Source organism: Phoca vitulina, unplaced genomic scaffold (assembly GCF_004348235.1).
Source record: "Phoca vitulina isolate PV1807 unplaced genomic scaffold, GSC_HSeal_1.0 scaffold1, whole genome shotgun sequence".
NCBI lineage: Eukaryota > Metazoa > Chordata > Mammalia > Carnivora > Phocidae > Phoca > Phoca vitulina.
In genome coordinates, this window is record NW_022589704.1 from 32591159 (window position 1) to 32703268 (window position 112110).

The window sequence follows — 112110 nt, forward strand, 5'->3', positions numbered from 1 at the left end:
CACATAACTATAGACCATCTGGAAATGTAGAGGTCTTACAGCATAAGAACAAAGGAAGTTTGTGCTCTTTTTCTGAGCCTCTTTTAATAAAGATGATTACAAAATGGCATAAAACAAAAAAGTTGATTTCTTAAAGTACTCAATACAAATCCAATTATTGTTAACGTATTCAAAAATTGGGGTTTTACCTCAGGACCATAGAAGTAAAAGGTAGTCTGAATTGATACAGATAACACAGACTGAAAATAAAACCAAGGCAATTCATATCTTTGTAAGACTGATTCTTTTTAACTTACTTCATACAGAAGGGACGTCATATGGGAAATAACAGAATGTGTTCTTTGTGTAAATACACTAACAAAATACAAACCATCAAATATTAAAAATTTGAGCCTAGAAACGTTAATAACCAATGAAATATAAGCATAGTATTTAACCTGATTTACTGAAGGCAGGAATAAAAAGAAGCCAGAATCAATCTAGTTTATATCTTCTGCCATAGTATTGGCAGGGCCCTGTGTTTTCTTACCTTGAGCAATGAAGTAGCCCCAGAATCTTGGGATACTGAAATTAAACTAGGAAGGAAATACAAACTTAATATTTAATTCAGCAGTATTGAAAGTAATGCACGTAAAACACATACAATGGTAAGGTGTTTAAATATGGCAATAAAAACCTATTGAACAGGATGGGTCACCTTAATATGCCAACCATAAAATATCTCCTCCTTTTTTATGTGCCATTTAAAGACACTAAAAAGTTGAATTAAAAACTGTCTTTGGCATTTAAAGTTGAAACATCGTTCTTCACTCAGTGGTATAAATAACCAATCAACATCCAAAGAGTAAAATACAAAAAAGGAGATCTGGGTGGTGGGTTTTTTTTGAGAGAGAGAGCATGAGAGAGAGTGAGAGCACAAGGGGGGGGGGGGGCAGAGGGAGAAGCAGACTCCCCACCAAGCAGGGAGTCTGATGTGGGACTCAATCCTAGGACCCTGGGATCATGGCCTGAGCCAAAGGCAGATGCTTAACTGACTGAGGCACCCAGGAGCCCCTGGGTGGTTTTCATAGGTAAGATTTTGAAGTGCATATTTTTACATTAAAGAAAAAAAGTTTCCTTTTTCCCCATTTCAAAGTAATACTCTCTTGTTTAAGAAAAATCATCCACAACCCTACCACCCAAAATAACCACTATTAACATTATATATTGTTATTTTATAGTGCCTTTGACCTCACATATAAATTAAATTGTGATTCAGGTGATTTTATTTTGTCTTCTGTCTGAAATGAGCATACCAAATTAAGATTAAAAAATTACTTTTGACCAGATCCATCTATATACTGCCTACAGGAGACTCATTTCAGACTAAAAGACACCTAATTTTGAAAGTGAGGGGACGGAGAAATATTTATCATGCAACTGAATGTCAAAGCTGGGGTAGTAGTACTTCTATCAAACATCTAGGCTTAATTTTTTTTGAGCTAGTTTATTTAAGTAATCTCTACACCCAACATGGGGCTCAAGCTCACGACCCCAAGGATCAAGAGTCACTTGCTCTTCCAACTGAGCCAGCCAGGCTCCCCCAGAAAAACTAGACTTTAAAACAAAGACTGTAACAAGACCAAGAAGGACACTATGTCATAATAAAGGGGAAAATCCAACAAGAAGATAGAACAATTGTGGGGGCACCTGGGTGGCTCAGTCAGTTAAGCATCTGCCTTCGGCTCAGGTCATGATCCCAGGGTCCTAGGATTGAGCCCTGAGTTGGGCTCCCTGCTCAGTGGGGAGCCTGCTTCTCCCTCTGCCCCTGCCCCTGCTTGTGCACTCTCTCTTCGCTCTCAAATAAATAAAATCTTTTTTAAAAAAAGGATACAATTGTAAATATTTATGCACCCAACATGGGAGCACATAAATACATAAAACAGTTAATAACAAACATGAAGGAAATAACTGACAGTAATACAATAGCACTGATACAATAGTAATACTTTAACACCCCACTCACATCGATGGACAGAGCATCCGAACAGAAAATCAACAAGGAAACAGTAGCTTTGAATGACACACTGGACCAGATGGATTTAACAGACAGTCAGAACATTCCATACTAAACAGAAGAATACATTCTTTTCAAGTGCACATGGAACATTCTCCAGAAGAGATCACATATAGGGCCACAAAACAAGTCTCAACAAATTCAAAAAAATTAAAGTCATACCATGCATCTTTTCTGACCACATGCTATGGAATCAACCAGAAATCAACCACAAGAAAAATATGGAAAGAGCACAAATACATGGAGATTAAATAACATGCTACTAAAACAATGAATGGGTCAACCAGGAAATCAGAGAAGAAATAAAAAATTACATGGAAACAAATGAAAATAAAAACACAATGGTCCAAAATATTTGGGATGCAGCAAAAGTGGCTCTAAAAGGGAAGTTTAGAGCAACACAGGCCCTACCTCAAGAAGCAAGAAAAATCTCAAAATGACCTAACCTTACACTTAAAGGAGCTAGAAAAATAAGAATAAAACCCAAACCCAGCAAAAGCAAGGAAATAAAGATTAGAGGAGAAATAAATGATATAAAAGCTAAAAAAACAGGGGCATCTGGGTGGCTCAGTTGGTTAACTGTCTGCCTTTGGTTCAGGTCATCATCCCAGGGTCCTAGGATCGAGCCCTGCATTGGGCTCCCTGCTCAGCAGGGAGTCTGCTTCTCCCTCTCCCTCTGCCTGCCACTCAACCCTGCTTGTGCACACACACACACACTCTCTCTCAAATAAATAAATAAAATCTTAAAAAAAAAAAAAAAAACCTAAAAAAACAATAGAACAGATCAATGAAACCAGGAGCTATTTATTTGAAAAGATCACAAAATTGATAAACTCTAGGAGGACTCATGGAAATAGAAAGAGGACCCAAATAAAAATCACTAAGAGGAGAAATAACAAACACCAGAGAAATGCAAACAACTGTAACAGAATATTATGAAAACCTGTATGCCAACAAATTAGACAACCTAGAAGAAATGGATAATTCTAGAAAAATAAAGGTACAAATGTACCTCAACTCTATGGTCAACTAATCTTTGACAAAGCAGGAAAGTATATCCAATGGAAAAAAGTCTCTTCAACAAATGGTGTTGGGAAAATTGGACAGCACATGCAAAAGAATGAAACTGGACCACTTCCTTACACCACACACAAAAATGACTCAAAATGGATGAAAGACCTAAATGTGAGACAGGAATCCATCAAAATCCTTGAGGAGAACACAGGCAGCAACCTCTTCGACCTCAGCTGCAGCAACTTCTTTCTAGAAACATCGCCAAGGGAAGAGAAGCAAGGGCAAAAATGAACTATTGGGACTTCATCAAGATAAAAAGCTTCTGCACAGCAAAGGACACAGTCAACAAAACCAAAAGACAACACACAGAATGGGAGAAGATATTTGCAAATGACATATCAGATAAAGGGCTAGTATCCCAAATCTATAAACAACTTATCAAACTCAACACCAATCAAGAAATGGGCAGAAGATATGAACAGACATTTCTGCAAAGAAGGCATCCAAATGGCCAATAGACACACGAAAAAGTGCTCAACATCACTCGGCATCAGGGAAATCCAAATCAAAACCTCAATGAGATACCACCTCACACCAGTCAGAATGGCTAAAATTAACAAGTCAGGAAACAACAGATGTAGGCGAGGATGCGGAGAAAGAAAGGGGAACCCTCCTACACTGTTGGTGGGAATGCAAGCTGGTGCAGCCACTCTGGAAAACAGTATGGAGGTTCCTCAAAAAGTTGAAAATAGAGCTACCCTACAACCCAGCAATTGCACTACTGGGTGTTTACCCCAAAGATACAAATGTAGTGATCCAAAGGGGTACATGCACCCCAATGTTTATAGCAGCAATATCCAAAAGCCAAACTATGGAAAGAGCCTAGATGTCCATCAACAGATGAATGAATAAAGAAGATGTGGTTCATATATACAATGGAATATTACTCAGCTATCAAAAAGGATGAATACTTACCATTTACTTCAATGTGGATGAAACTGGAGGGTATTTTGCTGAGCGACATAGTCAATCAGAGAAAGACAATTATCATATGGTTTCACTCATATGTGGAATATAAGAAATGGTGCAGAGGATCATAGGGGAAGGGAGGGAAAACTGGGAAGAAATCAGAGAGGTAGACAAACTATGAGAGATTCTTAACTATAGGAAACAAACTGAGGGTTGCTGGAGGGGAGGTGAGTGGGGGGGGGTGGGGTGACTTGGTGATGGGCAATTAAGGAGGGCACATAATGTGATGAGCACTGGGTGTTATACGCAACTGATGAATTACTGAACTCTACATCTGAAACTAAGGATGCACTATATGTTGGCTAATTGAATTTAAATTTAAAAAAAAAAAAAAATTCTAGAAACATATACTTACCAAAACTAAAGCAGGAAGAAGTAGAAAATTTGAACAGACCAATTACCAGCAATGAAACTGAATCAGTAATTTGAAGTCTCCCAAAAAACAAAGGTCCAGGACGAGATACCTTCACTGGCAAATTCTAACAAACATTTAAAGAAGAGTTAATACTTATTCTTCTCAAACTATTCCAAAAAATACAAGAGGAAGGAAAACTTCCAAATTCATTCTATGAGGACAGTATCACCCTGATACCAAAACTAGATAAAGACACCACAAAGAAGATAACTATGGGACAATATCGCTCATGAATTATAGTTGCAAAAATGCTCAAAAAATAGTAGCAAATCAAATGCAACAATACATTAAAAAAATCATACACCACAATCAAGTGGGATTTTATTCTTGGGTTGCAAGGGTGTTTCAATATTTGCAAATCACTCAACATGATACATCACATACACAAGAGAAAGAATAAAAATGATATAGTCATTTCAACAGATGCAGGAAAAAGCATTTGACAAAGTACAATATCCAATCATGACAAAAACCCTGAACAAAGTGTAGAGGGAACATACTTCAAAATAATAAAGGCCATATATGAAAAACCCAGTTAAAATCATACTTAATGGTGAAAAACAGCTTTTCCCCTAAGGCCAGGAACAAGACAAAGATGTCCACTGTCACCACTTTAATTCAACATAGTACTAGCCACAGCAATCAGACAACAATTTTAGAAAAGGCATCCAAATTGGTAAGAAAGTAAAACTTGCACTATTTGCAGATAACATGATACTAAATATATATATAAAACCCTAAAGACTCCACCAAAAAACTATTAGAACTGATAAATGAGTTTGGTAAAGTCACAGGATACAAAATCAATGTACAGAAATCTGTTGCATTTCTACACACTAATAATGAAACAGTAAGAAGTGAAATTAAGAAAACAATCCCATTTACAATTGCACTGAAAACAACAAAATATCTAGGAATAAACTTAAACAAAGAGGTGAATGACCTGTACTCTGAAAACTATGAAACACTAATGAAAGAAATTCCATGTTCATGGGTTGGAAGAACAAATGTTGTTAAAATGTCTATACTACCCAAAGCAATCTACAGATTTCATGCAATCCCTATCAAAATACCAACAGCATTTTTCAAAGAACTAACAAATAATCCTATAATTTGTATGGAACCACAAAAGACCTTGAATAGCCAAAGTAATCTGGAAAAAGAAAAAACTGGAGGTATCACAATTCCAAATTTCAAGTTACATTACAAAGTGGTAGTAATTAAAACAATATGGTACTCGCATAAAAAAAATAGATAAATGGAATAGAACAGAAAACCCAGAAATAAACCCACAATTATTTGGTCAGTTAATCTTTGACAAAGGAGGAATGAATATACAATGGGAAAAAGACAGTCTCTTCAACAAATGGTTTTGGGGAAACTTGTAGCAACATGCAAAAAAAGAAACGGGACTACTTTCTTACACCATACACAAAAATAAACTAAAAATGGATTAAAGACCTAAATGTGAGACCTGAAGCCATAAAAATACTTGAAAAGAACACAGGCAGTAATCTCAAGGACATTGATCATAGCAACATTTTTCTAGATATATCTCCTGAGGCAAGAGAAATAAAAACAAAAACTATTGGGACTATATCAAAATAGAAAGTTTCTACACAGGACAGGACACAGTCAACAAAATTAAAAGGCAACCTACTGAATGGGAGAAGATATTTGCAAATGTCATATCCGATAAAGGGTTAGTATCCAAAATATATAAAGAACTTATAAAACTCAATACCCACAAATAATCCAATTTAAAAATGGGCAGACACATAACAGACGTTTTTTTTCTTTTTTCTTTTTTTTAAAGATTTTCTGTATTAGAGAGAGAGAGAGCATGAGCAGGGAGAGGGGGAGAGGAAGACAGAGAGAAGCAGACTCCCTGCTGAGCAGGGAGCCCAATGCAGGCCTGGATCCTGGGACTCCAGGATCATGACCTGAGCCAACGGCAGCTGCTTAACCACTGAGCCACTCAGGGACCCCATAACAGACATTTCTCCAAAGAAGACATCCAGATGGCCAACAGACACATGGAAAAAGGCTCAACATCACTCATTATCAGGGAAATGCAGATCCAAACCACAATGAGATACCATCTCACACTTGTCAGAATGACTAAAATAAAAAACACAAGACACAAACATCCTTGGCAAGGATGTGAAAAAAAGGAACCCCTCTGCCCTGCTGGTGGGACTGCAAACTGGTGCAGCCACTGTGGAAGACAGTATGGGGGTTCCTCAAAAAATTAAAAATAGGGGGCGCCTGGGTGGCTCAGTTAAGCGGCTGCCTTCGGCTCAGGTCATGATCCTGGGGTCCTGGGATCGAGCCCCACATCTGGCTCCCTGCTCAGCGGGGAGCCTGCTTCTCCCTCTCCCTCTGCCTGCCACTCTGTCTACTTGTGCTCTCGCTCTGTCAAATAAATAAATAAAATCTTTAAAAAAAAAAATTAAAAATAGAACTACCATATGATCCAGTAATCACACTACTGTGTATTTACCCTAAAAATACAAAAACACTAATTCAAAGAGATACATACATCCCGATGTTTATAGCAAGCATTATTAACAATAGCCAAACTATGGAAACAGCCCAAGTATTCATCAATAGATGAATGGATAAAGAAGATGTGGTATATATGTGTGTGTGTGTATACACAATGGAACATTATTCAGCCATAAAAAAAGAATTAAATCGCCATTTGCAACAACAATGCGTGGGGCTAGAGAGTATAATTCTAAGTGAAATAAGTCAGAGAAAGACAAATACCATACGATCTCCCTTATATGTGGAATTTAAGAAACAAAACAAATGATCAAAAGGGAGAAAAGACAAACCAAGAAACAGGGTCTTAACTATAGAGAACTGATGGTTACCAGAAGGAATGTGGGTGGGAAGAATGGGGGAATAGGGCATGGGGATTAAGGAGTACATGTATTGTGATTGATTAAATAAATAAGTTTTTTCCTCAAAGATCAGGTTAAAAGAAAATCCACCAAAAATGTGACTGAAGTCAGCTCTGCCTCTCTAAAAGTTGTGCTTCCCAAGTTAAAATATCTCTCTGGAACTTCTGCAGCTATGCAACATAAAACTAACAGCTTGAGGACGTGTGTCAGTAACTTCCCTGGTAAGGAACTGGTGTCCAACTAGCGTACTTTCTCTTCACCGTCTGAACCAAGCTGCCAGTAGCTGAAGTCATGAAGAGGACTGGCTCAGTGGCACGTAATCTGCAATGTACTGAACACCTAATTTAATGTCACTGTTATGGAGGAAGTAGCAGGAAGGCTTTGTGTTTGAGTCCTACGGTCAGACTTTGACGTTTCCCGCATGGCCATGAAGAGCTCATCTAATTCCAATCTGGTCATCCATAAGAGAGTAAAAGTAGCAGTGTTTGGCTTTATAGGGTAAACAGTTATCATATAAGGTGCCTGGTACTTGGTAAGCTATCAATAGTGTTACCTATTTTTATTATGATTTCGGCTCAATATCCTCGACTACAGAGTTGTCCCTCAAACAGTGCAGGGTGGTTATCCAATCCCCCCAACACACAGTTGAAAGTCCGCGTGTAACTTCTGATTCCCCCAAAACTGAATTACTAATAGCCTACTATTGACCAGAAGGCTTACCAGTAACACACTTTGTATGTATATTATATACTGCATTCTTAGAATGAAGCTAGAGAAATGAAAACATCAAGAGATAAGATACATTTATAGTACTGTGCTATAATTTATTGATGTCATGTGTTTACAAGTTCAATCAACTGTCAGCACCTACATCAATAGTCTTATACAAGACACTGTAGATGCTCCGTATTACTAACACCAGACATCAAAAATGAAGATAATGTGAAAAAGAAATTCATATTTACTCCAAGGCATAACAATTCGCGCACTGATAATGAAGCAGCATCAGTCTGATTGCCCCACAGTAGCCTCGTATAATCCATACGATTGCCCCACCGTGGCCTGGCCTGTATGCTAACGAGTGGATTGTTCCATTTTTATGGCACACAGTAACTAGGAGTGTCACTCATAATATGGCATTGGAAACAGTACTTTTTAAAAAATACCACTTCCCCGTGATGACAGGCTGATACAGTTGCTCCAATTATATGAGACGCATACTGTACGGTAATGTAATCCTTGAAAACAATGTTAAAAAACAAAACTAACACATTAATTATATATTAAATATCACTCACCTTCTGCCTCCGTACGGACAGGCTAGCCACTTGAAGTCTTGCACATGACGTTCTACACAATGAATACTTAGGCAATATGACGATGCCACAAAAATGTCTCGTGCGGTTCCTGCCATACAATTACTAGGTTTTCACATGAAGATACAACATACACAACAGTTAAGTTTATTAACAGCATGGCCTACTGATTAGTTACTATTCATTAAGTGGAAGCATCATAAAGGTCTTCATCCTCACCCTCACGTTGACAGGGCAGCTGATCTCAGGTCTCGGGGCGGCAGAGAGGGGCAACGAGGCGAGGGGGGCGGGTGCACTCAGTGCCAACTTTATGAAAATACACTGTCATTTCTGATTTTGCTTTTCCGTTTCTCTAAAAATATTTCTATTTGGTATGAAGGCTCCTTCCACCATCTGCTTTAGTTTCAGTGCTTGTATCATAAAAGGTCTTGAATAAACGGAACCCTTCTGCCACATTGTCGAATGTCGATTTGTCTTCTGGCGCGGCTGCTTCTACATCTACTTCCTCATGGTCCGGCACTGGTTCGGAGGCACTCGTCTCCCTCAGATCTTTCGTCAATTCCTCTTGCATGGTGTCCGTTAGCTCTTGAATTTCTCCAGGACCCATCTGTTGAAACTCTTCACACACACACCTTTTTTGCCACATCCACAATCTCTCATTATTTCCTTGATTGACTGTCCTAAGTCCTGTGAAGTCATATGCAACAGGCAGACACAATTTTCTCCAGTAGGAATTCATTCTTTTGGGTTTCCTGGCTTTCACAGCTTTTTCTGTAACAGTGACGCCATCCATCTTCAGTGGTATAACTCTTCAAGTCTTTCATGATGTTCTGTCGGGGTTCTCTTCCACGGTGTTGACAATGTTTTCCATTCAGTACAGTGTGTAATGAGCCTTAAAAGTCCCTTGGGACACCCGGGTGGCTCAGTCGGTTAAGCGTCTGCCTTCGGCTCAGGTCATGATCTCAGTGTCCTGGGATCAAGCCCCAATCGTGCTCCTTGCTCAGTGGGGAGCCTGCTTCTCCCTCTCTCTGCTGCCCTCCCTGCTTGTGCTCTCACTGACAAATAAAATCTTAAAAAAAAATGTCCCTATGACTCCTGACCTGCAGGCTGAATTAGAGACACTGTGTTTGGAGGCAAGTAGACCACTTTTATGTCTTTGGTGCTGAACTCATGGGGTCTTATGGTGGCGAGGGCATTGTCCAATATCAAAAGAACTTTAAAACTCAGTCCCTCATTGGCAAGGGACTTCCTGACTTCAGGGACAAAGCATCAGTGGAACCAATCCAAAAAGAGTTCTCATTGTCCAAACCTTCTTGTTGCACAACTGGAAGACTGGCTGCTGATATTTATCTTTTCCCTTGATTAGGGATTAGCAGCTTTATAGAGAAGGGCAATCCTGATCATAAATCCAACTACATTTGCACAAAAAAGTGGAATTAGCTTATCTCTTCCTGCCTTCAATCCTGGTGCTCACTTTTCTTCCTATTAAATGTCTTTTAATGGCATTTCCCCCGCAAGAATAGGGGACTTTCATCTGCATTAAAAACCTGTTCAGGCAGATATCCTTTCTCATCAATTATTTTCTTAATGATGTCTGGGAACTCATCTGCTGCCTCTTGGTCATCAGAAGTGTTCTGTTATCTTGACATTTTTTAAGCCAAACCACTTCCTAAAATTATCAAACCATCCTTTCCTGCCATTAAATTCTCCAGCTTTGGATCCTTCATTTTCTTTTTGCTTTGTCATATAATAACTTCAGGTTTTCTCATATTAGTCTATAGGTATGCCTTTCTTACAGCAATTCTGCACCCACATAAAAGCTGCATTTTCAACACAGGATGAAAAGGTGTTTTGCAAGGTTTTCATGCCTCTGATGTAGCTACAATGGCTTCACTTTTTTTTTTTTTTTTCCAATGGTCCATATACTGGATTAATTTATCTTGAAATGGTTGCTACTGCAGCTTCAGATCTCAATCTGATACATTACCAAGCAATTCTACTTTTTTTCTCTGCTTCTTGGGAGAAATTCCAGCATATCTAGTGGCACTTTGTATGGGTCCCATGGTGTTACTCAAGGTTTATGGTATTGCACTAAACATGAAAAATACATGAGAACTGCAAGAGCACTTTTTACTGCCATACGCAATTTACTGGAAAGATGAACTGCTCGTGATTAGCGTCACACAGCATTTTAAGAGGATACTTTCAACACGAGCTTACTGCAATAGCAACAGGTATAAATGAAATTACTAAAGCAATACACTATGTACTAAAGTAAATTTTACGCAGTTATGATTTTATACTGCATCTTTACATTTGTTTACATTTCTCTTGACTACAAATGGCACCATGTATGGATGTGTGTGCAACTAAGTTTTGATAAATTTTAACTTACAATAGATTTGTGCATATTTGATGGTAGATAAAATAGACTATCTACATATATTTTATGCATTCATCAGATACCTTTCTTAATTTTTTTTATAATTCTAAGCTATGCAGTTCATCTGTGAGTTTTTTCAAACTGTCAAAAACCTTTAAAAATTTTTCCAATATTTATTGAAAAAACCTGTGTTGTTCAAGGTTAATTGTATTATAACTTTATAAGCTAAAATGAATTACATGGGACCATTTCCTAAGATTGAAAACTTTTGGCTTTCTTATGGCATGAATAAACTTACCTAACAAAATATAAAGGAGATAACAAGTGTTTGCTTCCAGTTTTTTAAGTTAAGCTATTTTCATTCAGTAGTCACTTACCGGGCGGCACTATTCCCTTCATCTCACCAATAAGAAAACTGAAGCTCAGAAAGGTGACTTCTTTGCTCAAGATCCCATGACCTGAGCTGCTGAGCCAGAACTGGTACCCAAATTGTGGCCCTAAATTCAAGGCTTTTTCTGCACCTCCTCTGAATTATCCCAATGATCTCAAAAATAACTTTGGAGAAAAATAACATGGAGAAGACTCCATGAGAGTTGTCTATAAAACATAATGACTTAGCAAGACTAATCCATACTAGTGTACAAAATCAAATAAGGAGTATATGGAGGTGAATTCTCAGTTTGAGGAAGATGCGAGCTGCAGAAAAGACTGGTATTTTATTTCTACAAAACCAGCAATTTGGAGATACTTATTAAAGGGAATTAGAAACAATGCCTTAAAGACTCTAGTCTCATCTCTGTGTTAAGATACCAGACCAACCCAAAGGCATATAAACAAAAGCTGTATTGGGGCACCTGGGTGGCTCAGTCGGTTAAGCCTCTGCAGTTGGCTCAGGTCATGATCCCAGGGTCCTGGGATCGAGTCCCGCATCGGGCTCCCTGCTCAGCAGGGAGTGTGCTTCTCCCTCCCTGCTGCCCACCCTGCTTGTGCTCTCTCTGACAAATAAAATCTTAAAAAAACAAAACAAAAGCTGTATCTAAAGCAGTATTTTTCAAATCATTTTGATTCCGACTCACAGTACAAAATTGATTTTACTCTACAACCTAATGTGTATCTATGTCTAGCAAAAGTTTTACACACAAATAATACTCTCCTTATGTATGAATACTTATTTTTTCCTATTCTGCTTCATTAAAAAACAAAATATTGGCTAGACCCGTTACATTCATTTCAAGACCCAGTTTGAAAAACACGAAACCAAAGAGATACAAAGGCTATTTGTATTATCGCACCATGCTCTAGTAGAAGTTTAAAATAAATTTATTTTAAAAGCACATCTTATCTTAGCAAGGAAAACAACTGATATTGATATATTGGCAGGGAACTGCTATGAAGAGGATACTGTATCTCACACCCAACCACTGAAAAGCAATTGAAGGAGAAAAGATTATAGACCTAAAAAGTTTTGTGTGTGTGGTATATTTAATGAGTCAAAGAAAAAAAAAATCAAATAAATGGGAGAAGAGAGGAACACCCAACTTGAGACCTAAATTTTCTCCTCTTGGGGTGACTTGGTGGCGCAGTCGGTTAAGAAACTGATTCTTGGTTTCAGATAGTGATCTCAGGGTCATGAGATCTCTCCCTCTCCCTTTGCCTCCTCTCCACGCTTGCTTGCTCTCTCTTGCTCTAAAATAAATAAATCTTTAAAAAAAATAAATTTTCTCCTCTCAAACTCTTTAAAGTTGTAGGGGAAAGACTAAGAGAAAAAAAAAAAATGGAAGATTTGGAACCAATTTGAGATTTTCTTTGCATTTGATGCTATGTTACATTGTAATGTAAATATATATTCATTAGCTATCCCCAAATTCTAGTTAACTTTTTCCCCCACAAATAGTTTTTAGAATTTTTTACAATGTAATTTGATGACCACTTTTTATGACTGACTGCTGTGGTGACTTATACTTTCTATGTGTTATATATACACCGTATGCAACCTTCATTGGGGCATATCTAACTAGTTCTGTGCATACTGACTAAACCCCTGAGCCTAAACAACTACGTTGCATATATAAACCACTGTAGATATGGAAGAACATGGCTGATTTAGAAAAAGTGAATTACCAAACAAAAGGAAAAAATCCTCTATGTGTACTTCAGGATAAAATTAAATGACTGTACCAGCTAAATGTCTAGCTATGAAGTAATGAATTACTTATAAACATGTATTATCTTTCAGTGTGTTTATCACTTACCACAAAGATCAGGTACTTTAAGTTCCAGAACAAGTAAAGAGAAGCAAGGAAGTAACAAATGACAATATTATATATCCTGCTACTTAGACACACTCATTTTTCTATACATTTGTGAAAAGGAATATACTATTTATAAGTTATTTCAGGCTAGGAGTGTCTAGCCTGAGACAGAAAAGAAAATCTGAATAGAGGCAACAGCATTCATAAAAGTACACGGGAAAAAAAACTCGCAAGAAGAACAGACTTTATTTTTAACATAAAAGTTCTATTTTCTTGTGAGGCAGCAATTAAGTGTCAGTGTCAGATACAGGGAATACATAAGTACATAATAACAATATTTATCACCATCAGAAATGCTGTTTTTTGGGAGATTCTTGTTAGAAAAACAAAATTTTTAAAAATTGCATCTTAAAAAGATTTACACAGCTTAAACAGAGATGAAAGATACAGACTTCAAAAAAAAACATAAATTATATTCAACAGGATTGTATAAACAAAATATTGTTCAGGGCTGCTCTGCTTATCATTAATTTAAGCAGAGCAAAACTTAAACCTTAAAGTGCGAAGTATTCTTAGCTTTTTTTAATGCAAATTCAGCACTTCCACTGGTCCAGTTTTGAGACATCAAAATTCCAAGCATTAAGGAATGAATCTTAAGTTTAGAAGAGTAAACTGAATACAGTAATGGCAATTTTTCTTTTATTTCCTTTAACAGAAGAAAATCTTGACAACCCCAGTCCTAATCTTGGACATACAGAAGGCTATAAATTCTGCCCTTTTTTAAAATATCTCTTTTCCAGTAAAAGCCAACCATTAAGAAGAAAAAAAAGGGGGGGGGGGAGCCTTTCTTGTTGCCAATTACTCCACAGTTAGCAGTAGCACCTTCTAAAAGGCTGATTTGGCTTAAGTAGTAAGAAATATTTTAAACAAAATGAAGACTCTAGTTCAAAAATAATTTTGGCATCCATGTGCATCGTATTAACCAAAGAGGCAGAACAGGTATTTTAAAAATATAACTGCTAACAAAAGCCATGACAAGTAATAGACTTAGTCATGATCAGAAACAATAATGTTTTATGTTTTCATCATCACAAGGAAGAAATCAAGAGTAAAAAATAACTTAAGAAACTTAAGACCAAGTAAATAACCAGAGAATAGCTCCTTTTGCCAAAATATACATGTCACCTATTTCTTTTACTGCAATAGAAGTAAATTTATTTAAAACTTTTAAAAATTTAAATTATATTCCCATTGAAGCTATTCTATTTTATCTTCTGTACAGTTTTCTACAGAATAACAAGATAATTATGGAATGTAATTTTAGAAAATATTCTTTTGAAAGTAGATCCATTTTTTAAAAAATCAGCCATCTGTGAACTAAGGGTAAGCAAAAGAGCTGAATGGACCTATGGTTAATATTTTTTCAAGACTGCAATAAAGCTCATATGCTTAAAAATTAGCCCTTTGGCACTGGCAGTTAGAGTTGTTTGTACCTTGTACCTTTTTGCTTTCTTTCAAATCTCAGGCTCTATTTCTCCCAAACCCAAGGGATATGTTTGGTTGCCATACAATTAATTTACCTGCAAATTCACATTCTCCTTACAACCAAACATTAAAAGTTCCACTTGTAAGACTATGTAAATAATAACTCTTAAACTTGTTCTCCCATTCTGGTTTTAAATTACTTTAGATTAAGGATATATGAAACTCTACAGAAAGATGTGAATTACACAAATATACACAAAAGAGTAAAGGGAAAAACTGTTTATAAAGTGGCATTTTAGTTATAAAATACCCTTGCGATTTACAGGAATGGACAGAAGAAAATAAGTGTAAGGTAAAGAAAAGAACAGATTTAATGGAATTCAAGTAATCAAAAAACTGAGAGTTTTTTAAAACTTGTTTTTAACTTCCTCCTCCTCCCATTCATACCAACTCCCCTGATGAGTTTTACCTTTTCTTCTGTACTTTTGATAGAGCAGTTCTCAGTGGTGAAATGGTAAAGTCAAGACACATAACAAATAAGGCAAAGAATCAAGGTTCTCAAGAAACCAACCAACCAGAAAATTTAGATCCTGAATAACTGAGTTTTACTGATTGAGAAGCCACAATGTACTAATTCCAAGTAAATTAGTTTTGGATGGAGAAGGTACCAAAATTCATCAGTGCTACCAACTGAAACCTGACAGACTTATTCAAATGTTTGAATTTATCTAATTTGCCTAAATACATCTCCATTTTAAACTTCACAGGGCATAATTTTAATTACTTGGATGTTTTAAAGGTGCATGAGTATAAGAAGTCCTTTCAGAAGATTTATTGCTACCACTAGGTTTCCCCTGATGGTATATGTCTGAACAAACTGACATATTAAACCTTCTAAACTGTATCCCCTTTACAAGTATTTAAATTTCTTTCTCCCTGTAATATGTATAGGAACATTAAATTATTGCATCATAGGTAGTATATGAAGATCTTAGAAGGATGCTTTTTATCAATACTGTTTGCAGAAACTCATTTTTAAAAAGAGCTGCTCCTTAATTTCACTACCACACACACAAACATGAAATACTGTTGTCAGGTGATACTGGCAGTGATTGTATTAAGATGAGCCTAAATCCAAAACTGTATGGATTTTTCAAAGATCCCTGTTTATATGCTCCAAAGCTCTCCTGGCCTGTCTTCCCCACTGTGTGGAATGCTGGAGGAAAACTAGCAAAATCTGTAAGCAACATATCTCAGTGCCAACCACCATAAAGAAAATGTCAGTCGCAAGATTCTGTGACTCCGGATTGCTATTCAATGGATTACACTCCTGGCAAACTACTAACCCTGACCAATTCCACAAGACAACAACATCACAAAAGCAAAGGAGGAAATCCATGCACAGTCATTTTAGGACCTCTTAGAACTATGATACAGTGATGATAAAGGGAGATCATGTGATAAGTATTTTGTAGAAAACCAAAGGGGCTCCTTACTCCTAGCTAGCAATCAACACTGGGTAGTTTCCTTTTGGCTCACTGACTTTTCAACCAAGTTCCAATGATGGGTGAGAACATATTAAAGCACTTGTCTCCAGACTATAATTTTTCTGACCACATGGTGAAATGTGTACAGGTATAGTGAAGAAAACAGCAGTTTTACAAGTATTTCACCCAAAGCACAAACTTCTGACATCAAAAAACATAAATCACATAATGTACTAATATTTAATATTGCTTTTTATCTCTTGTTATATATTTGTTCAATGCATTTACCTATCAATTCTTGTTTGGGAGAAGAACATAGTCATGAGATTAAGATTGCTGGGAAAATGTCAACAATCCCTTTGGTCCCAAAGCTGAAAACAGCTGAGAAAAGCACACACCTAGAAAGGGAAACAAGAAACAAGAGGCCACCAAAGAATCTTTGAACATCCTGTTTGCTCCGTTTCAGAAAATGTAACATTGGTATTATAAAATAGTCATTTTCATATAAAAGATGGTTCTTGCAGCATCATTCATGTCTCCCTTCAGGAATTATGTTTGCAGGGATTAGTTTTTTTTTTTTTTAAGAAGTTTAATTTGAAAACAAAAAACGATATGATATCAGCCCTCCAAAAGTAAATAATGAGACCTTTCTTGTTTCAACCGGTGCTTTCAGAAAAAGCAGGCTAAGCAATGAGGGCTGGCCTTCATGAGTGAGCAAAGCCGTCAGAGGGCGCTGCCTTCTTCCAGAAGTCACACTGTGACTCGTCGCCACAGAAAGCCGGAGCACTTCACAGCCAACTGGGAGCGTGTGATGCCTCCATAATGAAATGATCTGAGGAGGTTCTCAGTTGCCCAGAAAAACGGCCACACCGCGCTGTGACCTATCCTTCAGCTTCCTCAATGGGTTCTGGTGGTGGGAGTAGAGAGGCTGATGGCATGACTGTACTCGTTCCTCGAGAGACTCGGTCTTGCTCTGTGTTTGTAGACAGGGAGGCCACAGCAATAGGCTGCAGCAGAGTGGTGGTCATACCAGTGGTAACTGTCAGACTGTGACCAGAGCCCTTGAGGGTGAGATCTGGTGTGGGAAGGAGTGGCTTGAGGATGCTGACGAGGCAGAAGGCAGAGCCGCTTTTAGGAATGAAATTCACTTTGTTTTTGTCAGGACAGTAAAAGGCTGGGATTTCATGGAGTTGTTTTGGCCTAGGCACAGAACAGACAACCCGGTAGTTTTAAGTCACAGATCACCGGAAGTAAGTTCTTTTATTATTTTTTTTTTCTAAACAGATAAGTTATAGATACATGAACACAAAACTCAAATTATATCAAAAGCTTCAAATGCTATGGGCCAAAGTGGAAGGAGACACATAATTCAAAATATGTATCTTAGAATGCCAAAAGGACTTCACTCATCTTTGCTGCTTTCAATTCCCTGGAGAGCCCGGTACACCACACAGGGGACTCAGGCTGATGACCACTGCATCTCAATGAAGATCTAAGACAACCATTAAATAAAGAATTTCCTAAAGCAAAAGAAATTCTAGCTGTTTAAAGACAAAAATATGTTCCACTACTACAATTTTTCCAAAGCCTGTACTATCTTGAAAGGAATGACATACAATATCCATCTTTGCTAAATTCCAACAGTGCATGACTAAACTTTGGCAGGCATGAGTTTTTTCTTCAAGTGTGCTTAAAAATCTCTTTGACTGAAAGAAATTTTTTGAGTTAACCATGATGGTTTTCTGAGAAACATAATGGAAATGTAAAATCAAAATAAAACTAATCACTGTCCCTTCCTGTCCCCAGGTACTCCTGAAAACTAACCCAAATGTTTGGAAATGGATACTAGTATTAATGGTATTCTATGAAAATAAAGATATTAAAAAATTAAATTGTTAAAGTAACATGGAAGTGCCACAAAATTAAAAAGAAATTAAGGTGGGAGAACCTAAGTAAATCAAGATTCAGGTAGGAAAAGGTAATTTGATCATATGATAAAAGCATGGTTCTCATGTCTCCTAATGAAATTTAAAAAATTAATATTCAAGTGTGCCAAGTCTGCACTAGATAGATTCTGGGGACCCAAAAATGAAACAATCTACAAGGAGACAGATTAAATATGTAGTTCTTGGGGGGAGGGAGATACTGAGAATAGAACTGTATTTCAATATAATTAATCCCATTTGTAATCTTACATGTTTTCTGCATTTAAAACATTATTCAGAGAAGTTATGAATTACTTCAAGCATCTCTAATCTTTGTCACACTGCCAAAGGTGTCCACAGCACAAAAAAAGGTCAAGAACGCCTATAAAGGGTCTGACAGATGTGATAAAAATGTCTTGTAAAAGGTTTAAAAATAGCACAGGGGAGTGGATAACCTGTGGCACAGAGGAAGAGGGAGAATTTGGTAGCAAGAAGGCTTACAAGGGAAGTAACATCTGAGCTGGGTTGTAAAAAATTAATAAACAGGGGCACCTGGGTGGCTCAGTCGGTTAAGCATCTGCCTTTGGCCCAGGTGGTGATCCCAGGGTCCTGGGAATGAGTCCCACATGGAGCTCCTTGCTCAGTGGAGAGTCTGCTTCTCCCTCTGCCTGCCAATCCCCCTGCTTATGCTAACAAATGAATAAATAAAATCTTAAAATAAAAAAGAAATGAATAAACAACAGACCTGGGGAATGGGAATGGTGCCCCCCCCCCAAAAAAAGCTCCAAGTAGACAATGTTTTTGGTGGGCAGATTTTATTAATAGTGAATACTACCCAAGGACAGCTTTGACAAATACAATAATTTAAGAACAAAGAAATCATTTAACTGATGTTTTACTTGTGCACTGTTCCAACATCAAGTACTTTTAGGACCACAAGTGTATTTGGATAGATTAGTTATAAGAAGGGCACACACTCCTCTATTTTTACTGTATGAGAGTATGGTTTTCAATTCCTTAAAGAAGATAGGAGGTCGAGGTTAGGTTTCTATAATTAAAAAATGCTTGAATTTTCTTCTGAAGGTGCAATTATTAGAAATAACTTTCATTTTTAGGGAAAAAAGGCCAATCCTCCTTAGTTAATTAATTTTGGGGGGGTTATCTTGTTAAAAATTACTTAATTTCCTTACTGCTTTCATTAAAATAGATCTCACACAAAATAATATAAACAGTAATAAGTAACTAGCACCAAGATCAAACAAAACAGTAACAGTAAAAAGCACCAACCTCCCCCCCAAAAAAACCCCCCAAAAAACAAAAAACCTTCCTTAATGTTCCCTCTTCCAGTGGCCACCCCAACCTAGCAAGAGGAATCACTCCTGATCCCTAACATTTTTCTAGACGCATACTACCCAAGAAACATATTAACCACCACTGGAGTGGAAAACCGGTATATACCTACGGTAATCGAAGCTGCAAATACTAATACTACTTTAAAGCTTTCTTCAACTTAATAACCATAAATAGAAAAAAAAAAATCTCAGAACTAATTTTAAATTTTCATTTTTCCTTAAGAAATTATTCCAAAAGGATTGTGTCTCAAAGCGGATATAACTGTTTGCAAGCTAACTTTCTGAAAAACTGATGGATGGGCTGCATAGTAATTCTAGGTATTCTTATACTGATGCAAAGAATTCTTTCCTGTCTTTTTTTTAAAGGCTTGTGTGTTTTTTTTAATGCAGGCATAAATTATCAGCAAAGAAAATGGTGGGTCCAAGTTACTTATAATCGAAAGGAGGGAGAGAGACAAGGAGGGTCATGTTATATTTTTACTAATACCTCTATACTGCAAAGAGGCCATAATATCTAGGACTCTAAGGTAACTGAGGCCAAGGAATTTATTAGTTTGGAGGAAGAAATAGCATATTTGACTTTCTTTAAAAAAGGACTAAGTAGAAACGATATGGCTATGGTATGTACTGTATCACAAAGAATACAGAGACTGAAAGTACAAAATGTGGTTTAAATTCTGGGTCTAAATTCAACCACCTATTTTCTTTCAGGTAAATAAACGTGCATTTCTAGAAACCAGAGATCAACCCTCACCCCACTCCAATCTCCAGGTCAGGTCAGAGTTACTGCTTTTAGACCAGAAGAGTTAAAAATATTCTAGAAGAATGATTAAATAAGCCTAAAATTTTTAATTAGGACCAATAATCTATGTGTGTTTGTTCCTAGTGTGCCCAGTGGGTTTTGCTCTCATTTTGACAGAGGTAGGGCAAAAGAGACTAATTTTTTTAGACCTTGAGTAATTTGTTTTATTGATAGAAAGTTAAAATTACCTCTAAGGAATCCATTCTTGGGTTACTGCTGTTCATTTGTTTTTGAAACGTAATGAAAATGCTTAAAAAAAGAGTAAGTTTTTGTATGCTACACATCTTTTATATCAGTATAATGTATAACAAACTGTATATTTTATTTTTGTTTTAAAGATTTTATTTATTTATTTGACAGAGAGAGACACAGCGAGAGAGGGAACACAAGCAGGGGCAGTGGGAGAGGGAGAAGCAGGCTTCCCGTCGAGCAGGGAGCTGGATGCGGGGCTCGATCCCAGGACCCTGAGATCATGACCTGAGCCGAAGGCAGACGCTTAACGACTGAGCCACCCAGGTGCCCCAAACTATGTACATTTTAAAAAGAGTACCCTTCTAATAACAGATGGATATGCCATAAACCATGTAAGATGTTAGGGTTTACCTTCTATTTCTTTGATCTAGCTATCCAGCCATATACACACACACCCCTATCCATTTTTCCCTCCCTTTAGATACAAATAATGTAGCAGTATAGACATAGTTCAGATATTAAGTCCTGAGAAATTTTCCAAATGCAAGAGTTTAAGGCAGGTACCACAGGACACCAACCTACACAACAAATATTCACTTAAAGTCATTTATAAAAGGAATTCAAACTGCTTTTGAGCGAATCAACAATTTCTCTGCATTTGGGCAATCTTTTTTTTTTAAAGATTTTATTTATTTATTCAGAAAGAGAGTGAGCACACGAGCACGAGCGGGGGACGGGGGGGCAGAGGGGGAGAGAATCCCAAGCAGACTCCGTGCTGAGTATGAGCCCCACACGGGGCTCGACCCCAAGACCCAGAGATCACGACCTCAGCTGAAATCAAGAGTCGGGTGCTTAACTGACTGAACTACCCAGGCATCCCCGCATTGGGCAATTTTAACTACCAATGAGTAAATCAATGAGCTCAACTCCAAAAAGGTCCATTTAGACCATTTGATTTTTACTTAGTAAAATGATTCCACGTCTTAAGAATTCTCATGGAAAAGTCCAAGCCAGCATCTGCAAATTGGGCATAAAAAATATGAGGTATTTGTTAGAGATGCGCAGTCCAGGTCCTACCTCCATATTTATGCATTAGGCCTGGGATGGGGCCTGGGAATCTGCAGTTCCAACTCATACCCCAGACGACGATGATTCAGGGAGTCCATGGAACAGATCCAGAGAAATTCCACTTGCACCAGTCAAGCTTTTAGACTAACATAGTAGGCATGGCGGGGGTGGGGGGGAAGCAGTTGCTAAAACGGAGTTTTCAATTACTGTCACAAAAGCAGATAGGAGACTGACATCTGGGATTTCCTAGTATAGAAATTGAGGGAATTCAAAAACAATGCTCTTTGTGTGGCAAAATTATTCAGAATTTAGGTTAAAGGAAGCACTGACAGTAGGAGCACACAGAGGAACAAAAGGATGCCATATTTCAAAATGATTCCAAGATGTTCATAAAGGAGGAAAAAGATCAATGATGTGAGTCAGACAAGGCTGGACAATCTTCACATTGTGTTTCAGGTTTCGCAAATGAGAAAAAGCCAGAAGGGTGACTCTTAGACGTGCAACCATAGCGAGACTGGAAGGGGAGGGCTCGGTACTACCGTCACACCCCCAAATAACGTTCATTACCTCATCTGCTATCTCACACATACCTACAACCCTGTAGCCACCACTTACAAAGCCAGGAGCCATGGCTACTGAAAATACTAAGGCTAATTCTGAGCAAATTTTGCGTCTAAAATTATAGTACTTCCCTAGAGTACCAGTCAGCAGAAATATGAGCACAGGAGATCACATACCAACAGTACTAGACACTATTTAAAATCCTGCTTCTTACATTATCTTCATCACAGTAACCTGATTCTACAAAGTTGTAGAATTCTATTTCCAATACAGACAAAATACTTCTAATACTGTTTAAAGAACTAGAGACCAAAAGTACATAAAATCTGAAGGGAATTCAATCCGTGAAAGAAGGAAACCACACTAGGTGAGATCCATGGTCTACCTTGAATAAAAATACTGCTAAATTCAATGTGTGAAGTTGACTGTATACAGATTCAAAAAGAACAGCCACAGAGGACACATTGGGGACAAGTGAGGAAACGTGAAAACCAACTGGATATTAGTTGGTATTAAGCATTGCTGTTAATTTTGTTTGGCGTGATAATGGTTTTGTGGTTATGTAGGAGTACTATGGTTACTTTTAGGAAACAAATATTAAATTGTAGTTACGGTTAAGCGTCATGATGTCTGCAACTTATTTCTACACACTTCAAAAACTACCACGACCATGCACAGGCAAAGCACATATTAACAGAATGTTAACTACAGAATCCAGGTTGTGGATATATAGGAGTGATCACTGTACTATTCAACTTACTTGAAAATTCTCATAATAAAAGTTATTTGGGGGGATACTTACGAGCATTCCTCAAAGACTTTGACCCTTTCACAGCCCTCAGGAGGTTCCCTTTTGAACATATAACTGTTGTTAGGTTTTGGTGAGGTTGCATATTTGGGCAAAGGAGAGTTGTTCCCATTCTCTGCAAAAAATGGCATGCTGGATTACTAAGAAATACTACCACACAAATGCAGTCATACTAAATTTTAATTGTATATGGCCTCCCCCGACACCACGAACTACTTGAGGGTAAGAACAGTGTTTTACTCATCAACACCACCCCCCAAGATCTGACACAATACCTGCTAAAGAGGAGATAATTAATGTTTGCTAAATAAATGCATAAACAAAAAAATTTTCTTTTCCACTTACAATTACTACAGCTTAGGCCTATCTCACTTAATTCACGGCACTTAACACTGATATCTTGCTCCCTTATTTCTGATATATACGCAGCAATCAGACTCAAATGCCAGTTCCTTTCTTCCCAGTACATGTAACTGAGATGGCTCTTCACTGGTTGCTTATCATTCGCTCCCGGCCCGCCCTTCAGAATTTCTCAGTTTGATTTCTCTGCTCCTCTAAGTTACAATCTCTGTTCCAGCAGTCAGGAGACATCCTGCACTGTGCACCAAAGGCTTCTCCTTACTTCAGAGGTCCATTATTCATTTGCCAAAACTTCCTTCAAAGTCTAGCTCGAAGTTTTGAAATCTTTCCAAATTTACCCTATCAAAGCAAATACTTCTTTAACTCTGGCATTCTTGTTCAGTGTTGATATCCTCAGTTTCTACTACATTAACTTAAAATTCCTGATATGTTACCTAAGTGTTCTAAATTTTCAGTCTGTGTCAACTAAGCTATAAATTTTCTTTGCGGGCAGTAGCACTGTGGCCCTGTTTTCTTATAAAAGAAATTCAGAGAAGCTAACCAGTCACCAGGTTCCTAAAGTGAAATAAAGCATTACACAAAATTCACGGAGTTCTGACTTGTTACTGAAGTAAAAGGAAAAAGTATGGGCAACAAGGGGCAGATTTTAATAGCCATGTTTTTTTAAAGGGGGGGGCAGTGTTACATTTAATTGAGCACTAAGTACCAGGAGCTGTGCTAAAAGGTTTGCATTTACCATTCCTTTTAATCCTAACAATAAATAGTAGTTAATTATGCAGATTCCTGATAAGGAACACACAGCCCAACCAAAGGGTTTAATTGTGAGTGTCAGACCTCGGTGCACACTGGAATCACCTGAGAGCATTAAAAACTATTGGTACCTGTATCCAACCCCCCAGGGGTTGTGATTTAATTGGTGGAGGGTGTTGAAATAGCCATATTTTACTTAACCTAGAAGCTGGTAAAAAAGGGTTCAAATAATAACATTTACAACTGCCCATACCTTTAACTGACTTCTTCAGGAAATCTTATGTTCTTTTCAGTTGTTACAGTCTCAGTAATTTAGGTAATTGATGGTAATGGCCAATTGTAACTTTTTAGGACATTCAACACACTTGTGAGTAATAGGTTCTCAATAAATGACCACTAAACTGAGCTGCAGAATTTACAAATATATTATTGCTCTCAAGTACACAGAGTAACTTGGATTAGACTAACAAAATATTGTCCTGATATAGACAAATGACAGGTCATGTTTGTTTTAAAAGTCAAGAACATTAGTAATTAATATTCAAACAGCTTAAGTCTCCAAATTATCTTTTAAGTTGCATAGGTAGTTTAGTACTGTAAGTAAGCCTTCCAACCTTTTACTATAGGCTTGCCTTCAATACTGATTTTGCATTGACATAAATCAGCTTAATTCTTGTTAGAAATTTCACAAGAAGTGATTCTAAAAAACATTAATTTGAAGGTTTCAAGTTCAATTAAAAATACTAAGGTAGTAAAAACAATACAACTAAGGTGAAAGAGAACAAAGTGCTTTTCAAGACAAATGTTCATTTATACCAAAAAGAATGTTTCTCATGAATAAGGAATTTGCATTAACAAGTGAAGAAAAAAAAAAAAGGTACAAACAGAAGTCCATAAACCCACACAACTAGACCATCACTTGAGCGCTATAGTAAAACTTACTGTTTTGTACTTCAATTTTTTAAAATCTATGTTAAGAATGTATGTCAAAGTAATTACCTTAGTAGCCTTAAGTGTGTGTGTTCTACCACAAAATGAACAGAATGAACAATACAATAGGTGGTGCTCATTTATCTGGTAACAAACTCCCCCTGCGTTGTACCTTTATCCCTGGGATCAACAAGCAGGTCATCAGCCGAACAAGGGCTCTCTTCGCTACCTTCGTTTGAGATGGTGAGGAATGATGTGGGGGACACAGACTGAGAGCGGCTGCTACTGTTGCTTCCCCTGTCCGCCCCCCCGGGGGTCTGCGTGTCGATGCTGCGTGTGCTGCTACTTCTCTGGACGAGGGGGGGCGGTGCACGATGGCCATCTGGAATATCTTGTGGCTGTGATAAAATTTTTAAAACATACGTGTATTTATCATCGATTTCAAAATTCACCAGAAATGCACCCAAAATCAACCTTCCCCTATTGTGCCAGATGCCATGGTAAAAGAGAAAAGAGGAGAAATCTAGGTATAACCCTAGGTTCCGTATCAGAAGAGAAGGTTATCCATTGTGTGAACTAGTGATACTTGATGACAGGTCCTGTTACTTTCTCCCTCTGCCCACATACATCCCCCTGAAAGAGTTTTTCCAAAGAAACCTTCCTTAATAAGGGAAAGGTTAATGGTAGCAATGGTAATTATAGGGGGAAATCAAGAAGAACATTCAGAGGACATCTTGTGTGGCTCACTTGACAGGAAAACCAGCTCCCTGTACACCTTTGATTCATTTACCTTTATGACATCGGGGGGTTACTCCCATCCTGCAGGATGGACAAAAGGGTGTGGGAGCTGTGTTTTTCTAAGCTAAACCAACCTTTAATCTTCATGGAGAGGGTATCTTAAGCATGAATAAAATACTACTTCAAACTCCCCAATTCCTCTTTCACTGAAGAATGAAAGCTTAAATATACTCTGTGACATGCTTTTAAATATAAACAGGAATTTTCTGTGTCTTACATAGGAATCATTCTTATATCTTATATGTTTTTGTTTTTTTTTTTAAGATTTATTTGAGAGAGAGAGAGAGGCAGAGGGAGAGGGAGAAGCAGGCTTCCCACCGAGAAGGGAGCTGGATGCAGGGCTCAATCCCAGGACCCGGGATCATGACCTGAGCCGAAGGCAGACACTTAACGACTGAGCTTCCCAGGCTCCCGGTGTCTTATGTGTATTATAGGTAAGCAGAACTGCACTTCATGATCACAAAGTCAACCAAATAGTAACTCACAATCAAACAATAAGGAAGAGGTAGATTCATGCTTAGAAAGTATTTGAAGTCATATCCCTCCCTCTCCAACAAATTTGGAATCTAAACTTTTGTTACATGGAGTTATAGCAAATGAGAAGTGTATCACCTGTCTAGTGATTTTTAAATATGGATAAACAAAAAGTAGTTTCTGTTCAGGGACCTAAATTTAAGCCGTATCAGTTGTCTCTAGGAGATGCAAAGAAATGACAACTTTTCATTCACTTGCTAAGATAAAGTTTTTCAAGGGGCGCCTGGGTGGCTCAGTCGTTAAGCGTCTGCCTTCGGCTCGGGTCCTGATCCCAGGGTCCTGGGATCGAGCCCCGCATCGGGCTCCCTGCTCTGCGGGGAGCCTGCTTCTCCCTCTCCCACTCCCCCTGCTTGTGTTCCTGCTCTCGCTGTGTCTCTGTCAAATAAATAAATAAAATCTTATAAAAAAAAAAAAAAAAAAAAAAAAAAAAAAAAAAAAAAAGATAAAGTTTTTCAAGAGAGACATATTTTCATTGTCTCTCAACGAGGAGGAAGGAACATAAGTAAATATGGAAACTGAAATTGTAACTTTTTAAATAATTAGAACAGTTAATGTGGAAGGACAATTTTAAGATACAGGATTACTTACTATAAGTTGTTCTTCCTTTTCCCCAGTCTCTTTAATGATTATTTCAATCTCCTGATTCAATCCTTCCACACTATTCCGGAACCGGGAGCCTGTTGATTTGGTGATGGGAATTACTGGAATAAGTGCACTCTTTGGAACAGGAGCCTGAAGAAAAAGCAGTGGAGAAGAGAGCTTTAATATGTTTCCTTTAAATTCTCTAGTTTGAAGCATACTTCCCATTGACATGCATAACTCTAAAATAAATCAAAATTAAGCTTACAGGCCTCACAAAAAGCGTGAGTAACCATCAAACATGCTCCTTGGTATACACAAAATATAATTTAAAGCCAAAACTCCAGACAATCAAGGTAGAATTCAGAAGTTTATTCACATCTATGAGGACTGTAAAGAGAGTATGGATAAAGGGAAATACTAAAAGAATGTCAATATCAAAAATTCTTTTATGACTGTAACAGAGTTCAGATTTTAGAACATAACTTAAAAGTCCTCTAGTGTCACAATTATCTATAGTCCAAGGAAAAAGTTTTTTTGTTTTTTTTTTTAAAGGTTTTATTTATTTATTTGACAGAGAGAGACGTAGCGAGAGAGGAAACACAAGCAGGGGGAGTGGGAGAGGGAGAAGCAGGCTTCCCGCCGAGCAGGGAGCCCGATGCAGGGCTCGATGCAGGGCTTGATCCCAGAACCCTGGGATCATGACCTGAGCCAAAGGCAGACGCTTAATGACTGAGCCACCCAGGCACCCCTGGGAAAAAGTTTTTTAAAAGGTGATTTATCAGGGCGCCTGGGTGGCTCAGTTGGTTAAGCAACTGCCTTCGGCTCAGGTCATGATCCTGGAGTCCTTGGATCAAGTCCCGCATCGGGCTCCCTGCTCGGCAGGGAGTCTGCTTCTCCCTCTGACCCTCCACCCTCTCATGTGCTCTCTCTCATTCTCTCTCTCTCAAATAAATAAATAAATAAATAATCTTAAAAAAAAAAAAAAAAAAAGGTGATTTATCAGAAAAAAATATTTTGGGGGCGCCTGGGTGGCTTAGTCATTAAGCATCTGCCTTGGGCTCAGTTCGTGATCCCAGGGTCCTGGGATTGAGCCCCACATCGGGCCCCCTGCTCACCAAGAAGCCTGCTTCTCCCTCTTCCACTCCCCCCTGCTTGTGTTCCTGCTCTCGCTGTCTCTCTCTCTGTCAAATGAATAAATAAAAAGTCTTAAAAAAAAAAAAAGAAAAATATTTTGGTTGGAAAAAACAAAATCAGTCTCAAAGTCCACATATAGCAGCAAGATTGTAGAAATGAGCATAACTTCCCTGTGATGATTTTAATATGTTAAGGAAAAAAAAGATATAATTCATTTTCTTCTTTTTCCACTGGCACAGCATTACTTTTGAAAAGAAATAATTGATTACATAATTAAAGGATATTACATGGTTTCCTGACAAGATACTCAAAGTAAAATATGAAACAAGAATGACAGAGGTATCTGCTAAAGTTAATAGCAACAGCGTGCCAGAAGATCATCCCACCTACTGTCCTGCTATCTAGTAAAGAAATGTGATTCTTCATTTAGGGGGGTTTCTTTGAAAAACCTCTTTCAGGGGAAGGTGGGCAAGGAGACAAAGGTAACAGGGCTGCCAAGCATCACTGGTTTCCATTCAGTGGATACTACCCTGTTGTATGATATAGAACTTCGTGTTAAACCTGTATTTCTCCTCTTTTGTAAATAAAAATATTTATTTATTGTAATATAATAAAATAAATAAAAATAATTTATAAATAAGAATTTTTATAAATTAAAATTTATAAATAAAATTTTTATAAATAAAATTTATAAATAAAATATAAATTTATAAATAAAAACTTTTTAAAATAAGCATAACACAACAATAATCTTTAGAAAAGGCAAATTTCCATCCTTGGAAAATTTGTGAGAAAAAAGCCAAGAGGAAGCTTCAATCTGGAGTGGACAGAAAGAAGAGATGGAAGTGCAAAGGGAATAGTAACATGAGAAGCTTGAGGGTATGGAGACAATATTGGGGAACAGAGGGACTAAAAAGGGGGAAAATGAAAAGATACTACTAGAAGAAAATGATACCTGAAAAAGATTGTGAAAAGACAAGAAATTATTTTAAGAATAAAATACCTAATAGGGAAAACACAAAATGAAAGTTGTAGCTACCGTTTACAGAGCATCCATCCACCATGGGCCAAACACCACAGGTCCTCTCATGTCATTTTCAGAACCACTCTCGAGGTGGTTGCAGTGTTCCCCAGGTTACATGCAGAGAAAGTGAGACTCAGGGGCCCAAGAATAATGAAGCAATGTTGCCTCTTAGGCATCTCCTTATTGCCACTGCCTAAGAGTCTAGATCAGACATGAGGCTTATTCAACAAGGCTGGTGCTATGAACTGAATGTCTGTGTCCCCTTTTAAAATGCTCTAACCCCAACGTGCCTATTATTTGGAGCTGGGGGCTGTAAGGAAGTAATTAAGGTTACATAAGAATGGGGACTTGATCCCATATAAGAAAGGAAATCGTGAGGTGACAGGAAACGGATTCAGACTAAAGCAGTTAGAGGTTAAAAGAAATCTACAGCTCACAAGCCTCGAGTGGAGAGCATATTAGAACATTTCTGTCATGCACTCATCCTACCTATGCCTGAACTCTTCCCGTGTCAGGAAATAATGGCAGACCAAGAAAGATCTCAGGACTTAGTACATATTTAACAAACAGGTTTTTTGTTTTGTTTTTTTTTAACTGAAAGATACTCAACTCTAAGCTTAATTTTCTTTTCTGAATGTCACAAAACAAGTAATAGCTTGCACTGGATGCCATTTTCAGATATGGCATTTGGTTTATAACTGTTAAGTTATAGAAATGAAAAGGGAGACCAGAAGGGAAGGATGCTCTGACAAGGGTTTTAGAACCATGAATATCTTCGGAACAGAAAGCTTAAGTTTTCTGGCTGTTATGTTGGGAAACGCACATACACAGAAACCTGCCAGTATCATAACAAACTGTACATCTAGTTACTGCTTGTCAAGGTAGCTAAGAAGTCATGCCCTACACAGCTGGTAGGCTTTTCTCAAATATCATCTAAAGAGCAGCAAGTATTTATCAATAGTTTAGTCTATTTAAAGCAAAGGAAAGAAAAAAAGGAAAAGAAAGAAAACTGCCACTTCCCTAAGGTCAACAAAGCAATTTAATAAGTAAATGAAGCAAAGGTTCAACGATAATTAATTTAACTAGTTATATAATTAGAAGAAAAGTAATCCACTCAAGCTGCCTAGGAAAGATTTTCTTTATTAAACACACTATTACTGTTCCAGAAGTAGAAGGTAACAGGCCTCTGATTTCATTCCTCACATAAACCATACTCTAAAATATCTAAAAATTTTTAAAAGATGATTAAACTTTCATGCTTCATTTCAAGGACTCTTAGGGAATTTTATGTGCATGTGTGTATAATTTATTTTTCCCATATCTATATATGTTTCTGTAATAAAATTTGTATTTCTAAATATAAATCAGTATATGCAAATATAAGTGAGTTATCATAGTAACTGAGAGATCATCTTTAGACAGCACTGAAAGATTAAAAGTTCTTCACTGTACTAAGGTAAATCTCTCTTCTAAGATCTATCCTTTGGAAACATCAAGAACAAGGACCTCCTATTTTCTCAACTTTTGTTTCTTTCTCTTCAAATCAGAATATTTTCCAATCAATTAAGGGTTTTAATTAGATTACTCTCCATTATAAAGATTTATTTTTCCATTTACATTCTCTGTATGTCTATATACATTACAGTTTAAAGATCAAATTCTGCCTGGGGCACCTGTGTGGCTCAGTTGGTTAAGCGTCTGCCTTTGGCTTGGGTCATGATCCCAGGATCCTGGGATGGAGCCCCACATTGGGCTCCCTGATCAGCAGGAAGTCAGCTTGTCCCTCTCCCTCTGTTCCCCTCAACTCATTTTCTCTCTCTCTCTCTCGCTCTAATAAATAAAATCTTGAAAAATAGAACGATCAAATTCTGTCTAAAAACTGAGAGTTAGCCAATAAAGAAAGAAAAGATCACCAAAAGGTTTGGCCACTACTGAATCTTCTAAGATCAATCTATATTACAACTTAAATACCTGTTTCAAAGTGTGGAGATAAGACTGTGTACAATAGAGAGATAGGAAAGATGGGAAGAATACCCACTCAAGCAGTAGCTGAATAGGGAAAAGAAATACAGAGTTAAATTTTCAAAGGAAGAAAAATGTGCCTTGAGAGGCAAGTAGGATAGAAAAAGATCTGGTCAGCAATTCAACATAGATCTAGGAGAGAAATATATGCCAGAATATAACAAATATGAGCCCAACATAACAAAAGGGAGGGGAAAACTGATGTCTGCAATGGTAAGAGAAGAAGAAAAAAAATTTAGAACGCATCAGGGCTTCCGCGTGGCCCTGATCCCTCCTACCCTGTCCCCATTACTTTCGTTCTGTCCTCCAGCAATCACTGTTCTCATCTGGTATCCACCTCTTAGTTCTTCTAAGCTGCAGTAGTACTCTTCAATAAAGGACATAGCAGAAGTACCTACTCTTTTGATTTCTAAGTGGTAAGATCTTTAAAAATTTAAGAATAGCAATCACTTTCCGGACTGGCATATGAAGATTCCAGTGCAGAGCAGCAATTTCGTTTTTAAGGTGCAATGCCCCTGATTCCTCAGATGAAAATAAGTTTTTTCCTTTTCTACCTCACTATCCCTTTGCTCTCAAACCCACCTAGGCTGCTACAAAACTATAGTGTCCCCAGTCCGTATAAAGTAAGGAAATCCTAGGGGAAGCCTTTCTTGCTTGAGGCTGTTAACAAACAGCCAGAAAACACCTGCATGATATTTTAATTCTCACCTCTAAATTATTTTATGTGGCTGTGAAGATGCCGGCATCTCCCACTCCTCTGTTTCTAACATCTGATTCTAATCCCTAAACAATTCTGAAATGTGTTGGCTATATTTTCTAATGAGAGTATTTCTTGAAATAATCCTTAAAAATATGACATTTTAAGCATCTGAGAGCTTTGTCAATTTTGGAAACCAATGAGATGTGAAAGATTCTCTTCTAAGAAACTTGGCAGCATTTATTCCTCATAACAAATAATTCCCCCCTGAATTTCCAGGGAAAGAACCACTCAAAAAAGTATGTGAGAATTCTTTTCCAACTGTAATAAATCCATCGTAAGCCCAAGAAAAAGACCTTTTGTTAACTAGTGGTTGTAGACTATAGTACTATCAGAAGAGCAATACTGTCCCTTGATTGTTAAGGAATACTAAAGGAATTTCCCCAGTAAAAGTAACCTACATTATCATGAAATACAAACAAAAATTTTTAATAACTTGGAAAGCCCAAGAGAAAAGTCAAAGACTCCTCCCCCAAAATATCAAAGTTCTTAACCAAATAATGGAAAATCATTCCCCAGAAAAGTAAAAATATAGAAAAAGCTTTAAGCACACAGATACTTGACCCAACTAAGTATGGCCGAAATTTGGGAGACGCTCTACAGAATGTTAAATATTAAAAATATTCCTGAAGCATTTGTAATAACATTTTTCCATGTTAAATACCAAAAGAAATCTAAAGAAGAAAATATGGTATGATCTCAACAAGAAATGCAAAGAAAAAAAGACAGAAGAAAATGTCTTTACAGGATGAGACTCTGGATGATTTTTTTCTATTTGATTTTTTAAAAAAATAACACCTTTATTAAGATATAATTTTTCTATTTGGTATTTTTTGTTTCTAAAATTTCTGTGATAAGCATATAAATACTTTTATTTTTTTTTAAAGATTTTATTTATTTATTTGACAGAGAGAGACACACAGCAAGAAAGGGAACACAAGCAGGGGGAGTGGGAGAGGGAGAAGCAGGCTTCCCACAGAGCAGGGAGCCCGATGCGGGGCTCTATCCCAGGACCCTGGGATCATCACCTGAGCCGAAGGCAGACGCTTAACGACTGAGCCACCCAGGCGCCCCTAAATACTTTTAATAATAAAAGCCTGGGGCACCCGGCTGGCTCCGTCAGTAGAGCGCAACTCTTGATCTTGCAGTTATGAGTTTGAGCCCCATGCTGGGTGTAGAGATTACTTTAAAAAAATAAAAACAAAATAAAATATAGCCCAAAATTTAAAAAAATAAAAGCTTTAAAAAGTAAGTTCAATGTGAAATTGGCAGAAAAACCTGGTGAAAACCCAACTGGTTCATTACTTCTTTTATATTAGGTCCTACCTCAAACAGCCTAAGATTTACTGAGCAATTATTATGCACCAAGAATTGCATTAAGTGTTTTATAATATTCTATCCCATTTAATCCTTAGGACAACACAACAGATATTATAATGCAAAGAACCTGAGGAACTTCATACAGTCAGCAAGTGGCAGGACCCGGATCTAAGCTAACCAGTCTGACCTCAGAGCACCTGTACTCACTCTTTATACTGTTATATGACCTCCCAGTTTACTTTTTGGTTTCTACCATATCATCTATTATTTCTAGACAAACATATTTGTATTTTATGTATTTGTTTTTAATGTTGGTTGGTAGGTATTTTTTATAAGAGCTTATGAAATATAATTCACAATACCATACCATTCACCCATTTAAAGTGTAAAACTTTTGCTTTTTTAATGATTATTGAACAGAGTTGTACAACCATTACAATTTTAAAGAATTTTTTTTTTAATTTATTCATTTGAGACACAGAGATACAGAGAGAGAGAGTGCATGAGCAGGCGGAGAGCCAGAGGGAGAGGGAGAAGCAGGTTCCCCGCTGAGCCAGGAGCCAGACATGGGGCTCAATCCAAGGACCCTGGGATCATGACCCAAGCTGAAGGCAGACGCTTAACCATCTAAGCCACCCAGGCACCCCATTACAATTAATTTTAGAAGCACACTAAAAAAAATCCCTCACCTATTAGCAGTCACTCCATTTCCACCCAAGCCTCCCAGCAACAGGTCACCACCAATCTATAAAGTGTCTCTTCAGGTTTGCCTATTCTAGACATTTACAGGGGAATCATATGCATTCTTTTGCATCTGGGTTCTTTCACTTAGCGTAATGTTCTCAAGGTTCCCCCATGCTGTGGCATGTATCAGTACTCCCTTTTTATGGCTGGATAATATTCCACTGTAGGATACACTACATTTTATTTATCCATTCACCGGTTGATAAACTTCTAGGTTGTTTCCTAATTTTATGAACCATGCTGCTATGAACATTTGTGTACAAGTTCTGTTTTTTTTTAAGATTTATTTATTTTAAAGATTTTATTTACTTATTTGAGAGAGAGAGTGTGAGAAAGAGCACAAGCAGGGAGGAGGGGAAGAGGCAGAAGCAGGCTCCCCACTGAGCAGGGAGCCCCACATGAAGCTCAATCCCAGGACTCTCAGACTATGACCTGAGCTGAAGGCAGACGCTTAACTGACTGAGCCACCCAGGAGCCCCTACATTTACTTATTTCAGAGACAGAGACAGCATGCACGAGCAGGGGTTAGGGAAGAGGGAGAGAGAGAGTGAGGGAGAGAATCTCAAGTGCCGGAGCCCAATACTGGGCTCAATCCCGACCCATGAGATCATGACCTGAGCTGAAACCAAGAGTCAGACACTCAACCAACTGAGCCACCCTTGTGCCCGTGTGTACAGGTTTTTATGTGAACATATGTTTTCAATTCTCTTGGGTACATACCTTGGAGAGGAAGTGCTGAGTCATATGGTAACCCTATGTTCAGCCTTTCTGAGAAACTGCCAGACTATTTTCCAAAGTGGCTGCACCACTTTACATTCCTATCAGCAATATGTTAAGGATTCCAATGTCTCCACATCCTCTCCAACACTTAGCAGTCTTTTTTAATTTTAGCCATCCTAGTATGTATAAAGTAGTATCTCACTGGAATTCTTAATTTGCATTTCCCTATTGAACAGGGAATAATGATGGGCATCTTTTTCAGGTGCTTAGTGGCTAGTTGTATATCTTCTTTGGAGAACTCTCTATTTAGATCCTTTGCTCATTTTTAAAATTGAGTTATCTTTTTATTACTGAGCCACAAGAATTCTGTATATATTCTAGATACAAGTGCTTTATCAAATAACATGATTTGCAAATATCTTCTATTTTGTTGGTTATATTTTCACTTTTTTGGTAGTGTCCTTTGAAGCACAAAAGTTTTTAATTTTGATAAAATCCAATTTATCTATTTTTTCTTTGTACTTTTGGTGTCATGCCTAACCAACCACAGCCTAATCCAACCCCACATTTATGCCTGTGTTTTCATCTAAGAGCTTTTAGTATTAGCTCTTACATTTAGGTCTTTGATCCATTTTAAGTTACTTTTGTACATGGTGTGAGGTAGGTGGATGTATTTTTTTAACTCATGTTTTAAAGGCTAGAATTGGCATTACCCGTTTACTCCTATCTCTCCATCATTCCCCTCTCATCAATCATCAGCTAACACAGATTTTAAAAACTCAGAATCTGAAGTCAAAATGCCTGGGTTAGAGTACTAGCTCTGTCTCCTATGACCTAGAACAAGATTCCTAAATTCTCTGGGCCTTAATTTCCTTGTCTGTAAAACAAAGACAGTAACAAACCCAACCTCAAAAATGAGGATTAAGTGCTAATAATACATACAAATGCTGAGCAGAGTGTTTGCCATATTGTAAGCACTTAATAGACTTCAACTATTAATTACTGCTTTCTAAATATCACTCAGGTTTGGCCATTCTCTCTAGCACCATAGCTTCTACCTTAGTTTAGGTCACTGTCATTTCTTACTTGGATTATAAACCCTATTCTTCTTTTTTTTAATATTTTATTTATCTATCTATTTATCCATCCATCCATCCAAGAGAGTGAGCAAGAGTACAAGCAGGGGGAGCAGCAGAGGGAGAGGGAGAAGCAGGCTCTCTACTGATAAGGGAGCCCGATGCGGGGCTCGATCCCAGGACCCTAAGATCATGACCTGAGCCGAAGGCAGACACTTAACCGACTGAGCCACCCAGGTGTCCCTATAAACCCTATTCTTAAATGGTTTTCCTCCCTCTAATCTTGTCCTCTTCCAAATTCATTCTCTACTCTGAACTCATAATAACCACTATTAAAATCAATCCCCTGCATTTAAAAAAAAATAGTTCTCTGGTGCCTCTAGGACAAAGTCCAAACTTCTTAACAACTGAGACATGAAGACTTTTAGGTTTGGCTGCTATTTAACTCTAGCCTAATCTCTTACTATTATTCCTACCTGGAGGCATGATTTCTTCCACCTCTAGAAGACTGGCTAAATCAGCTTTCAGGGATCCGCTTAGACACCACTTTCTCTGACAAGCCTTTATAGATGGCTCCAGAGCCAGTCCAAGGATAATACCCCTTCTATAACAGTGTAAACTCTCCCAAACACTACCAACACATTCATTACACTGTGTAATAATTTTTTTACTTATATCTATCTGAGACTTGGTGGGGGGCAAGCCCCAATATGTATCACTGCATCCCCCTAATGAGTACTGCAGTATGAGCCATACAGTAGATATTTAATAAATGTTGCATGGATGGAGGAATGACCTCAAAAGTACACAATCTCAAAGTGGCACTTTTCTCCACTAGAGAGAGAACCAACTAAAACAAAACAAAATCCGTAACTTCATAATATTTTCATGTTCCAGAGTCTGAAAGTTTCAATTAAATATGAATACCACTGTCATAGCTATCATGATGCACATGTGTTTCATCTCTGGTTGGCTATGAGCACTCAAAAAACTCAAGATGTTTGCTGTGTCAAGTGTACAAAACTTAAGTTACATAAATTTATTTTTCAAGTTACTCTATTTTCTAGTCCTTACCTTCTCTGAGATGTTTTAGAGTTAAACATGAACTTTGTGCAAACACCAATAATGTTATTAAACAAATTCAACTTACAAGAGGGGGAAAAAAGAAATTTTGGTTAATTTTACTACTTTAATTGCTAATTTTAATGCAACTATAAAAAAAAAAAATCGCTTCAGAAACTTACTAACTCCTAAAACGTATCACTTAATTCAATGAAGTTCAATCTTTACCCCTATTCTACTTGAGGATAAAAATATGAGTTTGGAGATAAAAAGTGGCCTTATCTCTTAGAAATGCATACAAATTATTAATGGATAAATTAGAGTAGAAGGTTGGCAAATTCACCTATAAAGCTACCTGAGTCTTTAGCCTTTTGAAAGTGAAGAAATTTGGTTTTTAATTAGTATTCCAATTTTGACAGTTATTAGTCTATTCAAATTATCCATTTATTTTGTCAATTTTACATTTTCTATTTCTCCAAACACAAATCCAATTGGTTTAGGTTTTTAAACGTATTAGCATGTACTCACATTTCATAATTAAAATACCTTATAAATGGAAAAAAAGCTGTTAAAAACTACAACCAAACTATAAATTTATGAAATCAAATTTGACCCATGTATCAACATTTAAGGGCAAAATTAATTTGAAAAAATATATACCTCTACTTACACTTTCTCTTGAAAAAAATCCACATATACTTGGCTATCAGAAGCTATCAACCTATAAAAGGGGTTGGCAAACTTTTTCTTGCTCTTTTTGCCAAGGATGCCATCAAGAGCAGTTCATAGGGTTCTATAAAGGAATCAAAGCAGTTAAAGGTTTCCCCCTACTAAAAGATTTTGTGATGTGTATCATTATTATCCTCAATCTTCAGATGAGGAAATTGAGACTTAGAACAGGTTGTTCATCCCGGGTCTGATTCTATAGCCAATGCATATCTCTTATTATTCTGCCTCAATATACTGAATTGATAAAGACAAAAATATGATAAATCAAAATATGTAATTAGCTATGCCTTCTAAAAGTCAAATCACAGATCACTAAAGCAAAGTATCATTTATCAACTTAGTATTCTGAGTTGTTTTTTTTATTAAGGCTGATTCAGCATTTAATCACTGTTTCAAATATGCTTTTGGACATTTTTGTTCTGAAGAGTTACCTATAAAATAACGTATCACCAGAAAAACAACAAATCCCTTGTTTGGATTTTGTGGTATTTGTGCTCCTACCTGACACTGGTTAATAGCTGCATGGTTGCCATGGAATGGAGACTGTCTTTCTTTATCTCGATGATGTCGACTGCTGTGTTTACTTCTCTGCAATTGCTGGCGTAATTTTGCAATCTGAAAAGGGGAAAAATAAAAAGTGCATCAGACTTTTCCCAGCTACATAAAACATATCCTTGCTTAATAAGAACCAGTAAAATTCACCCTTAATACATCTTTTGACTTTTAAAACCCTGTCACAAAATCTGATTTATTGTACAAAATTTATATATATATATACACATACATTATGTGTGCACATATGTGTATCTTTCTTTTGGAGACAAACAAAAATTATGTTCCAACACTGTTCACAGCCTTCAAGCTTCCCAAGTACTAAACCAATGAAGTTTTCAGCACTTAGAATAAATTACGTAATAGCTGTCAGAAAGAATTTAAAAATAATGAAAATTATTCCCATGGTCCTAAAAATGAGTCATTTTATTTAGATTTCTTTAAACACCTAACCTTCAATAGCTCCAAAAATTAAACAATATTTAAAAATCATTCAAGTTTAAACTACCAAAACTGAACCAGGAAGAAACAGAAAACCTGAACAGACCCATAACCAGTAAGGAAATTGAAGCCTTAATCAAAAATCCCCCAACAAACAAGAGCCCAGGGCCAGATGGCTTCCCAGGGGAATTCTACCAAACATTTAAAGAATTAATACCTATTCTTCTGAAACTGTTCCAAAAAGTAGAAATGGAAGGAAAACTTCCAAACTCATTTTATGAGGCTAGCATTACCTTGATCCCAAAACCAGACAAAGACCCCATCAAAAAGGAGAACTACAGACCAATATCCCTGATGAACATGGATGCAAAAATTCTCACCAAAATACTAGCCAATAGGATCCAACATAAAAGGATTATTCACCACGACCAAGTGGGATTTATCCCTGGGCTGCAAGGTTGGTTCAACATCTGCAAATCAATCAATGTGATTTGATTGTAATACATTAATAAAAGAAAGGATAAGAACCATATGATCCTCTCAATAGATGCAGAAAAAGTATTTGACAGAGTACAACATCGTTTCTTGCTTAAAACTCTTCACGGTGTAGGAATAGAGGGTACACACCTCAATATCATAAAAGCCATCTATGAAAAACCCACAGAGAATATCATTCTCAATGGGGAAATACTGAGAGCTTTCCCCCTAAGGTCAGGAACACAGCAGGGATGTCCACTATCACCACTGCTATTCAACATAGTACTAGAAGTCCTAGCCTCAGCAATCAGACAACAAAAAGAAATAAAAGGCATCCAAATCGGCAAAGAAGAAGTGAAACTCTCACTTTTTGCAGATGATATGATACTTTATGTGAAAACCCAAAAGATTCCACCCCAAAACTGCTAGAACTCATACAGGAATTCAGTAAAGTGGCAGGATATAAAATCAATGCACAGAAATCAGTTGCATTTCTATACACCAACAAGAAGACAGAAGAAAGAGAAATTAAGGAGTCAACCCCATTTACAACTGCACCCAAAACCATAAGATACCTAGGAATAAACCGAACCAAAGAGGCAAAGGATCTGTACTCAGAAAACTATAGAATACCCATGAAAGAAATTGAGGAAAACCAAAAAGTGTAAAAACGTTCCATGTTCATGGATTGGAAAAACAAATATTGTGAAAATGTCTATGCTACCTAGAGCAATCTACACATTTAATGAAATTCTTATCAAAATACCATCAACTTTTTCAAAGAAATGGAACAAATAATCCTAAAATTTGCATGGAACCAGAAAAGACCCCAAATAGCCAGAGGAATGTTGAAAAAGAAAAGCAAAGCTGGTGGCATCACAATTCTGGACTTCAAGCTCTATTACAAAGCTGTCATCATCAAGACAGTATGTTACTGGCACAAAAACAGAGAGAGATCAATGGAACAGAATAGAGAGCCCAGAAATGGACCCTCAACTCTATGGTCAACTCATCTTCAACAAAGCAGGAAAGTAAATCCAATGCAAAAAAGTCTCTTCAACAAATGGTGTTGGGAAAATTGGACAGCCACGTGCAGAAGAATGAAACTGGACCATTTCCTTACACCACACACAAAAATAGACTCAAAATGGAAGAAAGACCTAAATGTGAGACAGGAATCCATCAGAATCCTAGAGGAGAACACAGGCAGCAACCTCTGTGACCTTGGCCGCAGCAACTTCTTGCTAGACAGGTCTCCAAAGGCAAGGGAAACAAAGGCAAAAATGAAAATTGGGACTTCAGCAAGATAAAAAGCTTCTGCACAGCAAAGGAAACAGTCAGCAAAACCAAAAGACAACAGACAGAATGGGAGAAGATATTTGCAAATGACATATCAGATAAAGGGTTAGTATCCCAAATCTATAAACAACTTATCAAACTTGACACCCAAAGAACAAATAATCCAATCAAGAAATGGGCAGAAGACATGAACAGACATTTCTGCAAAGAAGGCATCCAAATGGCCAACAGACACATGAAAAAGTGCTCAATATCGCTCGGCATCAGGGAAATCCAAATCAAAACCTCAATGAGATATCACCTCACACCAGTCAGAATGGCTAAATTAATAAGTCAGGAAACAACAGATGTTGGCAAGGATGTGGAGAAAGGGGAACCTTCCTACACTGTTGGGGGGAATGCAAGCTGGTGCAGCCACTCTGGAAAACAGTATGGAGGTTCCTCAAAAAGTTGAAAATAGAGCTACCCTACGACCCAGCAATTGCACTACTGGGTGTTTACCCCACAGATACAGATGTAGGGATCCTAAGGGGCACGTGCACCCCAATGTTTATAGCAGCAATGTCCACAATAGCCAAACTATGGAAAGAGCCTAAATGTCCATCAACAGATGAATGGATAAAGAAGATGCAGGGTGTGTGTGTGTGTGTGTGTGTGTGTGTGTGTGTACACATAGGAATATTATGCAGCCATCAAAAAATGAAATCTTGCCATTTGCAACAACGTGGATGGAACTAGAGGGTATTATGCTAAGTGAAATAAGTCAATCAGAGAAAGACAAGTATCATATGATCTCACTGATAGGAATTTGAGAAACAAGACAGAGGATCATAGGGGAAGGGAGGGGAAAATGAAACAAGACGAAACCAAAGAGGGAGACAAACCATAAGGGACTCTTAATCTCAGGAAACAAACTGAGGGTTGCTGGAGTGGAGGGGGGTGAGAGGGATGGGGTGGCTGGGTGATGAACACTGGGGAGGGTATGTGCAATGGTGAGTGCTGTGAATTGTGTTAAGACTGATGAATCACAGATCTGTACCCCTGAAACAAATAATACATTATATGTTAATTTAAAAAAAAAAAAGGTTGACTAGCCCGCAATTGAAAAAAAAATAGAGAAAAAAAATCAATTCAAGCCATGAAATGCATTCACAGACACAATCTTTACATAACAAATACAATTTCAATCAATATCCTGTATTATTCCTTGAGCAAAATCTTTGTTTTATTTCTATATTATATGTAAAGTGCAAATATCACAATTATAAGCACAGAAAATGGTAATCAACATGGGGCCATAATCAACTTGGTTGTATTGGGTTACTGAATTTCAGAAACACTACCATTATATATAGAAATAATAAATGTGAATTTGTTGTATCATTACAATTTTATACATCTGATGCGTAGGTTATGTTAACAGGTATGGACTCTTGTTTAATAAAACAAAAGGACAAAGGAAACCAAATAATCTGGTAAGTAATGTGTACATTTCCCCCATTCAAATCTTTATCCAATCAATGTAGTAACTATTTTTCTGTTATTTTTCAGGTAAACAAAACAACCAAAAAAATAAAATAAAAACAACACAGAACAAAACAATGGAAACTGACAAATCCTTGTTGCCTACAATTTCAAGGAACTAGGCAAGGAAGGGACCACACTTCCACACCAGTTCTTTGGAATCGTTTTCCTGACCTCCTTAAGTTGATCTGTACTGCCCCACGACGCTGAACGCTTGTGAGACCCTTTCTTCTTTTCAGAGTATTCTTCGGCCCATGCACTCTCTGTCTATAACGGGAAAAAGAGGGAAGGGGTAGGTTAATTGCAACAAGATGGATAGACCTTGAGGGCATTATGCTCAAATAAGTCAGGCAGAGAAAGACAAATACCATATGATCTCACATGTGGAATCTAAAAAACAAACTCAGAGAAAAAGAAATCAGATTTGTGCTTATCAGAGGCACCAGAGGTGGAGCTGGATGAAGGTGGTCTAAAGGTACAAACTTCCAGTTATAAGATAAATAAGTACTGGGGATGTAATGTATAATATGATGACTATACTTAATACTGCTGGTATAGTATATTTGAAAACTGTTAAAGAGTAGATCCTGAAAGTTCTCATCACAAGAAAAAAAATTTTTAACTATATGAGGTAATGGATGTTAACTAAACTCACTGTGATAATCATTTCGTAATATATGTATTCCAAGTCACGCTGTACAAAAACTTATACAGTGCTGTATATGTCAATTTTATCTCAATAAATCTGAAAAGGTTTCATTTCTAAAAAAAGTATACACTTTTCTATTATACAATACATTCCCATTAAAGAAAATTTAGTACTAGAATATTTAAAAAAACACAATGACCCAAAATTCTTCCAGCACGTTACTTTAATTATAATATTTTAGCGTATTTCCTTCATTTCTATTAATAAATTCTTAGTTATTATTTTTACATAATTATAAGTATAGCATTTATTGAACAAATGTATACTAATAATAACTAACATTCCTGGGCCGCCTGGGTGGCTCAGTCGACTGTTAAGCGTCTGCCTTCGGCTCAGGTCACGATCCCAGGGTCCTGGAATCAAGCCCCGCATTGGGCTCCCTGCTTGGTGGGAAGCCTGCTTCTCCCTCTCCCACCTCTGGTGCTTGTGTTCCTTCTCTCTCTGTGTCTCTCTCTGTCAAATAAATAAATAAAATCTTTAAAAAAAAAAAAAACTAACATTCCTGTGATCTTATTATGTGCTAGGCACTTTGCTTTATGGAAGCACAGTGAAAGGTCTTCACTGTATTATCTGATTGAATATATACGAGAAGCTCTACAAGTTCTGCAGATAAGGAAGCTTGATAAGTTGCCTAATGTCTCACAGCTAAGAAGTGGCAAAGCCAAGATAAAAACCTAAGACTCTGGAGTTCATAATCTTAACCTCTATACTATGTCTAGTCTTGATTTAGATATCTGCAAAATATAGCCTCAAAAATGGCAAATCCTTAGTGGTTATACAAAATCCGGAATTTAAAGACACTGTATTAGGAAAAAAAAAAGTACAAATGAGTTCTTAGTATGTGAAAATATGCCCAATCTCACCCGTTAGAGAAATCTAAGTTAAAACTTCACTGAGACTGGGCAATTTGATATCATACTCTTTCCTATATTGCTGGTGAAGTGTAAATTAAATTAGTACAGCCTTTATGGAAGGGGACTGAGCAATTGCCGTCAAAGTTACAAATGCACATACTGTTTCACTCACCTTCTTTTGTAATTTATCATGCAGATGTACAAAATATATATCTTTATGCACAAAATAATACAGCATATTATTCCCGATAGCACTATTTTTACAAGTAAAAGATTAGAACAATGTAAACAAAGGATTTGTTAAATAATGGTGTGTCTTTACAACAGAATACTTATTCTGCTATAAAAAATGAGTAAGGAAATTCACAATAATCTCTGTGAGATTAAGTGAAAAACTCAAGGTTCACTGCAGTATGTATAGCAACTTCCTTTAACCAGTGCCACTAGAAGGAATATACACATATGTAAAGTATCTCTGGAAGAATATACATGGTAACAAAAGAAACATAACAGTGGCTGCCTCATGGGAGGAAGATCCTTCCTTCACTGTATATACTTCTGTAACTCTTAAATTTTGTACTATAAGAATGAATGTATAGCCTATTCAAAAAAATACCTCTCTATATACGGACGGGGGGGGCAGGACTTTTAAGGGAGAATCTTTCTATATGGATGGAGTAATGTCCATAAGTAAAAAACAAGATTGTAGAATATATACACATCACATATATAATATTCCTGCCAAAAATGTAATAACTTGAATCTAATTGTGAAAAAACAGAGTCAAGTTGACAATACTCAACAAAAATACTGGCTTATACTCTTAAAAAATTTCAAGGTCAGGAAAGACAAAGAAAAGCTAAGGAACTGTTTCAGATTAAAGGATACTAAAAAAAAAAATAACATCTAAACGCTATGTCTGCTTCTTGACTAGATCCTGGCTTACAGGAGAAATTACTACAGAGAACATTATTGAGGAAACTTAAAAGCACTGTATCAATGTTAAATCTCCTGGATTTGGTAATCACTTTGGTAATTTTTATTTAAGTCCTTGTTCATATACACGTTTAAGTATTTGAAAAGAGTCAGAATGTCTGCAACTTACTAATGATTAGTAAATAGTAACAACAGCAATTATATCTGCACCAAAAAATAAAGAAAAAACATAAAAATGTTTATTGGTGAATATAGGTGAAGAGTCTACTGGTGTTTAATCTACTGTTCTTACAATTTTTCTCTAAGTAAGACTTTTTCCAAATAAAAAGATTTTTAAAATTAGGGACATCTAAGTATATTAAGTATAAAATTTAACTCAAGGAAAAGCAAAGGAATATAAAAGTTTCCTATAGATTTGTTAAGAACAAACTAAAGATAATGAGAACAAGAGTATTGATTAAGAAAAATAAAAGTAAGCATGAAGAGCAATAGACTGCTTTGCTAATTTCAGTTATAAGATATTCAAACAGGAAAAAATACTTACCAAAAGTCACTAATTTTACTTAAACTCCTAACTCAAAAGACAACTGCTTTCTTTGTTCCACTTAGATGTTAATAAAAAGTAAAACTGAGTTTTAATTAATTAAGTACATTTCAACTTTGTTCAGTCTTGCACTGTATACCAGAAAACTATTAAGCATCTACTGCCAATGCATCAGGCACTGGACTAGGTACTAGGGTTAAGGAAGAAACACACTTCTTATTCTCAAAAGGTTTTTTCTAGGAGAGAAAGGACAAATAGCCAATTATGGTACCATGTGATGAAGAGGTCCCCCCAAGAAAGGCATCTAACCCAGAACCAGAAAGACAGGGAAGGAGGTAGGCAAGATTTTATGGGATGGGGGGAGGCTGCTATGAGCATTAGAGTATAAGTTATCCAAGCAAATGGTGGGAAGGCATTCCAAATAAAATAGAAAACGTGAGAAGCATCAGTGAAGAGAGTACAGGGCACTGCAAGTTCATTATTGAGAGTAGGGGTGTTTTTTCTAAATTATTTTTAGTAGGTAAAAAAATATATATATGATTTACACAGTCAAGAAACTGTATTTGTTTTAAAGGATTCCATGATATAACCCTATTTTATAGCCCAGCCTGTTTAAAAAACATATAGAGTCGCTGGCCTAAAGAAATCTGATCTAAAATGTGAAAAAAGGACAGGAACACCAGTCAAGTGGTAAAATATCTAGAAATCTAGATTATTTCAGAATCCTAGGCTTAACCAAGAAAGGCAAAGCTACTGAGAAGCCAACCAAAGAGCTTATACAGAGGTCATTAGATTTAGGTCTGGAAAAAAAAAAAAAAAGATTTTAACACTTTCCTTCCCTCTTAATATTACCAATTTTAACCAGTGGACCAAGGTTTTATACAAAATAGCAAGAGTTACTCAAAGAGTAATTTTTTTTAATTTTTTTTAAAGATTTTATTTATTTGACAGAGAGAGCAAGAGGGCACAAGCAGGGAGAGCAGCAGAGGGAGAGGGAGAAGCAGGCTCTCCACTGAGCAGGGAGCCCGATACGGGACTTGATTCCAGGACCCTGGGATCATGACTTGAGCCGAAGGCAGACGCTTAACGACTGAGCCACCCAGGCGCCCCTCAAAAAGTAATTTTTTTTAAAAAGCTGATCCAACTCTTCAGTACTTTCATTTCATAACACTAAGACACATTGTAGTGTTGCTTATATCAAATATATAAAAGTTATTTTTTTGCTATAAATTCCAGATCATTCTTTCAAAAAAAAAAAACCTCTAAACAAGTTTATAGACTTATAAACAGCTATCTTCAGTAATTCAACATTATTTTAGTCTCTAATTTACTAAGTATTTAATTTTATTAGATTTTTTAAAAATAGATTTTATTTATGCATTTGACAGAGAGAGAGAGAGAGAGCATAGGCAAGGAGAAGGGCAGGCAGAAGGAGAGGGAGAAGCAGGCTCCCCGTTGAGCAGGGAGCCAGATGTGGGGCTTGATCCCAGGACCCTGGGATCATGACCTGAGCTGAAGGCAGACGTTTAACCGATGGAGCCACCCAGGAGCCCCTAATTTTATTAGGTTTTAATAACATCTTATAGTTTCTGAACTTGGATTACAATTTCAAGCCAGTGCATAAAATGGAAAAACAATAAGCTCTTAATCAAAATCAACCCCTGAAGAGGGAAAATAGTCTCTGAAATGTAGGAGTTCCAAGAGAAAATAATGTAAGATTTTTAAAAGCAAAAGATGACTGGTTTATGTAATAAAAAAAACAAAAGAAATAATAAAGAAAACCAGACCCCAATCACATGAGTCACAAATTCACATACTCATACATGCCACCAGGAAGGTAAAGAAGCCTAGGTGGTTAGGAAAGTTGGGAAGAGAATACGTTTTGAGTCAAAAGAATGTCAAATAATCCAACCACACATACACATTTCATTTTATCCCTCACACAAATTGGTACAGTCAGAAAATTCAAAAGGCATCCCTTACTAATTAAGTGAATTAAATTACTAGAACTGCAACATAGATAATGCTGGGAATATAAATTAGTCTAAATTGGGAGGGCAAACTGATAAATGGTCAGTTTTTAAAGGAATCTTTAAAAGAACATGGGAGGTGGGGGGACAGGAGGCAGAGGTTGGGGACAATGTAGTATTAAGAAGTGTACCAAACTCTAAAGCAGAAATGGTAGACCAGCCCCGCTCCACTGGCAATGGCAAGCTAAAGCACTGCGCTAAAGAGACTCTCAGGCCATCTGAGTTCACAGGGAATGAGCAATGTCTGCCAAAGATACAGAAAAAAAGAAATGATGCCATATTTTTGCTATCTTTGTGTCAAGTAATTAGAATGACAAATAATCATGTACAATAAAATTTTAATCATCCACTCATCCTCATGACCAAAGCAAATAATGGGGTGGGGGGAGGGGAGGAGGGGAGATTAACATCTTTAAAAAACCTGCTGCCATATTCCTAAACTTTTTTGATGCTGCCTTTCTCTGTATTTTCCAGAACCTCTTCTTTCCATTCCCACTCATCCCTGAGATACTTAAACCTTAGACTCAAACATAATTTTTTTTTTTTTTTTTTAATGAAGAACCAGGGCTCAGAGTGGTGACATGATATGTTTTGTCAAAAGTCTAGGAGGAACTTCCTGGAAGCACCCATCTATAATATAAAATAAATTACTTCCATCATACTTACTGCTCTAGCACTATATGGACCGGCTGATAAAAGAGCCCAGGGCCTCTCACCTAGGGCAAAATAGCCAATCAGGAATCATTAGCCCGAACCTTTTTCAACATAATGCTCCAGGAAGCTAACAGCAATTGACAAACTGCCTAAGACAGAAAACCGACATGCCATCCTTGTTCTGACAATAATCAAAGGTAGTAATTTTAATGGCAAGCATTTACTAAATGCTTACTATGTGCCAGACACTGTTCTAAGTGTTTTACACGTATTTCCTTGTTTAATCTTCATAATAATCTTAAAAGATAGGTACTATTCTTTTCCCATTTTACAAAGAGGAAACAAAGGCACAAAAGTGACTGAACTCCAAAGAAGATACACAAAAAGCACATGAAAAGATGCTCAAGATCATTAGTCATTAGGAAAATATAAATAAAACCCATAAGATACAATTTCATACCTATTAGGATAGCTATACTGAAGAAAAAAACAGGAAAATAAGTTTTGGTGAGGATATGGAGAAACTGGAGGCCCTTTACATTGCTGGAGGGAATATAAACTGGTGCAGCTGCTGTGGAAAACAGTTTGGCAGTTCCTCTAAAAGCTAAATATTCACTCCTACAATTTCACTCCTACATATGTACCAAAAGGAATTGAAAGCGGAGATTCAAACAGACACCTATAAAGCAAGGTTCATTTCAGCATTGTTCACAATAGCCAAAATTTGTAAAAAACCCAAATGTCCACAAATAGATAAATGGATAAACGGATAAATGGAGAACCCATACAATGGAATGTTATTCAGCCATGAAAAAGAAATGGTTCAACATGGATAAATCTTGAAAACATAATGCTAAGCAAAATGAGTCAGATATAAAATTACAAATATTATATGCTTCTACTTATATGAAATATCTAGAACAAGCAAATTCACAGAAACAGAAAGTTGAATAGTGGTTACAGATGCTGGAGAAAGAAAGAGGAGTTACAGAGTTCTTGTTTGGGGTGATGAGAAGTTTTGGAAACATAACAGCAATGGCTGCACAACATTGTGAATGTAATTAATGCTACTTAATTGTATACTTAAAAATTGCAAATTTTATGTTAAATTCATTTTACCAAATTTTAAAAAGCTGATTTAAGGGGCTCCTGGAAGGCTCAGTCAGTTAAGCGTCCAACTCTTGGTTTCGGCTCAGGTCATGATCTCCGGGTCATGAGACTGAGATCAAGCCCCCCTCAGGCTCCATGCTCAGCATGGAATCTGCTTGGGACTCTCTCTCTTCCTCTCCTTCTGCCCCTCCCCCCTGCTCATGCTCTCTACCTCTCTCTTAAAAAAAAAAAAAATCTTTAAAAAGCTGACTTAATTAACTAGCATACATATATTAGGGAATCCAACATCTACCAATAGAGAATTTGAGAACTTATGTAAATGAAAGATTAGAGTGCCCAGCTATTGCTGCATTATACCTTAGGATATTCTAATGTGAACTTTACAAGCAAGATTAACAGTATGATAATTATAAGTTTTCTTTATATTTGTACCCTTAACATTCCCAATTTGGGGGCCATTTAGAAAAAGGTGAAGAGACTATGGGGTTTATACTTTAATTCAATGTAGTCAGAGTTAGGTGGGCTCCCAGTGGCTTCTAAGATTGTTTATTCTTACTGTTAAGATAAAGTATCTGAACCCACTGAACCTGAAACTGCAGAGGAAATAACAAGGGTTGCAGAAATGTTCAAGGAAATATACCCAGAGTAATTTAAACATGGTATGTGGATTAAGCAGAAAGCAAGTAGGAACTACTCATTTTCCATACTATATGCCCTAATCTCAGCAAACTTACAGATTTTGAATAAATGGAGAATCTTCTATAACTCTTTGGTTAAAGTCAGTTTCTCAAAATATTCGTAAATTTGAGGAGCACAGGCTCTGTTTTCATTTCTGTATTTGCCACTGGAATATAAACCTCAAGGTAATCTCATATCCCAAGCATCTACCCTAACAGTGGGACTCAGTTTCAAGAATATCAGAACACAAAACAAACTAAGCCCAACAAGAATATGTGGAATTTTGGAAACCAAAATACAAATCCAAAAACCACTACAAAGTGTGTTTACTTGGTTCTATAAAAGGACATTCTCTTCATAAAGTGCTGGGATCAAGCTACCATCAGTGATGTAAATTTGAAGTCTAAATCGAGATATACCTTAACTGATTTTCAACAGTCAGTATAAAGAATCTTTTAACTCTTTAACTGATTTTCATTCTTCACTAGCAATAAAGCTTTAACTATTCTTGCTCATTCATCCCTTTGCAAACAATCCTTGAGTGTTTACTCTCTCAGGTACAGTACTAAATCCTGGAGATGAAAATACAGAAATGGATGAGCTAGGCCATGGGCTCAACATCTAGTAAGTATGAGAAATACTAAATAAATGATTAGACAAATATTTAATTAACTTTAATTATAGTAAGCATTATAAAAGAAACTAAACCATAAGTGCTATGAAAGTCATCACCTGGCTTCATGATCTTGGACCTCAGCTTCCTCATTTGTAAAATCAGGAAGTAGATCTAAATGATCTCCTAAGAACCTTTTCTTCATTCATTTTTAGTAATCTCTATACCCAGCGTGGGGCTTTAACTCACAATCCTAAAGATCAAGAGTTGCATGCTCTTCCAGCTAAGCCAGCCAGGTGCCCCTCTTAAGATCCTTTTAATTAAAAAATTTCAGAAATCTAAAAGTATAAAATTTTGCTTCCAGGGTCTCTTTGTCAGGATATTTACATTTACAGAATCTATCTGCAACATAATATAATCCCTATCTCCCAACATGTGACGATTTTTGGCACAAAAATATAAGGTTAGATGGAAAGTAAAGTAATCCTTACTGTTACAAATTCAATATATTAAATCTATTCTGATGTTCTAAACTAACAATAAAGAGGAAGTGGGGGGAAAAAGTGTGTCCATAAATTATCCTTATGTATTGGAATTACTTTGGGAACTGTTTAAAATGTACATTCCCAAGCCTCAACCAAAGCCTACTACAGAGTATCTGGAGGTCAGGCCTGGGAATCTGCACTTTTGATAAGCTTCTCAGGTAATTCTAATACACACTAATGTTTTAAGAATTTGAGCACAGCATAAAACAAATAATGTTATGAGAAACGGTTTCAGAGTAAAACACTTCAGGGTAAGAATTTTAATACACCTACCTGTGTAGCCTTGTCCCTCATGCAAGGAGCAGCTTGCCCATGACTATCACGAGGCCAGTGTCCTGCAAGGTATGGGGCAGCAAGTGTATCCAGAGAGGAAGTCCGGCGGATAATACTAGAGGGGCTCGAAGATGGTGGTCGTGTTTTGTCACCTAGATTTAAAACAAATATATGTATTTTTAAAACAGATTAGGAAGGAAACAAAGTAGAAACTAAGTTTTAAACGATGTGGAAATAACTTAAATATAAAAAACAAGTGAATAAGCTACTGATTCACACAAACTTGGATGAATCTCCAAGGAATTATACTGAGTGAAAAAGTTAATCTCAAATGGCTACATACTGTAGGATTTCCTTTATATAACATTACTGAAATGAAAAAATTTTAGAAATGGAGGAAAGATTAGTAGCTGTCAGAAGTTAGAGTTAGGAGAGGGAAAATGAAGTGGCAGAAGAGAAGCAGGCGTTATAATAGGGCAACAAGAGAGACCCTTGTGATAAGGAGCTATTCAGCTTGACTGCAGTGATGGATATACAAACATACAAAGGAGATTAAACAGTACAGAATTATATACATGCACAAATGAGTTCAAGTAAAACTGGAAAAATCTGAATTAAGAGCAAATCATACAACATCCATATCCTGGTTGTAATATTGTACTACAGTTCTACAAAATGTTATTGAGGGAGACGGGGGCAAAGTATACAAGACTTATATTATTTGTTACAACTGTAATCATCTCTACAGAAAAACAGAAAATAAGACAAATGTATATCTACCCATTTTAAAAATGTTCATCTTGGTTTTAAGATTAAATAGGTATAACACACAAAATACTTATCATTACACCACCTATACTCAAAATGATATAAGGCAGTTAAGACAAAGTTACAGGAAAATTCCATTTTAATCAGCTCTATATGACACATATCTCAGGGAGATTTTGTTACAGTAAACCAGGCTACAGGAGCTATTGTTGAAGCCACATATGCAAAAGTCTTTTCCACTGCAAGCTACAGGATATGTATTTAGATGTAAGCAAAACATAAAAACTAAAAAAATTAGAGGTAATGGGAAGTGAGAGGTGACATAGGAAAAACACCTTTATATCTTTTTTTTTTTAATGGGGGAAGGAAATAGGCTTAGCTAATTCATGCTTTAAAAGGAAAGAAAGCGAAAGAAAAAGAGAAAAAGAGAGAAAGCAAGCAAGGAAGCAAGCAAGCAGGCAAGGAAGGAAAAGAAAAGCTTTAAAAATAATAAACATAGAAAAGATTTGAGAAATATTAAATATAAATATATGCATAAGTAGGACTGTATTATAATGGTATCATTCTAGTTCTATATAACAAATACTTTGCTCTTCTTAAGCTCACATATGAAAACACTTTGAGACACCCCCCCATTTGTATTACATTATGTCTTAATAAGAGTCTTGCATAGTTACAAGTATAAAAGTTCAGTTGCTAGTTACGTGACCCATATAACAAAAGATTCAATTCCACTAACATAATAGTTACAGCAGCTGTGTTGCTGATAATCATAAAGCTGCTTCAGATATGCCTCAGATACATAATTTGCTTTCAAAACGGCACAATTATTTCACTAAAACAATGCCTAATTGTTGCAAATGCTAACCATCTCTGTGTAGTCTTCTTTTTATAATAAGCAGAAAATAGAGTACATATCCACAAGTTCAAGAAAGCATGTTCTCACATTATGACAAGTGAAAAGCAATAAATGTACATGTTCACAATTTTCCTTTAACTAAAAAATTAATCTCTATTGGGACAGTCATAAGAAGATTGTTCTCAGCTAGGAAAAAAAAAAAAGACACATATACTCGGTAAACTGGGGTATATTCATCAAAACGAAATTGCCAGAAGCTGTCTAGTACTTTTTTCCCTACTGTGATGCTGCTTTAGTCACCCACCAGTACACTAATCAAACAGTCCTTACTAATGGGTCTGATTCCATTTTGAAGACTTTTAATTATCCAAGAGTTGACTTTTCAACTAGGCCTCCTAAGATTATTAAATTTTCTATAATGAAATGGGAGAATAGAAAATTACACATGGTCACATGTAAAAATACGAAACATTTTCTCTTTAGAACTCCCTTCCTGTAACCCATTCATTTTGAACATTTATTAAAGGTCTGTGAGCCAGTGCAAAGCCCTAGGAATTAAAAAGACTAAGTTACAGTCTCCTGTAAAGAGCACAGTCTACATTAGCTTGTCATTATTCCATTTCAATCCAAGTTCCCAAAATTGACAGGATTTGGTGCCTAATTATGAGGGAGTTTAAGGGATGGGAGGGAGCCTCAAGAGTCAAAGATGACTCAAAGATTCCCATCCTACCTGAACAAAGGCTGTATTTATAAGGAAGTCCAGAGAAAGAACCTCTTTGACAGCTGACAAGACCCTTCTTGATCGGGCTTCCCCAGCCTCACTCCATTGCCTGCACCACCTCAATCCCTACCTGCTGAATGACCTGCAGTTCCCAACAAGTGCCATGCCCTTGCATGCCTCCACGCCTTTGTCTCCACTTAGATTTCCCTAGATATCCCTTTCTTTGGTTTGGCTAATTCATGTTTAACCTTTCAAAACTTCAGCTGTCTAAACTGAAATTCAAAATTCAGTTCAGATATTTCCTCTGGAAAATCTTCCTTGAACAGCTACCCAAGCCCAAGAAACACATCAACTTCTAAGTCAAAAGTCCTACTGTGTGCTGCCATAGCATGGTTCACAGAAATAGTCCCTTGAATGCTCCACTAGAGAATAAAACTTTGGAGGGCAGGAATTCTACTTCCCCTCCATCCCAATGATTAAGACAGTACCTGATATACACGCAGAGAACAGAATGACTTCTAATGTTACTATTCTTCATCAACAAGGGCAAGTGTGCACAATAAATTGTGATACTTTTATTAATCCAAAGTAAAGCAACAAAATACTGCCTGGTATTAATTACATGTGGAATCTTAAAAAAAGTGAAACTCATAGAAAACCGACGGCCAGGTCATGAGAAAATAGGGAGAGGTTGATGAAAGGGTACAAACTTCCAGCTATACAATAAATAAACAAGGTCTGAAGCTCTAACATGTAACATGGTGGCAGGGCTGATTAACACTGCATCGCACAATTAGAATCTGCTGAGTGCAGAACTTGAAGATAAATATGTAAGGTGATGGATGTGTGAATTAAACAGACTGGAGGAACCCTTTCACAATGTATGCGTTTATCAAATCACCGTGGTGTGCACTTTAAATATCTTACTACTTTGTCAATTATATGTCAATAAAGCTGAACAAAAAAAAAGTCAATCAAAACAACAAAACAAAGGTTTAAACTTGACTTTGTTTTTTAACAATCAAGTCTTTAAAGAAGTTAACCACAGCAGGGTGTGGCACTAAAAAAAAACCGCAGTCAGCGCCTTGGGCTCTGGAGTTCAGAACTCCCCAGCTATCTGTGACCCGTTCTACTGGTTCCTGAGTGACTTCAATGACAATAGTAGAGCATCCCAAACCACAGCCCCTGGGTATTACATTAACAGGTTCTACAGACCTTGTTAGATTTAGGTATTTGCAGAACTTAATCAGGTACCACCTTAAAAGGCTGTATTCATATTTGTTCAGAAAGGGGAAAAAAAACTCTCCTTTGTCAAGTATAAAAATGATAAATACTCCTCATAAAGAAACCTAACAGTACAAATAAAAGCAACCCCAACAGGCGACCACTCAAGAGATAACCATTTTAATGAGTATTTATTTCAGAAATTTGTCTACCACTCACACACACAATTTTATATAAATGAAGCCCCATTAGGTGTGCTATTACTTATTGTTGAGAAATGAAATGGACTTGTTGAGGACCTATTTCCATTGCAATAAATATAAATCTACAGTACATTACCATTTTTAATACCTGTATAGGATCCTATTGAATGGATATACCTTGACTTAATCCCATAAACGATGGACATTTCCAGAGGCAGATATATATTTTTACATTTAATTATCTCTTAGTGAAAAAATGTCTAGACATCAAAAATTACATATCCAAGGACATACATAGGTTAAAATTTTAAGCACTGCCACATTGCTTCCCACCAGAAAGCATTTTGCCCTCACAAGAATACTCATTTGCCCACATTCTGCAGTGTACTTTATCAATTTCTGTCAATCTAAAAAAAGATGAGGGGCGCCTGGGTGGCTCAGTGGTTGTGTCTGCCTTCGGCTCAGGTCATGGTCCCAGGGTCCTGGGATCGAGCCCAGCATCCTGCTCCCTGCTTGGCGGGAAGCCTGCTTCTCCCTCCCACTCCCCCTGCTTGTGTTCCCTCTCTCACTGTGTCTCTGTCAAATAAATAAAATCTTTTAAAAGAGATGGAAAATATCAAAAAGCATCACACGCTACAGAGAAGTCATTCATGAAAGGAAAAGTCAATCAATGTGGCAAACTTCAGTATTGTCTTATTTTAAGAAACTTCCATAGCCACCCCAACCTTTAGCAACCACCACCCTGATCAGTCAGCAGCCAGTAACATCAGGGCAAGATCCTCCACCAGCAAAAGATGACTCACTGAAAGCTCATGTGATAGTTAGCATTTTTCAATTAAGGTGTATACCTTAGCTTTTATATATACATATATATATATATATGATGCTATTGCACACTGAATAGGCTACAGTGTAGTGTAAACATAACTTTTATATGCACTGGGAAATTAAAAAACTAATTTGACTCATTTTATTGCAACATTCACTTTATGGTGGTGGTGTGGAACCAAACCCACAATATCTCCGAGGTATGCCTGTATTCTGGACACAAGTCCTTTATATCAAATATAAGTAGGTGAAAATTTTTGTCTAGTCTGAGGTGTGTCTTTTCATTTTCTTAGTGATGTTTTTTGAAAAGCAATTTTTAATTTCAATATAATAAATTTATCAACTACTTCTAACAGTTTTTTATTTCCTAAGAACTCTTTGCCTACTCTAAAATCCAGAAGATTTGCTCCTAAGTTGTCTTCTAGACATTTTTCAATTTTAGCTTTGACATTTATTTTTTAAATTTTTCTTTTTTTTTAATAGATTTTATTTATTTATTTATTTGACAGAGAGAGAGCACGCACAAGCAGGGAGAACAGCAGAGGGAGAGGGAAAAGCAGACTCTCTGCTGAGCAGGGAGCCCAACGCGGGGCTTGATCCCAGTACCCAGGGATCATGACCTGAGTTGAAGGCAGACATTTAACCGACTAAGCCACCCAGGTGCCCCAGCTTTGACACTTAGATCTTTGATCCACTTAGATTTCATTTTTGTGTATAGTCTGAGGAACAGATCAAGGATTATCCACACACACACACATTTGTTCCAGAACCATTTCTTGAAAATATACTTTCCCCACTGAACTTAGGAACATTTATTGAAACACGTGGGCTATTTCTGGATATTCTACTCTATTCCACTGAGCTATATCTCTGTCCACAGGCAGTATAGTGTAAGTTCTTCAACTTTAAATTGTTATTTTTCAATATTGTTTGTCTACTTGCATTTCAATATAAATTTCAGGTCTTTGCAATTTCATATAATTTTTAAATGTAATCGTAAAAAATCAAATTTTATGCACTTTTTTTGTTTTTTCAAATTTTATGTACTGTTAATGTAAATTTTAAGATGAGAATAGGAGTCACGGGGGCTAAAATCCTTGATTTATTCCTGATCTTATGGGGGAAAAAAAAATGTTAGCTGTAGACTTGTGTGTGTGTGTGTGTGTGTGTGTGTGTATACATATACATATATATATATATACACAAACATATACACACACACACACACACATATATATATAATAAAGCAGTCTTTCAGTAATAAAGTTCTCCTCTAGTCCTAGTTTCCTGAGTTTTTAACAAGAAGGGATGTTTAATTTTGTCAAATACAATTTTCTGCATAAGCTGAGATAATCATGATTTTCCTTCTTTGCTCTTAGAAAACAGGGTGAAATACAGTCGATTCTCATTATTTGTAGTATTTACATTCTGTACAGTATCCAATGAACACTGAAATAGTGAACACTGAACCACTGTTCCTAGGGGAAATCCAAGGATAGACCCCTATGAGCCTCTGATCACAACATTTTCATCAACCAATTAATAAACAGCTTTGTTTTATGGATTTCTGTTTAAAGACACCTTATTTAATACATAGGACTGATTCATAAACATTGAAATCATGGCCAACACCACTATAACTCATGCTTAACAAAGTTTACCTAACACACATATTTTCTCCATAAAGCACATAACAACCTTCTTGCGTTTAGAAACACTAGACAGCACATCAGCACTTACTTGGAGACCATTTCAAAGAAAAAAATCAACAAAAAAGCAAAAAATGAGAAAAATATAAAACTAAATAGACTGTGAAAAGAATACTTGTTTACAATATGAGAACTGAAAGAAGGCAGAGGGCTTTGTTCTACCTTAGCTGGGAATATGTGCATCAGGTGACTCAAATTTTTCACTTATAGTCCAAAGTATCACAAGTATTGATTTTGGAGTTACAAATAAATTTTAGCTAGTGGGCAAATTTTCAAATATGGAACCTCTGAGTAGTAAGGATTCACTGTATATTGATTTTTTTTTTAACTATTAAACCAAACTTGCATACTTGGCATAAATTCCACTTAGCAGTCCCAATATATCATCATCATATTTATATTGTCAGATTTGACTCAATAATGATTTGTTAAGGAGTTTTGTGTATTTATGAAGGATATTGTTATGTAGTTTTCTTAAAATGGCTTTGATATTGGAGTTATACTACCTCATAAAAACTGAGATAGTGAAATATTTTCTATTTTCTGAAAGTACTTAGGGACAATTCATATTATTTATTTCTTAAAAGTTCTATAGAATTCACCTTTGAAGATATCTGGATGGTTTTCTTTATGAGGTTTAATTATGAATTCAATTTCTTTAGTTGATAATAGGGATAAAGGAATATTCAGATTTTCTATCTCTTCTTGTATCAGTTTTGGTAGTTTGTCACTTATAAGGAATTTGTCTAAATTGTTGAATTTACTGGCATAAAGTCCACAAAGATCCTTTATTATACTTTTATGTAGAATGTGTAGTAATACCGTCTCTTTCATTCCTGACATTGGTAATTTTGAATCTTTTTTCCCTTCATCAATCTAACTAAAGGTTTATCATTTTTATCCTTTCAAAGAACCAGCTTTTTATTTCATGGATTTTTCTCTATTATTTTATCAATGTTCTAAGTCACCAATTTGTTTTATTTCCTTCCTTCTACTTTCTTTGAGTTTAATTTGCTTTTTTTTTTTAAGATTTTATTTATTTATTTGACAGAGAGAGACACAGCGAGAGAGAGAACATGAGCAGAGGGAGTGGGAGAGGGAGAAGCAGGCTTCCCGCGGAGCAGGGAGCCCGATGCGGGGCTTGATCCCAGAACCCTGGGATCATGACCTGAGTCGAAGGCAGACGCTTAACGACTGAGCCACCCAGGCACCCCTGCTCTCCTTTTTCTAACTTAAGATAGATGCTTAGAAAATTATTGATTTTGGATTTTTCTTCCTTTCCAATATAAGCATCTTTCAAAACTATACATTTCTCTCTAAGCATGTCTTAGCTGTATCCCAAATAATTTACGTTGCTTCATCACCATTCAATTCAAAATATTTTCCAATTTCCCTTGTGTTTCTTCTTTGACCCATGGATTATTTAAGAAAGTTTTTTCTATTTCCAAATATTTTCCATACAGCTTTCTATTACTGATTTCTAATTTAACTCTGTTGTGTTCAGAGAACATTTCTATTATGATTTCACTCCTTTTAAAGTAAATGAGACTTATCCTATGGTTTAGCCTATGGTTTATCTTCCTGAATGTTCCATGTGCAGTTGAAAACAATGTGTACTGTGCTGCTGTTGAATGCTCTATAAATGCAAATTAGATTATGTTTGTTGATAATGTTGCTTAAGTCTTCTAAGTGCTTACTGATTTTCTCTATACTTCTATTATCATTACTAGGAAAAGAATATTGATCTCGGCTTCCTGAATTTTGAAGCTTTACTAATGGAAACACACTTAAAAAATACATTCTTAAATTGATCCCTTGTCATTATGAAATCTCTCTTTTCCTTATTCTTAAGTCTACTTTAAATAGTAATCAATACTCTAGCTTATGCTCAGTTCTGTACAGTGCCTATTTTCCCACTCTCTACTTTTAACCTACCCATTTCTTTAAAGTCTTTAGGTTGCATATAATTGAATCTTGTTCTTTGTTTGTTCAGTCTGATAATCTCTGTGTTTTAATTAAAATGCTTAGACCATTTAATATTGATATGGTTATACAATTTATTTTGTATTTGTCTCATCTGTTTTCATCTTTTTCCCTCTTTTCCTAAATAATTTGGCTTGAGTATTTTTAGTAGTTCATATACTCCACTGATACATTAGCTATACCTCTTTTACTTTTTGCTTGGTTGCTCTAGGGTTTTACAACATGCATCCTAACATCACAATCTTCCTTCAAATTGTATCACTTTACATATAACAGAAGACTTTTAGGATTGTATGTTTCCATTGCTGCCTACTGTCCTTTGTGCTACTATTGTCATATATTTTATGTATACATTATATACCCACATACGATGTTACTACTTAGCTTTAAACAATTATTCTCTGAAGAAATCAAATGATGACAAAAGTCTTATCCTTCTATTTCCAGTGCTCTTTATTCCTTTGTATAGATCCAATTTTCTTTTCTTTTTTAAAATATTTTTATTTATTTATTTGACAGAGAGAGAGAGAGAGCACAACCAAGGGGAGTGGTAGGCAGAGGGAGAGGGAGAAGCAGGCTTCCCATTGAGCAGGGAGCCCAATGTAGGGCTCAATCCCAGTACCCAGAGATCATGACCTGAGCCCAAGGCAGACACTGAAGCAACTGAGCCACCCAGGTGCTCCTAGATCCGATTTTCTATCTGATATCATTTTCCTTCCACCTGAAGAACTGCCTTTAACATTTTTTGCAGTGCAAGTTTGCTGGCAAAGAATTCTGTCAGATCTGTACATATGAAAAAGCATTTAGCCTTCATTTTGAAGGATACTTTTGCTGGGTATAAAAATTCTACCTGGTTTACAGTTTTATCTTTCACCACTCTAAAGAGGTCATTCCATGGGATTAAGAGGTATAAACTTCCTCTTATAAAATAATTAAGTCACAGGGGTGAAAAGTACAACATAGGGAATATAATCATTAGTATTGTAACAGTATTTGGTGACAGATGGTAAGTATACACTTACCGTGGTGAGCACTTTGTAATGTATAAAATTCTTGAATCACTATGTTGTAGACCTGAAACTAACATATAACATGGTATGTCAATTAAAGTTCAAGTTAAAAAAAAAAAAGATGTCATTAATTACGTTGTCATGTATTATTTCTAGGAATAAATTTGTCATCATTTTTTGTCCCTCTGTACACAAAATGTCATTTTTCTCTAGCTGCTTTAAACTTTTTTTTCTCTATCACTGGTTTTCAGCCATTTGATTAAGATGTACCTTAGTATGGTCTTTGTGTTTATTCTGCTTGGGATATTGAACCCCCTGGATCAGTAGGTTTACAATGTCTATAAAGTTGGGAAATTTTCAGTCACTATTTCTTTAAACCTTTTTCCCCCCTCCCCCTTACTTCTGGAGTAAAATTACACCCACATTATACCAGAGATCACAAAAACTGTTCACTTATTTATTTATGTCTTTCTTTTCTCTGTGTTTAATTTTTGGATAGTTCCTACTGCTGTCTTCAAGTTCACTGATCTTTCCTTCATCAGATAAAAAACTGCTGTTAATCCCAGTGATTTTCTTCATTTCACTTAGTATTTCTCATCTGTACAAATTCTATTCGTTCTTTTTTAAATTTACTTTTTCTTCTCATTACACTGTTTTCCTTTAAATCTTTGAGCATGTTTATAAGGCTCACTTTAATCTCTATCATCTTTGTTATCTTAGTTTTCTCCTGATGTTCATGTTTTCCTGATTCTAGTAATTTTTTTGGATACTATACACAGTGATATATTTTTAAGTGTCTGGATTTTGTTATCTTCCTTTAAAGATTGTTAGGCTTTGTTCTGAAAGTCAGTTAAGTAACCTGTGGATCGGCTTGATCTTGAAGTTTGTTTTTAAGTTTTAGGATGGACTGGTGGTAGATTTTACTCTTGGCTAGGTTAGCCTTACTATTAAGACGTGGCCCTTTTGGGATCTCTACGGAACATCCTGGGTGATCTAAAAAAAAAAAAAAAAAAGGGGGGGTCTCACCATTCTGTCTGCTCGGTGCATGAGCAATTCCTCAGCTCTGGGACTTATTCAACTTACAGCTCCCCAGTCAATCCTTGTCCAGCCTCATGGAGTTTTACTGTACATACACACATTCTACACACTCCTTTAACAATGGCTAAAGGAAACCCCTATGCAGATCTCTAGAACTCTTTTTCTACATGGCTCCCTCTTCTCTGAAATTCTGTCTAGCAATTTTTAGCCACTTCAAACTCTCTGAACTACAATCTCTATCTCATCAATTCAACCAGACATCATGGACTGACAAGACTCCCCCTGCCTGCTTCATACTCTGAAATGTGTCTTCTAGCAGAAATCCAGGGCAATTACAGCACTCATCTTACTTTTTCCCCTTTTCTCAGGAATCACATTCCCATACTGATTGTTGTCCAATATCTATAAACAGCTGTATGATGTCTTTTGTCCAATTTTCTCACTGTTTACCACAGGAAGTTAAGTTCAGAGACTATTTCTCCTCATGGCCAGAAGCAGAAGTCTTTTCATGTGCAAATAACCATACTCTAAACTCAAGTTATTCCTGAGCTATTTATCCAGAACTATAAACAAGTCTTTTGCTTAGTGAGTTGTTTTATTCACAGAGTAGTTTGGATGCACAAAGAACTATACAAATAATGAAGATAAAGATGAAAATAAAAATGAGAAAAAAAGAAAAACCTAAATACAACTAACATTGACTGAACAATTAATACATATCAGGCATTGTGCTAATTGCTTTCCATGGATTACCTCATTTTAACACTTTAAGGCAGAGACTACTCAATTCATTAATTCAATAAATCTTTATTAAACACCTATTACTAGACTCTTCTAGGTACTGGTGACATGGTGGTGAGTGTGAAAGTCAAAATGCATAAACTTTAGTAGGAGTTTATCATCATTAATCCCATCCTCCAGATGAGGAAACTGAGGTTTAGAAAAGTTAAATATTTTGTTACCATTACAAAGTAAGAGGCAGAGCTAAGGTTTGAGTGTAAATCTCTTTAAAACTGGACTTTGAGCAAGATCTAAACTACTATATTAGAAGGCCTGTCACAGAACTCACAGCCTACTAATAAATACAGGTAATTAAGTACATACAACATAATATGACAAATACTAGAAGAGTGGTTATGTCCAGTGTTAAGAGAACTCACAGGTACCTCACATTTTACTAGAAGCAACAAGAAGAAATCTGTTCCACACTTTGCTTAGAAATCTCCACAGCTAGATCACCCTGTTCATTAGGCACGTTTCCACTTTCCATGCTACTGAAGGCAAGTGTTGCTAAGATTTCTGCCTCAGTATAACAAGAAACCCCCTTCCTTCAGTTTTCAACAATACATTTCGCATTTCCTTTTGAGCCCTCACTTGCAGCTTCCTCAAAGCCCAAACTTATAGTCTGTTCAAAGAAACTTCTCTATCAGGATCAACAAAATTCTTACAACCTCCGTTCACTGCCTGGTTCCAAAGTCACTCTCACATTTATATATATTTGTTATAGCAACTCCCCACTTGTAGTTACCAAAATCTGTATTAGTTCACTATTGCTGCAAAACAAGTTACTCTAAAACTTTTGGCTTAACACATCAAATATTCATTATCTCATGGATCCTATAGGTCAGAAATCTAGGTGTGATTTATCTGAGAGTCTCTGATTTGGTCTCTCACACAGATGCAGTCAAGGTGTTGGCTGCAGTTACCAAGGCTCAAGTGGAGAAGGATCTGCTTCCAGGTTCTTTCATAGGGCTAATGGCAGACCTCAGGTCCTTGCTGACTTTTGTTGGCCAGAGACATCAGTTTCTTTCCACTTGGGCCTCTCCCTAGCACTACTTAAATATAACAACTTGCAACTCCCAACAGAATGAGGACTCACAGAGAACAAATGAGTGAGGGAAGGCAAGATGCAAATGACAATCTTTTGGTAACCTAATCTTAGTAATGGCAGCCCATCATTTTTGCTGTATTCTTTTGTCAGAATTGAGTCACTAGGTCCAGCTCACAATCAAGGGGAGGCTATTACACAAGGACATGAATACCTGAAAGTGGGACCAATTGAGAGCCATCTCACAAGTATAACCAAGGTAGTAGTAATCACAAATGAGGGATACCCAAGAGAAGACAAAACCTCTGCTCTTCTAGGGTTTTAGTCAATACTCACTTCTCTTATGTGTCATCAACTGGTTGTGTACCAATATCTTTTTACACAGATTACTTCCAAATTTGTCCTTCTGGCATAGAACTTCAGACACACTCTGTAGACACACTAATGTGTAAAACATTCTATACCTATATGAAATTTAGTGGGTTTGAAACTGAACTAATTATATTCTAGTTGCCCAAGCCTGAAACTTTTGAAAGTCATAATAATGCTAGATGCTGTTCACTGTGTCCTGGCTTTGTGCATAAGCATTGTCATTTAGTTCTCACAACAACCCTGTTTATTTTACAGATGCATTAAGAGAGGTTCAGAACAGTTAAGTAACTTAACGTGGTGGCAATATAGCTGATGGAGTTGGATTTGAACAAGGTCTAGAAGAGCAGAGGTTTTGTGATAGAGGTAGCACTTGAGTCAACTCTTAAAAATGGGATTCTAATGGATATGCCAAAAGAAAAAAAATGGTGAAATATAGCTATAGGACCTACATGTACTTTATAATAGCTGAAACAAAAGGACAATGCAATATGACCACGAATTGGCCAAAAAAGGTCTTGAATGCTATGCCAAAGATTTTGGATTTTTTTCTTTCTTTTTTTTTTTTTAAGAGACAGAGAGAGAGCATGCGTGCCTGTGCATGCACACAGAGTGGGGGGAGGGCGGCAAAGGGACAGGGAAAGGAAGAGAGAGAATCTTAAGCAGGCTCCACACCCAGTACGGAGCCCAAAGCAGGGCCTGGGCTCACAACCCTGAGAGATCATGACCTGAGCCAAAATCAAGAGTCAGAAACTTAACAGACTGAGCCACCCAAGCACCCCCAATTTTGGATTTCTTAAGGGAAATGATATAATCAGCATTTTAGAAGCAATTTTTTAGGCAGCAGTATGGATGGAGAATAAATTAAGTCAGGAAAATATGTCCAGTGGCTATTGCAATAATCCAAGTGAGCAAGGCAACTAGAATCAAGACATGAAATATTTCTGAGCAATTCAAGAGATTGATAGTACTGAGTCCTCTTAAGGGTGTATACACACTGTGTTTGTGATGAAAGGAGGGGGACAGAAGTGCAGCAGATTGGAAAGAATATGGAATTTGAAACTATCTAGACCTTGTTCAAATCCAACTCCATCAGCTATATTGCCACCACGTTAAGTTACTTAACTGTTCTGAACCTCTCTTAATGCATCTGTAAAATAAACAGGGTTGTTGTGAGAACTAAATGACAACGCTTATGCACAAAACCAGGACACAGTGAACAGCATCTAGCATTATTATGACTTTCAAAAGTTTCAGGCTTGGGCAACTAGAATATAATTAGTTCAGTTTCAAACCCACTAAGTTTCATATAGGTATAGAATGTTTTACACATTAGTGTGTCTACAGAGTGTGTCTGAAGTTCTATGCCAGAAGGACAAATTTGGAAGTAATCTGTGTAAAAAGATATTGGTACACAACCAGTTGATGACACATAAGAGAAGTGAGTATTGACTAAAACCCTAGAAACAAGAATATTCCAGGGACCTGCAAAGAAAAAGAAGTTTGAGAAAGACACTGCCATTGGATCATTGTGAGGATTAAAAAGAAAAAAATACATCAAACTCCTAGCATGTAGAGGATACTGTACTCCCTTCAAAAGTCAAAAGCCATTTCAATAAAGCCAGCAGGCAGAAGTCACACTGGATACTCTGAGGCATGAATAGGAAGCAAAAAATTAGACATGATCCTTTAATAAAAGTTCCTTATGAAGGGAAAGAAATGAGGTGAAAACTTTATGAAGGAATGATTCGCCTTTAATTCATCACTCTAAAGCCGGCACTAGCAACTTTTTTTTATACTAAAATCAAGTTCAAAACAAGCAGTAAGAGGAAATGCTCTGTGGTGAAACAAGGACTTAGCCCTCTAGCATAGTTGATAACATCAGCCAGCTGTAAACAAAATATATGCTACTTCAGTTCATAAATATGCCATAGCTCTTTTCTGGGCTCCCACTGCAGTCTTTCACTTCTCTTGAGAACAAACAAACAAACAAAAAAACCCCAACCCAAACTAAAATAAACAGATCCATCTGCAACTAATAAACACTTGCTAATAACAGTCTTCAAAGAGAGACAATAAAGGAACAAAATACAATAAGTAAAAAGAACTTAAGTTTCGTATTTCAAAAGGTACTTTAAAATTTTAATATCAATAAGTACATATAAGTTGTACTTACTAACATCCATACCATTAGCTCTCTCTCTCTCCTTTGCATGAGACATAAATTTAGAACTGCCTACCATATATGTTTAGAGAGGTAAACCACAAGCAATTCTGAACCTATATTTCTATTGCCTTCTCTATTCAAACTATGTTGCCTACCTTCAACAGCATTCATTCAATACACATGTACTAAGTATCTATTATAGATACAGGAATGAAGAAAAGAGAAAGGTCCCTGCTATTGGAAAACATATTCTAATAGGGAAAGTGGACCATAAAACCAACAAATACATTAGATACTAACAACAGAGAAAAACAAAGTGGAGTGAAGGAGTTAGGGAGCATGCTGCAGGGGGTTGCCATTATTTTTTTTAAAAGACTTATTTATTTTAGTGAAAGAAAAGAGCACAGTGTGGAGGGGCAGAGGGAGAGGGAGAAAGAGTCTTCAGCAGACTCCACCGGGAGCCCGATGTGGGGCTATCTCACGATCCTGAGATCATGACCTGAATTGAAACCAAGAGTCAAATGCTTAACAGACTGTACCACCCAGGCACCCCTGAGGGGTTGCCACTTTATACAGAAGTTAGGGAAAGCCTTTCTGGTAAGGTGACATGTGAATAGAGACCTTAGAACAAACACAGGAGAAAGACAAGGGCATCTGAGGGTGATCCTGCTGGAGAGAACAAGATGAAAAAGCCCTGAGGTAAAAGCACTCTTGGCCTCCCCAAATCACTTAACCCTCTCCTCTCCTCTTAACCCTCCAACCAAAACTATAAAATTCACCAAGACAATACCTTCCTAGCCATTCCTTCCTTTCCATACCCATTACTACAGTCCTAATTTCAGCTTTCCATCACTTCTTGAACTACTGCACCAAACTAGTCTGCCTTCAGCTTCTCCCTCCCTCCCTCCTATACTCTGCTATCATTTATGTTACTAATTCCCTCAAAAGTTTTCAATGATTCCACAATACACATTTAATAAAATCTATAATCTTAACCCGGCATTTAAACACTCCTCCAAATTTGCCCCAGCCTGTATTTCCTATTTTTTCCTATTGCTCCTAGAAAGAGCCAGTAGAATATAGTGGTTAAAAAAGAGGTTCTGCCCACCAGACTGTATGGATTAAAAACCTTGATCTATCATTTACCAGATGTATGATTTTGCATGTTATTTACATCTCTGTACTTTCAGTTTCCCCATCTGTAAAATGGGGTAGTTATGATACTCTGTTTAAGATTTGTTGTGAAGACTATTAAAAAAAAAATCAATGCAGAGCATTTAGAACCATCCCTGGTACATCATACATATTTTATAAAAAAAATAATTTCAAGTATTAATCTAGATATACCTCTCCTACAACCTCCTAGTTTATGTATTCAATAAAATTTATGAAATCATGACACATCTACATACAAAATACAATTTCAATAAAATGAGTGAGGTCTATTCTATATAAATTATTTATACCTAAAAAAAAAAATGTTAAAAATACATATAGTCTTTCCAAAAGAGAAATAGCCCTACGTATAGAAAACACTCCAAGTTTAACAAAAATGTGTAATTTTGTATACAGTATACCATTCTGCTAAATTTGCCAAAAATTTATAAAATATGTATGTATGAAGGAACACCTGGGTGAGTCAGTCAGTTAAGCTTCTGCCTTTGGCTCAGGTCATGATCCCGGGGTCCTGGGATCGAGTCCAGAGTCGGGCTCCTTGCAGCAGCGAGTCTGCTTCTGCCTCTGCCTGCTGCCGCTCCCCCGCTTGTGCTCTCTCTCTCTCTCTCTCCCTCCCTCTCTCTCTGACAAATGAATAAATAAAATCTTAAAAATAAATGAATAAAAAAATAAAATATATGTATGAATGTGGGGTATGTGTACAGGAATGTATCACTATATAAAAATTCTGCAAGAATATCCAAAAAACTGTATATAAGGGGCCATGGAGAAGAATATATACTTTCCATTTTAAATCCTTCCATGAAGCATGAGCTTCTTTTAATCATGTACACATATCATTTTTAAAATTTAAAAATATTTGAAACCAACATATTGCCAGGCGCTATGCTCATTTACAATCTGTTGGGATAGGCAGGTTCTAAACAAACAATCAGAAACCTAATGAGTCTTAAGAAGGGAGAAGAACAGATTGCTCTGAAAGCTTGTGAAACAGGAAGTGTCATCAAGCTGAGACCCGAAAAATTAGCATGAGTTAGCTAGGTAGGGAGAGTTCTTCAAGCGAAGAAGAAAGAATGTGCAAAGGCCATGAGGCAGTAAAGAGTATTTTTGCTCAAGAAATCAAAATACAGTCAATATGGGAAGGCCACAGAGACAGTATGGCTAACTTCCTTTCTTCTTATCCTGAGGAAAGCCCACCCACTCTTAAGACCCAGTTCAAGTATCATATCCAAGAAACCTTCCCCAACTTTCTGGGCCAAATATATTTCTTCTGTGTTCCTATCAGCACTGAGTATACACTTGAGCACTTGCCACACAGTCTACTGAACTCAACTGTTTGTCTCTCACACTAGCCTATAAGAACCTTGAAGGGATTCCATATCTCCTTTGTCAATGACAGAATACAGCAGCGGTCAGCAAACTATGACCACGGGCTACCTAGCTAAGAATGGGTACTTACATTTCTAGAAGGTTGGAAAAAACACCAAGAGTATTTTGTGACATGTGAAGATTATATGAAATTCAAGTATCAGTGTAAATAAAATTTCATTAGGACAAAGCCATACTCATTTATTTACATGTCACCTATGGCTGCTTTCTCGCTACAATGTCAGAGATGATTGTTGTGACAGAAACTATATGGCATATAAGTTCAAAATATTTACTGTGTGGCCCTTTCCAGAAAAGGTTTACCCTCTCCTGGTAAGCCTAATATCTGGCATAAAGTCCCTGAGCTTTCTTTATAGTCTTCCTATTTGAAAATTGCATAGGCTAGGGAATATCAGAAATTCCAGGGCAATAATGTACACTTAATATTATAATTTCTTATTTGGAACATAAAGTAAACACCTATTGTCTTAACTACAGTCTCCTACAGAAACCAAAATTCTATTAAAATCTCAACAATTTATATTTACCTTTTTTTTTTTTTTTTTTTAAAGTAGGCTCTAGGGCGCCTGGGTGGCTCAGTTGGTTAAGCGACTGCCTTCGGCTCAGGTCATGATCCTGGAGTCCCTGGATCGAGTCCCGCATCGGGCTCCCTTCTCGGCAGGGAGTCTGCTTCTCCCTCTGACCCTCCCCCCTCTCATGTGCTTGCTCTCTCTCATTCTCTCTCTCTCAAATAAATAAAAAATCTTTAAAAAATTAAAAAAATAAATAAATAAATAAAGTAGGCTCCACACCCAGCATGGAGCCCAAAGCTGGGCTTGAACTCACAACCCTGAGATCAAGTCCTGAGCTGAAATCAAGAGTTGATGCTTAACCAACTGAGCCACCTAAGCACCCCAACAGTTTATACTTTCTTAACATAATCATAGATATTTTCTATTTTGAAGAGAACAGGTTTCATTTAAAAATAAAATTTAATGTTGAAGTTATCTAAAAGAAACACAAAAATGTAGCCTGAGCTGAGGCCTCTTATTCAATATGCTCTCCTCTACTGGCTGTTTTCCTGCAGTCATTTTTTAACTTAAACTGAGGAGGATTTTCATGTATATTGGGCAAAGGTAAGGTGTTCACTTCCTCAGCATTGTGTGTTTGAAAATGTTAAGCACAGAGGCCTTTTATCTAACCCCCCTATGATAAAACTAACACAAACTTTATTTTAAAATTTTTTAGATTCGATTAGAGAACATACTGGAATCCATGAAATGCATTAAAGTTTTATATGAAACTGTACTTTTAATCATGTAGAATAAATTAGCCACTGGAAAAAACTTTTTTTTTAAGATTTTATTTATTTTTTTAGAGAGAGGGAGAACAAGCAGAAGCAGGGGGAGGGGCTGAGGGAGAGAAACAGGCTTCCTCAGCTGAGGGGGGGAGACGTAAGTGGGGCTGGATGACCCTGAGATCATGACCTGAGCCAAAATCAAGAGTCAGAGGCTTAACCAACTGAGCCACCCAGGTGCCCCTGGAAAAACCTTTTTGAAAACTTTACACTAAGTAGTGCCAAAACTTTATTTAAAAAGAAAATTAAGAAATTCCACTGTACTTCTTTGCTAGAAGATAAACTAATGACTTAGGTAAGAATCTTCAATTTTGTGAAAACTGCCCTTATTTTTACTGTTTGTGATGTATCCATCAATAAAGGAAACACTAATTAGTTATACATGCTCAATATACAATTAAGGGGGAAAAATGCAATTTACAGGTCTTAGAGACCACCATTAAAATTAATGAAATCTTGAGGAGCCTGGGAACCCAAACTAGAACACCATGTAACATTAACTTCTTTTTTTTTTTTTTTTTTTTTAAAAATTATTTTATTTATTTGCGAGAGAGAGAATGAGAGACAGAGAGCATGAGAGGGAGGAGGGTCAGAGGGAGAAGCAGACTCCCCGCTGAGCAGGGAGCCCGATGTGGGACTCGATCCTGGGACTCCAGGATCATGACCTGAGCCGAAGGCAGTCGCTTAACCAACTGAGCCACCCAGGCGCCCCTGTAACATTAACTTCTAAAATTATGTCTTTGTACTCTAAAAGACTACAACTTTCCTGTCAAATATGGCAAATAATGTGGGAAACAATACACTGAATCATTAAATTATTTGTCTGGCTCTTTGGGCATCAAACTGAAGACTGCAATTACCCTTGATTTAGAAACTAGGAGAAGACCAACACCTTCAAGTTTTCAAAGCTAGTAAAGTACTGGCATATTTGTTAAGTTTATTTGAAAACACTGAATACAAGGACTCAAACTTCAAAATGTAAACATCAGGGAAGAGCTACCATCTGCCTGCCTAGTATATACGCTCTCCCCACCCCTCTCCTTCTTTTGGTAACAGACTCTTGTCTCTGAACAGCATGTATAAATGACCCAGACTTGGTTACAAATAATACCTCATCCTTTTGGGTGCAGTAACTGGTTCTGGAATGGGCACAAAACCTAAGTGCTTCCCTGGAATTTTTTTAGCTGGAGTTGGTAGGGAAGAAGCCTACATGTCTCATGGGTCTTACAGATGAAAATACAAGTCTGGAATGGTCTGTGGCCTTGTTCCCAGCTCTGGAGAGAAAGTTCCTACACTAGAAAGTATGATCCTTGAGGATACAAACTTACTGTTTTATTTCATTTGTTTATTTCATATTTAGTTGTTTCTCCAGCAACTAAAATTGTGTCTAGCATATGGTAGATACTCAATAAATAATTGTTAATTTGAGACAGAACAGAGTGAAGCTAACAGACACAGATGAAAGATTAAGGAATTATTACAAAGTATCCTGAAAACATTTCATCCTTTTGGACAGATCTATCCAAGTTCTTGGTTATTCAGAATTTTATCAATGCTAATGCCATTCTACTTAGAAGCTGGGTTGTTATTTGCAACCAAGAGTCTAGAAAAATACTATTTCAAGCAAACAAAGTAAAAAAAAAAAAAAAAAAATGGATAAAGCAAATTGGTGCTTTTAACATTTCTTCATCTTTGACCTAATAAAACACTGAAAGATAAGGATTCCAAAGGAAAAAAAGCAACAGTCATCTACTGTTTTTTTCTGAAGGATGATTTAAGAAAATACTTTCACAATGACATGCCTGAAAATTCCATCTGAAACAATGTGAGGAACATTTCTCTTAGTTATGTTCCCTCTTGGCCAAAATATCTCCAAGAATAGTTTTTATAATTTAAGCTTGATTCAGTTAACAGACCAACTTTCAAAAAAACAATCTGAATAATTTCGGCAGAAAGTATCTTCTGGTTCATCTCCCCTCCCCCTGCTTTCCAAAATAAGCAAACTTCATCCTCTCCTGATTATTCTGCAAAGCTGGTATTTTTTATTGCACTTTTGGCAATAAAAACAAAGATTTCCATAAGTAAAAAAACTCACTGACTTCCACACTATGTGGGACTGACAAACCTGTTGGCTAGTAAACACAGATATGACATCGTAACTGTTAAAAAATACACACTTTTCTTTTTCAATTACAATTTTTTCTCCTTGAATCACCACTACTTTATTTTTGAAATCATGTCTGTTTTGAAATTTCTATTATAGTATGTGTTTACCAAATATTGATGTGATTTTAAAACACTGAAAAATAATTCTACTTGAAATGCCCTGTTTTCCAACCTGTTCAACCCATTTTTCCAGATCACTCTATCCATTGATTTATCAGTGTATTTATTCTGTTTCCCCTAAAACTACTCCTATATTAGACAATCTTAGAGGCACTCACTACTAGATACTCCTCCAACTAGAAGCAAGAAGGGAGGAACTTCTGGTATACACTATGCCTTATTTTTGTGTCCTTTCAAACCATCCAGCCTAGTATGATATCTATTTGTAATAATTATCCCATGTCGGCTAAATTACGTTACATAATATTGTGACAACATTTAAAAACACAGGCCTTGGGGTGCCTGGGTGGCTCAGTCAGTTAAGTATCTGCCTTCAACTCAAGTCATGATCCCAGGGTCCTGGAACTGAGCCCCACTTCTCCCTTTCCCCCTGTCCTTCCCCCTTCCCCTGCTCATGCTCGCTCTCTCTTGCTCTCTCAAATAAATAAAACCTTTGGGAAAAAAAAAAAAAAACAGTTCTCGAAATGAAATAGGAGTCGAAATCCCACATTTAGTTACTCTCTGAAATACAAAATTACTTAACTCTTTGCGCCCAAGAATTCTCATTTATGAAATGGGAATAAATACAGCCTACTCTGGAGGCAAGCATCCAATACAAGAGGCATACATTCGGGGTGCCTGGGTGGCTCAGTCGTTAAGCATCTGCCTTCGGCTCAGGTCATGATCCCAGGATCCTGGGATCGAGCCCCGCATCGGGCTCCCTGCTCAGCGGGAAGACTGCTTCTCCCTCTCCCACTCCCCCTGCTTGTGTTCCCTCTCTCACTGTGTCTCTGTCAAATAAATAAATAAAATCTTAAAAAAAAAAACAAAACAAAACCAAGAGGCATACATTCAAACATACTTCCTTTCCTCTTTGATTATACAGAAAATAAAGAAAACTGCACCCCAAATCCAATGCTCTGTACTACACTCTAAATAATGCCTCTTTTAAATAAATCCTTATGTCGAATGAGAATTTACTAATCTCTCTTTAAAAATATAAAACAGAGTATTTTAAAAATTGTATTTCCTAAATGTTTAGATATTCTAGATAAACTAAGTTTATGCATGTAGGGTAGTTCTGCCCATTGATGTGACAGGTGTCTCTCAATAAAATCTTTATAACCTAGTTATTTTGACCAGTCATATGTATGCTGATTTGATAGTGATTTTACTTCTAACTCTACCACTATCCTCTGTATTATTCCATCACCTCATCCACTACTCTTTTCTGTGGTTCAGACATGCCAGATTCCACTGCCCTACCTACCTATCCTCACCCGCCACTATCCCAAGGGCCTCTAAAGATGGAAATCTAGCAGAAATAAACACAGCCAGCATGCCTCTTCAACTAGAATAATCCAATGTAAGTTATTTACTTTAACTTAGACCCCTAAATGTCATAGTGGGGACAATGGCTAAGGTTCATCTTGAGACTGGTCTCAAGAAGTACCAACCAAGGGCACCATGACAAAGCTGTTCCTCTAGATGTAATTACTTTCTTCAGTGGATTTAAGAACAGAATATCACTTCTACGGAAATAGAGAACACATACATAGAAGAAGCTTTCTCTAAGCCAGCTCGAAGAGAAAAATTTACCAAAACAGTCAAAATAGAGGCCTGGAGCAAGTGGAAATAACATTAATGCTGTATTTTTTTTTTTAATAAAGATTTTATTTATTTGACAGAGAGAGACACAGTGAGAGAGGGAACACGAGCAGGGGGAGGGGGAGAGGGAGAGTGAGGAGCAGGCTTCCCGCTGAGCAGGGAGCCTGATGCGGGGCTGTACCTCTGAAACAAATAATGCAATATATGTTAAAAAAAAAAAAAAAAAAAAGAAGATAGCAGGAGGGGAAGAATGAAGGGGGGGAAATCGGAGGGGGACATGAACCATGAGAGAACGATGGACTCTGAAAAACAAACTGAGGGTTCTAGAGGGGAGGGGAGGTGGGAGGATGGGTTAACCTGGTGATGGGTATTGAAGAGGGCATGTTCTGCATGGAGCACTGGGTGTTGTGCACAAACAATGAATCGTGGAACACTACATCAAAAACTAATGATGTAATGTATGGTGATTAACATAATAAAAAATTTTTTTAAAAAAAATATTCTATACATTGATCACAGTTGTGGTTACACAACTGTGTTATTTATCAAAATTCACACAGCAGTATATTTAAAAAGATGAATTTTAGTGTATGTAAATTATACCTCAATAAACCTGATAACCCACACACCTGCCAATGAGGCAAGCCTTTTAAAAACAGGAATAGCAGGCGCCTGGGTGGCTCAGTCGGTTAAGCGTCTGCCTTCGGCTCACATCACAATCCCAGGGTCCTGGGATCAAGTCCCTGTCAGGCTCCCTGCTCCATGGGGAGTCTGCTTCTCCCTCTGCCTCTGCCCCCACTCGTTCTCTCACTCTCTCTCTCTCTCTCTCGCTCTTGCAAATAAAACCTTTTTAAAAAAATTAAAATAAAAACAGGAGTAGCTAGGGCGCCTGGGTGGCTCAGTTGGTTAAGCGACTGCCTTCGGCTCAGGTCATGATCCTGGAGTCCCGGGATCGAGTCCCGCATCGGGCTCCCTGCTCGGCAGGGAGTCTGCTTCTCCCTCTGACCCTCCCCCCTCTCATGTGCTCTCTCTCTCTCAAATAAATAAATAAAATCTTTAAAAAAAAAAAAAAAAACAGGAGTAGCTAAAAATGTTAGTTACATCTTCAATGAATAAAGGGTCAGTCAATAAATAGAGTTAAAAGACTCCACACAAACATTGAATAAGCATTTTAAAAGAATATTCAACCCTGTTATTAGTAACAGTATTATTTCTTATTAAATGGTATTAAGTAGCTACTATATGAGGATGATTAAAATATTCAAATACTCACTATGACCACAGGAAATATGTAAGGAAATACAAATGAAAACTATGATGTATGCTATTTTACACAATGAATTGGTAAAACTAAAGAAAAGGCATGAAGTCTAATTCTGACAAGGCTTCACAGCAACAGGGAGATACAGTCCTTTCTGTTGACAAGGTAAAGTGATTCAATCCTTTTTTGGAAAACAATGCTACAAAGCATCACATTATTTAAAACTTCACTCAATAATCTCAATCCTGGGACTTTCTTCTAAAGAGGATACATATAAATGTATACTCATACGAGCCCCCAAATACATAAATTTACAAAGATTTTTATTAAAGTAATTTATAAGGAGGAAAACAGAAACAAATGTCCACTACAAAGCCAAAATTGATAAACTTGGTAGAGATTTCAATCTTATATACAATACCTTATATACAAATAGCATATCATATTATACTTTCTTACCTCTTATTTAAAGGTTCAGACTCATTAAAAAAAATGTCGCTTCACATATATTTTTTTAAATGGTACAAGTCTGACATCTTTAGAGGTTTTTAGCTTTACTTTAAAAGCTTAACACTGGGGGCTCCTGGGTGGCTCAGTCATTAAGTGTCTGCCTTCGGCTCAGGTCATGATCCCAGGATCCTGGGATCAAGCCCCACGTCGGGCTCTCTGCTCAGCGGAAAGCCTGCTTCTCCCTCTCCCACTCCCCCTTCTTGTGTTCCCTCTCTCGCTGTGTCTCTCTCTGTCAAATAAATAAATAAAATCTTTAAAAAAATAAAATAAATAAAAGCTTAACATTACATGGGGTGCCTGGGTGGCTCAGTCAGTTAAGTGTACAACTCCTGACTTCGGGTCAGGTCATGAACTCAGTGTTGTGAGATCAAGCCCTGCATCAGGCTCTGCGCTGGACATGGAGCCTACTTAGGATTCTCTTTCCCTCTCCCTCTGCCCTTCGCACCCCACGCACTCTCTCTTAAAAAAAAGAAAGAAAAGAAAAAGCTTAACATTACATTCTTATGTGAAGCGTTCCATATTTTTTATGACCTCACTGATATGAGGAATTCTCAATCTCAGGAAACAAACTGAGGGTTGCTAGAGTGGCTGGGTGATAGACACTGGGGAGGGTATGTGCTATGGTGAGCGCTGTGAAGTGTGCAAGACTGCTGAATCACAGATCTGTACCTCTGAAACAAATAATACATTATATATTTAAAAAAAAAAAGAAGAAGAAGAAAATAGCAGGAGGGGAAGAATGAAGGGGGGGAATTGGAGGGGGAGACGAACCATGAGAGACGATGGACTCTGAAAAACAAACTGAGGGTTCTAGAGGGGAGGGGGGTGGGAGGATGGGTTAGCCTGGTGATGGGTATTGAGGAGGGCACGTACTGCATGGAGCACTGGGTGTTATGCGCAAACAATGAATCATGGAACACTACCTCAAAAATTAATGATGTAATGTATGGTGATTAACATAATAAAAAAAATTACATTTTTAAAAGCTTTACAAAGGGGGAAACTGTTCCACAATCTCTTACTATACTTAGCTTTAAACCCAGTTAGCAATTAAAAGTATACTATCAATTTAAAAAATATCAGTTAAGTGTAGATGGATCAGAATAATCTAATGATCTGTTACTAGAAATATGCAACTTTCCAGTATTAAAGGAATTTCCAACAGGAGGACTCCAAGGATTTTTGAAGATACTATACTCAATAGTGAGCTAGCAGTATAATCTTCATACAAAAAGTTCATTTATAAGACAAAAAAATAGTACTCAACCCAGGCAAAATCTGGTGTACCAAGGCTTCCAAATAGGAAAAAAACAAATAGAGGATGGGGCGTGGGTCTTTACAAATATTTTTTAAAGATAGGAATCCATCCATTCACTCATTTGAACAAAATTTTTACTGGGTCTCATTTAAATCTTGCAAGTTCTCCCTACCCCAATTCCCCCCAGTTGAAGGGAGAAAGGAACAGATTAACTGTAACAGAAGCAATGGGTGGGCCACACGATATTTAAAAAAAAATTTAATTGGTAGGGAGACTGTCCAAAGATATGGGTTCTAAGCCTTTCTTATGCAAGAAACATAACATTTCTGAAGTAGATCAGGTGCATTCTGACACTAAATCAATTTCCAGAAGCAGACATTCCAAGAATTCTTAGGGATATCATTAATGCAACTGCTTTCTAGAGAAGTGAAGAATGTCTACCTAGAAATCACCTAGCAGTCCATGTCTACACATAAAGCACTGACTCACAAGAGAGTCCCATATGGCCATTATCAGACTTTTGCCATTAAATACTACTCTTCTTAGTAACGTTATATATTTTCTTGTTTTTATTATTAACCCTTGAATATTGCAACATTCAATATTGCCTCTCTCTTTAATTCTTAAGTCCATTAAGGCCAGGGATGTCATCTTAATACCTTATAAGCTGCTCTGCAAGGTGAACTTAAGTTCTAAAATAATATAAAGAGACATCACTCATCCTTATCTTTAGAAATATCAGTACATGCACAATAGGAAAACATAAATGATGTGAAATGGTTTTCCAGAAACTACTAGAGCTCAGTAAATCCCAGTATGACACCAAGTAAAATAACAATTTTTAAGAATGCTAAATTAGAAGGGTAAGTGTAAAAAATTTTTTTTTCTTATCTTCCAAAATGTCCATGTGTTAGTGCACCATTCTCCAAAAGTGTATGGTCTACTCTGTATGCATACAGAATATAGTAGCATTTATGAAACCAGTTGTCATTAACAACATTGTTAACTTAATCACCCGACTAGGTCAAAAATATTCAGCCATCACTATGCTCTCTCATTTCCCTCATCCCTCAAATGTAATCAGCTAACAAGTCCTATCAATTATTTGCTTCTCAAATAAGTCCTTTTTCATTCACACTACAACCACTCTACTTCACACAACTTGAGAGTGCTGAAGACAATAAAAATTGAGTAAAAAGATTTTTTCTTATTTTTAATTTCTTACAAAGATAATCATCTAAAGTAAAAACAGTAACAATGTATTGTAGGATTTATAACAGAGAAGCAAAATATTTGACAATGAAAGCACAAAGGATGGGAGGCAGGAAATGGAAGTATATTAATAGAAGATTATAACATGAACTATTAGACAACACAGATACAGAACATAGCCATCACTGCAGGAAGTTCTCTTGGACAGCGCTGCTCAAGCAACCACTAAGCATATTAAAATGAGATATAACTAATAACTAATGGTGGAGATAAAATGGAATCGTTAAAAAAAATAGTAATCCAAAGGAAGATAGCGGAAAAAAACATAGGCTCCTGGAACTCAAGTATGAACTGATACCAAGTCCTGAAATATATTTGACAACAGAAAGAAAAATGTGTATCTCTGGCCAAGAAATTTCATTTCTAAGAACTCATCCTACAGATAAACTCATAAGTACACAAAGAAGTATAAACAAGAATATTCAACATAATATACCACTGAACAGCAAAAGACTGGAAATGATCAAAATGTTCAAAAAAAGCCTGATGAAATGAGTGGTAAATAAACTTGTAAGCATAGTCACATATATACATATTTGTACATGCCAAAGAGTATCTGGAATAATAGAAGGGAAACAGCTAAATGAATTTTCTCTGAGAATAATGAACTTAAACACAAGTATGGAGAAGACTTACTGTATTTTCTTTTACCGTTTATAATTTTTTTTTTATCACGTGTATATATTATCTACAGAGAAAGAAAGGAAAGGAGGGGGGAGGAATACATGCTGGTAGGTAGACTAGAACATACAAGTACAAAATCAGCCCTTTAAGAGCAAGAACTCCAAAAAAAGATTTAAGTTTACTTCCAAAAGAATTTAATGCTAACTCATAAAGAAGAATGGTCAACTAAAAATTTCATGTAGTCTTTTTGGAATAAACTATAGGTAATTTCACCTCCACTGTATGCAAGCCTTTAACAGAAAGCTGTTCTATTACTATAAGACTGAAGAAATAGAAAGGTATAACCCACAAGGACAACAGACAGGAAAAAAGACAACAGCCGAAAAGATGTTTCAACCAAGTTTTGAAAGCAAATATATTAAGTGATAAATCAGCTGCAATTTGATTATAAACTCAACCCAAGATTTCCTGTACTGTCCAACAGAAGTTCTAGATTTCTGTGCAAAGAAAAGTGTCTTGCCATTCACAGGAAAGCAATGAATAATTTGCTGCATTTTCAACTTCTTATATGAATAAACAAACTTTTTCTTGTTTAACAAGCATAAATAACAGGGAAAGAAATGTTTCATTTCATTTGAAAATGAAATGTGGGAGTGCTCATTTCAAGTTCAACCCAGAATTGAGTATTTGGATAGCAAAACTGTACATGTATTGCCTTAAGGAGATAAATTTTGTTTTTATTTTTGAAACATCACTTTTTATGTGTAAGTCTATAAAAGAGATCAAGGAACCAACAGATGTGTATGATTCTGCATAACTTATATTTGAGACAGATCATGTTACTCGGAAAGAATTCTTTCAAACTCTTATACAAATTGTGTCTCAGGCTAAATTTTTTTCGTATTATCTTAGCTTATGGTTTCCATAGCTTTATTATACAACTTTGTCAATAAATTTTCATATTGTAAAAACTAACTTTACTAACTTTATTTAAATTAAATCTACTGAGTCTACCTTTAGAAAAATTAAATCTCATTTGGTTTAGGCCAATTACCTAAGCAAAATGTACTGTGGTTGTCTTAGGCATTATCTAAGCAAAATGTACTGTGGTTGTCTTAGTAATTTTAAAAATCTATGAAAGGGAAAGAGATTGGGGCGCTTGGTTGGCTCAGTCAGTGAATCATGCAACTCTTGATTTTTGGGTCATGAGTTTGAGCCCCATGTTGGCCATGAAGTGGAAAGGGGGGGGGGGCGCCTGGGTGGCATAGTCATTAAGCGTCTGCCTTCGGCTCAGGTCATGATCCCAAGGTCCTGGGATCAAGCCCCCGATCGGGCTCCCCGCTCCGCGGGAAGCCTGCTTCTCCCTCTCCCATTCCCCCTGCTTGTGTTCCCTCTCTCGCTGTGTCTCTCTCTGTCAAATAAATAAATAAAAATCTTAAAAAAAAAAAAAAAAGAGAGAGGAAAGGAAGGAAAGAGGAGGGGAGCAGGGAGTAAAGAAAGGAAGGAATGAAGAAAGAGGACGAGAAAGAGGAAGGAAGACTGATTTCAAGAAATGTGAACTAAACTGTTTTTCCCCAAGAAGAGGAAGAGGGAAAATTATACAAAATGAATAAAATTATAATACATGGGTCAAATAGATCCACAGAGAAATCAGTCTGTACTCAGAAGAGCATTTACCATTTATATCTCAGCTTAGTGATCATGAAAGCAGGAGTTCCTTGAGAAACAGAAATTATCTCCAGAGCAAAAAGACTGGGAAAAACTGCTTTGGAGAGATTAACTTGGCAGGCTCTGGACTTAAAGACACCAGACATATCCTCAGGCATGATACTGTAGAACTCTTCCCTGGGAAACCTGGCAGGAAAAAAAAAACCCTACATTAGAGAGTCCTTTCGTCATCATTCTAAGATCCTCCAGTCCACCATCCTGACCTAGCCAGACAGAACATCTAGTCAGCATTTCCAGGTCTTATTTGAATAGTAATAGAAAACTAATGACACTTTTCAACATGACAGACAAAGCTCAAGACAAAAAGAGCTCTGAAGATAATGCAAAGGGCAAAAAAACAACTTTGAGGGTATTTACACCTTTTATAAATATTTTCAGAAGACCCTGACAATCAGACAGCAACGTAAGTTCTCTTGAAAAATGAAAATATGACCAAGATTTAAAAATCAACTGAAAGGACAGAAGATAAAGCCGCTAGAAAGAAGAACAAAAAGATAAACCAGGACAGAAATAAGAAAAGTATTAGTTCAATTCAAGAGGTCCCACTTAGCAGGGGTTCCAAAAAGATAGACAACAGAAAGGAGAAATGATAGAAAAAATTTCCCCAGAAACAAAGAGTACTAAGAGTTGAAAGGGACTGTCTCTAGGGGCAGGAAGTAGGAGTAGAGAGAGATGTTTCGGGAAAACATTTTATTTGATTATAAGTTCAGTGTTATTTGATTTTTTTTTTTTTTTTTTAAGTAATCTCTACACCCTACATGGGGCTTGAACTTACAACCCCAAGATCAAAAGTCACATGCTCTACCGACTGAGCCAGCCAGGCACCCCCCCGTGCTATTTGGTATTTTTAATTACATAAATGTATTTTGATAAAAATAAAATTTAAATTTAAAAATATAGTATTAGGACAAATATGCTATTTTTTTTCTTCAAGGAATTTGGACATGGAAGTAGCTGACTTTCTCAACTTCCTTCCCTTCTCTTGCTAAGTTATCTGACATTTTAACCCACCCTTACCACCTTCTCATCCTCAGAGAAAGAAGTGTCCTTAGTCATTTCTGAGATTTCCAGACTCTCCACGTGCTGGATCCCACTGCCGCTCACATTTTCCATGACCTTGCTCCATCTACTATTTTCATCTTCTCTTACACTTGCAGTCTCATTCTCCTCTGAATCCTTTCCCCAGACCTTAAAAACATGCTTAAGTTTTCCCTATCCTATACACAAACAAATGAACCTTAGCTCAACTTTTCATCCTGTTTCATCACTTTCCTTCCTTTCAGTGACATAAGAGTAATTTGTACTCCTTAAGAGTAATTTCTAATCATTACCCTTACTTAATAACCCTCACCTACCACTTTAATCCAATTTCTGTCCCCCACAAACTACTCTCTCTCAACAACCATCAACTGACGGAAATGCCAAATTCAAAAGCCTATTTTCCAGGGTCACCCTACTTATTCTCTTCACAGAATTTGAAAATCTTTATCATCCCCTCCTTGAAATCTAACCTTTCTTCTGGCTTTCTCAACACTATTCTACCATTTCTCCTTCCTTTGTCAGGCTCCTTCACTGGCTTTTAACTTTCAACCCTTAAAATGCTTGTTTTCTCCCGGAGTTCTATCCTCAGGATTCTCCCCATCATCTTATCCTATCTGATCATTTCAAGCATTGTCCACATGCAAATGCCTAGCATGAAGTACATGTTAAGTGAATGTTTACTGAACTGAAATCAATGAGTCCCAATTTTTTGCCCCTAATTCAAACTGCACCCCTGAGTTCTAAAAACTGTATTTGCCACAGTCTAAGAAATCGCCTGGATTTCCTGAGAGCACAAACTAAACATGTCTAAAACTTCATTCACTTTCTTTTCACAAGCTTGCATTCCCTCGTGTGTTACTTTTCAAAATTAGTACCACCAACCAACCAATTATCCTGAACTGCCTCTTTCTCAATCCCTATGTCCAAAAGGTTACCACACTCTCCTCACTCTCTTTTATCCTTGCCATTTCACTTCCATAGCACCTAAACTCACATGCTCGATGCCTTAGTCTCTCCCATCTCAAATTCATGTTCTACTCCTCCTAAGTAACTATAAATGCTACACATCTTAAGAATGTAAATACTACTACCACTACAAATTACCCCAAATGTCTAAACCCTTGGATAATGAGGATAATAAAGATATGAAAATAGGTAATACTGGGAGATTTCTATAACCACACAGAGATTAAAAGGATTTTATCCTTCTAATAATCCTCTACTGTAAACACTACTAGTATCCTCTCCCTTTTTTTTTAGAGTGGGGGGAGAAGAGCAGAGGGAAAGGGAGAGAGAGAATCTTAAGCAGGCTCCACGCCCAGTGCAGAGCCCAACATGGGGCTCAATCTCACAACCCTGAGATTATGACCTGAGCTGAAACCAAGAGTGGGACGCTTAACCAAATGAGCCACCCAGGCGCCCCTGTAATGAGTTTTCAAACTATTTTTCTTTGGTGTTTCTAGTGCCTGCTTTTCAAAATTGGAGCACAGCAAAATCACAGGGGGGTGTGGTGGGGGACTTTCAAAGTCTACATTTTTAGCAAGGACCCTAAGTAATTCTGATGAACCACAGACCACACTTGAGCTACAGTTCTGGATGCTCACAAGCAATGTTCTCTCCAACTTGAAATTTCATACAACCATGAAAACTAAGCCTACACTGGCAATTTATGTTACATCCACTAAAACTAGAAGCAAAACTAATATGATGATACACAATATCTAACTTTTATACTGAGGTACTGTGCTGAGTATTTTTAAATTTCCTTTCATTTAATCCTTACCACCATATGAAGCAGATATCATCATCACCATCACCTACTTTACAGATAAGAAAGTTAAGGGTTAGAAAGTTATTCACATTCCCAAAACACATGGCTCCTAGGTGGTGGAAAACAGATATTAAACCCAGACTGTCTATCCAAAGCCTGTGCTAATATGCCACCTCTCCATTTGTAATATGCCTATTTGACATTTTATTAAGACAAAAGGAGGGAAAGCACAAAAACAAACCTCACCTTCTTCCCCATTTTATCTACAGTTAACACTGTTGCCTAGTTACCTTCTCTAAGCATTTCTCAGTTCCTAATGGCAAACCAGTTTGCCATGGAGATGGCAGGCACTGAAGGTGAGAAGTTTAAAATATGTCAGGGACAGGCGCTTGGATGACTTTATAGTAGTCAAGAGAAGGAAGTTCTGGATTAACAAATGGTTATCTTTAACCCTGGGGGAATAAAGCAACTGGATAGGGATGCCCCTCTAAAGATTCTGAGACCTCAAACTCAGAGGCATTCAGGCCTAGCAAAGGTTAGGGCATCCAGTTCAATTAACAAACACCCTGAAGTTGGCAGCCTTATCTAGATAGTCCCTGGAATTTGAGTCATATGAGGTTTACAGAACTACAGACCCTTCCCCTCTACCAGTAAAGATTTCTACATTTCACTGAGGCTGGAAACTGGTGATAATTTTCCTTTAATCAAAATGGGAGTACCAGTGATTAAAAAGATTCTCCTTTTTCCCCTCTTCTCTCCTTCCAGATTTAGTCTGAAGAAAACAGCAAATTATCTTGTTTGTGTTATGAAGACTTGAAATCTGAAATCTGAAACTCCTCTGCTACTAGAGTGAAACAAGACATTCTTAGGAAGGAAGCTATCAGACATCCACTTCGGTGTAACTTAATGACAGGCACTATTCCTTTCACATCTAGTTGAGCGTGCTGCACTAGAGGGAAGTTTTTATTTTCTGGGTTTTTGTTTTTTGTTTTTGGTGGGGAGACACGGGGGAAGCTCTTAAGAAGGGTTAATTTTACAGCATGAATGGAATGACAGATCTGAGAGAGGGGAGCTTTGGGAAACATGAAGAGTGGGCACATGAGGAGACGGAGATCCCAGAAAATAGAGTCCTAAAGAGCAGAAGAAAAGAACACCTTCCTCCACTCTTTGCCAATACTTAATTTAACCGTGCTCTCCTCAGGTTGCTGCTCTGCTTTAAGGGGCACACAGTTGAGAGGGTAGCCACATTCTGTTATCAGACTGGGGTCACCACCTCCTCCTCCCCCTTCCACTTTCCACACTATGCGGGCTCCCGAAGGCTGAAGGCAAACTGAAGTAATTATGTTCACCAGATACATCTAAGAGTCGCTTCAAAACCTAAGCACGTGTAATTTTGCTATGTTATATATATCCAGGTTCTATCTTACATATCATGAAGCTACCTTCTTAATATAAAAGACATGGTTTTGGAGTACCACCCAGGAGAATTCAAATATCAATTTTACCACTTGTTACTTAACCTCTCTAAAACCTACCATGAGAGTTAAAATGAGATCTTGTAGGTAAATCACCAAACATACAGCAGGAACTCAGTAAAGTGATAACTATTATTTGAGGGGGAGGAGGATTCTAGTACTTTTAACAACAGAAGTTAAAAAAACATTGCATTTTCAAAAGGTTTAAAACAGTATTCCTTTTCTAATTAGAAAACACTATTGATCATTTTCCAGGGCAATCTCTGTAAAAAACGTATCCATTGTCTAAAATCTTTGATAAAATAAATAGTAAGAAAGATTCATCCTGCTCCCTGCGTTTCTGAAGGGACCCTTGAAATCACTTAACAATCTCTTTTATTTGGTTGAGAAGTACTGTACTAAGTTTCCTGAAATTTCCAGTAATTCTGACTGAAAGACTCTAAAGAAATTCTCTAGACAAGGGAAAAACAAAGGTATATGTCTGTAGTATTACTGCATAAACTAAAAACCACCCATTTCTTTTTTTTTTTTCAGTAGATTCTAAAACGAAGGCAATCAGATGACAAATCTTATCTCTCCACTTTCACAATTTGAATTTCTTTTTGAGTTACTTTATGAATGACTCCAGTGGAACCCAACAGCTCCATTCAGAACCTTTTCCAAGAAAGCTCCCAAGTACATAGAAAAACAACAGGGTTTTTTTGGTCCCTAAAATAACAAGGAGACAATCGGTGGATTTGTTTTTTCAATAAAACAAATCGTTTTACATCTAAACAATATCAGTATTTCATTTTTTTAAAAGATTTTATTTATTTTTTTGACAGAAAGCGACACAGCGAGAGAGGGAACACAAGCAGGGGGAGTGGGAGAGGGAGAAGCAGGTCTCCCGCCGAGCAGGGAGCCCGATGCGGGGCTCTATCCCAACCTGAGCTGAAGGCAGACGCTTAACGACTGAGCCACCCAGGCGCCCTCACTATCAGTATTTCAGAGAGACACCCAGACTCTAAGATAAAGCCCATAAACCTTCCAAAGGCATCTTCCTTAATTTCTTTCTTGCTACCCACTTATCAAGTCTTAGGAAATGCTAACACGCTCCCAGCCTCACGTCTCTTCAGGGATCCAAATCTGCTATGCTAATGAATTCGATCTTTACAATCTGAAACTGTTTTTGCGAAAGAGAAATACTTAGCAGCAGACATGTGCTATATTAACATTAACCATGTCACTTAAAGTGACAAACCACTCCTAGCCTCACCCCCAAGGGAGGGTAAGCAGTAACCGGTCGGCGGCCAGAATCCCAGGTTTATCATTAACAAGTCTCAGCCCAACTACAAGGTTAGCGGCTGCACCTGCACGATGCGGGACCCGCGCAAGGTCGGCAGAGCAGTGAATGAGACAAACAGGGAGCGGCGGAGAGGGCGCGGGGCTCGCCCCGGGAAGGCGGCTCCGCACCACCCGGGCCCCGCCCCGGCCCCGCCCCCGGCCCCGCCCCCAGCCCCGCTCCGCTGTAGCGCCGCAGTCCCCGCGCGAAAGCAGCGCGCGCCCGGGACCCCTTCCCGCCGCCTTCCCCTCGCCGCGCAGTCCCCAGCACGTACCTGCTTTGCAAACCGGGGCGCTTGGGCTCCTCCTCTCCGGGGAACTACGGCTCTGCTCCGGGGACCTTCTCCGGTGCCGGACGCGGGCTGGGGGTGGGGCCGCGCTCACCTCGCCAGTCCACAGGTGGGTGGGCGACGAGCAAGGCGACGACACGGTGCCCAGCAGCGGCGGCGGGGGCTGTGGCCGTGGGGGGCTCCCGCGAGCCCCGGGCGCGGCGCCGCGCGTGGGGCTGGTGCCTCGCGTGGACGTCGCGGACGCGCCCGTCTGCGTGGCCACGGTGGGGCTGGTGCGCGCGGCCGCACTCCCGCCGCCGCGCGTGGGGCTCGTGCTGCGCGAGGCGGTGCGCGGGCCCCCGCCGCCGCCGCCGCCGCCGCCGCCGCTGCCGCCGCCTGAGGGGCCTGAGGCGCCACCACAGCAGCCGCCGTTGTTGCCGCCGCCGCCGCCGTTGCTCCGCGTGGGGCTGCCATGTTGCTGCTGCTGCTTCAGCTGGAACGGAACCGTCGCCCTCATGGGTTGCAGGCGGCTCCCGGCTCCCCCGGCCGTGGCGACCGCACCGCCCCCGAGGGAGCCGGCCGGCGTGGGGGACCCATTGCGCCTCACCCGCTGGGACATGGTCCCCCCCCTCCCCGGTGACTGGGCGAGACGGGGGGGGTTGTTGTTGTTGGGTTGCAGGGGTTGGATTCTCGAGGCCGAAGGGAAGGTCCCTGCGACGGGGTGACGAAGCCGGAATCCGGGGAGCAGGGGGCGCCCGGGCCGCGGCCGGCAGCAACGAGGTGGTGCAGCCGCCGCCGCCGCTCCTCCTCATCAACAATAGTGTCTCCTCCGCTGCCCCCGCCCCCCGCGAACGCCCATTGGTGTAGCGTCAGCCGCGCTCGAGCCGCTCCACCGCGCCCATTGGCTGCTAGCAGCTCGGGTCCCGGGCCCCCGGGGCCTTAGAGAGCCTGGGTTTGCGCGGAGACCGTCTGCTCTTTAAAGAGAAAGAGACCCCGCCCCCCGGGGAAGGGGGAGCGGAGGAAACAGGCCGTGTGTATGTGTAATGTGTGCGCGCGCGCGTGTGTCTGTGTGTGTACACGTGAATGTACGCGTACGCGCGCCTGGCCACGCGCGTCTTTCCCTTCCCACTGGGGGGGAGCCCTGGGGACTCAGACTCTGGAGTGTTGCGAAAGGAAATGTCCTGAACGAGAGCGGTCCCCAAGGATGTCTTAAGTCTTTTCCCCATAACTCTCTTCCTTACCTCAGTTTTAACGCGCAGAGGATGTGTAAGTTCATCTCTTTTTGTTCTGTCCTAATTCCGTCAACATTTGGACAGAGCTCAAAGAAGAAATTTAATTAATCTTATTGGCATTTTACTCCTCGTCTCCTTTTTGGGGGGTTTAAATCTCTACAAAGAGCCAAATCTCAGAAAGATTAAAATTGCTTCTTAGAATGTGGTTTTAGATCGTATCTATGAAGTCCAGTTACCAAGTGCTTTCGCCACCTTCCAGTATCTCAAGTCATCAAGAATTTATTTTAATCAGCTACTTCACAGTTCCTTGATACTTTGGAAAGATGTGTGCTGCCTTACAAGTTTGTAAAGTGCCATAGTTTGCAAAGGGATTTATTTGATACATCGTTACTTGAGACAGAACTGGACCAGCCATTCATATTTTTGTCTAATGAAGGAAACAGGTCTTTGTAGTATGGCCAAGAACTTAGGAAGACAGGCAGTAACACTAGTCTAAAATCTTAGGAGCTCCTTATCAAGACCAAAAGAAAGGTAGACCCATAGAACACATATTGACTTCTCTGGCTACAAATTGCCTGTCCATGACCTCTTTTTACTAGGTTATTAGATGTACATTCTAGACAGACTTCGTCTTGTAAAAATGTGAGAGTGGAGGACACAGTATGATTTGCTCTGGACCTGAAATTCTACTGGGACCCTGTGCACTGTGGAGGAAAGCCTTCGAAGACCCCAGACCCACCACTTACTCTGTAACCTTAAATAGATCACTAGCCAGTTTCCTTATCTGTAAAATGCAGAACCATCTCCTTCATACAATTATGATTGTTAACCAAGGGTTAAAGGAGAATACAGTGTGTAGAAGATACTCAGTAATTCCGGAGTCTCCATGAGATTCAGAGGCCCACATCTCTCCTTATCACCCATTCCACTCTCCCCCACCACTAAAAGGACCCCAAGCCCTTGACCCATGAACCTGCCTTAAGTTGGCTGGTGCTCTGGATAGATCTGACATCACTACCCATCCCAACAACCTGTGGTAAGACAAAAACAGTGCTCATGAGACAGGACACACAGGAAACTGCCAACAAGATCCACGCAGATAGTGAAGTCCCATCTTAAAACAATGAGTAAGAGAGAAAATCAACCTTTAAATAAAGATGTCATGGACGCTGTATATGACACTTCTGTCCTGCACAAAGCAGGAGCTCAATACATGCTTAAGTGAATTAACCTGAGGGAGTTCAGCAGCCCTCACGTTTGGGCCTTCCTGATCAATTTTCTTTTCCTGATGAGTTCGAGATTATTATATTTTTGCCTACCCTTTTAATTCATCCCTCCATCCTCAGTGTGTTTATTTTTCTTTTTTTAATTAAAAAATGTTTGAGTATAGTTAATACACAATGTTATATTATTTCAGGTGTGCCTGATCAATTACTTTTGATGTCACCAAACTAGAGAGCTATTTGTAGGGGCAAGAGACTTTTAGCTTTTCTGAGCTACTGTGCTGATTTCAGCACATAATTTCATTAGATCAAAGAGTTAAAGTGTCCTTGGCTCAATCATGAGTTCACCTTCTGCTTCTAGTCATGTTTCTTATAGAAAAAACTCTACTTTTCCAGAAAATGTTCTTAGGATGTCATTCAAGTTATGTATGAAGTTGAAAAAGCATCATATTGAAATTGGTTTATCTGTATTTAAACTCCAGAAGACAACATTACTGATAAGCTCATTTGCTTCTGTGTTTTCTTAACTCTTAAAGTGATCTTATTGGGGTGCCTGTGTAGCACAGTGGGCTAAGTGCCCAACTCCTGATCTCAGGGTCAGGAGTTTGAGCCCCACATTAGGCCCCATGACCTGTTGGGCCCCATGTATGTTGGGCTCCATGTGGGGTGTGGGGCCTACTTTAAAAAAATAAAAAATAAGTGATCTTGTTATAGCAAAGGAGGGTGGATTCTGAGAAAAAGTTTATCTTCCTGTAGTTTTTTTTCTTCTTATAGTTTTAATAGAGTCAGCCATATCCTTTTATAAATCTCTACAATGTCATCTAATGGAACATAATACAGCCACTAAAATGATAATTATGAAGTCATAAATTCCTTTCACTTTTAAAATGGAAAAACTAAAATGCATCCATTATAACTGCAACAATACAAAAATGTTTATGCATTATAAACAAATATTGAAGGATAAAATACTAATATGAAAATAAAATAGTCATTTTTAAGGTGGAATTTGAGGAGGTGTTTCTTTCCCTAAGAAATACTGATACAATAGCCCCGCTTATCTATGGTTTTGCTTTCCATGGTTTCAGTTACCAACAGTCAACCTCAGTCTGAAAGCAGATGATCCCACTTCTGACAAATAGTCAGAGGTCAGAATTAGCCTTACTCTATGTCACAATGCCTACTACATCCATGTCACTTCATCTCATCTTGTAGGCATTTCATTTCCCATCATCACAAGAAGAAGTGTGAGTACAGTCTATTTTGAGAGACCACATTCACATAACTTTTACTGCAGTATATTGTTCTATTTTATTACAAGTTACTGTTGTTAATCTCTTACTTTGCCTAATTTATAAATTAAACTTTATCATAAGTATGTATGTATGGGAAAAAACATAGTGTACATAAGGTTTGATACTATCTGCAGTTCTAGTCATCCACTGGGGGTCTTGGAGTGTATCCCCCTTGGAGAAGAGGACACTACTGTATACAATTTCCTAATGAAGGAGGAGAATTATCAGAACTGAAATTGCTGAGTGATGTTCTGTACTCAAAATCTGACAGCTACTTCACTGAGACTTTTGTCTAAGACCATTTCTTTTTTTTTTTTTAAGATTTTATTTATTTAGGGCACCTGGGTGGCTCAGTTGGTTAAGCAACTGCCTTCGGCTCAGGTCATGATCCCAGGGTCCCGGGATCGAGTCCCACATCGGGCTCCCTGCTCAGCGGGGAGTCTGCTTCTCCCTCTGATCCTCCCCTTCTCATGCTCTCTGTCTCCCATTCTCTCTCTCAGATAAATAAATAAAATCTTAAAAAAAAAAAGATTTTATTTATTTGTCAGAGAGAGAGCACAGCAGGGGCAGTGGCAGGCAGAGGGATGAGAGTATGAAGTATTTGGGGGAAACCAAAGAAGACAGTATGTCTGGAGCGTAGAGAGGAAGAGGTGGGCCCATGGAATGATCCCACAAGTGTGGAAATAACACTTGTTATTTCCTCTGCATGAACACTCCTCACTCTCATCACTAGGCCAATTCCTGATCCGTTCTTAGATCAGGGAGGCCTGGATTGTCTTGCTCCCCACTTAAATTAGTTTCCTTTTTTTAAAAAAGATTTTTAAAATTTATTTATTTTTGAGGGAGAGAGAGAGCACGAGCAGGGGAGAGGGGCAGAGGGAGAAGGAGACTCCCCACTGAGCAGGGACCCGGATGCGGGGCTCGATCCCAGGACCCTAGGATCTTGACCTGAGCCAAAGGCAGACACTTAACCGACTAAGCCACCCAGGCGTCCCTTAAATTAGCTTCCTCAGGTTTACAGTAACACCATACTTCCCTGTTGTAGTCATCATAACACATTATCTTCAGTATCTGTATTTTCTTGTCAATGTTAAGCTCTACAAGAGTTTGTTTGTTCACTCAACAAATAGTCATTGGCCGCCTTCTCTGTGCAGAGCACTGAGGCATTGGCTCTGTAGCCATGAACCAACCCACAAGCTCATTGTCTTCTTGGATTTACATCTGCAGGAGATAGACAGTGAGCAAAACAGGCATTGTGCACGCACACATAACCACACATGTAAATAAATTACCACCTGCAAAGTTCTATAAAGGAAACCATAGAGTGCCATGAACAACAACAACAATGGAGATCTAGCTAAGCTAGGTGGAAAGCACTTTCTGAAAAGGTGACATTTTAGATGAGACCTAAAAGATAAGAATGGGTCATCCACGGAAAGAACATTCCAAATGGAATAGCTAGGTAGAGACTAAGAAAGGAAAAGATTCTGTGTGCTTGAGGAACCAAAGGAAGACCAGTGTCAGCAAAGGGGAGACGAGTTCAGATAGAAGATTGGAGAGGTAAATAGAGACTAGATGATTTAGAGATTTTTAGGCCCTGGTAAGGGATTTAGATTTTATCCTAAGTGCAATGGTGTATTTTGAATAAAGCTGAGCGCACTCATTGCCCGTATCAGCATAAGATCTCATTCACAGGAAACAACAGATACTGAATATAAAAATGAAAAGCAGTCTAATATTTACTGAAGTGTATGAAATAAGCACAAAATGGAAATTTCTGTGTATAAGTCTCAGTAAACATGATACAAAATCTTGATCTATCTCTCTAAGTTCTACTCAGCACAGCACAGCAACACTCTCCAATCTCTCTTCTCTCTAAATATTACCCCCAAAAAGTAGGCCAGATCTGGACTTGGCTCTTCTTTGCTTGGCTTCATTCTCTCATCTTCAAGATTCCATTCCCCGCCCTTGTTAATGTAAGTCAATCAATCCTTTCTGATCTAAATCTGCACCTTAACCAATTTATCTTGATCAGCACAACTGAAGCCCCAGACTTGGGGCAGGGAAAGTGTGGGGTGGGGAGGGGAATTGGGAGGGTAGAATTCTTCCCAGAAAGATGTGGGAATGAAAGAATTCTTATATTTTCAGTTTTGTTTTATTTGTTTTGTTTGTGTCTGTTATCACTACCATTGCTGTTGCTTTCATGCTGAGAACCTACTCTGGCCACTGTGGCCAATGGCTTGTTAGGGAAGCAGGAAGTAGCAAGGAAAATGGTGAGGAGTCTATTGCAAAGAAGCAAGGGGGTTGGGGCACTTGGGTGGCTCATTTGGCTAAGTATCTACCTTCCGCTCAGGTCATGATCTCTTGGTCCTGGGATTGAGCCCCGCATGGGGCTCCCTGCTGAGTTGGGAGTCTGCTTCTCCCTCTCCCTCTGCTCCCCCTGCCCCCACTCATGCTCTCTCTCTCTCCCTCTCTCTCAAATAAATAAGTAAAATCTTTAAAAAAAAAAGAAAGAAAGAAAGAAAGAAGCAAGGGGGATTTAAGAGAGAAAAACAGTGGATGGATTCAAGATCTACCTTCTGGGTAGAACTAATTTGTCTTCCAGGTGGTGGGAGGTAAGAGAGAGGAGCTGTCAGGGATGTCCTCCAGATCTCTGGCTTGAAACCTTGGTGGTTGGTGGTCTGTTTATAAAGATGGGGAAGAGAGGAGGGAGGGATAGCCTTGGGATCAAAATCAGTCTAGGTTTGGCAGTATTATGTTTGAGTTTCTTAGGAATTATTTAAAAGGAGTCATTGAAAAGGCAGTTGTATATGTAAGACTCAAGTTCAGAGAGGTCAGGCCAGGAGGTATAAATTTGGGAATTTTCAGCAGATAGATGTAATTTGTAGCTGTGTGAGCAAATGAGACTGCCTAATTTACCACTACTTCTTGGTTTTAGCACAGTGCTGGCCCACACTGCTCAAAAACAATTTAAGCTCCTATCTGTCTCGTTCACCCTCATATCCTCATGCCTAGGACAGTGTCTGCAATATTGCAGATACTCAATAATTTCCTGTGAATGGATTGAATGATTTAGCAACTGCACCATTCATAGCAGCTGAACAGTGATTTCAAACCTATGTCCCTTAGACTCCAGAGACAATTTGCTTTCACCATAGGACAGTACTTGAGTTCAGCAGATAGTCTCAAAAACCTGGTGAGAAACACAAGCACATGGTATCCCCATTATATAAATGAGGAAACTAAAGAGGTCACATGACTTGCCTAAAACTACAACCCAGGTCTTTGGATTCATACTCTAATATTCTTTCACCCTAGTAGAGATGACTTTCAACAGACTAGCAGCTGCTCTAGATATTTTGTACCTGCCAATTGCCATGAAGAAAGAAAAAAAGAAAACCCAAATAAATTAGGTCTGGAATTGGTAAGTGTCACCACTTAAAACAATCTTCTACTTTTCTGCCATGTAGGCGTTTCCATGAAGATTCAGCTCAAATATCATATGGCTTTTATACTTACCAAAAGCAAGATATTGGCTCCCTCTTCCCTGTGCTCACTGATGTTGTGCTGTTAGAGATATAGTTCCCCTATACCAGCAGTTTCTGTGCCTTTTCAGAAACTCTTCGATCTGATCTGGGTATTAAAAGATACAGTAATGAACAAAGGCAGGGTAGAAAACAGTGTGCACTGCCAGCAGGGCTTTTCTTTTAAGGATTATAGTTATGTACATGCTTGTATGTGCATGCAGAGAGTATTTCTGGAAATTGTCTCAAGAAATTGGTCGCTGAAAAGAGGAACTGGGTGGGGAGGGGAAGGAAGATGTTCTTTTTTTATGCACATTCTTTGTACGATTTTTGAAGGGTGTTTTTTTTTTAAGGTTTTATTTATTTATTTATTTAGAGAGCATGAGCAGAGAGAGGGGCAAAGGGAGAGGGAGAGAGAGAATCTCAAGCGGATTCCACACTGTGTGCGGAGCCCGACACGGGGCTCTGATCCCACAACCCTGAGATCCTGACCTGAGAGTCAGATGCTTAACCGACTGAGTCACCCAGGTGCCCCTGATTTTTGAAGTCTTTAAAGCATGTTTATTTATTAGTTTTAGCCAAAAAAATTTTAATGTAAAAAAAAAAATCTCAGAAAATCGGGTTATTTTGGTGAACACTAAAGTTTGAAATTAGGACTTGTAAATGATAATTGCAGATTTGTATAAGCTTCAGTTTCCAAAATATTTCTGTATTTTGTTTAGATTGGATAATATTGAGAAACAAAGCTGATCAACAAAGCTAAGTGATTGCAAATGGCAATAGTTCTTTTAACAACTAGGCAGACTCAGAAACCTGAAATGGGAGTAATAGAAAATGTTTATTGGAAAAAATAATCCAGTGGGGAAACAGATGGAGATTTGGATGACATGAGAATGATAGAATATTCGTAATTGGGGCGCCTGGGCGGCTCAGTTGGTTAAGTGACTGCCTTAGGCTCAGATCATGATCCTGGAGTCCTGAGATCGAGTCCCACATCAGGCTCCCTGATCGGCAGGGAGTCTGCTTCTCCGTCTGACCCTCCACCCTCTCATGTGCTCTCTCTCTCTCTCTTTCATTCTCTCTCTCTCAAATAAATAAATAAAATCTTTAAAAAAAAAGAATATTCATAATTGTTGAAGGTGGGTGAGAAGTATAGTTGTTCATTATTCTGTTGTTTACTTTGTGTCTATTTCAAAGTGTCCATAATAAAATCTTTTAAAACTCAGTTCACAAGAATAAGCAACTGTTCATATCTTTTATTATAAAAGTCAAATACTGGAAACTTATAAAGCTCTAAATTTAAGAATCTGCATAACTCTACCTAAGCTACCTGACATGTTATCCATTTATTTGTTATTGCACATAAGAATGTACATCAGGGGGCGCCTGTCTGGCTCGGTTGATAAAGCATGCAATTCTTGATCTTGGGGTGTGAGTTCAAATCCCACATTGGATGTAGAGTTTACTTTAAAAAAAAAAAGAATGTATTTCAGGCAGATGAACTCTGCTGTATATTTAATTGTGCTCAGCACTTATGCTATGGTCGCAGTCACCTGTAGATTTTTCTAGAAGCAGACATATGCACATTGGATTTTTAAAAGACCAAGGTAAGGGGCGCCTGGGTGGCTCAGTCGTTAAGCATCTGCCTTCGGCTCAGGTCATGATCCCAGGGTCCTGGGATCGAGCCCCGCATAGGGCTCCCTGCTCCGCAGGAAGCCTGCTTCTCCCTCTCCCACTCCCCCTGCTTGTGTTCCCTCTCTCTCTGTGTCTCTCTCTGTCAAATAAATAAATAAATAATCATTAAAAAAAAAAAAAAGACCAATGTAAAGCTACAACCTTTCTATGTAATGACATGTTTATAATAAATTCAAATATATGCTTTAAAATGACAGGAAAAATTTATGTCTGACAAAAACAACAGTTTACCTGACAGTAGACATTAACAAGGGGTGGTCCCTTGGGGCACCTGGGTGGCTCAGTGGGTTAAGCATCCAACTGTTGATTTCAACTCAGGTCATGATCTCAGGGTCGTGGGATTGAGCCCCATGTTGGGCTCCCGATACTCAGTAGGGAGTCTACTTGAGTTTCTCTCTGTCTTTCCCTGCCCAGCTCACATGCACACACCCTCTCTCTCTCTAAAAGAAAATAACAAATAAATCTTTAAGAAAAAAAAACAAGTGGTGGTCTCAATGTATTAAAATTTACTATATTAATTTATTTTGTTACAGATGTTTTAATATTTAAAATATATTTTGAGGGTGCCTGGGTGGCTCAGTCGGTTAAGCGTCTGCCTTCGGCTCAGGTCATGATCCCAGGGTCCTGGGATGGAGTCCCGCATTGGGGTCCCTGCTTCGTAGGGAGCCTGCCTCTCTCTCTCTCTCTTTCTCTCTCTCTCTGTCTCCTGTGTCTCATGAATAAATAAATAAAATCTTTAAAAAAAAATAAAATAAAATATATTTTGAAAATGAAACTCAGATCAAACATTTATTCTACCCCTGAAGCACAGGGCAGTTTAAAAACCACCAGACTGTGATAAAATTGAAGGCAGAAAATGTATTTTATTTATCTCTGTCTCTCCAATACCAAACACAATAGTTTGATGAATGAATATTGTTAAATGAAGGTATGGAAAAATTGATTTCTAAGCCCCAAAATAGTCTTATTAAAAATTCTTCTGTGTTGATTTTTTTTTTGAGTACTCAAAGTCCATCCTCATTAAAACAACAATTCAATACGAAAAAAATTTAATTAGGAAGTAAAAATCCACACTTCCCCAATCTTTTGTTTTTCTATGTATAAGGTAATACATACTTGTAAGAATTTTTTTACTTTAAAAAGTAGGATAACATTATGGGTACAAGTTTTGAAACCTGTTTTGTTTCCCCTTAAACATATATCTAAGACTCACTCAGTGTACATCTAGATTCTATCTCCTTTTTTTTATTTTATTTTTTTTATTTTTTATTGTTATGTTAATCACCATACATTACATCATTAGTTTTTTTTTTTTGTTTTGTTTTTTTTTAAAGATTTTATTTATTTATTTGAGAGAGAGAGAATGAGAGAGAGCACATGAGAGGGGTTAGGGTCAGAGGGAGAAGCAGACTCCCTGCCGAGCAGGGAGCCCGATGCGGGACTCGATCCAGGGACTCCAGGATCATGACCTGAGCTGAAGGCAGTCGCTTAACCAACTGAGCCACCCAGGCGCCCCATCATTAGTTTTTGATGTAGTGTTCCATGATTCATTGTTTGTGCATAACACCCAGTGCTCCATGCAGTACGTGCCCTCTTTAATACCCATCACCAGGCTAACCCATCCTCCCACCCCCCTCCCCTCTAGAACCCTCAGTTTGTTTTTCAGAGTCCATCGTCTCTCATGGTTCGTCTCCCCCTCTGATTTCCCCCCCTTCATTCTTCCCCTCCTGCTATCTTCTTCTTTTTTTTTTTTCTTAACATATAATGTATTATTTGTTTCAGAGGTACTCCTTTTTTTTTAAAGATTTATTTTATTTTAGAGAGAGGGAGAGAGAGAGCATGAGAGCAGGGCTGGGGGAAGGGGCAGTGGGAGAGAAAGAATCTCAAGCAGACTCAGAGCTGAGTGCGGAGCTGGATGTGGGGCTCGATCTCACAACCCTGAGATCACAACCTGAGCTGAAACCAAGAGTTGGGTGCTCAACCAACTGCACCACCCAGGCACCCCTCTCCTTTTTAAAGGATACATAGTATTCTATCATTTGGCAATACCATAATTCAGTCATTCTGCTGATGGACATTTAGGTTATTTTCAATTTTGTGATATAACATACAGTGATATAATGATATCTTTGCACTTACACTTTGCATTCTTGTGAGAGTAGTTTAAAGTTAATGTTGTATGAAAGCAATATGTATACACAAATTAAGAAATCAAATAGCTTTAGAAGGCTGATTTTCTTAAGCAGTCATTTGCTTCATTTTCATTGCCCTTCCCAAACCCTCCAAAGAATTGTTAAACCTCTCTGAAAATGATTAGTGATTTCTTTTTTCCCTTGAAGACATCTTAATGGAGGCTTCTTTTCTCCTGCTCTGTTTTAACTAGATATGTTCTAGGATTTCTGCACAGCTGTCAGCCCAGGATTTACATTCACTTCTTGGCTGTGCATACATCATGTTCCCTCAACCCAGAGTCTTCCATTTGTGTTTGTTTACTCCGTTATTTTGTAATAGCTTCCTAAGAAATCGTGTATAGAAGGTAAACTTTTTGAGACGTTGCATGTTTACAAATGTCTTTTTTCCACCCTTGCACTTGATTGACGATTTGGCTTGGAAAGGATGTTGCCTCAGAAATGTGAAGACATTGCTCCATTGTCGTATAGCATTCAGTGTTGCTGTTCATTTATCCAATGCCATTGCCTTTATATATGATCTGTTTTTTTCTCTCTGGAAGCTTTTAGAATCTCCTCTTTGTTAATGGTGTTCTGAAATTTCATTGTGCTGTCCCTTATGTAGGGCGCTGTTTTGTTTTGTTGTGTTGTGTTGTGTTTTTTTAAATACCCTGGGATAGACACCAGATGTTTTTCAGATGGGAAAATGTTGTTGTATTATTCTTTAATAATGTATTTCTCTTCGCTCACTAGTCCTGCCCTGCCCTGAGAGAATGATTCCTGTGCATTATAATTCTATCAGCTGGTTTCTGGTTAGGTTTGGCCAACGTGAGATCAGATCACAGGAAGAGAGAGAATTTCTTCTCTGCTGTATCCTTTATGTAGAACCACACCTCTCGGGCAGTAGCCGTATCTCCCCCCGGAGGCCCTTCCTGCTGGGCTCAGGTCGTCGCTGCGATCCATTTATACCACCTGCTCTGACCCAGTCCCTTCTGCCCTGGGACTCTAAGTTTCTCACTGAGGCTAGTCTCTGGACACTCTACCACCCTTGTGTGTTCCCTAATCCTTCCTGCTCACCGTTTCTTTAAGTAGTCACTTGGTAAAAATCTCTTTATCTGCACCATATGGGGTAAAGTGGGCTTGCTATAGGGACTCTGATATAGTCTGTCTCTTTCTCTGTATCTCTGTCTCTCCATTTTCCAAGAAATCTTGAGCTTCCTGGACTAACCCTGTTACTTTCTCTTTTATTTTCCATTTCTGTCATCTCTTAGATCTACCTTCTGGGAAATTTCCTTGTCTTCATCTTCCAGCGCTTGTATGAATTTCTTATTTCAGCAATCATATTTTTCATTTCCAAGAGCTCCCTTTATTCTCTGATCACTCCTTTTTAATATAGCATTCCATTGTTGTTTATTCATGTTTCATGGATATAATTTATTTATCTTCCTGCATTGTCTCTGCTTTCCAAAAATTCCTTTGTTTTGGTGTCTGTGTTTCATGATAGAGACATTCCTCAAATGTCAAGTGACTTTCACATAATAGGTGATTGTTAGTTCTGTGTACTCAGATGGGGCTTATCCTTGGTGGGTTTTACTTTGGGGTCATCAAGCAGGAATCCACCCACTTTATTGTAGGGCCTCCAAAAATCATTTCTCTTGTGCTATTAAATTTTTTCAGAAGAGAATCTGCCAAACTCTTGTCTGGCATTCTTTGAGCCAAGGGCAGAAATTAGGCTGAGCAGCTTCAAGTTCAGAATGGACTTTCATTTAATGGGAATATTTTTCTGGAAGAAATTCCTTGAAGGGAAATTGTAGTATCCAAGGATATGCATTTTAAAATTTGATAAATTCCAATGCAATTTTGGAAACATCCAAAGAAAAAAGTTCAATGTGGTTTAAAAGAACCAAGCAAATGCATTTTATAAGCTTTAAGTGCCAGCAGAATTTAATAAAGTGTTTTCCTTATGGAATTAATGTTCCAAGTGGTAAAATAGACTGAAATAAATTCTTCCTTTCCATGGGTTCTACTTTGCTTCAGAATTAGTATTAACATAGGCTGTTTGAAAAAGTAAATTCTTCATCTTTCTTGAAAATAAAATTAGATTCTCAAAAAAAGCCATTTAATTGGCATAGCTGTAGAGACAAAAATGGAAACCTATCAAGAGGTGCTAGGTCTTATTTATCTATAAGGATGTAGCAGGTAAAAAAAAAAAATGCTTAAACCAGATGATCTTTGGTAACTCATATTGAGTTTATGACTTGAGTGTTTACAGGAGATCTAATCTCAAGGTGGTGATTGCTCTGTAGGTTATGAGAATAATTGGGGCAAGAAACTATTCAACTACACTCTAGTAGAGAGAGGCACGTCACAAAACATGAAGATAAGTTACTTCTAGTACCTAAATTGTATTCAGGTCATAACTGACCTGTAGGACCTAGCTCTATGTTCATCGAAGTGGGTTTTTTCCTTTTTATAATTGCTAATCATTTCCCCCACAAGGTTCCTCCTTATTTTGTGCTCAATTTCTCACTACATAGTAGACAATAAGAAACTCTTCATAAACTCTACTTTAGAGAGACCAAATCTCAGCCAGAAATAGACATTTCCCTTCCAAAATGATTGTAAAGAAGTCTTTAAGTTTTCTGTCTCTATGGTGACAGCTTGATGGAGATAGTTGAGGACTAGTACATGAAATATGCCTTGCCCTTTCAAATTCTGTAACAACCACTCAACAGGAGCTCACAGACACCAATCACTGCTGTGTAATCGCCATCACTTTACCACGGCTGGACTGGAGCTGGGATTTCTTCACAGAGGGAAACAAAAGTGAGAAAATACATCCAATCTACATTGTACCTAATCTTTCCTACCTGTAGATAGAGTTGAATTTTGCTTAAAGAAATGCAGTTAAGGGATGCCTGACTGGCTCAGTCGATAGAGCATGCAATTCTTGATCTCAGGGTTGTGAGTTCGAGCCCAAGATTGCTTAAAAATAAAATCTTAAAAAAAAAAAAGAAATGCAATTAAATGCTGTATATTGGCAAATGTGCAGTCCAAGCACCAGCTCATAGTCAACACCATATAACCTACTATGTACCAGATATTGTATTCTATACAAATACTCATCATTGTCAATAAATATTTACAAATGAATGACTTTGAGAGCACTAATATCACCAATGATTACTCTATCTTTTCTCAATATCACTTAGCCACGCCATAATACAGAATGATTTCAAAGGGTAGAATGTCAAATCACTACTTCCTGTTACGCTCAGTGGGAAGTAGCTTAGCCCTCCATTTATGCTGTCTCTGCTCAGTTGAGAGAATAAACTGAACCATGGTACCCTGTGAGGTGACTTAGGCAGCTAACATGTGAATTAGCTTAACCACGTACCCCACCCATGCAGTGAAAACACAGGCCTGCCCAGACTTGGTATTTATTTATTTATTTTTAAGATTTTATTTATTTGACACAGAGAGACATAGTGAGAGCAGGAACACAAGCAGGGGGAGTGGGAGAGGGAGAAGCAGGCTTCCCACGGAACAGGGAGCCCGATGCGGGGCTCGATCCCAGGACACTGGGATCATGACCTGAGCTGAAGGCAGACGCTTAACGACTGAGCCACCCAGGCGCCCCCAGACTTGGTATTTAGAAAAGTTGGCTAAGATCAAGTGTAGAAAACTAAAATAAGACTCCTTGTTTGACTCAGCTCCTAAGTAGTCATTATGTGTGGGGCACAAAGACTTCTTGGAGATCTCTCTAAGAAGAAAAGGACTTCAGAGGGCTAGCAGCACTCTGATCTATGAACAATGACCGTCACCTATCATGTTATTGCTTTCTGTATTTTTCTTTAAGCAATGTCCTTTTAAAATCTCCCCTACTAACTGCATTTTCAGTACATACAGTTCTGAGGAGGAATGGCAGCATAGATTACTTCTCAATAAATGCAAAGACTATTAATAGTGACGATGAAAAAGAGGAAACCAAAAGGGAAGTTAAATTCATGCTCATCTATAAGTTAATAAAATGGCAATCCCATTCCTCCCTGCCTACAACCCAAGAGACTCTACACTAACCAAAGTCTTAGCCTCCCTCCTTTTCACTCACTTCTAGCATGATTTTTCTTCAATGATCTGTAAGATTGGCATTTTCTTCTCTTAGGAACATCACTACATTTCTCATCACTTCCCTCAGTGTGATTCTACTGATCCCTAAATCTTCTATAACTCAAGAGCAAAGGACTTGTGAGAGGAAAATAACCTTAAACCAAATTTCCCCTTTTTCTTATTCTGGCAATTACAGCTCTATTTTGCCAGGATCCCGGACATAGGATGATAACAACAATTTTATTGGTGGTTAACATTTATTGAACACTCACTCTGTGTCAGGCACTGGGGTGAGTAGAGTACATCCTGCAACATATTTATGCTTTATAGCAGTCCTATACACAGGTACTATTTATCCCCAATTTTTAAAAGATTTTATTTACTTATTTGAGAGACTGAGCAAGAGAGAGGGAGAGAGGGAGGGAGCACGAGCAGGGGGAGGAGCAGAGGGAGAGGGAGAAGCAGTCTCTCCACTGAGCCGGGAGCCCAATGTGGGACTCGATCCCAGCACCCTGAGATCATGACCTACCTGAAGGCAGACGCTTAACCGACTGAGCCATCCAGGCGCCCCTATTTATCTCCATTTTTATAGACAAGGAAAAGGAGGGGTAGAATTTTCAGTGGACTATCCAGGAGTGGATAGCTAGTGTCATAAGACAGGATGAAATCCCAGAGAGTCTGAATCTGAAGGGCAAACCACTCAACCACTGCACTAGGGTAATTTTCTCCCTTCCTGTTTGACTTCAGAGATGCAGTCTAGCATAGTAGTTAAGTTGCTTTAGAGCCAGAGTGTCAGTTCAGATTCCAGTTCTTCACTCATGTTGTATGATCTGGAGCAAGTTATTTAATTTCTTCTCATATAGTTCTAAGTCATGTGACAAGCCCTCAGCCCTGTGACCAGCACACACAATGCAACCAGTGAATGTTGACTATTATTGTCCAAACCTAGGTCAAACCCTGCTGATTGGTTCCATCTCATCCCATCAGCTTATCTTCACTGTATTTCCACAGCCACAGCCCTGACCCGGGTCCTGCCACTAACTTTTCTATATTAGTTTATACACAGCAGGAAAATTAATCTTCCTTAGAAGATTTCATACGCCATTTCCATTTTTACGAACCTCCAGTGGCTCCCTGTTGCAAATTTGATCAGATCCAATTCCTCAGCTTGGCATTCAGGTATATTTATACAAATCACCTGTTTAGCTTCCTCAGTCACTCTCTACTCAAGCCCTTCTCACGTATTTGCCATGTGACTTTTTTCATTTGTGTCTTTGGTGTTCTCTAGAATATGACTAGGTGGGGCTTTCTGTAATCATTTAAGTCCTTTGTAAAATTGTCCCTGGGTTCTCTAGGTAAGTATGTTAATATATTCAATTAAATTTGCTGTGACTGTTCTAAGAAGCTAGAAGTCTTCTCTGACTAACTTCACTCTAGCTTGATCATGCTAGTTAACTCCTAACCATGTCGGGAAATACTCTCCATTATGTTCATTTATACTTGTTTATGTAGTACTTAGTGTTTTTATGCATTCTCAAGTCTTCTCTCAGCAATTTTTTAGTCCTCGAGGCCAGAAATCATGGTTTCTCTTCCTTCTCAACCTTCCTTTACGCTTAAGGCAAGGGCTTCATAAATGCTGTTGAGTGATTGATGGTGTGAAAGAGTTGATGCAGAAGAGAAAGGTCTGTTAGAGGCAAACCAAGTAATGCAACATTGGGCCTTATGTTCCTTTAGGTGCAGGTAACAAAGAGCTGTGCATTCTGCAGCTTTGCACATCAGGGTAATTTTCAGGGTAAGTCAGGCCACTCGCCTCTGACAAACAGGGCATCCTTTCAACTGCAGCCAGAAAAGCTGATCTCTTGATTCTCCATTCCAGGGCGTGGAGGCATGTAAGCAGAAGAAGGCAAGGGATAGGCTGCCATGACATGTCTAGGGGGCTTTGCTGAGACAACACAAAGCCCATAATCCCACAGTGGGGAGAGGAGTCAGGTTGCAACTAACTCCTTGTCACCTCCTCCAGCAGAGTCAGCAACCTGGCAGTTCTCCCTTCCTCTACTTAATGTTCCCCCTTCCGGGCACCTCGTGGGACTCCTGGTCCTGAGGAGACACTATGCCCTCTCTCCCAATTCCATAAGAAGCGAGAGAAGACAGGATCCATAGAGACCATGTAACTCCAGATGAGTGATAACTAGAAGAGGAGATTTAGAGATTTTCAAAATAACGCTGGAACTAAGACTCAAAGGAACTGAGTCATAGATCAACTTTAACACTTGTGCCAATTACTTCTTTGGTAGAATGATAAATGGAAGATAGTAATTGAAGCCATTGAAATTAAAAAATTAAATCATTCCAGTTATACCAAAGAGAGCAGGGAAGGCCTGTCAACATTCACATAAAAATGGAAGGGTGACCAAATTCCACTGGGCTTGGGTGTGGCTCTTACTTTAAAGGTAGAAAAAAAGTTTTTTAAATGTTTATAAATCAGAAGTGGAAACAGGTAGAATCGTAAGATTTTAGAGCTCATTTGGTCCAAGTTCTATATTTTACCAATGAGGAACTGAGGCCCAGGGAGGAAAATTAAGTTTCCGAAGGCCACAGGAATGGTGACAGAGCCAAGATGAGAGATCGGTCTCCCGACATTCCAGGGCAAGGTACATCCACTGAGCAGTAAAGATATCTGCACTTGGGTAAGTTCTCACATTCAACCATGGCCCAGAGAACATGAGTAAATATAATACCTTTCCAGAAAGATAAAGCTCCACCTCCACCATACTGGTCCACAACACAATAGAGCCGAGTTTTTCTAAAAACTTCCAAGTTCTCTGATTTGCATGTTGATCTCATGTCCAAGTGGGAGGGGGGAAAACAAAACAAAACAACACACACACACACACACACAAAAAAACAAACAAACAAAAAAACATGTGAAGAGAGGTAGAAAAAAAGGAAAGAAAAAAAACAAAACAAAACAGTATAACCTAAAGCAGAAGCAGTCTTCTTAGTGGCTTAGGAGTATTTAGTAACAAACTGGGAGCCAGAAGGACCTGAATTTTCCTGGCTTTATCTCTGTCACTAACCAGCTTTGAAAAGTCATTTAATCTCTCTGGACTTCAGTTTCCCATTTGTGAAATGAAGGCATTCTGTAGTAATTATCTCTAAGGTCTCTTGCATCTCTAATGTTTTTAAAAAATATTTATTTATTTGGGGCACCTGGCTGGCTCAGTCAGTAGAGCGTGTGACTCTTGTTCTTGGAGTCATGAATTCCAGCCCCACGTTGGGCAGAGAGCCTACTTTAAAAAAAAAAAAAGTATGTGTTTGTTTATTTTTTTAATTGAAGTATAGTTGACACATAATATTACATTAGTTTCAGGTGTGTCATTCATCTCCAAACTTTCAAGTAATATTAGAACAATATTCAAGTCTCATGACCCTAATAAAATTTTATCATATCCCAGGTTAGTAACAGAAAAATATATATAAAATGAGGGTGATAAGGAAGTAGGTGGTTGATTGCAAATTAAATCAAACAGATATATATTATGTGCCCATTCTATGCCAGGCCTAGAATTCTCAAGACAAAGACATGGCCCATGCTCTTGAAGAGCTGTCAGCCTAGAGGCAAGACCTATAAGACTCTATATTCACAGATAATCTCTTATCTAAGTACTATCCAGGTCTGACCAAAGATCAAACAACTATTCAGGAGAGTTTTGCCAGAGACACCTTGGTAGGCAATTTTCTGGTTTATTTCCCCTCTTAACATTTTCACCACCTCCCAAGTATTACAAGGTAGTAAGGGCTGACTGGTCACTGCAAGAACTGACCTGAAGAGCATCCCTAATTCATACTTACTGGCCAGGAGCATGGAGGTCAGACACTGAAATCAAAGCTGCTCACTGAGAGTAGTGTAAATAATAGATGTAAATAGTTATTTAATCAAATTTTATTCTGGATCAAAGCAAAATGCTAGGAATCTGGAGTGCATGATAATTACTCTGCAAATGGACAAATCAGCATAAGCAGCTCTATTTGTTTGATAAGTTGAGGGCAAGAAGTGGTCTCTGAAATATGTGCCTCTTGAGAGGCTTCTTAATTTTAGAGGTGTTGTTAAGACTTGCCAGAGGTGTAAACAAGGTGCTCAAGACAAGATACCCTCTTTATTACAAGACTGAATTTCCAAGTTCTGCTCTTGTTGTGTACCACCTACTCACACAGGTGCAGTGATACTAAATCCATCACTACTCCGTGTAACAACCTGGGGAGCAGCTAGCTACATTTCAGTTCACTAAAAATTTCAATGGCCAGGTAGGTATATAATGCAAAGTGAAAACCTAACATGTGGAATCCTGTATACAAGTAACCTTAAATTACTTCATCATGTCTTAACTTAGGTGTTGTCTTTTTATTCAAACATTACTTATTTTGTGCATAAATTACCCAAGCTACAGAAGCAGGGTGGGGGTGGCGGAATGAGGAGCAGGCCTAGAAGAGAGTAATTTCTCAGTCTCTGAAGAAATAACAGACTTCAGAAGAAAAATGACTACAGTTTACTCTCCCATGAATGAGGTGTGAATAGGCACCCTCTGCCTCCTAAGCTAGAAATCATAGAATCAGGACTCTGAACGTATTCACTCTCCTCTCTTTTGGGGAACCCACTCTATTTTTTAAAAATTTCTCTATAAATTTAAAAATAGAGTTCAGAGCCTCTCTCATCATAAGCCCTACACCAAGATGAATCATTTTGTCATAATGTCACTGGCTTCAGCAATGCCTTATGATTAAACAAAAACCTTTCCAAATAATCTCCAAAAAAGAATTAAGTACATTGAGCACTTCACTGCATATTAAATGAGCAAGCTATTACTATATAGGGACAAAAAGAAACAGTGAGCTTTAATATTCCACTAGAACTCAGCTTAGGAGCAGGAAAGGAGGATGGCTAAAGGAAAATAACATGGCAGAGAATTGTTATCAAAAAATACTGGGGCGCCTGTGTGGCTCAGTCAGTTGGGCAGCTGCCTTCGGCTCGGGTCATGATCCCAGGGTCCTGGGATCGAACCCCACATCGAGCTCCCTGCTCAGTAGGTAGTCTGCTTTTCCCTCTCCCTCTGCCTCTCTCCCCAGCTCCCTCTCTCAAATAAATAAATAAAATCTTTTTAAAAAAATACTTAGGCATAGGGTAGATTTTCCCCTCTTTTTTGGGGGGAGGTGTTTGTGTCTGAGAGGTTTCTTTTAAAATAGTGCACTAACTTATTGTGGAAAAAAATGTAAATGCACAGTTAAGCAACAAATAAGTAAATAGAAATAAAACAAACTAAAATCACCCATATCATCTCCCAAATGTAATTGCTATTAAGCTTTTTCAGCTATTTTTCCATGCACTTGTGTATTTATTTCACACACAGAAAGAACAAGAATCAGGGGCCTGGGTGACTCAGTTGGTTGAGACTCTTGGTCTCTGTTCAGGTCATGATCTCAGGGTTGTGAGTTCAAGTCCTGCGTTGGGCTCCATGCTGGATATGGAGCCTACAAAGAAAGAAAGGAAGGAAGAAAGGAACTATCCATATTATTTTGTAGCCCATTCTTTTCACTGAGCAGCATATATCATGAAATTCTTTCTGTGCCATATAAATTTCTAGGGCTATTTTTAATGGCAGTATTAAAAATTCATACATGAACTAAAATGTATGGATGTGTGACTACATCATAATTTATTTAACTAATTCCCAATTCTTGGAATAGGTTGTGTTATAGGATGAATCATGTCCCCCTAAAATTTATATGTTGAAGTCCTAACCCCCAGTATCTCAGAATGTGATTTTATTTAGAGATTGGATTTTAAAGAGGTAATTAAGTTAGAATGAGGTCATTAGGGTGGGCCCTAATCCACTAGGATTAGCCCCCATATAAGAGAAGGAAGTTTGGACACAGACACATGCAGAGGGAAGACTATATGAAGACACAGGGACAAGATGGTCATCTAGAAGCCAAGGAGAGAAGCCTCAGAGGAAACCAACCTTGCTGCTACATTGATCTTGGATTCTAGTCCCCAGAATTGTAAGAAAAAAATTTCTGTTGTGTAAGCCACCCAGTCTGTGGTGCTTTGTATGACAGCCCTAGCAAACTAACATAGGTGGTTTCTAATTTTTTCCAATTAGGAACATCCTTGTATTTAACTCTCTGGGCACACATCCAGTTATTTTCTTGGAATACATTTCTAAACAAGGATTGTTGGGTCAAAGGCTGGGTATCTTTTTTAGGCTTCTGACATGTATTGTCAAATTGCCCAGGTCAAGGGTGTGGTTTCCAGATACTCCCAAGGCCACTAGTCTTCTAGGTGCCAGAGTTTTTCACAGGATTTTCCTCTCTTTCCTAATTACGTGTTTTTCAAATTTTCCATTAGGAATACATATTCCTTTTGTAATAATAAAATATATTCATTTTTGAGGTGCCTGGGTGGCTCAGTCAGTTGAACATCTGCTTCAGCTCAGGTCATGATCTTGGGGTCCTTGGTTCTGGGATCGAGTCCTGCATTAGGCTCCCTGCTCAGTGGGGAGTCTGCTTCTTCCTCTCCTTCTGCCCCTTCCCCCTGCTTGTGCTCTCTCTCTCTCTCAAATAAATAAATAAATAATCTTTATATATATATATTCATTTTTTAAAGAATTTTTTTTTTATTTGAGAGAGAGAGAGCATGAGAGAGACAAAGCACAAGCCGGGGGGAGGGGCAGAGGGAGAGGGAGAAGCAGACTGCCTGCTCAGCAGGAAGCCCAATGCAGAACTCGATCCCAGGACCCTGGGATCATGACCTGAGCCAAAGGCAGACATTTAATCGATTGAGCCACCCAGGCGCTCATATATATTCATTTTTAAAAAGAGAAAAGAAAGCCTTATACAATATAAAAGATTTCCACATTTGATTGAATTAAAATGAAGCAAGAAACAGTGGTTTGAAGAAATACAACTGAAAATTAATCAAGAGCACGAGAAGACAGGCCAGACAGGGAAGAGATATTTGCAAATGACATATCTGATAAAGAACTGTTACCTAAGGGACTTCTGGGGAACATAGTAGAGTAGGAAGACACTAAGCTCACCTCCTTCCACAGATGAAACTAGATAACACCCAAATCTGTATAAATAACACGGAAAATGACCTGAAGACTGGTAGAACTGACTCTCCGGAACTAAATGTAGAGAAGAGGCCACACTGAAGAGCATTGTAAGGGTGGAGACCCAATCAGGAGCCAAAATGGCCCATTGGACTGTCCACAGGAGGGAGGGACATGATGGGTGTGGAGTGGGGAGAAGAGATGAGCCCCCCACCCAGGCACCCTAGGCATGGGGGACCTGCACTAGAAAGACAAATCCCCATAATATTGGGCTTTGAAAATCAGAGGGGCCTAACCCTTGGGGTTCTTACAATCAGTGGGGCTTAACACCTGAGAGAGCCAGATGGCAATAGGAAACTGAGTCCCTGCCCTTAAAGAGACAGCACAACAGGGGCGCCTGGGTGGCTCAGTCGTTGGGCGTCTGCCTTCGGCTCAGGTCATGATTCCAGGACCCTGGGATCAAGCCCTGCATCGGGCTCCCGGCTCAGCAGAGAGCCTGCTTCTCCCTCTCCCACGCCCCCCTGCTTGTGTTCCCTCTCTCACTGTGTCTCTCTCTGTCAAATAAATAAATAAAATCTTAAAAAAAAAAGAGAGAGACAGCACAACAAACAGCCCCACTGAGATACAGCATAGGCCCAGCAGTTTGAAAAATGCCTGGGGTCTATGGGTAGACTCATTGACTAATCTCAGAGCTGGAGGGGCAGGTGTCATTGGGAAACTTCTCCAAGAAAAAAGAGCTGGCAAGTGCCATTTCCCTGCCCTGCCCCCTACCTAGATATGCAGATAACTGCTGGAACCAGCACAGCAGCGTACTCTCCACCTACCTTGCTAACAGTACTCATTGCCCCACCCTTCTGCAGATCTGCCACCTCCAACCTGGCTGGCCTTGACGGGAATTTTCCTAAGAGGCTGTAGGTCCACCCCTGCAGTGGACCAACATGGATTTCTCTGGCACCTCACACCCAACCCCAACTTTCTCCTGTAGATCTCCCCACTCTCCCTTGGCCAGAGCTCATCCAATGTGGTGCCACAAGCCTGGGGGTATGCAAGCAGCCCCAACAGGGACAGAACCACTCCAAAGTGATTCCTGTCCTGGAGAGAAAGGAAAATAACCACACACACCAGTCCAGCTGTGGCCCCAGCAGTGGGCTGGGGGCAGACATTAGGTCTGACTGCAGGTCCTACCCACCAACAAAAGCTTCTCAGGGGAAGATAGAGGGAAAGCACCCTGCAGTTCAGTGCTATTACATCTCTGGCAAATGCCTGGTCTGATGGAACTCAAGCCAAAGGCAGACCCAGACTGCAACACAGGGACCAAACCCTGCCCACAACAGGCAGAGGGAGCCAATGGAGATGACTGGACTGAAGGCAAATGCAGCTCAGCCATAACAGTAGGGCACATGCAACACACGTAGCAGAGACCCCTAAAGCCCAGGTTCTATTGAACATGGGATACTGCACCGCAGGGCACTACAGAACTTCTTCAGAAGGCCACTACTTTCAAGAGCAGGAGACGTCGCTGATTTTCCTAGCACGTAGACACAGTTACAGAGAGTTAGACAAAATGAGACAGAAGAATATGTCCCAAATGAAAGAAAAGGGCAAAATCACAGCAAGAGAGCTAAACAAAACAGAGATAAACAATATGCCTGATAGAGAATTTAAAGTAATCGTCATAAACATACTCACTGGACTTGAGGAAAGAGTGTTGGATTTCAGTGAGATCTTCAACAAAGAGACAGAAAACATAAAAAGAACCAATCAGAGATGAAGAACTCAATAGCTGAAATTAAATATATACTAGACAGGAATACATAATAGACTAGAAGAAGCAGAAGAAGGGATCAGCGATCTGGAAGACAAAGTAATGGAAAGCAATCAAGCTGAATAGGAGCGAGAAAGATTAAAAAATGAAAATAGACTAAGGGAACTCAGCAGCACCATCAAGCATAATAATATTCTCATTATAGGGATCCCAGAAGGAGAAGAAAGAGAAAAGGGGGCAGAAAATTTATTTAAACCAATAACAGCTGAAAACTTCCTAAATCTGTGGAAGGAAACAGAAATCTAGATCCAGGAGACACAGAGAGCCCCCAACAAAATCAACCCGAAGAGGTCCACACCAAGACACATAGTAATTAAAATGGCAAATAGTAGTGATAAAGAGAGAATTTCAAAACTAGCAAGAGAAAAGAAAACAGTTACATACAAGGAAAATCCCATAAGGCTATCAGCTGATTTTTCAGCAGAAACTTTACAGGCTAGGGGCCCCTGGTGGCTCAGTCGGTTAAGTGTCTGCCTTTGGGTCAGGTCATGATCCCAGAGTCCCAGGATCAAGCCCCACATTGGGCTCCCTGCTCAGCAGGGAGTTGCTTCTTCCTCTGCTCCTCACCCTGCTAGTGTTCTCTCTCGCTTGCTCACTCTTGCTCTCAAATAAATAAATAAAATCTTAAAAAAAAAAAAAAGAAGAAACTTTGCAGGCTAGAACAGAATGACATAGTATATTCAAAGTGCTGAAAGAAAAAAAAAAAAACCTGCAACCAAGAATATTCTATCCAGCAATGCTATCCTTCAGAAGAGAAGGAGGGATAAAGAGTTTCCCAGAAAAACAAAAGTTAAAGGAATTCATCACCACTAAACCAACCCTACAAGAAATGTTCAAAAGGACACTGAGTGGAAAGGAACGACCATAAGTAGGAGTAAAAAAAGTAAGAAGCACACAAGCAGTAAAATTAAATATATCTATAAAAATCAGTTAAGGGATTCACAAAATAAAAGGATGTAAAGTATGACACCATATACCTAAATCATGGGAGAGAGAGGAGTAAAGAATGGGTTCAAACTTAAGCAATCATCAACTTAATATAGACTGCATATGCATAAGATATTATATATAAACCTAATGGTGATCACAAATCAAAAACTGGCAATAGACATGCAAAAAAATAAAAAGAAATTGAAGTATATCACTAAAGAGAGCCAGCAAACTGAGAGAGCAAGAGAAGAAAGAAACAGAGAAAAACTACAAAACCATAAAAACAACCAACCAGAAAACAAGTAACACAATGGCAATAAGTACATTTGTATCAATAATTACTTTGAATGTAAATGGACTAAACCCCCCAGCCAAAAGACATACAGTGACTGAATGAATAAAAAAGCAAGACCCATCTATCTGCTGCCTACAAGAGACTCATTTCAGACTTAAAGACACATACAGATTGAAAGTAATGGAATGGAGAAACATTTATCAAGCAAATGGATGTCAAAAGAAAGCTAGAGTAGCAATACTTATTCAGACAAAATAGACTTTAAGATTTTATTTACTTATTTTTGTGAGAGAGAGAGCATGAGCAGTGGGAAGGGCAGAGGAAGAAGCAGACTCCCCACTGAGCAGGGAGCCGGATGCAGGACTCGATCCCAGGACCCTGGGATCATGACCTGAGCTGAAGGCAGACGCTTAACCAACTGAGCCACCCAGGCGCCCCAGACAAAGTAGACTTTAAAGCAAGACTGTAATAGGAGACAAAGAAGGACACTAAATAGTCATAAAGGGGAATAATCCAACAAGAAGATATAACAATTGTAAATATTCATGTACTCAAAATGAGAGCACCCAAATACATAAAGGAACTTATAACAAACATAAAAAGAAGTGAACAATAGTAATACAGCTAATAGTAGGGGACGTTAACACTCCACTTACATCAATGGATAGATCATCCAAACAGAAAATCAACAAGGAAACAGTGGCTTTGAATAACACACTGGACTAGATGGATCACCAGATTCTCTATTCAGAATATTCCATCCTAAAACAGCAGAATATACATCCTTTTCAAGTGTACA

The 112110-nt window shown here is 38.1% G+C and overlaps 1 protein-coding gene across 1 annotated transcript; it reads right to left on the bottom strand.

Moving 5' to 3' along the window:
- Positions 1–13601: 13601 nt before the first annotated feature.
- FAM117B (family with sequence similarity 117 member B) lies at positions 13602–86725 on the bottom strand. The gene is made up of 8 exons (XM_032404518.1): positions 85912–86725; positions 50836–50987; positions 42064–42156; positions 38098–38211; positions 27015–27158; positions 25267–25492; positions 23049–23169; positions 13602–17546 (listed from the first exon to the last, which is right to left on the bottom strand). The coding sequence occupies exons 1-8, from the start codon at positions 86522–86524 to the stop codon at positions 17228–17230; spliced, it is 1782 nt and encodes a 593-aa protein (XP_032260409.1). The 5' UTR covers positions 86525–86725; the 3' UTR covers positions 13602–17227.
- Between the last annotated feature and the right edge of the window lie 25385 nt (positions 86726–112110).

What these genes read in the sequence shown, in the direction of transcription:
- FAM117B (XM_032404518.1), bottom strand. Translation starts at nt 86,524, where the DNA reads ATGTCCCAGCGGGTGAGGCGCAATGGGTCCCCCACGCCGGCCGGCTCC. An exon ending in CAGCTATTAACCAGTGTCAG is followed by an intron (nt 27,159 to 38,097) that starts GTAGGAGCACAA and finishes CTTTTTCTTCAG; the next exon opens with GCTCCTGTTCCAAAGAGTGC. An exon ending in TGTTGATCCCAGGGATAAAG is followed by an intron (nt 23,170 to 25,266) that starts GTACAACGCAGG and finishes CATTTTTTGCAG; the next exon opens with AGAATGGGAACAACTCTCCT.